Source organism: Cyrtonyx montezumae, unplaced genomic scaffold (genome assembly GCF_038088225.1).
Source record: "Cyrtonyx montezumae isolate F1298 unplaced genomic scaffold, pur_monq_1.0 scaffold_2, whole genome shotgun sequence".
Lineage (NCBI taxonomy): Eukaryota > Metazoa > Chordata > Aves > Galliformes > Odontophoridae > Cyrtonyx > Cyrtonyx montezumae.
This window is the reverse complement of record NW_027071936.1, coordinates 14,032,870-14,150,324: the sequence shown is the minus strand read 5'-3', so window position 1 is coordinate 14,150,324 and position 117,455 is coordinate 14,032,870. Positions and strand designations below refer to the sequence as shown.

General features: G+C 46.4%; 6 protein-coding genes across 9 annotated transcripts; 4 read left to right on the top strand and 2 right to left on the bottom strand.

Moving 5' to 3' along the window:
• The first annotated feature begins 5,662 nt into the window (after positions 1-5,662).
• DCTN6 (dynactin subunit 6) lies at positions 5,663-7,222 on the top strand. Its single transcript, XM_065736065.1, has 7 exons — positions 5,663-5,736; positions 5,986-6,050; positions 6,135-6,240; positions 6,324-6,412; positions 6,557-6,604; positions 6,702-6,844; positions 6,912-7,222. Exons 1-7 carry the CDS (start codon positions 5,714-5,716, stop codon positions 7,008-7,010), a joined length of 573 nt encoding a protein of 190 aa, XP_065592137.1. The 5' UTR covers positions 5,663-5,713; the 3' UTR covers positions 7,011-7,222.
• An 833-nt stretch (positions 7,223-8,055) lies between these two features.
• Positions 8,056-11,971, top strand: RBPMS (RNA binding protein, mRNA processing factor). Its single transcript, XM_065736419.1, has 9 exons — positions 8,056-8,183; positions 9,746-9,823; positions 9,900-9,938; positions 10,045-10,107; positions 10,511-10,661; positions 10,944-11,074; positions 11,325-11,394; positions 11,509-11,612; positions 11,889-11,971. The coding sequence occupies exons 1-7, from the start codon at positions 8,124-8,126 to the stop codon at positions 11,385-11,387; spliced, it is 585 nt and encodes a 194-aa protein (XP_065592491.1). The 5' UTR covers positions 8,056-8,123; the 3' UTR covers positions 11,388-11,394; positions 11,509-11,612; positions 11,889-11,971.
• Positions 11,972-18,556: 6,585 nt separating this feature from the next.
• GTF2E2 (general transcription factor IIE subunit 2) lies at positions 18,557-41,863 on the bottom strand. 3 transcript variants are annotated; one of them, XM_065736466.1, is made up of 8 exons: positions 41,790-41,863; positions 40,834-41,000; positions 30,541-30,632; positions 29,922-30,029; positions 28,163-28,345; positions 27,614-27,707; positions 19,933-20,048; positions 18,557-18,904 (listed from the first exon to the last, which is right to left on the bottom strand). In XM_065736466.1, exons 2-8 carry the CDS (start codon positions 40,994-40,996, stop codon positions 18,788-18,790), a joined length of 873 nt encoding a protein of 290 aa, XP_065592538.1. In that variant the 5' UTR covers positions 40,997-41,000; positions 41,790-41,863; the 3' UTR covers positions 18,557-18,787. The 3 variants fall into 3 exon arrangements, with proteins under 3 accessions (XP_065592538.1, XP_065592539.1, XP_065592540.1); XM_065736467.1 differs by lacking the exon at positions 41,790-41,863 and adding an exon at positions 41,490-41,529; XM_065736468.1 differs by lacking the exon at positions 41,790-41,863 and adding an exon at positions 41,270-41,293.
• SMIM18 (small integral membrane protein 18) lies at positions 31,935-36,736 on the top strand. 2 transcript variants are annotated; one of them, XM_065736417.1, is made up of 2 exons: positions 31,935-32,750; positions 35,956-36,736. In XM_065736417.1, the coding sequence occupies exons 1-2, from the start codon at positions 32,613-32,615 to the stop codon at positions 36,292-36,294; spliced, it is 477 nt and encodes a 158-aa protein (XP_065592489.1). In that variant the 5' UTR covers positions 31,935-32,612; the 3' UTR covers positions 36,295-36,736. The 2 variants fall into 2 exon arrangements, with proteins under 2 accessions (XP_065592489.1, XP_065592490.1); XM_065736418.1 differs by lacking the exon at positions 31,935-32,750 and adding an exon at positions 33,226-33,300.
• WRN (WRN RecQ like helicase) lies at positions 41,772-92,745 on the bottom strand. Its single transcript, XM_065736479.1, is given in 36 exon segments — positions 41,772-41,875; positions 41,878-41,923; positions 43,645-43,779; positions 44,363-44,434; positions 45,658-45,869; positions 46,899-47,061; positions 58,570-58,695; positions 59,757-59,871; positions 60,725-60,837; positions 61,110-61,188; positions 62,654-62,727; positions 62,874-62,949; positions 64,158-64,252; positions 64,325-64,495; positions 67,582-67,723; positions 69,027-69,119; positions 69,446-69,547; positions 70,548-70,729; positions 71,332-71,509; positions 72,657-72,844; positions 73,571-73,677; positions 74,758-74,840; positions 75,344-75,412; positions 76,209-76,317; positions 76,678-76,745; positions 77,742-77,817; positions 78,607-78,751; positions 79,498-79,578; positions 80,225-80,642; positions 81,206-81,317; positions 83,062-83,134; positions 84,989-85,138; positions 86,917-87,065; positions 89,695-89,840; positions 90,760-90,875; positions 92,646-92,745. Coding segments are annotated over 36 exon segments (4,449 nt in total). The 5' UTR covers positions 92,727-92,745.
• A 494-nt stretch (positions 92,746-93,239) lies between these two features.
• Positions 93,240-97,325, top strand: PURG (purine rich element binding protein G). The gene is made up of 2 exons (XM_065736416.1): positions 93,240-93,405; positions 94,137-97,325. The coding sequence occupies exon 2, from the start codon at positions 94,150-94,152 to the stop codon at positions 95,182-95,184; it is 1,035 nt and encodes a 344-aa protein (XP_065592488.1). The 5' UTR covers positions 93,240-93,405; positions 94,137-94,149; the 3' UTR covers positions 95,185-97,325.
• Positions 97,326-117,455: the final 20,130 nt, after the last annotated feature.

The following is a 117,455-nucleotide window of genomic DNA, read 5'->3' as shown; positions in this document are numbered from 1 at the left end:
TCTCTGTTTAGATACCTTGACTAAGGTGGCAATAGAAAGTATTATGTCAATTAGAAGCGTGTCACATTCCAAAGAGAAATTAATTGCGCTTCTATGTATCCAGAGACAAAATGTCTCTTCCTCTTTTTGTTTTTTTCTTTACAGTTATGACTTTAAATAGGAATATTTGATAGAAACAAACCAGCGTCACGTGGATAATTTTTCTCTTTGAGGTCAAACAAGAGAAACTGATATCTCTGACGTGACGTCAAATTCCTCTACTGCCGTGGAATCGCAACAGAAGAACGTTACTAAAGTGATCTGTGCTATTTAAAGAAGCTCATTAGCACCCTTATAAATTGCAGTATTGCCACTGTCAGTAACACGATATGTGGGAGTTAACGTAGCTAAAAATAAAGGATGTCCCTTAGGCGAAGAAGAATCAAAATGTTCTCTGAATAGTTTTGACTAAATCCTACATTGTAAGACACACCTGCAGTGTAAAATATGCACGTAGGAGTGGCAGGACTTAACAGCTGCATTGCAGATCATAGAGACCGCATTAAGTAATGGCTGTGGGATTATTTTCCTTTAAAGGGAAGAAATACAAGTTTGTGCTTTGCTTTGCTTACGCTCAGTTACCCGCCTCCCGTCTTCGCTACCGCTGAGACCAATCACGGTAGGAACAGTGGCTTTTCGTTTCGAAAGGATCGTATTTTTTTCCCGGGTATTTGACGCTTCTACCTTCCCCCAGTAACTGGAAACTTAAAAATGGTACAAACATTTGAAAAACATCACACTAGCAAAATCTTGAGAATTTGGCTCCTAATCGTCGACGCTGACAGTTTCATCGGCGTGATTATTTTGGCCGAAACCAGTTTGGAATTGAATTTTGTCTTGCTGCTTAAGAGTTCTTCATCAATAAGCGCTTGTCGAGGCCGTCACTGCACAAATAGATAACTCTATGGCACCTTACCGTACAAATTAAATCACAGAGACCATTGACCAGTTGAAAAAGCTGACAGTTGAAATTCTAAATCTCTTTATTACAGCTGCCAAGAATATCTGAAGAAGACATGAGGGAAGCTTTTCATTTTTATCTTTTATTTTTTCCCTCAGGTTCTCTTATCCTATAGACGGTGCCCCAATAAATGTTCAGATTTTTAGACTGGACGTTGTTTTTTTCTGCCAACTCAACTATAGATATTCTACTTACATAGTGCCTACTGTTTAATACAAAGATGAGGAGCATCCTCAGGAATGAAAATCTGACATGTAAAATGAACAGAATCGTAGAAGAGGCAGCTAAAAATGTCGTCTTCGTTGCCCTGACTTATTTCCAAAAGGGAAATTATTTCTCGGACCTCGATGCTTTCGTGGTTAAAAAATGTTAAACATCGATATTACGGGTGATGCAATGGATCAGTCAAGTACTTTCAGATTTGGTTCTCTCGATAAAATACTTCCACTGATATATTACAAGTGACTATAATGGCGTCGCAGTTTATTCAATCACAACGGGTAACCCGGAAAACGAAGGGGAAGAGGGCGTTACACTTTTCTGGAAATCGAGTTTGAAACAGTTTGAAACAGTATCTGCAAATGGAGACAGCGTAACCATTTAGGAACGGGAATGAGTGTTACTTGTTATCTACTTCACATTTTTTCTGTCAGGTTTGTAACAAATTCGTAAATACTTTGAGTTTTTGAACACGCCCAGATTTAGCCCCTGCTATTTCGGTTAAGAAGCGCTGCAGACTCGGCAATCCGCATCGGCTAACGGATCTACTTATCAGAAAATAGCTAAGTCATTGGTCTCATCTCCTACGCCTACAGCGCGCTCTCTCTGATTGTCATCCATCACATAACGCAGTTTTAATAGAATACTTCGTTTACATCACTTCACAAAAAATGTTAGTAGAACAGCATCAACATCTTCCTGTGATGTCGTACTCTGACGCAGATGCCATTTTACAATAGTACATCGCTGTCAGGTCACTTATACCATCACAGTCACAGAGCGGGAGCTTTTCATTTTGGCTGAAAAATTTTCATGTTCCGCTACATGAACTCAGACTTGTCCTTACTGATGGGAAATTCTGATCTTACATTACAGGACTACGTTAACGTTCCGATAAACAGACCGCCTCCACGTAAGTCTCCGATTTCATTTCTTTAGTGAGCAAGCATAGGGATCTCTTAATGCTTTCTGTAACGCTACTTTTCCTAGCGTCTCTCTTACGTATAGAGCGTTGGCTGATTGCAGCCATCAGGTGGTGACCGACAAACTGTGATCGTTTTGGCTGTATAAAGCGTTTGCAGCAGACGCGAAAACAGAACGCGAATTACCTTGGAGCGGTCTACAGTTACAAAACCATGACGGATAAAGGTTTGGGCAAGCGTTGCTGGGTGGCGGGAGCTCGTTTCGTTCAATCTACAGAAGGACTCTGAAATGCAGCCTTATCATTAGCACTATGGTTGGGATTATTCAGAAAAAGTAAGCTACTCGCTGGGGGATTTTCTGAAATATCGCAAGCAAACGTCAGAAGGAACGCTCCCCTTTTCTCGTGTAAGTCACAGAGGTACATTTTCTATCATCTCTCACGATATACATTGAAAGACTAACAACTCATGATGTAATTACAAAGATTCCTGCGGCTTCTACATTGGCCTAAACACAAACTCTACATGCCCAGGGATTAAAAGTATATTCAAAATTCATGAGGGATTAAAAGAATATTCAAAAGCAACTATTTTCATTAATAGAGCTGATATCATAACCTAGTAACTAAAAGGGGCTTATATCTGACAAATAAACAAGAAAACAAACAAAAAACAAAGGCAGCAAACAAAAAAAACACATTAAGGTGAAGCAGGTTTGTTGTGCTTTAACAAAGGCGAGAGTTAACAAGAATGAGCGAACTGCTTGAATTAAAACCAGCGCAAATTGTAATAGCTCTTACAAATTACAGGGATTATTTGAATGCTTGTACATTTCACAACCCGTTTCTTCAAAAAGTAATTGTGTATCAATACACTTTGAAGTCCTTTCCACTGAGCCATAACGACACCTAGGTATAAACAACACTGTTTTGAAAGCAGTAATGAATATTTACTCTACTGGAGCGAAATCGGAACCTGACAGTCACAAAAAGTAAAGAGGTCAGCTTGCATAAGACTCTACCCAGTGAAGTGATACTTAACAGCTCAGAAATAACCCAACGCAATTCTACAGCTCGGCATTCTGAATACTGAATTTGGAAACATCGCCACGTCCTCTTATAACTCCTTCTAACAACTGGCTTTGAAGCAGGAGAATGAAGTGGACACTAATGACCTAAGTTAACTTAGGCTACTGCCATGCGTTTGTTGAAACATCACATATAAAAAACATCCCACAAATAAATAACCTGGACAAAACGTACCGACAATTCTTCATTTTTTATAAGAAAATCACCGTTAAAAAGTTCTTAGAAATACACCTAATAACAAAAACACTAGATTCACCGTGACTTCGATCGTATTCCTTTTAGAAATGTTTCCCAAAGGAAAGACGCATTGAATGTGTTAACAAACGCACCTAGCGACGTTCCTTAAAAGCAAATGGTGCAAACGTGCCAAGAATTCCTTAGCATCGGCAACAAATATCTGATGAGGAAACCGAAAGAGATCATCGTTCACTAAAATGACTGCTCTATTAATCCAAGAGTGGCTTCTAGAAGCTTACCATACTTACAAACTCAGAAAACCTACAGATCGGTTCTACTAGCGTAGAACTTCTGTACGCATAACTCCCACAAAAAGAAACCTGCTCAGAAAGGAGTTAGTACATCTGCGCCATCGCCGGGACTTCTAAAGCAAGGAACTGTTAAAAAAATATATACAAAGCCCAACACCATTCGTAGGGTGCGGAGCAACACAAGACCAGCTGTGTAGCCACACCGCAACATCTGCAGCTTACTGTGACAAAGAATGAAAACAGTAATTCTGTCCTCTACGACACCAGTATCCGCCCTAGGTGAGATCACAGAATCACAGAACCGCCAGGGTTGGAAAAGACCGCCGAGATGATCCAGTCCAACCGTCCACCTACCTCCGATAGCTCTCGCTAAACCAAGTCCCTCATCACAACCTCCTTGAACCCCTCCAGGGTCGGTGACCCCGCCACCCCCCTGGGCAGCCCGGTGCAGCGCCTGACCGCTCATTTGGGGAAGCGGTACATCCCAACGTCCAGCCTGAATGCAACTTGAGGTCATTCCCTCGCATCCGATCTCTAGCTGCACGAGAGAAGAAGGAGACTTCCAGTTGACTACGAACTCCCTTCGGGTAGCTGTGGAGAGCAGTAAAGTCCCCCCTGAGCCTCCTCTTCTCGAGACTGAACAATCCCAGCTCCCTCAGCCATTCCACATATGGCCTGTGCTCCAGACCCCTCACCAGCTCAGCTGCCCTTCTCTGGACACAGAGAAACCTGTCCAGAAAATCTGGACCCCTTCACCCTACCATTCTCCTGAACGATTCAAAGTCAGCCGTCCGGAAGTCCAAAGTAGCAGTATTGCTGTCCGCTCTCCTGCCTCCACCGAGAACCAAGAACTCCACGATTTCACCGTCACTCTGACCAAGACAGCTCCCCGACCTCCACCTCTCCATTTGTGAACCGCAGGTCTAGTGGGGCGTCTCTCCCACCCGCTGCAGAAGGAAGTTATCTTCTATACACTCTAGAAGCCACCCGGACCGCTGCTTGTGTGCTGGATTCCCAGCATACGCCAGGGAAGCTGAAGACCCCCCAAGAGGACGAGGGCTGGCGATCGCGCGACTTCTGCGCGCTGCTCATAGAAGATCTCGTCTGTCTCTTCAACCTGGTTCGGTGGTCCGTAACAGACCCCACCAGGATATCTGCCTCGTTTGCCCTTCCCCTGATCCTCAGCCATAGAAATGCAACTTGATCATCCCCAGCCACGAGCTCAACAACACCGAAACGCACCCTAACAGAGAGCCACGCCACCAGCCTTCCTTCCTCGCCTCCCTTCCCGAGGAGCTCGCGGCCATCCGCTGCGGCATTCCAGCCACGGGAGTGAGCCGTCAGGGCAACTAAGTCACCGTTTGCGTGCCGCACAATGGCTCCCACCCCTCTTGCTGCCCACGCCGCCTGGACTGGCGAAGATGCGCACTTCAGCGGAGTCACGCATCAATCAGAGTCGTAACTTTAACACCGATAGTCCACATCGGTAGAAAAGCAACAGAGCATTTCAAGCACAGACTCTCGAGCACGGCTTCAGCCCGGGGCACTCCGACGTGCTGCACTCGGGGGACCGAGCAGAGCAGCTCTGCGCCCCCAGCCCTTCTCCCTGCTGCTCCTCGCACGCACTCAGCCCCGTCTCCGTGTCCGGACTTAAACACACGGAGATGAGCGTCCCTTTTCAAGCACCCACACAGCGAGAAACGGAAAGCAGAAGCGAGCGGCCAGCAGATACAACTATCCTCTCCTACCTTCCTCGTGGCATCCGCATCCTCGGGCCCCTCGGGGTTCTCCCAGCTCCTGCGCGGGGCTCAGGGCTGCTGGCAGCAAGGCGGAGCGGCACGCCGGGCCCCGCGGCCACCGCTCCGGGGACGCAGCGCCCGAGGGCGCCGAGCACAGAGCCCACCCCGCAGCCACAGGGCCGCCCTGCCGCTGGGAGGAGCCGAGCGCAGCAGACCCCTCCCAGCACGGCTCGGCGTCTGCGTAGACGGAGGCATCATGGCGGAGAAGGTGCAGAAGAGGTGAGGCCGGGCCGGGGCTGCTCCTCCCGCGGTCCACCCGCCCCTGCGGTCCCCTGAGTCCCTCGTGCGCCCCAGCGGTGCCACCCGCCCCCCCGTGCCCCCCGTCGGTCTCTAGGTGCGCCGCCGCGGTGCCCCCCACCCCGTCGGTGGTTCCCGCCCGGCAACCCCTGTGCCACCTTGCGGACCCCGATCCGTGCCCCGTGTTGTCCCCCTATCCCCACCCCACGTGGCCGCGCGTTCCCTCCGCAGCGTGAAGATCGCGCCGGGAGCAGTGGTGTGTGTGGAGAGCGAGATCCGCGGCGATGTGACCATCGGTAAGGACTGCGCCCTGTCACCCGCCCGCCCGCCCGCCGGGCTACGTGCGGGTGGCTGTGCTGACGGCGGGGCGGCTTCCGCAGGGCCGAGGACGGTGATCCACCCGAAGGCCAGGATCATCGCGGAGGCAGGGCCCATCGTGATCGGGGAAGGCAACCTGATAGAGGAGCAGGCGCTCATCATCAACGGGTGCGTGCGGGGCTGCCCTCTTCCTGCCCTGCTGCGAGGGCGGCTGCTGCTAACACCGTAGTACGTTCGGCTGTCTCTCGCAGGTACCCTGAAAACATCACGCCAGAGACTGAGGAGGTGGAGCCCAAGCCCATGGTCATTGGCACCAACAACGTCTTTGAAGTCGGGTGCTGTATCCTTGTGCCGCGGGGCAACGCGTGGATGTCGCCCGGGCATGGGCAGCCTGGGGGCGCTCGAGGGGGCAGAAACCGGTTCGAAAGTGACGCTGGGGCGTACCTTTGGAACCCCAAGGTTTTCCTTTGACAATAACCTGTAGATTCACAGGCAATGAAAGTGGGAGACAACAACGTAATTGAATCCAAAGGTGAGCTCGGGCATTCTGCGTTCTGCTCAGTTTGCGCTGTGGCAGCGGCGGTGCGTGGCTGCGAGCGGGGCGGCCCTCACGGGGACTCTCCTTACAGCATTTGTCGGTAGGAACGTGATCCTGACGAGCGGCTGCATCATCGGGGCCTGCTGCAACGTCAACACCTACGAGGTGATCCCCGAGAACACCGTCATCTACGGGGCCGACTGCCTCCGCCGCGTGCAGACCGAGCGGCCGCAGGTAGGGGTCCCCCCATCGCCACGCTCCCCTCGTGGCTGCCCGTTGCTGACAGCGCCGCTCTTTCCAGCCCCAGACGCTGCAGCTGGACTTCCTGATGAAAATCCTGCCCAACTACCATCACCTGAAGAAGACGATGAAGGCTGCGTCCACCCCTGTTAAGAGCTGAAAGCCCTCGGCCATCGCTTGCGTGCCGGGGGTCCCTTGTCCTCTGGGCATCGTACAGCTCAGAAAGCAGCTGGGTGCTGCACCCTTCCTTCCGGCTCGTGTCTTTTATTTATAGCCCCCCAAGCTCGGCAGGCTGTGGACCTGCTCTCTCCCTCGTGCCACCTCTTAACATTCCACATACTTTATGGGAATAAAGCGGTTCTGCTCGTGCTGCAGCGTGCGCTTGCCGTTCTTTCCTCCGTGCTCTGGGCTGGGCAATGGAGGGCCGCAAAGTACTGCCACGAGCACTGAGCACCGCCTTTAAGCCCGCGGTGCTGTCGTGTCGCAGCCGCGGGCCAGAAGGCACCCTGAGTCCCGAGGTGTGGCGACGGATCCCGCAGCGGCCGGTAGAGGGAAGCCGGGCCTGGCCCGGCGCTGAGCGGCAGCGAGAGGCCGAGCGGAGATAGCAGGACTGCAGCGGGGAGCAGGCGGTGGGCCGTGGGGCTCTGCGCAGCCCACCCCGTCTGTGTGCGCGGGGAAACGGAGCGTTGCAGCTCCTGGCGGGGACCGGAGCCTTGCCGTCCCGACGTGGGTGCAGCGCCGCTCAGGACGCGCAGAAATCCCTCAGGCTGAGCCTAAATACGGGCCGCGAGCGCCGTCCCAAGGGCTTCCGCCACCCCAAAGCAGGGCCGGCCACGCTGTACGGAGACGGCCGCCCCAGTGTCCCACTCGTTCCCGACACCCAGCCGATATCACGCGTTCCTGTGGCCGCGTCCCCAGCCTTGTCAGACCTCCCGTCCCACAGCCTGCGTGCCACGCGCTCGACGGCGCGTCCGCAGCCCCACGTGCTACGTACCCCACCTCGCTTCCCACGTCCTGACCCCAACGCCCGCGTCCCCGGCCACGCACGCCGTGCATCGACAATCGCGTCCCAGCCCACAATCCTTTGTCCTCCATCCCGGCCCCGCGTCCAACCCCCACCTCCCGTCCCCGGCCCCGTCCCGCCCCGCGTCCCACCCCCAGCGCCGTGCGCCCGCCCGGCCCGGCCCCGCCCCGCCCGGCCCCGCTCCCTCCCGCCCGCCGCAGGGCCGCGCCGGAGGCAGCCGCGGGCGGGTGGCGGTGCGGTGGCGGCACCATGAGCAGCGGCGCCGCCGAGCGGGAGGGCCCCGCCGAGCCGGCTCTGCCCGAGGAGGAGGTAGCCGGCCGGGGGGGGGGGGGAGTGGGCGACTCGCGGGGCGGCCCCCACGCGTGTCCGCGGGGTCCCGCGAGCCTGGGCGTGGGGCTCGGGGCGCGGCGAGAGACGATGGAAGTTGAGGCGGGCGGGCTGAGGGGCGGCCCGGAGCCGGGGTGCGCCGCGGATAGAGGGGTTCGGGACGTTCGGACACGCGCGGGGGGCGGGCACACCGCCGCGTGCCCAGGGAGCGGAGGAGCCCCGCTGGGCGGCGGGACGGACGGCCGCGGGGAGCAGGGACGGCGGCCCCGTTGGGCCGCTGGCGGGACCGCTCCCGGCGCACCCACGAGGTCGGCGCCCGCCGCTGCGCCCTGTCCGCGGCATGCCGGGCGGGGGTCGGGGCGGGGGCATCCGAGCGGCTCACCGCTAGTGGAACATTAAAGCGAGCCGGGGCCGGGGAAGGTGATCGGATGCCTGCGGAGTGAGTCACCGCGCTCCTCCCGCCGGTCCCCTTCCTGCCCCGGTGGAGCTGGGCGCAGGGCCGGCGGAGCGTGACCGCGTCCTTGGGGCGGCCGAGGGGCCGCGGCGCTCCCCCCGCTGCCCGTCGCACCGCCCGCGGCCGCCGCTTCCGTGGCGAACTCCGCCCGGGCCGCTCTCGGCCGGAGCCGGGCCGCCCAGAGCCCCACCCGACCGCCCCGTGTGCCACCTGCCGGGCGTCCCCCGCTGTCCCCTTCCCAGGGCGAGGAGAAAACGTGCGGAGACGGCACGGAGGGGACAAAACGGACGCGAGGCGGTGCCTCGGGTCGCCCGGGGGCAGCGGCGGCAGCAGAGGGTGCGGGGTGGGGCGGGCAGGGGCACGGGGCGGCTCCCGGAGAGCTCCCGCATCCGCCGTCCTCGCCGGGTGACAGCCCCGGGCGAGCCGGGGAGAAAGGCTGAATGCCGAACAGCGGAGGGGCTGCCACGGAGCGTGTCAGCCCACTGCCGTGGAGGGGTGCCCGTGGGAGCCGTCCCCGTCCCCTGCAATGGGGCTCTGTCACTGCCCGCCCCGGCCTGCACGCGTAGCTCCAGCGCCACGGCTCCGTCAGAGAGCAGCCCCGCTCCGTGGGGCAGCTTTTCCCCACAGCTCCGTGCTGGGGCGGCCGTGTCCCGACTCCTGCCCCGGCCCCCCGCCCGTCCTCTGCTTTTGGGCAGGGGGGAAAGCCGAGATGGGGCTCCCCCCCCTCACGGTCCTGCTGTAATCCGGCGCTTCTCTCCCTCCTCACCGAGCACCGCAGCGCTGGCCCGACTTGGCCGACCCGCGTTTGAACTTTCAAAGAAAACAAGTCATTACCGAGGAGAAGCCGCATCTCCGTGAGGCCTAATTTCTGAAGGTTTTTTTCAGGGCCTTTATCTCTCCTATCTGCTGTGCAGCCATGGGGCTAAATTACCCGGAAAGTCAGGCTCGGGCGGGTTTGGCTTTCAGGAACGCAGCTCGCAGCGGGCACTTCCTTGAGGCTGTGAACACAGTGCTGTGCGCAGGAGCGGGGCCTGGAGACCCCGGGCAAGCTCCGGGGGGCCCGCTAACAGCTGTCGTTCTGCCCCTGCAGGTGAGGACCCTGTTTGTCAGCGGCCTGCCCCTGGACATCAAGCCCCGCGAGCTCTACCTGCTCTTCAGGCCCTTCAAGGTACTGCACCCACTGCGGGGCTCCGGGGGCCTTTATGGCGACGCGAGACCAACGGTGCTTCTCTCTTCTCCCGCAGGGCTACGAGGGGTCGCTGATCAAGCTCACCTCCAAGCAGGTAGGGGCTGTGCTGTGCCCCGTCCCCCCCGCCTGCGGCTGCCCTCGCCGACTGGGTGTGTGGTGGGGACCTGGCCCTGACTGCCCCTCGCCTCCTCTCTCCGCAGCCCGTGGGGTTCGTGAGCTTCGACAGCCGCTCGGAGGCTGAGGCCGCCAAGAATGCACTGAACGTGAGTGCTGTGACCCCCCGGGGGACGCCAAAAGAGACGGATCCCAGTATCTGTTACCCCGTGGAGACCTCCCGGGAAAGCCCGGACCCTCCCCATCCTCACGTTGAGGCAAAACGCCGCTAATCCCTGGCTGGGAGCGTGGCCGCACGGGATGCCGACTACCAAATATGGTGCTGAGCTCGAGGATGTCGGAGGAATGCGAGCCGCGGGGCCACGCTCGCTGCCAAGCGCATGAGGTCACGGCCACCCCAGCAGCCCACGGGGATACTGGGACAAAATCCGGGGCTGTTTTAGCCCAAGTGGCTTTCCTGAATGGGGTAGGGGGGGGGCAGCCCTGACGCCAGCAGCATCCCACCACGAGATTCGGGCAAACTGACCTCTGCTGCCCGTTTCCTTCCCGCAGGGCATCCGCTTCGACCCTGAGATCCCTCAGACGCTGCGGCTGGAGTTCGCCAAGGCCAACACCAAGATGGCCAAGAGCAAGCTGGTGGGCACCCCCAACCCCAGCGCGCCCCTCCCAAACGCCGTACCTCAGTTCATCGCCAGGGAGCCCTGTGAGTGCTTGCATCCTGACCCTGGTCCTGCCAGTATTTGGCCCCGGCGGACGCCCCCTTCTCACTCCAGCAGCTGGGGCAGTGATACCTAGGAGCTGGGTGCAGGGGAGCTTTTGAGGAGGCACAGCAACAGCGGGTGGGTTTGGAATCCAGCTGCTTGGGCTTGGGGTGACGCGCGGGCAGGCGATGGTGGCCCGGGCAGAAGTGCCCTTCGGGCAGAGCTTATACCTGCTATCCACCTCCCCCTTGCTTTAAGGATTAATTCTTCTCCTTTTCCTGCAGATGAGCTCACAGTGCCTGCACTTTACCCCGGCAGCCCTGAAGTGTGGGGGCCGTACCCTCTGTACCCAGCGGAGCTGGCGCCTGCTCTACCTCCTCCTGCGTTCACATACCCCGCTTCGCTGCATGCCCAGGTAACGCCGCCGGCCCACAGCGCTGCAGCCTTTGGCACAGGCAGAGCTAGCGGGAGGGAGAGGAGGGGAGCTCTGGGGCCGGCTGCCCAGAGGAAGAGCAGCGGTAAATATTATTGCAGCCTCATACTTCCCCTGTCGCGGCGGCGCTGACAGGCAGCACCTGTGCTCCTCCTGGAGGAATCGGCGCCGCAGCCCCGGGGTACGGCCGCAGCCTCTCTCCCTGCTCACCCCCTGCCCCCGTGTCTTGCAGATGCGCTGGCTCCCTCCCTCCGAGGCTGGGTCTCAGGGCTGGAAGTCCCGTCAGTTCTGCTGAATGCTGTGTAAGTGTCCCCAGGCCCTCCTCTCTGGAGCGCACCTGTGCGGTGCCGGCCAAAACCGGGGCGGGAAGGGGGACGCGTCAGCCCCGTCCCTGAGCCCTGCCGTGCCACCCGCAGGTCTCGGGTGTGTGATGGCGGCCGACGGTCAGTCTTGTGGGTATGAGCAGAGCTCCCCGGCGGCTGCTGGGCACGCGCGCTCTCCGCAGAACCACCGTGTGCTGGTAAGGAGCGCGGCGCTCGGGCACGCGGCTGTTTCCCCTGCTTATCAGCCCACAGCGGGACTGCCCTGTCACGCCACCCCCCCTCTGCCATACAGCTTCCTGCCGTACAGCCACGCTCCTTCTAAACACAAAACACAACTTCACTCTGCCCCCCACCCCGAGCGGCCACGTCCCGGTGCCACGCCTGCCTCGTGCCCCTGAGATGCGGCTGCTCCCCCAGGCAGTGTCATCTCCCCAGCCCGGCTGCGTCTGAAACCTGTGCCCCTCTCATTACAGGCTAGGAAGAAACCTCACACAAGTCTGGATTCCTCCAAGACTTTCCCACAGCCTCTATCACACATCTGTTCTCCTAGAAGAAAGCGAGAAGCATACCCAGTAATAATATTTCCCTCTTTTACACTGTATATTTGTAAGAAAGAGCGTCTTACTGCTGAAAGCGTGATTTGACAGGCATTGCCGTAGCGTTTGAAAGGTATTTTCAAACACCCCTAGGAAAGCAGACTGCCAAAAGAAAAAAAAAAAAGAGCAAAGCGAAAGCAAGTATTTTTGTACCAAACTTCCGAACAGGACAATCTCACACGGGGCCGGATGATGGTTTTTGCGCTCAACTTCCAACAGCACGCCCTTAGCGGCCTGCTCCCATCTGCAGGCCACACACCAAAGGGCAGGATACACGCTGCCTCAGCACGGCCTGTGGTGTCCGCGGTGCTCGGGCAACAGCAGCGTCGCCTCGGGACCCCGGTGCGCTGCCAGCAGTGGGGTTCCCTTCCCGGCTGCGGCGCGCGGTGCCAGCTGTGACAGGCAGCTTCCTTACCTTGGTGTGATGTTAACGGCTTGTTGCACAGCTCTGGCAAGAAGTGATGCTCACATCAGAGACGGTCAGAGACAGCCCACACCTGTAGCAAGGTGAGAATTTGCCTTCTCCTGCCACGGCTGCTCCGAGACGTTAAGGGCGATGCAGACTGCTGTGCAAGGAGTTGGACCCTCCGATCCCGATTCCGGGCTGTGGGACTGGGATACGCACCCGCTCCTGCAGGGTTCTGCTGTGGCTTCTGCACCCGGTGACGCTGGTCTGGCTGCAGAGCGCGTCCGCGGAGCGAAGCCCGAGGGAGGCTGCTGGTAGCACGGGGCGGGATGGATCCGGCACAGGGGCTGCATGCTGACGTCCTCCACGCACCGGGACAAACTGGCATGAGGAAGAGCAAAGCAAAACAGCAACAAACAAAACCAACCGCCCATTTGTTTCCTCGAAAAAGAGGTGCCAACCCAGTCTCCCATTAATCGCCTGAGCAGAACTCCCAGCCTCTCACCCTCCTCCATCTTCTGCCTGGGCCTCGTGCAGCTGGGAACAGGGCTGCCCGGGGCAGGGAAGGTGGGGGGGGGGGGGGGGACGCAGCAGAAAAGGGGTGCCACCGGGCCACTGGCACGCAGCGGGGTGGGCAGAGGTGCCTCGAGCGAGGTAGCTCTGCAGGGATGGTACAGCGCTCCCAGCAGTGGACTACTGTAGCAAACGACTTCCTGTGTTTTGTTCTGTTTTCGCGGAGGAGAGGAAAGGAGCTTCCGTGCCGTCTTCTCCGCTTTTGGACATATGTTTAAAGGTACTTTTCTATTGTAATTTTTTTTTAAATAAAGCCAGTGATTATTGTAAGTTACGCGTGGAGTGTGGCGTACTGTGATTCGGATTGGGGACACGGCCAAGGGCCCCGGCAAACGCTGGAGGGACAGGCAGCCCCCCCAAACTGCCAAGCTCTGCAGCAGGGCCTGGAGGGCAGATGGCGGCCGGCCGGCTCGCTTCGTCCTCTAGGAGGACTCCGGCAGGCAGGAAGAGGGAGCAGCAAACTGCAAGGAACGCTCCAAGTTTATAAAGACGTTATCGGTTTGTTTCTAAACTCCCCATCTTGGCACTGAGCGCGGGAGCTAAGCTGCGATTTTCCATGAGCTCAGCTGCAGATGAGGCAAATGTAACCTAGAGACGATGGGCCAGATTATCATTATTTAACACGCTGAGAATTTTCAGAAACCATCCCATCGGCCCAAGCTCCGAATTCCTCCCGCATCAATCCAGCCCTGATAACTGCGGGCTGCCCCCCAAAGGAGCCCCACCGTCAGCCAGGCTCCTGCAGCACGGTACCAGCAGCAAGCTCAGCCTCACAAGCGCGTCTGAAGGACGCCAGCGCCGGTGGCTCGCTGCTTGGGGCGGGCGAGAGGCACGGTGTCACTCAGCACCACGCTTAGCTGGCAGAGATGAGCTACGGGTTAAGGCCTCAGCGCAGGCTGCTAATCCACCCACGGCCGCCACAGGTCACAGCCTCGGGCCGAGGGAGCTCGTGGCTTTTGCCTGGGTACACGCGGCAGCAAGAGCTGCCCTGTAAGAAGGAGGTGAAAACATTTAACCTCCTGAGCCCCTTCTTTCACGTCCTCTACGCTAAAGCATTTTCGTCGCCGTGCTGGCTGGCCTTGCCCTCGCTGATGAGGGCTGAGAGCAGCGGCTGCCCGCCCAGACCCGACGTCCCCTCTGCCTGCGCTGACCTTTCCCCACGCAGGCCGGGGCCGCGCTCCCCGCGGGACAGTTGGACGCCTACGGGAGGGCCCCGCCGACAGCATTGCAAAACGGCACCGGGGAGCCCCAGGCCAATGCTGGCACCCGGTGCCACGGACAGTCCCATGGGTACGCACAGGCGGAGCTAGAAAAAACAAGATGAGAAAAGGCACTCTTCATGCTCCCGTTTTCCCAAGGCCTTCCCTCCCCAGTCCCCACCGGTCAAGGCTGGGCCAGGTGCAGGCGATGAGAGCAGCCCCCTCCCATGCTCTCGCTCTCCAGGGCAGAGGGAAAGCCCCGCTGCCAGCTCCCCAAACCGGACAGACACCGCTGAGCACCGGGGAGGGAGGGCAAAGGGCAGACAGGGCTGCCCCGAGGCCAGTCGGCGGCGCTTTCACTGGGCTCCGCTGGAGTCAGGAGAAGGAAAAACAGGGCCAGGAGAAGAGAGAAGGGACGACACCGGGGTTTAGACAGGCAGCACGGGCCAAGGGATGGCTGCAAGGTCGCTGGAGAGGCAGGCCGGGACGGAAGCTAGAAGGGAGGCACGGCAGGCCGCAAAGACCCGAGCCCGGCCTGCAGCACTCGAGCTCACCGCCACTCACAGGCCAGAGAGCAAGGTGGTGGAAGAGCTTCAAGCTGAGAGGGACCATTAGCAGCTTGCTGAAATGCTGCCTCTACAATATGGATAAGTCAACTATTAGCAGAGTCTGGACTTCATCTCCTCAGCCTCCATAATTAATAACTAGCTCAGGAGGGAATGGAGAATGCAACATAACCAAGGGAGACGGGAGGAAGTCGCACGAGTACTTCAAGGCCTTGGATGTAAGCCCAGAAGGGCAGGTACAGTCAAAAAATTAACCCAACAAAACCTCCTGCCCTCACCATCCTTTCCCCTTGCTCTGCACAACGCTCAGTCCACGAGGCTGACACAGCCAAGCACGTGGGTCCCAAATGAAGTTCTCAAGGTCAAAGCCGCCTGACTGCGGCCTGCTTGCACGTGCCGGCACCCCACAGCAGCAGATGGGGCCGGGAAGCAGCAACAAGACCGGCTCCTACCGTAGCTGAGCGGTACCGAGGCAATGAGCAATCAGAAGCAGGCCCCGGGCTCTGGGCTACCAAGGGCTGAGTTCTCCTCCCCCCAGCAGCCATCGGACTCTCGCTTGGCGCTGGGTAAGCCCTCAGCCCTAGCAGACACACACTTTCCCAGAAAAGTAGCTGCCAGCGGTCCCCGAGGCGGTAACACACTAAGGAATTTCGGCCCGGTAACATAAGCAGCGACCGGAAAGCAAGCAACGAAGCTGGAAATAATGGGACATCAGCAGCGAGGCTGCTGCTAGTTCTCAACAGCTTGCAGCCCCTCCTCACCCACAGGCAGCGGGGCCCGGCCATCCCTGGTGGCCCGGCACCGCCTGCCCGTGCTCATCGAAGTGACAGCGCGGGCCAGCCGCGTCCACGCGTGCGGGCTTTACGCCGCGCGGCAGGGCTCCCTGCCTCTCCCTGCCCTGCTCTCTAAAAGCCTGGAACGATCAAGATGAATTATAGATCAGCTCTTGTACAAACTGTCTTATGTCAGTTTTCTCATCCAACCGTGCACAATCCCGCTGTTTTCCATCCCCTTCCAGAACCATCACTGTACGGGAGGAGGCACAGCTCCTCGGAGACGAGCCAAGAGACCTCCACGCTCAGAGCTGCGACTCCCTGTGGCTATTTCACCCGCACAGGTTTCAAGACACAGGGCTTTACGTTCTGGGGGTGGGGAGGAGCAGGACGTACCCAGCAGTGCCCGGCCTGGATGCTCACTTGCACGCAGCGATGACGGGCTCGGCTCGCGCCTTTCCTGATCCACCTGAGCTCTCACCTACGCGCATAGAGGGCAAAATGCCTCCTCCCCACGGCTTCTTTGCAGCCACGGGCTAAAGGTTCGATGAGGCAAGCAAAAGGACGACGCGGGCAGCAGCGACGTACCTGAGAGCTCCCGACACTGAGAGAAAGCTTGTCTCTTCCCCAAGGCCCCGTCCGTATGTCCATCAGCATCACAGAGGGGGAGCTGAACACCTCTCTGCGCCTGGCTAATCCGGACAAGGTGATGCAGCAGCAAGGAGAACACAGATGGGAACGCTCTGGAGGAAGATAGAACAGGCGTAAGGTTTTAATAGCTGTGACTTCTTACATTAAACTTCACCAAACAAACCGATTTGGACATTACGCTGCCAGGAGGGCGAGTGGACGGGGTTCTGCCTTCAGCAGACAGGCTCGCGCTGGCAAACAAGAACAAACAAAAAAACCCAGAGACATACGACTGACTGCTGGGAGCATCTCTCATGCAGAACTAGAACTCAGCTCCTCAAATCCACACGGAAGAGAAGAGCTCTTTCTTATCTTCCGGCCTTGTGTTTTCTTCATGACCGTTTATCTGTGCCGCTTCTCAGGGGCTAGTGTAAGCATCGTGACAGCTACTTCCAAGCTAAATGCACCCTAGCAGGTTTCAAAGCCTATTTTGCCCTCGCTGTTAGCGCAGTACAGACTTCCAGCAATCAGAGGAAGCAACTGGTCCAGTCTTCCTAACAGGACCTCAACTGGAACATTCTACTTGTTTGAACACTGTAGCCTGACAACGCCACCACAGCACACCGAGCTAATCTTCTCTTCCTGCTCTCTTATGACTTGACTTAATGTAATTTTCATCTTTGAAAGTAGCCAGAGACATCTTGAGGCTCGCCCTTAACCACTTCAGCAGAGAAACTGCGCAGGTAATGCATCACGGCGTGCCGTGCAAGCTTCAGCCCACAGCAGCGGGTCACCCTGCGCAAGATGACCGGGAAGGTACCCCGTTAACACCCCAAAAGGCAAGAAGGCAACTCGGAGCTCACCGAGAGCTCCGCTTTTGTCCAAGCAGCAGCACCAGAAAAATCACGGCTCAAAAACGCAGCAGACAGAAGGAACCTTTGTCTCTGAATGAAGATGACAGAAGAGAACGGTTTTGCACGTGTGCTAGGGGTGCTTTAATGCAGAGCTAAAATGGAACAGTAAAAAGCTCCGAGACGAATCACATGTGTTCACCGGGAAGAAAATGGAAAGATGAACAGGTTTCAAAGCCAATGTGCTGCTCGCTTTATATATATACACATATAGATATAGATATATATATATGCACACAAATATAAAAGGAACCTCCGACTGGCGTTGAGCATCTCTTTACACGGGATTGACGAGCACCACGTTCACAAAGTGCCCGCTGGACAAAAGAGCGCTCTCTAAAAAGCCAGCGTGCTATACAGAAGGATGAATGCTACACTTACACAAGTTTATTTCTCCTCCTGCGCTTTCCCAAGCAGACGTAATCTGTTCAGCGCGCCAGCGACAAAGCCTTATTCTTCATCTGCTGGTGTGCCCAGATCCGGCGGCCTCTGCTCCAATCCTGATACGTCAGGCAAGACAGCAGCTCACGCGCAGGCAGCAGCAAACCGTTGGCAGCTATCACACTCACCTGTTTTATCTTTGATCCTAACCCCAGAAGAGGCGAGGAACAGCCCTTCTCTGCTGCAGCACTGTGAAAACAATACCAGCATTGACTGACTTTGGTTCAGTACGTAAAAATAAGTTATCAAGAGGACATAATTTGGCTACATTCCACGTTAGGCAGTCTGTACCGCAACCGACATCAGGCGTTCACGGCGAGCTTTCATTTAAGGTGGTTTCCTCCCTCCCGCAAACAAGAATGATAAAAGATGACAGCGCTAGCCCAGAACAATAAGTCATTGAGAAGATTAAAACACACCGAAGACTCCTTTACTTCTTTGGAAAGAAAAACACAAGCACGAGCACTCACGTTCTTTAGGAAAGAAACACCCAAAACCAGCACTGTAAGTTTATTACTTAACAAAAACAACCAACCAAAAAAAAACAGGTTGCAGTATTACACTGTCCATTTATTTCCCCCGTCCACCAGCAGAATCGCGCAACACAGGTGCATCCACTACAGCAAGGAGAAATTGCCTGTGTAACAGAGGTGCCTCCGCTACAGTGAGGAGCAATAGCTGAGGGTAATTTCTGATGAGCATCGAGAAGCAGAAGCTGCGGTGCCCCCTGCAGCCCGCTCCGAGATCAGGGGGGGGTTTGCTCCGAGTCCGAGCCTCAGGTACCGCCAGTTCAGTAAAGCTCAACTCCGCAGAGAGGCAGGAACATACAAACCGTGGGTACACTGGACTGCAAAAGAACCCCGCCTGCTGCGATTTCTGGAAAAGGTTTCCTTGAAATAGGTACAACAACGCTGCATTCAACTCTACAAAAAAGCCCCTCATAAGTAATTCCAGGTATTAAGCAATGTAAAGACGGAGTTAAGCACAGAACAGGAACTCCCGTACTTCACGCTGAGCACCAGTTATCACTCCGCGCCAAGAGGCAATTAGAGAGAACCTTTTATTTGAAGACACGTTTCCAATTAGCTAATTCAATTAAGCTCTAAATTTAGTAGTCCGAACTTGCTCTTAAACCAATCTGCTCCATCTCGGCAGTCACTGGGATGAGGGAAACACATCACGTTACTACACACAGTCAGTCATCCTGCAAGCAGTCGCTGAGCCTGAGTGGCAAAAAGCCTGTAGAAAAACGTCTGTTCGCTTCACAATTCAGCCAGTCACTGCTGTCCAGAAGTGACATCGGAGTAATCTTTCAAGACTCCAGCCAAATGGTCATTGTGAGTCTTAAATCGTCTCTTCTTCTGAGAAGTGGGCTTCTTCCTCTGAACAGGAGTCTACAGGAAGAAATAAATGGTAGTCAAGAGAACTGCCTTCCACCCGTGACATCTGACCTGACGCGGGACACCGTGCTGCCTTCCACTGCTGCCTCACGGCCAGCGAGAGCCGTGCTGGAAGAGGGGATAAGCAGGAGGCAAGCTGTCTATTTACGCAGGAAGCCACTGCGCTCAGTTCAAATCTTGGCGGGGCACTGGCACTGGGGATGCAGCAGAGCCTCCCGGTATCTCGTGCACTGCGGGGGGGCTGGCATTTGTTTGGAAGCGGGATTTCTGAATACTCCCAGGCAGCTACAGAGGTAGGTAGATAGCCCAACGCCGCAACGATGGGCTCTACATCTAGAGTAAGCAGAACACAGGAGAAGCGCCTGCATCACAGCAGGTGTCATAACATGCACCGCAGCGATGGCAGAAACCAGGAACAGATCCCGTGCGGAAGGGCTCAGCGAAAAGCCAGTTTGAAGCCAGCCGCAGAAGAGAAAAGAGATGGTATGCCACCTCCCAGTGCCTTTTAAAAGGAAGAAAAAAACAACAAACTTGCTATAAGCCAGGAAGAAAGCGTCTTTGGAGACCTTGCTGCCATTTTGGCCCACCAGTAAGGCATGAACGTACTGCACTCGGTCTGGAGAACAGCGCAAGAGCGGCAGGAGGCGGGTTACACAACTCCTATCAGCATTGCAAGGCTGTGCAGCAGAAAAGAAAAAGGGGAGAGAAAACCTCCTCCCAGAAAAGCTGCTATTGTTTTGCTCCTAACCTATTGCACAGCTTTAAGCAGAAGCTTCCACTCTGGAGCTCACAGGGATTTTTGGCATTTGTTTGGATTACGCCGGCTGAAACAAGTCATAAAAACACTGGCTGCTGGCTTCAGCATTGTTTTTTTTTGCAGCTTCCTAAAATTGGTTGCACTTACGGAAGTGAGGCACGTAAGGCAGCTGCGCATAGGCTCAGCAACATATTTTGGAATTAACATCACAGGGTCACAGCAGGGGGGGAATTTCTGAGAAAGATCTGCAATTCGTATCTCTTACTATTTTCCTCGGTCCAGCTTCTCGCATGGAAGAAATACCCTGTCGTTTCAGGTACTCTTCGACTTTGTCCTCATCTATAGAATCCATAGGAATGCTCCTCCACAGCTTCCGAAACTCTGAAACACCAAACAGACCCCCGTTTCACAACTCAGCGAACAAACCCCAGGCAAAGTCTTTGCACGAAAGGAAAGAAGAAACAGATCAGAGTTCAGACACGGACGCACTCCGACACGCCAGCCTGCAGTGCAGGTATCGCTGCCAGCGGGCACTCAGTTAGCGTGGCAGCCTCTAGCCTCTCTCAAAGTCGGATGCGCTTCAGCCGACAACAACAAATGCCTCCAACGCCCACGGGAAAAGACTGAGGCCGTTCGCATCTGCGCTAAGTGCACCCCAACGTCCCAGCTTCAGGGGCATCCACAGGCAAAAGGCGTGCTTTTAATGGTAATTCTCTACGGCGTCCCTCCTTCTGCCTAGCATCTCAGTAGCGGAGCGGGCCGTTAGCGTGTTTTATAAGCCTCCATTCAAACGATCCCGGGGAAAGGTAATAAGGAACCATAAATGGCAACTTCATTTGCACGTCTTCCGCTGCCACTGTCACGGGAGACTTGCCACCTCACAGTCCAATTTACTGAAGATCGAAGACATTTAGCTTCAGCGGTTGTAAGCTCCTTTATCACTGAAATCTAATACATACCACGCTGCACGGATAATAAATTACTAGAATTCCTCCCACGTTAAAAAGAAGAGAGAGAGCTTAAAAACCACAGCAGCAGGAAAAAAGGCAGAGACAGTAAGTCTTAATTAGAGCAGCTGCCATCTGCCTGAGCACTTTCCGCCTCACGTAAAGTTTCACAGAGCCTCTGGAATGCCTTCTCCCGGCGGCGGCTGGTACAGTTCTACCTCCCTTCATTCCCCAGGCAGTCAGTTAGATATATCCTGTCAGCAGGTTTGGCTAACAATCTATAAATAAAACACGAGGCGCACATAGCAACACAAGACTAAATTTTTCCCTTTATTTCCAGATAAATTCAGTATACAGTTGTCAAAACAACCGCAACTTCTGCAAGCGTTAAGAAGCTGTCCTTTGCAGCAGGGGATGAAACACTCCAGTGACTATCTGCCCTAAACACACCGGCTCGAGGCACGCTGCAACTACGTGGTCCCGTACAGAGCCGTAACGAACAGAATCCCATCCCGCACTTGGACCGTTCCCTTCCCAATGTATCTTGTTTCTCCAAGAGTGGGTACGCCTCAAATCTCAGCTCCCTCTTTTTCTTCCCGTTAACAACAGTGAGGGGCTGCTTGAGCTTCTCCAGGAAACAAAAGGAAGGAATTTTGCCAGGGAAGAGCAGCAAATGTTCATTTTTGGTAACGTAAACCCCTTCAGAGCGCCGCTTTTGGTTACGCGGACACGGCGCTCAGCCCCGGCTGCGCAGCACAGCAGAATCACTGAGACAGAAGGTTTCAGATAACTTAATGCAAGGAGTGACACTGTAGCCAAAGCATTCGCCGTCCACACAACCATTTTTGGTGTGATTCCTGGCTTTTAGGGTATCTAGCAGTACGTGCTCTCATAGATCACCTCTCACCCTGCTGCAGCAGACGGACAGGGCCGCGTTAAGATCAAAGTCGAACACACGCAGGACATTTCTCAGCCACGAGCGCTCAGATTTAAGCCTTACTAAAGGCTGCGGCCTGAGCACGGGTCCCAGTGCATCCCTCGGGCTGAGCAGGGCACGCTCCTTCACGCTCTTCCCTTTCTCCCTGTCCTGAGCACCCAAGTGGGACTCAGCCGCACACTCAGACCCGCCGGTGGCTGGAAACAAGGATCACACCAGGGCCGTGCAAATGCAGTATGGCGCTTTTGCAAGAAACCATATTCCAAGCCACGCGTTTCTGCAATTCATGCATGAAGTGAGAACACTGCACGTAAACACATAAATATTAAACAGATCCCAGGCACAGATGCTTTCAAGCCGTGCTGTGCTCTGCAGCCTTTAGCTCCGCACAGATGAGCCCTGTGAGAGATGCAGGCAGTTCTCTTAAGATGTGTGCTCTGGGTGACGGCATCAAAAGAACCGGTCACTCCAAACTGTTACAGAACAGCGGTCTGTTTCTTAGCATGTTCTGCTGCAAACACAAGTGATCCGTCTCCTTATTGGAGTTCAGGATACCTGGAAACATATGCTGTGGTGCAAAAAAAAAAACCCCCATGAACAACAAGCTTAGGATAGGTACTTAAGGTTAACTAGCTTACATTCTTCCGGAGAACAAAAGTGAAAGATTAAACTCTAGAAAACAAATGGTCAGCTCTCGAAGGATTAACAACAACAGAAGCGCACGCTACAGTTAATATCTAACCACAGCATTCTGCATTTCTTGCCATGCAATGGTTATACCACCACTGCAGCTTCACGTCCACCTTTTAAACTTGACCGAGAAACACGACCTCGACAGGCACCACGAACCAATACCGCAACGCTAAGAAGGGCTCTAAGCACACACAGTTCAGTTCGCTAATCGCCCCCATCAGAATCACCGCACGGTATTCAGCCATCCTTTTTAAACACTCCTCCACCAAAGCGCTGCAGCTTTGACTGCGCTAATGGCGGAAGAGCTTCCGTGCCAAAACGCCACGGATGGCATTAAAACACCTTAGTGCCCAGGCAAGTGGGAAATCACAATGAAACTGTCCCCTGGCAGTACTCTGCGTCCAAGGGTTGGCTCAGAACAGAAAGAACAGGATCAAGGTGAGGACGCGTTCACGTGGTTGCGCATACTTGTGGTTTGTATTCAGGGTTCCATCTAAAGAGAGAAGAAATACATCTATCATCTCATCACAAAACCGATTCCGTGTCGCACCCGACACTGAACTAAATGCAGGCAATGAAAGGGAGCAGCTGGCTGGCTGGCACTCAACCATTTCCACATTACCTGTCAGATTTATTCAGTCTCCAAGGACTGCGCCCCTATCAGCTACTGAAAGTTTATACCTTGGGAATACGCTACGCGAACTACTGTGACATCCTCTCTGAAACACGAGAGCCTATGTGAGAAGCTGGCAGTAACCGCCACTCTCAAAAAACGACCATCCGCTTTTCTGCCCCTCCAGGCCAAAAATCCATATCCTTAACCCAAGACGGGATATGATTTCTCCAGCTGCTTTGAGAAGAAACCGAAACACCACCACCTCGTTCTTCGCTGTGGCTCCTGGCAGAAAAGGAGGGTCGCTACTTGCAGAAGTTCACGAGTGGCCCCCGTGACAAGGAAATGGACTGCAGAGACCTGGCGAGGAGAGCAGAAGGGGACTGCCGAAGCAGAAAGATCGCTGCACAGGCACGGAGAACAGGTTTAGATGCATGCACTCCTGCAGCACGCAAAACCGCGGCGATCCCAAAGTACATTCTGTTTTCCCTCCCTATGTCCGATCAACTGCTGGGTGATCTTTATGCCACCAGGACGCGGTGAAGGTGGGAAACTCTTCGATCGGAGTCACTAAACTACTTAACAGCTAAGCCAGAACAAGTATCAGCTATGGAAAGAAAAGGCTGTTCAGCAGTCAAGTAGGAAAGCTGCACCTGACCACAGCAGGTTGCACTCAGACAAGCTGCCAACTCCCGTCGCTGAGGCTGCTACGTCAAGACAGAGCCGAGAAAAAACCCCTGGAGAGAAACTGACGAAGAGTCGCTGACCAAAGCAACACAGGGGCTACGAAGCCTAAGGGAGACGGGTGCGTTTTCAGCACAGAACTCCTCAGTCCTGACAGCGATGCAGACCTTGGCCAAAACAGGCGGCGAGCTGCGACGGCAGCACCCCGAGTGAACAAATCCTGCTCTGTGCGCTATCTTGCAATTTGATCGCTAACGTATTTCAACTCGGAGGCTTGGCAGAACTAGCACAACTCACAGGCTGCTCCCCTGCTTCTCCAGATCGCGAAGGAGGGAACGAGGCTGACCTAAAGGCCACTTGAGACATTTGCTAGCATCTCTGTTCGCGTGCACAGACTTAAAACAATGAACTTGGACCGGCAGGAAAAAAAACAACCACCAACAACACGAAGGAGGACAGAGGGCAGCAAAACAAAAGCTCTGTAAATGGCTTTCCTCTGTGAAATACCTGAGGGGTAAGGATGTTTCTGCAGCTTTACTGCCCAGGGTGCCTCACATACAAAAGCAATTTTCGCCATCATTCCCTGAGCCGTTATAACCCAACAGTCTCTCCTTCTATAAATGCTTACATTTGGAAAACAGTGTCATGGGTAAGTGGCTGCACGGTGGCTTCCTGCAGCTTACCCTGCAGCTCTGATTGTCTTGCCCGCTCTTGCAAAAAGGTTGAGATGGCTTCTGGAGATAAACTTCTGGTAATAAAATCCGTCAGAGATTAAAAACAGCTTACAAGTCTTCACCGAGCTGAGCTAAAACCCGAGTACAGGACAAGAACGGACAACAACATTTCAGCAGGGAGGGCAGAAGAGAAGAAATGAAGAGCAGCAGGGCAGGTGAAGTCCTGCTCCGTAACAGTTCTACATTCATACCAGAACGAAAAGGTGCCCGATTTTCACTCGGTGCTGTGCCCGGACCACCTTGGAATTCAAGGCCAGAACCCTAAGTCGTCGCTGATCCCGAGCAAGTTTTATGGTCTGAAATCGAACAGGCTTCGGCCACTCCTTAAAATCTCTTTGAAGGCGCTTAAGAAGAATATTAACCGAATGTATAATTAAATATCCACATTTCTAGGCATTACAGTATTCCCTATGTTGCCGTCTGTGGTGAAAGACACCACCTCTAGCAGCGAAGCAATCGGAGTGGCCTTTCAGCATTCAGGCCCCCAGTGAAAGCTTGCTTCACACGCAAAGTGCTTAGCCCCAGCACAAAAAGGCACTGCTCGCCTTGGCTGAAGCACCTGAAATCTAGCCCGGCTTTCATAAACCCTTTCAGCTACACATTACTGACAGAAGATTTAATTAGTCAGGAAGTGAAGAAGGAACACATGCAATCCGAACCTTCCTTGGCTAATCACATAAGAGGAAGAACAAAAGCCATTCCTCACTACACATACCTTCCCCAGTACCCTGGAGATCACGATATACTGAGGTACTGCACCGCTGCCGAGGTACGCTGGGGTTTGTTTTCAAAAAGGGGAGAAAGGAAAGCTTGTTCAGCCACCAAAACAACTGCCATCGGGGCAGAGGCAGGAGCTGCCAGACTCGGTTCGCCCCACCGCTTCAGGCAGCAACCCCCAAATCGCCCCACGCTCCTCCTTCCGCCCTGACTGCTGACGGAGCTCAGACAGCAACGGGAGAGGACCCACGGAGGACAATCATCCCAGCCAACACGTGCTCAAAACCGGAGAGCGTCACGCAGCAAAACCACACGCTGAGGAGCGCGGAGCCCTTACTTCTAAGGATAAGCATGAAACTCACAACATATTTTGAACTATCATCAGCTGCTAGATCAAAGAGTCTGACAACACTTCAAGGCTTATTTGCAGCCTTCTGAAAAACTTAGTTTTAATGTTGCCGGAGATAACGAGCTGAAATAGCACTGCTCACGCAGGAACGTGTCATAGCTTATCCTGTACGCAGACAAATCTGCCAAGGACTCCCTAAGAGACGTGCTTCCAGGGCTCTGGAAACAATCTCAAAGCGAGATCGCTCGGGAAGGATGGGTTTTTCTCATCTCAGGATAACACAGCTGGAAAAAGGACCCGATCCAGTTGCAGCAACAAAGCGAATTCCACTCAGGAACGCTGTAAGAGTTGTGGCGTACGCAGGCAGATCACAAAATTCACAGAACAGAGAATATTCTGCCTCCTCTCTCAGAACAAAGCACGACAAAGGAGAGCGAAAAACAGCACAAAAGAACAACAACAAAATCACTTTCGGTTCAGATGGGAACATGCTGCCACCTGCGGATGAAAGCAAGCAAGGCCACCTTGAACTACAAACACTCTGCACGCCAGTGGTGCGCTCAACACAGACGCCAGGGGCTTTTGTGACTTCCTCATTGGGAGACTGAGCCAACTGGCTTAAACACTGCACGTTTCTTGTGAATGTTTTTGCTGGTTTTGTTCTGTTTATCCGTTTTTTAACAAAACATTTTCCCTTATCTTGTAGCAAAGGTCTGCACTGCTTGTTCCTAACCACCGATCGGTGCTGCGTGTGCCAGAATACACGAACAGCTTTGGATTTGCAGTGGCTCCCCGACACAGCTGGTAGATTTCTTGTGAGCTTCTTAACAAAATGAACTCTTGGATTCCATTTCCCAGTCAATACAGGAGTTACCATAAACTGAAAGCAACAGAACTGAGATACCGCTAACTCCTTTAGAACGGCTGGGTGCCAAAGATCTGGAAAAGAAACGATCAGCAATCGGGTCTGTAATACAACCAGTAGCTGGTAAAAAACTTAAAAGCCTGGTCTACAGCAATAGAGCCGATTGCTAAAGGTTTTGGCAAAGACAGGCATCCTAAAAGCCGTGGGCCGATGGACAGATTGAAACACAATCTGAACAGGCTGACAATATTAACGGTCAGCTCCAAAAAATGCCAGCCGAGGCTTTGGATTCTTCATTTCACATACTGTTCAGACTCCCACTATAAAGAAACAAAGAAATTATAGTTCAAAATAATATTTCAAAACTATTTTTACACTTTCGAACCCCGTAGGGGGCATCTACTAAGTTATCTTTGTAGAACTAAGACATTAACAGAGAGTACGGGTGTGGTATGTAACAAATAAGTTGCTCAATTCTGTTTGAAATAAAAAGTTTCTCTGAATTATTCAAAGGAATAAGAGCTTTACATTTTGTTCCACGGTCCTGCACGTAGAGCAGTTGAAGGCCCCGTTAAAACTTTTTCCTTCTTTTACCATAACGTGACGCTCTAGAAGGCGGCCTCACGTTACAGAACAAGTGACCAACGTTAAGCATTCAGTGTCCTTGAGTCACTTAAAATGAAATCATTTACCAGGGATTGCCTTCTCCCTTCTGTACTTAGAGATATCTGATGTTGGCTCTGGCGTCATCGCTGCAACACACCCTGAGAGGCGGAATTAATTTCTGCAGCTATATACACGATCGTATAACCCGGACTCTTGCTGCGTTCGGCCAACAGGCACAACGGTGTCAGAGGACTTTACCACCATTTGTTAGATAAGGAATACACGCTGAAGCTCTGGAGTTCCGCTCCCAACCCCACGCCACACTCGGGCTGCCCTCCCACTTGTAAATCACCTCTCCTCAGTACTTTTGCTCACATCTCTTCCCTGTCTGCTTGTTCCTCCTCTTCAGTTTCGGGTTCCTCGCCGCACTCACCAACGAAATGTAAGCGGCTAATAAGTTGGGAAAAAAAGCGGCAAACAAACCCAGAAGAGATTCCTCTGTTCTTCATCTGCCCTTTACGCAGCACAACGTTGGGTGTCATTTAAGCCTCAGACAGACAATTCTTAGCCTTTGCTGTTCCGCTACACTTGAACTTTTGGGTTCCCGAGGCCACGTACCGACACATCCGATAAAAAACAGAGGTTATTATCCCCGAACTTGCTTGCTAGTCTTCTCATCCTCGCATTAATACAAACCACTCTGCTGACAGAATCTGCATACACCAATACTTCCTTACCTCATTAAAAGATGCACACCCATCTGAATTTAAACCGTGGATAGAGATGTAAACAAACACTTACCTTCGTCCACAGAGAAATGACAGCTCTTGTCATTGTAGTAGAGAAGTTGCCTCTTATCAGGGCGCGTAACAAAGAGAATCTGGTCCCCTAAAGCCTAGAAACCAAATGCAAAAGAAGAACCCCAAATCACTTCTATTTTAAAAATATCAGACCCAGATCCTGTCCTACAAAGAGATCAACGAATCGGAGAAGCAGCAAAGTAACAGGCAACAAAAAGCTTCCAAAGCGGACTGTCAATAAATGCATTAATAAGGCAAAGATGAGATACGGAGGGCCGAGACCAAGGTTCAAAAGCACAATGAAATGCTTTCAGATGCAAGACAGGAGAAAAAGCATCTTTTGTGAGAAAGCTCTGACAGCTGTGCCAGGTCAATTCTAAACGCAAAGGACGACACGGAGAAAGAGGCACTATATTAAACCTTCTGAAGCAGCCTTGGAGTCACCAAGAGAACGTAAAAAAATTGTGAGAAAATTCTCTCTTAGCTTTTACCTCCCCTTTGACAACCTAGCCAGAAGAGGTTTGCAGAAGCCCACGCAAGCGTGACTCACCTTGATAGCCTTATGTGCGTTGGGCAGCCCTTCCTCAATTTCTTCTAGAAAGATTCCTCCCAGCCCTTGCTGGTCATGCTTGTCCAAGAGTCTGAGCAGAGCCTTTTTATCTTTCAAGTTGTACTTGGGTTTGAAAGCAAACTTCCCATCTATAACTTCTATTTTTGGATTGTTGACTAGAGCCTGTAATAGGAATATAAATGTTAGACCTTGAAAAAGAGAAGTAGTGCATCAACCACACGTTATAGCTGACAGTTTGGGGGGTTTGAACTGGAAACAAACTTTAAATCCTTGGATCTGAGATCCAGCCGAGGCATAATTCACCGCAACATAAGGCACAAAAGCACCAAAGGAGACTTCGCGTCGTTCACTTGGGAAGTTACAAATGCCCCAATAAACGCCGACTGAGGCTTACGGTGCCTCATTTCACATACAGTTCGGACTCTCACTGCAAAGTAACAAAGAACCAGCGGGCTTGAAGGTCCATCGGGCCTCCCATGGCAGCAAGGTGCACGTGTCCCTTTTTGAGAAAAGCACGTAAATAAACACAAGAAAAAGCGTGCTTTGATTGAACAGGAAGTGTAAACAGACAACCCGGCATATCGCGCTCAGGTTGTACGGACGCTACGAATGTGAAAGGCACGAAAGGTTATCCCGGCATGAACAAAACACGAGTCAGTCTTCCCCAGATGCTGTCAACTGGCACCAGCAGATGGAGAAGAAACTGAGTAGACGTGCTGCACAGAAGGATTTTACTTATGAAGCCAGATTCAGAGTGAAACTGACCAAAAACTCACACACAACTGATATGATTTAAGATCTGCTCCCATTCAGTTCCGCTGTGCATCCAGTACCATCACGGATTACCAACTCAGTGATTATTTTACATAAGCTTCTTGGTTCAGATTCGATGTTCTGATTCATTATGGAAACAACCTGGAGCTATTCTTCAAAGCTGTCAGCACAGCCAAGTTTTCATGATAGCAGCGTCGCCAGTTTTCTGCTCTCCAGAATATTCGTATCAACTAAAAACTTAATTAAAAACACCCTAGTTTTACTACGGAGATTTCCCCCCAGCACGTATCAACAGCCTTCACTACTTCGTTGCAAGGACTCTAAGCGTGATCCCAGCAAAACCGGATCTCAATCGATACCAAATATAGGATTGTGTTGATTTACTAGTCTTGAAATGCCATGAAGACATTTGGATCAGTTAAATGTGAAGATGAACACGGAAGCAAGTTACGGTGACTCTGTAAAAACAAAACCTAGCCCAAGTCACGAGACGGATGAACTCCAGCGGGGAATTTTGAGATCCATTACCCTACAATTCCAGACAGAGATTTCACAACAGAATTCTTCAATTCAGTAAACAACAAAGAAACCTAAGTACAAATTTTAAGCTTTTCATTCAACTAATTTGAAATCTTTGATACTGGTAGCGCGCCCTGCTGGAACTCAGTTTAAAAGGAATTTCTTAAGAAAAACAGCTTCAGTGTACAAAATAGGCATTGAAGAAACTCACGTGACATACAACTTTCTCTTAATTCTAATAGCAGTAAATCCAACCGGTCCTTAAAAAGGTCAGAATAGCTTTCATTTCACTTATTTCAATAGCAGGAGGCACAAGACAGAAATACGAACCAACGCAGCTTCTCAAAAGCACAAATTCAATATTTGTAGAGTCTGTAGTTAAAAAAGCATATACAGTTCAGGTTTACCACCATCCTTCCATCTCCCATCAAAATCTTTTCTTTACCTCGTTCATTAACCATTGCTTCTGTTTGAGTCCAATATCTAAATGCTGCGTTTCATCCAAAATCTCTTCCAGAGTTAACGGATGCGTATCACCACGCTGGTGCCGAGTCTGGAAAAATACAGAGATCCATCAGTGTTCTGCAGTTCTTTGTTCAGCAGCTCAATCATCACAGAGTAACAAAAACCGGCAGAAGGTGACAACACAACGATTTCTATAAGACCAAGACAGGCACAACACACGTAGCACGTGAGTATCAACCTCGGGTCTTGGATGAGGAGAAAAATCGGTCTGTACCAGCTGAGATCAATGACAAAATTATCAGTCAAGCACCAAATTGCAAGATCATTACATCATAGATAAACAGTTTGCGAATCCCAAAAGCTGACAGCATCTTCAAATTCCTGCTTTTAAGCAGACCTGGAATAACTGGTACTCTGCTAATAAAGCAATGGGCCATTAGTTTAGCAACAGTATTTTAAATTCAACAGCTCAGTTTCTTGAAACTCTTGCACGGTACAGAAATCTCAGAGTCTGAAATATTCAGCATCTTTTCACGATAAAGGAAGAAAAGTAACTAGAGCATTCCCACACCGGATACTTTCATATGAAACCACCGTACCTTCATGTAATTCACTATTTTTGCAAGGACTCCAAACTTGTAGCCAGAGCTTCCTGAAAGGGCTTTCAAATTAAACGAGCCATTGCTGTGATCTACAAAAGGAAGAAAACAGACAAATAAACAATGCTTTCAACAACCCTTGTCAGACTCTGCTTCTACAGCCAACAACAGAAACACACTGTGGGAGCAGTCACCCTCAGCGGGCTCTGCGTTACGAGCATGAGAATCCACACAGCTACCTGCTGGCTCTGGAATGCTTCCGAGCAGAAGCCCGTATCCATAAGGATACTGGGATGTGAGCTCTAAGAAAACAGCAAGCAGCTGCAGCACTAACCGGCAGTGTTAAACCGTAAAACCGGCACGCACAAAGCGATTATCTCCACTAACAGCTCCATACTGCTGGGACAGAAGCAGAAAGTTTCACTTATTTCAGTTAACGCACAACGCGCATCCAGTAAAGTAAGGCTGCAGTTACTGTGCTGTGCTTGGGTGGGTGTTTTGGGGTTGGCTTTTTTTTGATTGTGTGGAAAGTAACCCTAGCAGAAGATTGATGACAAAGAAATCACCAATTCAAGATGATTGGTTAACGTGCCGCACCGCTCACACCTTTTCTCAGTATCCCCTTCCGCCGTTAAGCGTGCTTCTGCCTTCAAGTACCACACTGCAGCTCAAATTTGTCCCAACGTTCTTGAAAGGTTGAGCTACCGATGCTGTATTAACTGTGTAACACAGTACATTAAATAGAAATATCCAGAAGCCATTACCAGCACAACGCTGCTCAAACCTGACAGTCACAGCTTTCCAGAACTTAAACTACTGCAGAAAAGCAAAATTCCCCTCTTTGTCATCATAGCCGTGTGGGTGGCGGTTGCTTTTTGTTTTAAATCCACTGTAGATTTTGAACTCCGTATCTGCATCTGTTTTTTTTGTTTCTGTGAAAAATGAGTGGAGGGACAGGAAAGAGCAATGGAAGTGCCTCAGCTACAGGAGAGGTCGCAGTGGGTGCCAGGCAGAGCCGCTGAGAGAAAGCCTTGCCACGCTGGGCAGCTGGAGGGCACGTACGGGAACAGCAGCAAGGAAGAGAGAAAGAGCTCAGGAGCTCGTGCTGGCAGAAGGCAAAAAAAACTGCCAAAGGTACCAGACACAAACATCAACATTCACTGGGTTTAAGATTAGATGCTCTCGCTAAGATCCTCACGGGAAATGGCAAATTACGTTGCCAAGGTCACCGTGGTTCAGCTGAATTTTGTTAACGCCGCTCCCGCCGCATCTCAGCCTGCTTCTGAGTTGGTCTGTAAGTCCCTCACAAAAAGCAACCCGAGAAGCAATAGGAGACGCAGTCAAACACATCCACGTTCAGTAATTGTTGTGAAAAGTCACGCGGCCGCTGGCATTGTGTGGAGAGAAGGTAATTCTGAAGGAACGTGCACCAAATCCGAAACTCAGGAACTGCAAATACTGGAGCCATTCCATGGCGTTTTATTAGAGACTTTACACGGCCACGAACCAATTCCAAAATTAACGCGGGATAACCAGCAGAACTCCAGCTATGCAAGAACATTTCATTCCCGTTACTAAACTGAGAGAGAAAAAGCAAAAGCCAGCTCCCCTTACAAACGTGGCCTGTAAGGATTTTTCCCCCACAGGATCTCTGTTCCTGAACAAATAATTAACTGTTTTGAAGGAAGCCTTATAAAATTATACACACAATGGGAGATGGGAAGTGCCTAAAACAAAGATCAGGGCTAGGCTACGGCTGAGATGACTGATCACATATTCCTTGTGTCAAATGAATCTCAAAGACTACGTCGCTTCATCTGCCTGGCTGCAGTCCCTGGTAAGCCCTCCCCCACCCCAGCCAGGCTGGCCCTGAAGGGAAGAACACCCTGAACGTCACGGGCTGAGTCCCAGCACAAAACAGATGGCTCAGCGTCGCTGCCGCGCACCCCTTGGCTAACGAGACCATTGTGCACAGACAGCACCCCAAAAAGGAAGTGTGGAGAGGACTGGCTTCTCAATCCGGGCAGTAAGAGTGATATTTGTGGACGATTTATTCCTGGGGGTGAAGGGCGATGCAAATGAGCATAAAGGAAGTTGTCAGCAGCACCGCACGGCGGCCAATCGCAGCAGAGCTCCATCTTAGCTGTGCCACAGGCTGCATTAAAACAGGGAACTGCACGGCGCTCTCTCAGCATCCTTTCAGACAAGAGGTAGGTGCGCATCATTTTATAACTGTCTCACATTCATCGCGCTCGCTGCAAGGAAAATATGCCTGCAACACACAAGCCTGTAAGAAGCTTCTTATAACAAGGATGATTTTTCTCTAGATTTAGCTGCATGTTATTCTGCTGAACACAGGGGAAGCTCGCCTTGCACTGCCAGACACTTCCACTGTCTGCGTGCTAATGGCAAACTGATGACCGCTCCATCTTTAGAGAAAAGCTAACACAACAAGCCGAGATCCGGGAAACAAAACGGGTTTGATGCTGACTGGCGAGACCGCTGCTCTCGACAGCCTTGCTTCCCTCGTTACTGATGGTGTGTCTTTGCTTACGAAACAATCATTGGAGTTGAAATGCAGCAAATGCATCTCACAAAGGGGCATCCTGTAAACCTCCCCCATTGCAGCAACTAGAAGAAATGTGTGTTTGTGGGTATGTAGAAACACCTTCTGGAAATCAGTACATTAGAGGAGGAAGACGAGGCCTGTGGTTATTATCATCACCATCAATACCGGAGCACTGGGTACAACGCAGAGAGGTAAGGATGCGTTGAAATTTGTAAATGCTGTTATCCCAAGACAACTATCGTGGCTTCTTAAACAGGACTTCTCAGCAATGCACCGAACTCATTTTTTGCCAGTCATTTCCCTCTTTATAGGGCTAAGTGCATTAAATATTTAGCTCACTAACTGTCGCAGGAGCTGTGCTGCATACAAATCGAACTGGCTTACAATAGGAATTTAAATCGTGCCCTGATGAGGGAAGTAAACCTGTGTGAAAGCTGCCCCTTTTCTGGCAGCTTTCAGAGACGCTAACCTCATTAGTGCTGCACTAATTCCAAAGGCTCAGCAGCAGCCTTGCACGCTGCTAATTACAGCAAAGAGCAGCTGATATTTACCTGCCCTGCAGCCTCAACTACAAAGTTAAGGGGGGAAACAGCAGGTCAGATACCGCGAGTACTCCAACAAATATCTGTATCCAATGCTAGAGCCAGGGCCCCTCCTCAGCAGCTTCTATTAAATCCAGTGAAGATGGAAAGATAAAGAACAAAGTGTGTAAATGTCAAATGATTCAAGTAAGATGTACTCCCCAAGCTCACTAGGCTGCAGCAGCCCGGTTTTCTTTAATATGCCTTTTTTTATCCGTTAATTTCTTTTTTTTTTTTTTTTTTTTTTTTTTTGCAAATGCTGGCACAAAATAATGACAAACTGTTTAACTGCTTTAAGGAACCCCTTTCAACAGACACCGTTGCACTTCTCCTTTGCCACTTGTTTATTTGGACACTCTCCCACTACGCTGACTACAGAAGTATGTCTGGGATATTTAAGGTTCGTTAAGCGTTATCTAAGGGCACAGAGATGAACAAAACATCAGTGTTACCCCTTTATTCTGCTGTTTTTATTACTGAATTAACTACGTGTAGATAGCCAGGGTTATTTTTCTATTTATATAGTGAAGTTCACACATCTTGCTTCATATATTTAAAAAAAACGCTTTTTTCATTATTTTCATTATTCATGGAGACACAGAAATGAGATTCTAGGTTACTACGAAGTTAGTACTTGCTTACTTAAGATTTTCCTCTTCCACGATCCCATGTTTTCTAGAGCACTTGAATAGACAAAAGGGTATTTTGGGAGCTGCCCGCTGACGGGCACACGCTGACTGTTCTGACTGTTCAGCCTACATATCAAGCAGGGTCTGGCCCCCCTCAAATACCGCTCAGCATCCCACTACACCTGTAAACTTGCTGCTTAATCAACAGAATAGATTCAGATGACTCGATATCTTTCTTGCATGCTCAGTTTGAAACCGTGGGCCAAAAAGACTCGAAGGTTATTACCTCAACTTCCAGCAGGCTGAGCCACATAAATGAGAGTTACTGTAGCTCTTTTGATACATTTTTATTACTTTAAGGCTATATACCAGAAGTATTCCAAACTCCCTCTGTTTTGAGAGACAAAGCCAGAGAAACCAAGAAACCAGAGAAAGACACCCAACTGTAAAGATGCTATTGCCAAACATCTCGTCTGCCTAACTCAAAAATTCAGAGACAGACAAAACTGCTTTTTGTTCTAGATAAACTGCCGCAGTTGCTGAGACGCTGCTTACTTGCACATTTCCAAGCAGTGGCCTTCCTGAACCAAACCATCTCGACAGCAATATGACTCACGCCAAAGGCGTATCTGCTGAAGCCAGCTTCTCACTTACTCCCTCCCACTCCGCAGACTTGTCTCCTGATGGTACAAACAGGCAGCACTGGATAAGAGATGACAGTTCAGTGGAGAAGGTGGCTGAAAACAAGCAGGCAGATCTCAGAAAGGGTCAGGCTGGGTGTTCCTTCCATCTGTCCTAACGATTACATCACAGATTTTTTGGGTGCTCCTCCGCAGAGCCAAGAGTTGGACTCTGATCTTCACAGGTGGTCCCCAACTCGGGATATACCGTGATTCTGTGACACAAGCTCAGTGTTAGCAAAGCGGCTGAACGAGGCAGCTGCATTTCTCATCAACAGCAGGAACAGACAGGGAATGAACACCTCAGGAAATCCGGGGGAGCAGTTTCTTCAGTTGGATAGGTTCTGTAGCATTAACAAGTCACTAATAATAGGCAAATCCAACGTACGGTGTTTTCAGAAACCAGGATTATACTGTGAATGTGAAGAAGAAAAGCTCCACCCCATTCTTCATAAAAATCCTCCAAGACAGTTGCAACTCGCACTTATTTTTAAAAAAGATTTATTTTGTGTCAATAGGGAAAAAGAGGACACAAGAAAGCACGCAAACTCAAACGACAACGAGTAAGTTCTTCTGAGCACTGCTTTCAAATGATGAGAGAACTGAGAGTCAACAGTAAGGATAGACAATAGGTCGGCAAAACCACTGAACGTCTGGAAAACTGTAACCTTCTCTTTGCACGTACTTGTAAAATGAACCATTAAAGTCTGAAATAACTGACGCTACTTCACACATCAGGGAATAGTTATCAGCATTCCAGACAAATTGCCAAGCTGTGCCTTTTGGACTGATACCTTTGAGAGCAAGCATGTGTATTCAGCAACTTATTTTCGTGGGAGGTGTGAGAACAGAGTCCGAGATAAAGTTTTTCTAATTTATTTTTCTAATTTAGGATAAAAAATAAACATAGCATGTTCTTGATCAGAACCCTTAACACCTTTGTTTTTCTGTTTCAGCCCCCAAATCTGAGACAGGGAACATACAAAGACAACTCTTCGAGAATGGCAACCCTCAACGGCACTCACTGGAACGAGACCACATCCATTTACCAGTACCTGGGCTTTCAAGTGCAAAAAATTTACCCTTTCCACGATAACTGGAACACCGCCTGCTTTGTTATTCTCATCATATTCATCTTTACTGTAGTTTCCCTGGTGGTGCTGGCTTTCCTCTATGAACTGCTAGACTGCTGCTGCTGCGTGAAAAATAAAACGGTGAAAGACTTGGAGAACGAACCCAACCCTGTTAGAGCAATGCTGAACAGCTTCAGGAAGCGTGAAACCGAGGTGGTGTAGGAAGGGCTGGTCATCTAACACCTCAAACAAAACCTTGTGTACCTTACAGATGAACAAGTTACATGCACTTCTGGTTTTTTTTCTGGACTTAAATAGAATGACAAGTGCAACTATTACATCTCCAGATGTGATCTTCAACTGTTAGCAGAGGCTTTTTGACCGCTTCGATGAAGGATGATCTGTTGCATTGTTACGGGGGAAGAAAAGTTATTTGTTTTTAAATGAATTGTTGTTGTCCACGCTGAATTACCGGAGCAGATTTTTGACTACCTGAACAAACAGTGATGCTTACCATGCATAGAACTATGTCTCTTGACCAGAGAAAACACGAAGAAAAACACTCAACAACTCAATCATACGCAGCACAATGATAGAGCACTGTTCTCCCACTGGGGTGAAACATACAGGGACGAGACAGATGCATAAGGGGTTAGGAAAATAACAGGATGCAAGACGAAGGTTTTAAAGGCAAGAGATGCCACGAGACAGGAGAGCCTCGTGTGGATTTGTGCCTTCAGTAGTTTTTCTTGCTGCGGGATCCTTGCTTTAAGAAAGTATAGTGGTGGGAGAAAAGCAAGCCAGGAAGAAACTGATGCTTAAAATAGCCTTTTCTAACCTCTTGCAGTATAATTTGACCCCTTCTCCCTCCTTCCTCCAGTTCAAGAGGATCTCTCATCCCTTACTTCATTTTCAACTTGTTTAATGACTTCTGAGCATTGAGACGTGACTACTGCACTACCTTAAAACTACCTTACTACTTCCACGAAAGCACACTGAAGTGGGACCACAATCTAGAATAAGCAGGGTCATCCTTCTGCCCAAAGGCTGCTGCCTCTATGCCAACAGCAACACTACAGGGCATCTGGCACACGGATTACATTATTCCTATCTCAACTTCTCAATAAACTACATCTTTATTGAGAACTACAGCTGACACACTGCCCATCTTCCCAGACCAGTGATAGTATTTTCTCCCAGCCTGCACGCACTTCCCAGGTGTTGATATGCATCACATCAGAGGCCACATCATGATAAGCCTAGCACAAGAGACGGTAGGGTGGACGCACAGCAGGGAACGACGTAGTTTCACACAACTAAACTTCAGCTCACTTCATCAGCCTGCAAATACATTCCAGGGAGTTCACCCTCTCCACCCTTGCAAGCCGACCACATAGAACTTGAACCACCAGCTTTTACCTTCTAGTTACAACAACATTCCTCTGTATTGCATTGCATCTATAGGTTTTAAAACAGTCAAACCGTGTTTTTACAAATTCAGAGCTGTAATAACAGTCAACAGTGTGGCCTTCAGCATAGCCTGTTAAGTCTCTCTCTCTCTCGCTGCTGGACACCGGGAGAAATAGACCAGCAGGAACCATCCCAACCACACTTAAAGCTCCATGTGGGACAAGGTATTTAGTTACGTAAACAAACAATACTTCCTACATAGCAGAAACAAAGCCCACTGAACAAACGACTGAGCTACTGACTCTGCTGCCTGTCTCTATTGGAAATAGCTCAATGCCATGGCCAGTACCTTCTACTTCTTCATTTATGTAGAAATACATAAACTCCCACTGTCAGAATTAGTACAGCTAAGCTCCTAAAGATTCGGACACACACACAGACCAAAGGGCTTAGCAATTCAAATCGTGCTTTTCCTGGTCAGTAACAGAATAAAACTCAGGCCACTACTGTCCAAAAATTTCCAACTGTTCATTCAGAAAAGCAATCCTTCCTTCAATCACAAACTGACATCTACCACTGCAAACACAGATCTTATACACAGCTACTGCTGTTAAGCCTTGACAGTACCAGTCCCATGCACACACATGGCTCTTAAAATTGAACTGTAAGCACAGCCAACTGAAGCTCACGTCCCAAATGCAAGACGAGCGATGATTCACAGCAGAACACATGAAGATAACAATGTTAGTGCTGCCTTTTGGACTGGGGAGACACCTCATTACCTCGTGCAGTAATTCACAGCCAGACCTGAAAGACTGGTGTACTGCACAGAAGACAACAGCACGTAACGAGTTAACATCAGCTTCTGTGATGTTGGATTTGTGTTCTCACAGCTTCTTGAAAAGCACACGCGACAACAAGTCTTTGGACTCACTCCAGCTACTGATTTCACGGCTCTATATAGGAGGCAACGAAAAAGCAATCAAGAAGACCTACCTCCCCTTTCACAGCTCCAGAGCCTCACAAGATAAAACGAAGCTGTAAAAAAGCTCCCAGAGATCTCAGCTCTTGCTGACCAAGACCACTGAGACAAAGGCTTACTATCAATAAAAAAAAGATTGATTTCCTTATTTTTTTCTCATTACTGTTCTGAAGTAAGTAAACATGGTAGTTTTCAGTTTTGTCAGCTAGCCTGTTCAAATAATAGTTTTTAGGCAACCGTGACAACTACTCTCGTGGAATCTCACAACGAATCTTCAGACACAGGCAACGTTTAGCCGTGCGGATCTCTGAAGATTAGCAGGGCCTCCACGCCCCACCTAGCTAAAGGCAAGTTTTCCAAGTCAGAACCAAAGAATGGGGAATTGGGAGGCTCTGCAGCTCACACATAGGACTGCTCACATATATTCACCGGAAACTAATTATTATTACCATGGCCCCTACACAACAGAACTAGGGATAATTCTCAGTTTTCACTCAGGGAAATAGGTGGGGGAATTCTTCTACAAGGTTTTTCACTCTATGTCCCCAAGATCTCTCTCTGCCATACACATACCCTGACAGGCATCTACCAACCTAAGGATTCAACTAAAAACTGGGTTTTGAGGCAGAGGACTTGGCAGCATCACAGGGCAACTGGTGTGCTGGCCCCGGCGGCTTGACCCTTCCTGTTTCTCGGCTCTCCAGACAGCTGTTCTTAAGAACTGGTTCAGAACAAGAGACAGAAGAGCTGGTTCACTCTCCATTACTCTCCCACTCTTCATCATCCTGCAGTAGTTAGTAAATACTACACATGGAAAAATGAAAGAAGATAGGATTCACTGTGCATAAAAGGTATTACACATATTCTGAAATCTTTCTGATATTGTCTGGAAAAAACTCAGCACCGTTAAGGATAAAACACGTCCCCTGATAGTCGTGCATTCTCCTCCACAAAACCACTGAAAAAGTTAGCTCAGAAAACATAAACCACTCTCTCCACTCGGCTGCTTGCCCACACAGCTATCCAAATACTCCACAACAGTCACAAGCAAACTTTGTGTCCAATGCTCCTCCCCTGGAAACCCGTCATAGTCAGAAGGAGCACGCATGGTTGTTATGGAGGTTTTTTATTTGAAAAAGAGAGAACGGCATAGCAAAAAGGGCAAACAAACCAGGCCTCCTCTGATTTATTTTAAAGCGTCTGGCTGATAACATTCGGTTCCCTTAAAGCTCTGAGAAGCTGGAAATACCTAAGCTCCTCACTCCTCCCCTCACACAGCAAACACTGCACTTCTCCCATCATCCTTGCGATGGGACTAGCGATAGGAGAAAAAGAAACGGCCTCTAATTGTGCCACAGGAGACTGGATACTGGGAAAAACTTCTTAGCCAAACGAGCAGTTGGGCCGCCCAGGGAGATGGTGGAGTCACCAACCCTGCAGATGTTCAAGAAACACATGGATGTAGTACTAAGGAACATGGTTTAGTGGGCAACACCAGTGGTAGGTGGATGGCTCACCTAGATGGTCTTAGAGGATTTCTACAAACTCCTGTGACTCATCCCAGCTATTATTAGCTCGAGTGGCTATTTTTGGAATTTATAAGAGTTGCACAGTGTATTCAAAATACAAACATGCAGTGAGTTTACAAAACAGCATCACTTAGTATTGTAGTAATTCCTGATGTCTGACCTTCAGAGCACATCAGAGAACTCTGTCAAGTTTTGCAGAGCTACTCAGTGCCCTCATGTTACCCTTCCTACAGAGGGAAACACCAAGTAAAACACTGTGTGCACGCAAATCCTTTCTGTACGGCACTTCTCATTTGCTCACGCTAATTCCAGCAGTGTTCTTAAGAGCTACTTATTTCATTTTTAAAAGTATGCTGTCAGTTGGGCCCCTGCTGCAGGGAAACAATAGAATTTCTGACTGAGGCAAAAAACAAACCTACATGAGCTCTACAGGTCGTGAACAACAATTAACTCCCAAGTAAGAGGAGAACAACTGCTAACCACTGTGTATCAGCCAGACACAACACGGATTACAAGATCCCTCTGTCAGCAGGCTATGACTTACAGTTGATAAAACAAAGTTATCGGTACCCTCTCGCCAGCATTGACTGACATCCACCAAACAAAATAAAGCTTCCTACAAATTAACATTTCGGCAGTAACATATCAAACAAATAGCAGCAAGCAAGCCACAGGATGATGCCTGGACATTAAAAGTTATCTTTCACGTTGTGCACTGTATAACTTAGTGAAAAGGGACAACTCAAGATCACAGCTAGCAGAAGTCCTGAGCAAACCGTCTCACGCTATTAAATGCACAGAGAGACAGTGGAAAACACCCAACAGGGAACTGTTACCAACCTGAGCTCTGCTTTGAGCTCGACGGGCCACCTTGCTCTACCTTTACTTTCTTCTTCTTTGAGCTCGAGGGTTCTGCAGATGGCGCCGGGCGTTTCTCCACCGCCGGCGTGGAGAGGGCATGCTTTCTGAACAGCTCTCGCTCTCTCAGTAAGCTTGGATCCATAACTCTGTCCAGAAAACCAGCAGAAGGGGAATATGAGAGCCAGGCAACTATTTTAAGGCCGACAAAGATCTTTATTCGTTGCCCGTACCCTTCTCTTTCTACACCGACTCGAGAGGACCGACACCAAGACGCGACTCTCCAGGAGCTCCAAACCGACACTCTGTCTCGCGTAAAAGACACAGACGCAACGAGAGGCTGCGCTGCGCGCCAGGACCCAAACACTCGCCCTCAGCGGCCCGACGCGACCGAGAGGCGACGGAGCCCTCCGCGTACCGGCCCCGGGGCAGGGCCCCGACAGGAGGCCGCTCCCCGTACCCACACGGAAACGGTCCCCTTCCCGAAGCGCAAACCCCTCGGAAGCACGGGCCCGCCCCCACCGCCCCCACCGCCCCCACCGCCTGACTAGCCCGGATTCAGCCCTGCCCCAGCGCGGGGCCGCCGCCGCCGCCGCCCGCTTCCCCTCCCCGCCCCGGACCCGGCCCTGCCGCCTCACCCGCCCGCCAGCACCAGGCGCAGGCCGAGCCGCGCCGCTCCGCTCCGCTCCTATTGGGCAACGCCGCGCTCCCAACGGCCCCCGCGCCGCCACGTGACGCGCGCCCACTAAACATGGCGGCGCGCCTTATTGTTGCGTTTCGCGCCGTCAATGAAAGCGTGCAAGTGGCTTCCCGCCGATCAGACGCCTCCCTCCCGCAAGGGAAGGACACTAAAATAATCAGGCATCACTGCTGGATGTAAGAGAAATGCTGATGTAATACGTCCAACGTTCGTACGTGTCTTAGAAAACGTTTCATACAAAACTAATCTTCAGTTGAAGATTCCTCTTCTTGTGTCTGCTTTGGGTTTCTTGGTCTGGGGTGCAGGGAGAACAGGGGCTGCTGAGGCTCCAAACCATGGGGGCACCTTCCTCTTACCCGGGGGCTGGGAGCTCTGAAAAAAGAAAAAAGGCATAAAACAGACATAAAAAAGCACATTTCTATATCCAATGACAACTTATGGCTCAGCAACCCAAACAGCAGTTGTCAGGAGATGCCCATCATCCTCATGCGGGCAGTGGAAAGCTGGTGTCTCCCTGAAGTGCAGGGCCTTTTTGAGCAGCTGACTGTGTAAATTCGCTGGTGGCAGGGAAACATCAGGCCTGACATAATGCACTGACACGCCTCTACCAGGTGTTATTGTCAGAAATCGTTTTGAAACAAAACAATCTGTCAAAAGGGCAAATAAAATAACTTTTGCTCCTCTGTGTGACACCCAGGGAGAAGACCAACTGCCTAACCCTTACCATGCTGAGGCACCCATGTTTCAGCTACCTTCCCTGATGACTACCAGTGCTCACCAGCTCCCCTCCCAGCAGGAACGCCATCAGCTCTGCAGACCACGCTGTGCTCTCTGCAACTCCACAGGGCATCTTTCACTGGATGCCATAGCAACACAAAGCATAAATTCCACGACAGCACGCTCTTCCTGAGATAAATGGGTTTCCGCTCTTTATTCAGCCACCAGTTCTTAAATAATGGAGGGCCTGATTTCCATTGGGAAGGATTTGCATCAGGACTGATCTACAGCCAGGAGAGAGGCTGCTGTAGAGCCTATACAACGTGCAACACCAGGGCTCCCAGTGAAAGCTCAGGTGGAGCAGGAAGGGTGCAGAGACCATCACGCTGGCCCCCTTTGTTCCTGGTACAGAAAAATGCACTTAAAAAGCTATGTTCTGAAAGCTCTCCAAGGGCATGAACAGTAAATAATGTTCTAATAAGTTCCATTGTCCATGTAAGATAGCTGCTGGGCAGTTTAAGAATAATGCCTACCTAAAAACTTAATTGAGGATGGAGATAAACTAACCAGAATAATAGATTTATGAACACAAAACACAACGAAAACACCAGCTTCCCGGCCTCAAACTGGAAATCGAGATAAGCTGTACAATCAGTGATGCTGGTCACAGCCACACGAGCAGCCTTTAGAGAAATGTATTGTCTGGGCTCATACAGCTTCCTCACACGAACACCACTGCAGAAATCTTTGGTGTGGTGAGTGAAGCCTTTCCCGTGCTCCGGCTTCATTCAGGTGTTCGTTAAAGTTAGGGACTCATCGGTCCGTCCATCTACCTCGGTGCACACCAATGTGGTGGGTGGTAAAATGGCGTTTATTTGTCCGTGACAGCAACTTATATAGTCTACCATGGCTCCGTCTACGCCCCTCAAGCGCTTGCGTAACTACTTCCTTATCTAGCTGCTACAGGCATTATTACCTTATTTGGTTACAATTGGCACTGCTTCCTTACCTGGTTACTATTGGCAACCCCTTGTGGGCGGAATCTTTCCGTGATCACGGCCTACAGGTGAGCAGTAACCGCACACAGCCTTAGAGAAGGAGCCAAACATTCCCTTCAGGGGTTCGGAAGCACCTGCCACTAGAGGGCTGGCAAGATCTACTGGGGAAACATTTCCTACGACAAACTGCTGTCGTAGAAGTGTATTCCAGCTCATCACAGGCAAGACAAGAGATGTTTTGTTCTGCATCAAGCACGTAACCATGAGAAACGGGCTGACAAATCAGGGTGAGGATTTATGCTCGAAGAGCTCAAACAGAAGCTGGATTTGGGCTTAACACTGAAATCACCATCTCTGTGCTCTGCTCTGGCACCTCACCTTTGGCTGAGTGTCAGCAAACAGTTCTTCAGCAGAACTGAGGGCTAGGTGCTTCCTGGAGGCCAGCTGGACAGGCTCTGTGTAGTCTGCTGCGCCTCTGTTACCTGGCTGGGCATCATCTGTGCTCCATGTGGCCTTTGCATTGGACAGTAAAGGAGGCAGCTGTTAGATAGATCACAGCATTAAAGCACAAACTAGCTTGTTGGGAAGTAAATTAGACTATAACAAGGAGTTCCAGCACCTCTCCTTAATGAGATCCCTAGCTATTTCTTATCCATTTCACCATAACAAAATTTGAACAAGTGAAATGCATTCATTGTAAAGAAGGGAACTGAAATTTTCACCTGGGCTTGCCTTTTTCTTGGGTTTTTTTTTGTTTTTTCTTTTCTTTTTTTTTTTTTTTGGTAGAGAAGAAGAAAATACCCTCAGTCCCAGGGGCTCGAAGAACTCAAAATAATTGCCTGAAAATACAATGCTGCTGGCATGGAAGCATGTCTTTCAAGCAAAGGTGTTAGCTGAAAACAGCACAGTGGGCACAAACGTATGAACTTGGTATTGCTGCATCATGCCTCTGCATTACTGACGGAAACAGCTTAAGCTAAGATTTTTGCATGAACTATGTATCTCTGATGCATTATTTCAGTCTCACTTAGAGAATCACTAACTGCTGATGGCTACTGCATGCATACTTGGTTTTATTAAGAACACACCTACTTACCAAAGCTGAGGGCACCACACGCGGGTGGCTTTTTTCACCTCCTTCCTTCAGTGTAGGACTGGTCAAATTACCCTACAAGGGAAACAATGTAATGTTAAAGAGAAAAATAACATCCATTAGCAATTTTCAAAAGCTGTCTGCTACAGGGAGTTATTAAAATTAGGATTTCTCATGAGGAGTGAATGTAGTCTGTCATGACTAGTTTTACATTTTACATCTGCACAGTCTGCTTCTTAGTAGAAGATGAACTTGATCTCTAGGAGTACATCATCCCTGTTATTCGCTTCAGCAGCTAACAGTAGCAGGAAAAACATTATCAAAGCTCATACAATTGAACTGCCAGATGAACTTTGGGGAAAAAAAACAAACATGCTCAGACACTGTAGGAACAAGGCAGTGGTAAGGGAAGCAAGACAATCAATTTGGACAATTTGGCAAGGCATAAAAAATTATCTTTGCCCAAGCTAAAGAAACCATCCCAGACCTCTGTAAAGAACAAACACGAAGTCCTTATCCATGCAAGCAGCAAAAGGATTTAGAGTTCGCCGTTTCTTTTTACCATTCCCACTTGGAATAATTAATTAGAGGGTAGCCTTTTGTACGAAGTGTTCAACTGTGACTTGTGAAGACACAGAGGCAAGCATGGGGCTGGGAAGGCTGGCCTAGCCTTTCTCAAACTGCAGTAGCAAGCTCTGTATTTCTTTATAGAGCAAATTTCTCCCAGTGACTCAAACTTAAAGCATGACACTTCTCTTGTTATTACAGCTACATCCAGCGGCCTGAGCAGCAGCGTCTTAAGAGCTTTCGAGAAAGAAAGGGATTGATTTTACACATTAGGTGGGTCATCAGGTACCAAGGAGGGCAGAACACAGACTGTCTATAAACGATCAAGATTACATAGAGCTTTCATTTCAGGCAGAAATTTCCATTTCGAGACCTCAGCTACTCAAAATCCCCAGATTTTACAAAGAAACTTTTACATTCACTGCCTGAACGGCTGGACAATAGCCAAAGACGATCGCCCCTATTCTGAACCCATTATTAAGTTGCAGTTATAATGGTAAACAGCTACAGGACCAATCAGGGAGCTGATCTCTTTCCTAGGTCAACATTTGGGAAGAGGAACCTCCTGGTCAAATCTCAGAGGAGAGAAATTCTTATTCAGAGGAAAAGGTAGACTGGGAAGACGGACGTGCTAAGCAGTACTGCAAACAGCAACAACAAACAGCATTTAGCCTGCTTCTAAAAAAGAAGAAACGTTTTTCACAAAACCAGTTATAGAGATTTTTACTAACCTTTCTTCCACTGCACAAAGCTTCGCTATTTCTTTGGTCTGTTTCCGTCTTCTGCTGCCCGTCTGACAACACCAGCATCCTTTTGGCACCTGTACCATGCTGCGGCTTACTGCCATCCTTTTTTTTCTCCAGCAACACAATAGCCATCTGGATAAGATACTGTTCGATATTTGCAGGAACAAGTTCTCTAATTGCTTGAATTTTGGTGGTGTCTTGGAAAAAAATAAATATAATTTTAAATTGCTCTGACTCCCATTGACTATTTTCTTACACTTTAAGATACATCAATTGTTTCTCAGGAATGGATAGAATTAGGCATGGAAAACCCAGACGTTTTGTGAGAAACTCTATCACAAAATAGTGGAATTAATTCCCAGCTCATCCACAGAAACTTACCATCTCACATTTAGTCTAAAACATCATCATCACCCTAACTCTAACCTGCCTCTCCTGTAAACCATTTTCTCGTGAAATGAAGGCTATATACACAGACTGAATAGCATTCCCACGTTCTGCTAAACTGGAACAGAACATGCATAGCAGTATGTTTAAGAAATACAGCTGACAGTCTGATGGGGTCTGTAACTGCTGCTGAAAGGACACCATCTGCAAAAGTACACAAGTATTGCAAGTAGCAAGTCAGAACACTCTGCTAACTTAAGCAATAAAACTCCTAGGACAAAACTCATTTTTCAGTGCCTCATGTGCAGAGCCACTGAACAGTAAACGTTTGCTTTCAGCTTCTGAACTAGCCCAAGGTCACGGTGCCAAGAAGAAGAGCTGTACTTCCTGCACTATCCTACTTCCTCCTCATAAACAAGTCATTTGCAGACATGTTTCCCTGCAGGAACTTAACAGCTTTGCTTCAGCATATTGTCCAGAAGCCAGTATATACAGAAAGATTCTGCCAGGTGGATTTCTTTGAGCTTGCCTTTCACTCAAGAAAATAAATACACTTTTAAGAATAGTGCCTAGATCTTTTCCAGCACAATGCGGTCAATTGGAAGGACCTACAGAGTGCTACCTTCTTTGGGTCTTTAATGAAGCCTGATTGCCCTATTCTGAAACAACCTTGAAAAGCAAGCAAAACTGTCATCGCAGCGCTCTGTCCTGCTACAGCCACAAGTCTTTTAGAAATTATAGGTGCATCCTAAAGCAGTAGCAGAGTTGTGATTATTTACATTCCTTTCATTACTATACCACTATTGTGAGAAGCTTCAGACAAGGGCTGTGATGCTCACCTGAGTCAATAGGAGGATTACGGATAACATCAGAAACGATCTGTTGAATTTCAGGAGTCAAACCCGCTCGCTCCAGGTCGACAGGATAGCCAGCTTTGATCGCCCGGAACAAGTGAGTGCCAACCTCAGTAAGAGGAAGGGATCTGGTCTCACTGATAGTCCTCTAGAGAAGCAAAGGAAGAAGGAATTGAGGTGGCACAAGTGTCTGAAATACAATTGAAAACCTGGCAAATACCTGTCGCCCAATAACAACCAGGGATACCAGCACTCATCGTCAAGTTATCCACCCAATAATTATAGAATTGCTTCTTGTTAGTTAGCCTCTGTTTGCACTTCCAGCTAACAACTACCTGACAGGTATCACCCATACTCTTGGGAAGGACAAAATAAAGTTCAAACCAACTTCAACTCTCTACTGCAGAACTAAAAACCAATAAATAACACTATATAAAGCGGCTCACAGTACCCATCTTCACAGGGCATATGGTGTGATATCGCCTTACCCACAGGCCCCATAGCACTTGAGCAATTAAAAGTAACAATTAACTCGACCTCAGCTTTTCTTCATAACAGGAAACACGCCTTTAGAAAGTCTGAATGAGAAAGGCGCACTGACACATAGACTAATAGCTTAGCACTGAATCTCTGCGTGACCTTCACTTACACAAGGAATTGGCTCAGGCAAAGGAACACGGATTAACTATCTGAAGATATAGTAGTAAGTGAAATTCTTTCAAGTAGTTATGAGCCATAAAGATGTGCCCATATACCATGCTCGTGATTAATACACTTTGCCACAGGCTTCCTGATCAAGAATTTTTTTCTATGTCTGCAGGAGATGGAGAGGAGGGTCTGACCTTCTCAAATGTTGACTTGCTGATACTGTGGGGCTAGGAAAGAAATGGATAGACTAAACAGGGATATTTGGTAGCCAGGCATAAGATAAGCTCTCTGGTGTTTACCACGACTTGTTAGGGAACTTTGCCAGTACTCAGTTGAGTTAGAGAGTCTCACAGTTTCAGGTAGCATCAGAATAGATCTCAGAACATAATTGAGAACATATTTGAAAAATATGGAAACACAGCAATAAAGAAACCTTCCTAAAACGAGAGTCCTGTGTCATGTTGCTAACTAGCGACAACTAGCACCCAGACAGGGACTTGAACAGGGACTAGGCCTGACTTGAAGACTGACAGGTCCAGAGCACGTTGAGACAAATGTGGGGCGTGTTGAGATAAATGCAGAGCGTGCAGTGCACAGAGACAAATGCAGAGAACCTGTACAGGGGAGCATCGAGATAAACGCGGCAGCCCAAGGATCAATCATCCCTAACTGCGATGATTACCTTTTGCTGGACGAAGCTAAGTACACACACTATGAGGAACAAAACAAACTCTGAACAGAAAAACATCCTAGTTACTTTTCAATCTATAATTAAACAATGGGGATGCATTGGTATCCTCCCCCAACCTACAGCAAACGCTTGCATGGACCACCAGGAAGGATTCCTCCATCACCAATCGTTCAGTTTATGACCCAGAGACTTCAGAAGGGACCGGGGGGAAACTGTGGGATGCATCCACTAAAGGTGATAAGACAACATCTGGGTTGCGTAAAACCTGGAGTGAAATTTTTCAAGCTTTAAAAAGTCATGCAGGCCAATCATCGGTCACCCCCAGTCCGCCCAAGAATGAAAAGAGCTGCAGGCTTCCCCTCAGTTTGACTCACTGAGCCAACAGCCCCCTTGTTACCATTGCCGTGGTGGGGGCTTGCCGCCTCACCTCGTGAGGACCCCAATGATCCCTTCGATCCTGGCCTGACAGGCTGACAAAGAGCAGGATCTGTCTCCCCCTGACTCTCACAATGTACAAGCACTCATTCCAAGGAAGGTTAGGAAAACTGGAGACGCATATGTCAAGGGCATTCCCTGTAATCGTAGTCTCCTGCCACTGCTCTGGTTCTGGGGCTATATCATATGATAGCTCCATTTTTACACCACATGACTTTAAAAGTGATATGTTGTCTCATCATAACCTCTATGGAGAATATTATGTGGGATCAAAATTGAGAGGACTGGCACAGGTGCAGGCAAATAAAAATCAAGTGCAACCACAAAGAAGTCCACTTAGGGCTATAGACGTCAATGCTTTGATCGGGGAGGGGGATTTCTCCACCCCAGCTCAGCAGATATAACCCTCCTGCAGGGATTCACAGCAAATTATGCATCTGACTACGCGTGTCCTCCGGGCTGCGCCAGAGGTGGGGGAACAGAGACAGTCTTTTAGAAACATTAAAAGGCAGCCCCAAGGACCATATATAATGTTTCTGGATAGGGTTAAAAATTTGCTGGAGAAGTGGGTCAATAACACACAGGCAAGAGCAGTCATATTTCAACAGCTAGCAATTAAAAATGCCAATGCTCATTACCAGAAAATGTTACATGCTTTAAAAAAAAATCCCACTACCGAGCAAGCGATTAACACACGTATGAATGTCAGCACACATCTATACCAAGCTGAGCTAGCAGCCTGGCCATTTGCTCTCATACCCCTTAACCTGCACACGTTTCAGCTACATGCAATTTGGACACGCTCGCACAAAGTGCCCACAAAAGGGTAGTAAATCACTACAATTAAGCCCAATACGCAAACAAAGGCAACCACAGAGCACAGTGTTGTCTGTCAAAATAACAAAGACCAACTGCTCCCTCTGGTGGGAAACTCCTGGAGGAGTGCAATGGATGGGTACGCAATGATAGCCAATTCCCCTCAGGCGACTGCTGCAGGATCTCCCCCTCCCCATGCTCGGTAAAGCCTTGCCCCGTTACAGCATGAATGCTACCTGTACCTTTCTACAATCTCTCACACAACCTGTGATACTCCATCCGTTGCTCAAAAGTCTTTTCCATCATTGGTTACAGGCAGTAATGCAAACATCCCATAAATCATCGAAGGCAAATCAGAGAACATACAAAGATAGCAAGCCCTATTACTAAAACCTTGAGCAATTGCCTATTCCCCCAAACAGTCCATCTAGCCAGCTCCCAAAGGGATCACTCTTATCTTGTGTCTATGTTCCTGAATCCATTGTAGTCATTTGTGAACCAACATGCTGAGATCACAGAGGTTAAAGCAGCACATTCCTTCAGCATCCTAACATCCACGTTCTTGAACCAACAGCAAGAAATCAATAGCTGCTCTATCCTGTAGCAGTGCATAACAGACACTATTAAGATCTTCAAGCATAGTATTTATCACAAGCGTTGTCAAACTGGCTTGTTTTGCAGACCAGCATGCCAGCCTTTCTATTTGCGTCAAAGCTACTGCTGCTGAAACCCCCGGCGCGAAGATTGAGGTGAAGACGCGCGCTGTGATGCTCCACAGCTTAACTTCATCATACCACCCAGAACCCAGACTCCTGTCGTAACGATGCCTATTAGAATGTAAGCTATGAGACATACTAAGCCAGCCAGTGTGATTTGGAGCAAGCATTGTTAGCTTCCCTAAGTAACACGGACCCCCGTGGGGGTTCTTTGGGATACCCTGCCAAGTCCTATCTCCACAGATTAGGAATAATTAGGAATAATCCCCGTGTCAGCGCCTTAGCAGTCCAATTGTTCCACAATTTCTCTTTGCTACCTACCGCATAGGTAAACCCATATGCATAGTGGTTCCATGGCGCTATACAGTTACCCCCGCACACTGCGCAGTCGGTCCCATTAGGGTATCCCCTTGACCATACCCCCTCTTTCTGTCCCTAACACCAATCAGACCAATCTCCATAAAAAGAACAGGTCACGTTTTGTGTGAACCCACAATACGGACCAATTATCTAAAAACTCCTCGTATTCATTGGGCTGAACACTGTCCTTGACTTGTTGACACAGGGGTTGTAACAGGCCTTATTTACTCTGCGGTATTTGGAGCCGAAAAGGACACACGTATGCGTATCACCTTCTGACCTGTTTTTGATCACCTGGGACCCTAATATGTCCAGTTCCTGAGGGTTCCATGGAAGGGTATGATTCAATGATTGAATTAGACACACTGTTTGGTTGGCCACGTCCATGCCGTTTTCACGCTCAGCGTAATTCACCGTATAATCTTTAAACTCCTCCAACTGTAACTCAGCAAACCCACTAAGCAGGAACGAAAGGGGGAGGTAGCAGAATGAAGGCTAAGAAGTCTGTTTGTCCCGTAACGTTTGCCCACGTGACCCAGACATTACGTGGCTGTTGTAGGAGGTACATTCCCTCCTCCCCTTTTACCATAAAAATCAGCAACATCGGAAGCGTCAACGATGCGGATGTGATGCTGCTCTCGATGAGTGGATCCCTATTTGATGGTACATCCTTCGGTCATCGGTTTCGGATTCCTCAGGAGCATTCTCCGTAGATGAGAAACTCACATCCCAGTGAAGTCCTTGCATTCTTTGCTAATATCTGGTTTTACTTTCTGTGATAGAACCCACATTTATACTCGTTGTTTCATGCTGTTTTATTGCTGCATATCCTCTACCCCACATACACCAAGATCATCGAGCCTGCCTCCCATACCCCACTGTCTGCCTTCACCTTCACTGGAGGTCCCTCACTAACAGTCTTGGGCTGCCAATGCTTCAGCACAGGGGTTCGGCTGCAGTCTCCGCATTCAAAGTGATTCAATGCGTAGAGGGCCTTTGCTAAGATTTCTGCCTATCTACCGACAGCTATTCTGTCCCTATACCCTTCCCCTCCCCGAGGACGCTTATCTTATTCTTAAGAAGGCGGTTAGCACGCTCCACAATCGCCTGCCCTTGGGTAGTATGACAGATTTCCCACAACACTAACCACTCCTGGGTCGAGCGTGAGGTAAAGCAGGACCCATTATCCGTCTTGATCTGACTAGGTAAACCCATGATGGCAATAGCGGCACGTGCACATAAAGCCCTAAGTAAGAGGAAGCAGCAAACAACAGATAGTCCATATAATGTGCAATCGTACACGGAGCCAAGTCTCTTCGGACTGCCTTCAGAACATTTCCCACTAGCAGTTGGCAAATCGTGGGGGAGCACATCATTCCCTTTGGGAGGACACACCACTGAAACCTTCCTGCAGGTCCTTCATTGTTTGTCAAAGTCGGAATTGTGAAAGCAAATGCTTCCCTGTCCTCTTCTGCGAGAGAGACAGAGAAAAAACAGTCTTCGAGGTCAACGACCACCATCAGCCAACCCTTTGGAATGGCCAACAAAACAGGTCCTCCTTGTTGGACCGAACCAAAAGGCAGTAGCTGAGCATTAACCGCACGCAAATCATGAAGCAAGCGAAAGGCACCTGAGTGTTTCTTAATGACAAAAATCAAGGTAGTCCATTGGCTAAGTGAGGGCTCAATATGTCCTAATTAGAACTCTTGAGTAACTAGTTGTCTGAACTTTTTAAGTTTTTCATCTGAAAGGGGCCACTGATCTACCCAAACAGGGCGAGCGTGCTGTTTCCAGCGCAGCAGGATAACATACACAACAGATAACTGGCAGACAGTGGCCCTAAGTATAAATTTGTAATGTGCGCTCCTAGTCCCTACCTGGAAGGGTCCCTGGTACCTCAGCAATCAGAGGGACAAGCAAAATGGGTGTTTCCAGTGTGCCATCTCAATTTATCATTAAGATTTCAACCTCTACCATCAATTTCTGAGGGGGAAGGGTATCTCCAACCCCTCTAATTACTTGTATCAAACCTGCTGGCCATCCTTTGGGCCAGCTCTTATCTGAGATCACCGTAGCATCTGCCCCTGAATCAATAAGGGCTGTAGCCTGAATGGCTCGCAGGCCCGTGTAATCAGAGACCAAGTCACCAGCGTAAGAAATGAAGATTTCTATGAGAGGGTGATCCTTACAGTCTAGCATTAGTGCCACAGTGGGTAGGTGATGTATTTGAGGGGCGGGAGTGACCCAACCCATGGGTTGGGCAAGTGCAGTGAGGTGGGCCCTGCCTGTGGGTTGTGGGAGGGATCCTGGGCCTGAGGGACCCTCCCAACCCCACTTCCCTACTTAAATCTGTTTTTCAGGCACTGACAAAGAGTAGGGCCACGCCCCCCATAACTCCAACAGAGCAGTCCCACCACAGGGCCCCATCGGTCCTGTGGTCCACGTATGGTCAGACAACCTACTTTAATGTGACCCATCTGACTACACCCATACAGTCCCTGGGATTGCTGGGCTCCAACTGCAGCGACAACGACTGCTGCCAACACTTCATTAGTCAAGGGTGCTGCCTTTTGTGTATCTAGAACATTCTTAATTTCTCCCAGGCTGCCTTGTGTTACATCTTCACGCACTGCCCTCAACAATGCCTTAATCTCAGCATGCCATCTTTGCTGTAGACTATCCACAATAACTGGTCCCTGGGCTGCTTTGGGGAGATCTGACCCCTCTATGGCTTGCTGAAGTCTGTGTGCAAATTCTTGGAAAGATTCGCTTGGACCTTGACTGATGTCAATCCATGGGACCAGTGGCTCAGTACTGTTGGCGAGTTTCATTGCGTCTGTGGCTGCTACAAGCTCCCCTGACCTTAACATTGCCACCTGAATCTGTGCAGAGGTCATGCCTGTCTCGTCCCCTGAAAGCCGCTCTAAATTCGTCCCGTGCAAGGGGTGATTCCGATTGACTTGCACAGCCATAGAAACAGCCAGTAACTTTTCCATCCAATCCGATTTCCTTATAATATATTGTACTGGTTTCAATATCACGCGCATCAGGTTTGTGATGTCTTAAGGGAGAAGAGGCCCTAGCACGGCCAGAGCTTCCAATGCATTTTAAGTAAAGGGTGACTTCAACCCTCGTTTCAACACACCGTCCATCAGGCATGCAACGCCTTTAGGATCAAAGGGTACCCACTCTGGACCAAGGTTGCCCACTATCGCTGGGAAAGGCTTTCGGGACCCTGCCTTTCTCCAACAACCTAGATATAATCCGACCCCAGTCTGTCAGTGCCTCCTTTTCAGAGCCCACTAAGTCTAAACCCTGCTCCTCCAAACAACTATCGCTCCTGGGTGTGACCAGAGATGGCAGGCCCTGCCCCCTGTCCTCATCAGACAGACCTTTGGTCTGGCCCCTCCCCATGCAGGCAGTAAGCTGATCCTGCCCATGCGGATCACATGCTCCTTCACTCCCTTGAGCTAAGGAACACTGATGCAATTCAGATAAAGAACACAAGGCTCCACCTGATGAGTCAGGATATGGCAGCAGGGGATGAGTCAACAGACATCCAACATCTTGTTCGTCTTCTCTCTGACTGGGCACAGTCGGTTCAGATGGTGCCAGCCCCTGGGCATGTTGGGCACCACGTTGACTCCTTCCACCAGAATCCAGTTGGACGTCTTCACGCAAACACCTACAAAGTATATCGCCTCCCACCTCCTCTTCATTCTCACCTCCCCCAGCGACGATACTTGCATCCCCTGCTACTCCCACGTGCAGGCCTAGGCCAAGAAGCTGCCGAGCAGCTCCCATCACCTCCCCTTCCTCCTCCACAGCTTTCAATGTTCTCAACAACAAGCCCCACGTCTTAAGTTCTGCACTCGATTTGGTGCTCATCGTGTGCTGCACAAGCAGCAAAGTCATCTCATCCCATTTCTGGGAGTCCAAAATATCCCTGGAGTCCTCACACACACCCTCCCGCTCCAAGCGGGACACCATGGCGGCCAATTCCTTTTTAGAAGGCATATCCTTGCCACCGTAATCCTTGCCCAACTGCATCAATACCTTAATAACTGACTCCATCCTGCGCAGGATCAGGTCACACACCAGACCTCGGGGGACATCGGGGGGGCAATGGGCTGATGTCCTCACACAGGGCACCAATTGTGGATCCTGCTCTTGAGGTCCGGTCTGCCAGAGGCTAGCAATCTCCCCTCGCTAGGGTGATTGTAACACAGATACCAATATGAGGATACAGCAAATAGCATTTATTGCAATTGAACAGCAACTTGAATATCCTACGGGCTTTTTTGTCCACGCCTCTTAAGCATGCATCACGATTTACTTAACAGGACAGGGGAGGTCCTAATACGTTACATCCCAACTTGCTTGTTAACACTTACTACAAGAGGTAACGGTGACTGAATTTGTGTCAGTGACCATAACAGCAGCAACTCAGGCAGAACTGTAGATCGCACAGGATGAAACGCAAAAGATACCACCTTGGCTATACCTCGGCTGGATGATTTCACAGACCCGAATCCAGCCTCAGACTCTAACTCCAGGTACAAAAGTCATAACTTTTGCAGATCATTTAAGGTTCTACGGTGCCCCTAGCGGGGTCACATCTTAACGCACTCTTCAGATTACCGGAAGGGGATCCGGACTTATCACTGCAACATTTGACACCAACAGCAACAGCAGCACTGAACACTGTCATCTCTTCGACAACCCAACAAACAGCACATGGAAGAATACCTGATCAGTCTTCATTATTAATTCTCCTCTTCAACCCTACGGATTGGGTTTGTTAGTGCAGTGGGTCAAGGGGGACCCTGACCTCTTTGTAATTTTAGAATGGGCATTTTCACCACACAAATTTGCTAAGACTGGAACCACCAGTGTTGATATGGTAGCTACAGTTATTTTCAGAAGAAGAGAGCGTTTACTAGCATCAGATGGCAAAAAAACAAGCCATTAACATCCCATTTGATCTCAAGCAATGGGAGTTTGAGTTTTACATGTCACAACAGCTGCAGCGTATGCTGGTAGGATTTTCAGGATAATTGAGTATTCATCTGCCAATACACAAGCTTTTGCAATCTCTTCACTCTATTCGTTGCCAGTTTCTAAATGATAATTAACCCCTCCTCTAGGCACTCTGTTTTTACAGATGGATCCAGCAGGACTGAAGTATGGAAAGGTACTGCCAGGACCTGGGTTAGTTACATCCATATCACCCCTGGCTCTCCACAAACTGTGCCACTTACAGCAGTGGTTTGTACATTCGAGCGATGGTCTGAACCCTTCATTATAGTAACATATTACGCTTATGTCCTCTCACATAATGAGGAGACTGGAGCATTCTCAACTAAGGGAATCAAATAATGCACAGTTCACGCTTCTTTTGCGCTTAAAATGGATTCTAGATCATCACCTGGAATCTTAATTCATTCAGCATGATCTTTCTCACTTCACTCTGACAGGCCCTATTTCTGAGGGCCACGCGCAGGCAGACAAACTGGCAGGACCGACCGCTGTCCCTGATCAGCTTGTCCACAGTTGATCACAATTTTTACCATCAAAATGCAAATGCATTACAGAGTGCCTTCCAACTGACCATCGATAATCCATCAGACCTCACAGATGATACAGTCCTTTCCACACCGTCAAAATACTGCACCAACACCCTCTAAAGAAGTTAGTTCTTAAGGATCGAGCTACTTGGAAATATGACAAAGTTGTTAAAACGGAACTTAGGAAGCTCCATTATATTACTGTTACTATTGATATAGTCCCTACCTGTGTTTTTGCATCTGGCCATACAAGAGAAAAGGCAAAAGACATCTGCAAACACTTGAAGGCTTCAACTCCTTGGGGTCCCAAAAGCAATAAACAGACAGTGGGTCAGGATATGTAGCCCATGCTACCCACTCCTTCTTTCAGCAGTGGGCTTTTCAACACCTGAAAGGCAGACCCCACTCTCCCATGGGTCAAGGCATTACTGAACGAGACCACGGTACCTTAAAGACTACGCTTAAAAAGCAAAAAAGGAGTATGGGTATGATCCCTCAGGAATGACTAGCTGAAGCGTGCTACGTTCTCAATTTTCAAAATTGCTGAACAGAAGGCCCTCTAATTTATATGCATTTCGGCTGTATTAACTCCTGTCAAAGCAAAAGCACAGGTTACAGTAAAAAAAAACAACACTGCTCTAACCAACTGGAAGGGCCTTATTTGTTGACAACTTGGGGTTGATTTTAAGCTTGTGTTTCAACAGGAAAAGGTCCAAGACGTGTTTTCGGATTCCAGCTCAACCAAAACAGAATACATGGCCCTCGCCAGCAAGATAGGACAAGACACACTTAGTTTGCCAACAGCATCACCAGGAAACCCATTCTTGATGGGACGGTCCTTAAGCAAATGGCTCATACCGAGCTCTGTTCTTGGGATAGCATTTAACATGAACACAGTAACACAGTAGTCAACAGATGGGATGGATGGGTACCCCCTCTGCAACACAGAAATCCCAAGTCACAAAAACCGCAACTGTTGGGTTTGTTTAAAATGGATTATTGTTTCAACTATAGTGGAAAGAATCAATCATTAGTTCAGTGTGTTAATTCTAGATTAGCTGCATATAGAAATCACTCTGCTTGCTGTAATTATACTTGATCTCATTTTTCAAGATCTAAGAACCATCACTTAACTTGCCAGCAGAAGTTCTTCCTCATCTGTGGGGACAGGGCATGGCCCGCTATCCCCTCTTGCATCAAAGGAGGTCCATGCAGTTAGGCTTTCCAAACTTTACTAACACCCAATACGTCTATGATTAATTACCACTGAAAGCACCTTAAGTGATCTGTAAATACTAATCAGAGTGTAAGGATCATGTAGAGTTTTGGAACTCTGGGAGAAAAATAGCAGCATCCTTTTTAGCCCTAGCTGTTGCATAAGCTAAGACACTGAGCGCACTTAATAAATTTAGATGGTACCTGGCCAAGCAAACAAACATATTTCCTTGGCTCCAAGCAGGCTGCTACTAGATGCAGGCTCAGTACAACACGCTACACTACAGAGACATGCTGCTATATACTTCTTGATGTTAACTCAAGGTCATGGGTGTCAAGATTTTGATAGCACGTGTTGTATTATTTTTAATGATCTGACATTCATACATAAAAGCATCCAAAATCAGCAGAAGCAAGTTAAGAAATTATAGGCTGAAAATGGGTTGGACACATTTGGAGGCCTCTTTGGAAGTCGGGGAGTATAGATAAAGAATGTGGTAAAAACAGGGTTAGTTTGTCTTAGTGCTTTTCCGCACTTCAGTTGATGCTCCTTGCTTATTGCAGTGCATCCACAAAATGATTTAATATGCTTTAAATCACGTTTTTCTCATTAGTAAAGAAGGGGAGGGATACGGGAAATGGAGAGGTCAGCTTGACCTCGTCGAATGTTGACTTGCTGATAGTACAGGGCTGGGAATGACGAAAGGATAGAAAAAACAGGGACACTTTGTAATTAGGCAGAAGATAAGCTTTGTTGTTTATGAACGCTTGTTATGGAACTTGCTTTCCACTAACAATCCATTGGTTGGAAATGTACTGAATACCTGCGTTAGAAATATAAAGGGTTTGCTTAGAAGAACAAGGGGACAGCAATAGAGTTAACTTCTTTGCACGAGAACCCTGTGTCACATTGCTCACTTATGACATACACCCTTCCTGTGAGAACACTACAAAGACAGAGCTAGATGGAACAAAAACCCATAGCAGCAAAGCACATAGCTCACAACTACTAAACCATGCCAATAGAGTAACTGTAACAATTACACCCAATGTCCTGCCTAAAGTTAACACGTTCGTGTTTTACAGCCACCCCTTCCAACACTGGGGGAGGAAGTAAGGGAACAAATGCGCAAGGCCCCTACGCATTGGGGTAAAATATTATCACTTAGTTCTCCGTGAGGAGGAGACCGCCACAGGGAGGAACTTACCAGGGAGAGATTTTTCTCTTGGAACAGGACATAGGTGACATGCTCTGAGGGAGACAGAACTTCAGTATTCTTCCAGGGAGACAACTCCTTCTGATCAGTAGATACAGGTTTGGGGAATACGTCCGTCTGAACGAGATGAAGAGGAATGGAAGTATTATAACACAGTAACAAATCATAGATCACCCTCCCATTATCCAAAGAATTAACAGAAAGAGTCACTCATTACCGTGCAGACTAATTATGACCACAAACAAAGCAAAGATGGAAGAACGCTCAAGTATTATCATCTTATTAAAAGAAGCATGAGCCGGTCCCAAGGAACTCATGAGTGAAAAGCCAAAGACTGTGTGTCAGCATAACACAGCTGTTGCATAATACCTAAGTAAAATTAGGCCATCAGAACAAACTATGATATTCCATCTGTTGATTCTGTATGAGAAATTCCTCCATTTACTTTCAACTTCAGCTTAACAAAGATTTCTTAAACAGGAACAGTTTTGATCCGCATACCAAGGTCAATCACCTTTCTCTTGAGAATAACGACGATGTTTAACACAATAAGTAATTATCTCAATCATGACAGAGGTAATAATACTGCCCTACATGCCTTCTAGACCTACTAATCCACAGATTCACATAGGAATACAACACCTTAAACTGATGCATATCACCTCAAATCCTGTGCTTCAGGGTTTCACTCCGGTGGTGTTTCTTGCCATTATGAACAAGAGTGACAAGGAGCTACTATACAGAAACTCACAGAAGCAAATCCACAGTGTTAATAAAAGCCAGACGTCTGAGTACAACTAGCCTGCTGAAATTAACGTAACATAGTCGAGCTCTGTCAAGAAAAACCTTCTGAATCAATAACCTTGTGGAAGCCCATTTCCTATACCCTTGGTCCCCAACCCAAGTCACAATCAGTAGCTTCAAGCTCTTAGTACAGCACCATTAACCTGGTTGGATAGGTGGTCTTAATAACCAGGCCCAACAACTCTAACCCATAATACCTGCCAGGTCCTCATGTCATTACCATGTAGCACATTTGGATTTGGAAGGCCTGTATCTAAGCAAGGCTGTCCTGCCTTGATGTGTTAAGGACAAACCATGAAGGAGGAATCAAACAGCTAAAGACCCAATTATTATCTTCAGGGCTCCTGCGTGCTAGAAGACCAAGTAAATCATACCTGCAAACTATTTGCTTGGCAGAAGGACTTAATCTCAGCCAGGAGAAAGACCAACAGAGTAGATTTGGCTTCAGATACACCATCAATTCTCTTCACGTTCTCAACAGTTGTAGGCCTGGTTCAGGACAAATAACAAAAGGCACAGATTTATCCTGTTCTGACACTTTGAATCACGTCTGAATGATATGCACTCGGAGTACAGATCTATCAGTCACTACTTGACTTTTATTACTGGACTGTCATCTTTGAAACTAAGCTCTGCCTGTACTTGCCTGTACCCTGAAGCTTGTATTCTGCAAAAATTACAAATTTGCTGCTTCATACGTCAAGGTAGGCTAGCTGCAAGTTTTTCTCTCCTGAAGGAACATAAGCCTGGAGGTATTCCATGGAAGAGCATACACACAAATATTATCTTATGCTGTGTAGCAGCTCAGGAAAGCTCTTCAGATGCACTAAATCCTCATCTGCCCTTTGATACCTCCTCTTAAAAATAAAAATTCTTCTTAGTAGTTGACAGCAACACTAAATACTTAATTTTTTTCTGTGCTACAGAGCTACTCATGTAAGTTAAGGGAATGCTCCTGACCCATTCCTCTAGCAACCCTTAGCAGAACTTGAGCATAGTAATATGGTTAGAAGACACTGAAAACAAGGTGGAAAGGTAACAATCAGCTAATATGCCCTTCTCCTTTTCTTTACTGACAAACTTACAGAGACATACATCAAGTTGGCATTTCATTTAAAGGCAAAAAAACACTAAAAGGAAAAGACAAGTCTGATGTACACACCTTCATAATTTATATCAGTAAGTAGGCTACAAGGACACTAAGACATTAAACTGATCACAAAAGACACTGCTCTTTTACAAATGAGGCACACTACCCAACAAAAGCGGGAGAAAACGTGACTTGGCTTGGTGATTTTTTTTCCCCAGAGTTTTTTTTATTATGTACATATGCCAGCTTTACCTCACACGGGCCATCTCCACCAGGATCTTATTGGTTGCCAAGATAGCAGGAGGAATTACCTTCTCATTAGCTACCTTCTGTCTAGCAGTCAGCAACTTGCCGTAGAGAGCAATCTGTGAAGAACAGAGCCAAATTCTCAATAAGCTGCTTTAGATCAAGCATGTAGAATTAAAGAACAGAAAAATTATAGCTTCTCTAAACTTTCCACTAATTCACAAAACACATGCAACCCTTTAAGAGCTTGACACAGAAATTCTCATCCAGAACTCGTACTCAGAACATCTTAGAAATGGAAAAAACTGCCCAAGACATAGCTACAATACTGCAGAACTGAGCCCTACAGGTTGACTGCAGTTCACAGATATTGTCTTTTCCCACAACTTACCTCTAGTTCATTTTCTCTGGATGAAACAACAGGTACTCGGGGCTTCAAAGGAGATGTCACTGGTGATCGCTCTGGGGGACTGATGAAAGTTACATACTAAGTCAGCCCTTGTGTCTGATCAGTTTATTCATAAGCTTTGCATAATGCTGCAAGAGAGCAGCACCCCGATTTGTTTTGATTTTTTGATGGTTGTCTTCTTGGCCTTTTTGACAGTACAGTCTGACCGCAGCCCAGCACGTCATGCCGGCAGCAGCACTGATACTGGACTTGAGCTGATTGAGGCATAATTAGTAATATCCCAAAGCCAAATGAAAGAAAGCCTCTCTGTGACTGCTCCTATAATTTAAGGATAACGTTTTGCAGCAAAAAAAACTCAGATAAATACTGTAGTTATGCAAAGAAACCACCTGTGTCTGGATAGATATGTTGTTTTTAGTAAGTGTATCCTTAGAAGCACACATCCATTCACAATACTATTCTGACAGCATCCTTAAGAAATGCCTTCAGTTTCTAGCCATGGCAAGTAACACTGATCTCCACCAACACGAGATAACTTTTAAAGCATCAGTGACAAAGACACAGCTGCTGTGCTGTACGCAGGGTTAGCTGAGGGTAAATGAGCATGTCTGCATAGAGAGAGAATCACAGTGACCAGCCTAGAGGCTCACATGCTTAGGCAAAACTAGCTCTAATTAGGCTGCCATCATTATACTGCGATATCCACAAGCAGATAAACCAGACTAAATATCATCTTGATTTGCTAAGCAAAATAACTTGTTTTGGACTGTAGCTGCTCCTAAATTTTACTTTTTCCACGCAGCTCAAGTGGCAATTCTTCAGCTGAAGTGACATCTGGCTTTCCTGTCTCCTGCAAGCATCGGGGTGCTTGCTGGAAAGAAGAATGGAACTGCTCAGAAATGCAAGGTGAGTTAAAATCTGAAGCACCACACAGTCACGGAGAACAAATTAGTTTCTTCTGCCCTCCCCAAAAGCTTCTCTTCCTTTTAACCTCAAGAAGCTTCAGCTTGTCTCAGACTTCCCAGATTAGTGCAAAAAAGGCAGAAACATAAGCCTACACACATTTACAATCACTGCACAGGACATAAGCACAAGTTCTGCCATCTTCAAGATCAAGTCACAGCTTGCTAACTACTCAGCTTAATTAAATTTAACCAGAATCAATTATTCTTAATGTCTAATTTAAATCACAATTTAAAACCCGTTAAAGTTTCAGCCATCACGTAGGAGACATCGACCAGAAAAAAAAAAGAACGGTCCAAGTAAAAGTATCCAATATATAGCTGCAGTAGCTCCATTTTTATTAACTTATACTTCAAATCCAATAGGAATCAAGAAGAAATAAGATAGTTAAAGAGTTTGCACTTCTGCAGTTAGAAAAACTCACTCTACAACTTAAAAATGGTCTCAATTAAATACTGGTTACTTGCAATCAAACATTTTCGTAGTCACTTTAAAGAGGAATACTGGTTTCAAGGACTACATTACTAACAGTACCTGTACTAACAATGTTTAGAATAGCGTACCTGTTAACCATGGTATTGCTTCTTGGAAGAGTTCCAGCTTTTTTCTCATACGCAAACATTTCATACAAAGACATCTATAAAGAAACAGAACACAGCAAATAAATGCTAACTTAAATTTCCCAGTGATGCTGCCGCAAGCAGGAAAATACACATTTGTGACACCATGACATAGTTCAAACAAGGAAGGGTCAAAGAACACAGGAGATGTAGGCATACAGACCTGCTTAACCGGTGACTGCTTTACTCCTTTCGTGTCTGGTGAGCGCTGCATTGACAGAGCAGGAGAAGGTCTGCTGCTGTAATAAAACAAATCCACCTTTTATCGACTGTATCATTGGTACAGTGACACAGCCATTAAAAAAATAACATGTGACTCACCAAACTGAGTAAAACTTGTTATAAGGCTATTTTGGGCAAATATTTTTTTTTTTAAACTTACTAAACACATCATATTTACATATAACAGTTAGGACCCCCAAAGTTTGATAAAATGTAATAACTTAGAAGAAAAAAATCATCTTGACACAAAAAAGAGGGATTTTGATGGTAAAACAAAGCTCTGTAACAACACACTCTATAAAAAGAACCAATTAATAAGATTCTTCATCAGGAAAAAACAAATAAGTATCAACTTCCCAGTCTACATTGACTGCACCATTAGACACTTCTTCCTGTTTCATAACTAACAGGGTACTTTAGGACAGAAGACCTGAAGACAGCAGCTAAGAAATGGTCACAACAGGGAAAAAAACAAAGCAAAAGAAAAACAGCACTTTGATTTAGCATCGCTGAAAAATAAAGTAATCACAATTGAGACATCTGAGTACGTACCCAGCACTGAAGAACACTGTTTCAACACTATTTCTTGCTACAGCCAAGCCCCTGCAACTTCCAGTTATTTATGTTACTGGAAAAAGAGCTGGCCTGAGCCCATGCTTGCAAAGACCAACAAAACACTGTTTATGAATTACAACTATATGATAACAACCGAAATTTCACATGCCTTTTTTTTTTTTGAAGTAAATTATTCTGACGGCAAATCAGCTGACTACCACTGAAAAAATATCACTCCATTTTTGAAGACACTGTCATCAAAATTTAACAGAAGTAACTACACAAAGACAGAAAAACTTTTTTATGTGCATGTTAAACCTATTCTTTTTGCAAACACAGGCATGTAACACATACTCTGAGAAAGCAAAGCAGTGAAGTCTTATGAAAGCGTAGGTCAAGTGCAAAACTGGGAAAACTAACTGTTAGCCGCTCTAGTTAAAGAACAATTCAATTGTTTAACTTGCCCACAAGAAAAAGGTTTACCCTCTATTATTTCCTGCCTTCAGCAGTTAACTTTTATAAATATTATGCCTGTAACTAACGGAAAGCCTTGTCTTCCAAGTCCAAGGCAGCAATCTCATCCCACCTGCCACTTCCAGAATTAGGCCTCAGAGACCGATGACCTAGATAGTAAAAATAGAGTGCTTGAGAAGAAACACACTACAATTACCTTCTAGGAGTTCTCTGTAGGTTTAAGTCTTCATTGGACTGTAACAGAAGACTTGGATTTGAGACGGATTCAGCTTTCAAAAGCCAATTTCTACCCTGTAAGAAACAAATAAAATGGCTGGCTATAGTTTACTCAGAAGCTTTTGGTGTGCTACTACCCATAAGTACCTTCTGGGTAAGCCCACATGTTGTCGCAAACTTGCTACGCCCAGAGACTTCTCTGAGGAATCCTTCCAATATCAGCTGCTGGCTGAGTGATTTCCACCAGTTCTCTGTCCAGCCTTTTCCACTACCATACAAGGCATGTTTTCTGTATCTTTCCGGCAGACGCTGAGAGTTCTGAAATTGAGAGAATTGGACAGGTTACTCCAGTCCATTTGGAACTACGTTTCCAATACACCCTGCGAGATACATCATGAGATAAGAGCAATGCCCTCAAGAACATATCCTCCAAGATGAATTTCTCAGCAAAGTCACAAGGCAAAAAAAGAACAACTTTAAAGTACAGGCAATATCCATTGCAACAGCCACACTTAGAGCAACTCCACGTAGAGCACAACCACACTTATCACCTTGTTTAGCATCACTTGAAAAGGTGTTTCGCCTCTGCTAATTTAATCCATATCATGCCACGAAAACACAATGACTTTCAGAAGACCAACTACACTGATATAACAAACAAAAAAATTGTCTCTGTCTCAGCACACAGAGGAAGTTAAAGGACAGGGGTCCAGAGACGTACAAACCGACCTCAGATGCGTGCTTTGTTGCTCCTCCACTACTTAAGCTGCCTGATACAACGTTTGGGCATTCACTTAAATACCTCCTCTTGTTTGGAATGGTTCCTTGATTTCATTATCTCTTATCAATGGCGAAGACTGGGAGAAAAACCCTACAAGTAGGTCCTCTCTAATGGGTTCTCGCTCTCTGATCTCAAGACACTAAGGGACTGCAGAGAGCTTAAGGCCCTTACCAAAGAAGGAGAAACTCCTCAGAGCCTGGAAAGTTGAGAACGTTTCTGAAACAGGGAAGTACGTGCTCAAGTGATAATAGGTGAAAGCATCTCACAGGGAAAAAAAATTCAGTTTAATGATGGTGTAAGAAAAGTCACCTATTTATTTCCATAGAAACTACAACAAAGCACTGTAAGTCTTCGATAAAGCAAATCTTCAGCTATAAAAAGCTATATGATCACCACCATTATCTATACATTTTTGCCAGCGGTGAAGAAAAGCCTGCACGTTGCAGTGGTCAGTATGGGGAGACCTGCTGAGCTCCATCACATCCCCAGAGTACACAGGAAAGAGCTCTGGGCAGACAAGGAACTCCCGCTCAGTTCACACATCAAGAGGACCAGCAGGAAGGTGGCTCTGGTTCAGCCTTCAGCAGACAGGGAACAGCACCACGTGAAAGGGGGACACAGCTTGCTGCACGATGGGACAGCAACACTAAGTCCTGACTCTGAATGAAATCAAGTAACATCGTCAGCAGGCAGTCAAAGTCAGGCTCGACAACCTCACGTCTAGACAGCCCTCATTCAATTCTTAACATGGATTATTTGAAAGTATAGCACCATTCCCTTCAGTTCTGCAGTGACATTATTTACTCCAGTGGCTATAAGTTTTCAGAGTATGGTTTTAACTCTGACAGCAAGATGAACAATGGATGTCTCTATAAAGGGAATAAGAGAGAAGACAGTAAGCTTTTTGTCCATATTTGGGCTAAGCACTGTCATGTTATTTAGGCTTTTGACAGTCAGTCTTAGGCCAAACCTACAATTTTAACTCTTTAGAACTTAATAAACATTCGAGTTACTACTAAAAGCTATTTGCAACCAATTACTAAGTCTATTGCTAACAATAAAGTATTGCTGACGTAGCGGGGTAAGCTCACATGCTGGCTGATAAAAGGAGCTCAATTTTAAATGTCACATCCTCCTCGGCTTAGTGGGGTTATTGTAATGTTTCCAGAAATGCAGCTCTAACACTAGGCTTCCCAGCAGACCTTGTTCGTTTTTATGGCCTGACTCAGCTTTCAAATTTTAAGTGCTACCTGCTTCCTCTGTGGTCTACCTGAAGTCTGCTGGAGGCTGCCTGGACTTACTTGTTGTAATAAGGTAACATTAACTTTTAATGTAGCTTATTGAAAAATGATGCCTTATAATTTTTTGAAGCTATATACCAGTCATCCTTAGATACAGCTTGTATAACTTGTTCTGTTAAGAGTAGACTACTAAACACATTTGCTTTAGAGAAGGACAAACTCAAGCAACAGAAAAATCGAAAATATGTTAAAGGTTATATTGGCCCATGGAAAAAGCTTTCTTGTAAGCAGTACAAAGTTATTCCACATTAGCAGCACAAGCTTGCCATAATTAACAATTCTCCCAATAATGCCTAGCAAATAAATAATCCCAACTACTTTAAAAATGACAAAACTATAATGACATTTTCACTCTAGGCACAACTGTGTGTCAATTAGCAGTTTCCTTACTAAAAGTAAACAAAGAGTGACATCATTCACCAAGTGTTATCAAGTACTAAAAACAGTTTTTTTCTGGCTGTATTCATTTAAAGTGATTTCATTCTTACCCCTGTGCTTTCAGCCTGCTGCATTTCTCCTTGCTATTTGAAAAGCACAGATTACGAGGCTATGCTTAAATCATTTACACTCATCTTAATATGCTACTTCCTGTCTCACCACCACCAAGTCACTCAGCAATACAAAGCTGGAACACAAGTCATCACCTGCTGTATTCAAGTCAATGGACTACCAAGCAGAGACCTGTCTGCCGAGTTCTGGAAACGCCATTCCTTTCAGGACAATGGAAATGATGAATCGCACGGAGAAGCCACTTAATTGCCTCAGCAAAGACAGCAGACTTGCCATAAAGAATCTAAGAGCTCACGCTTTACAGAAAGAGCTTCAGAACAGTAGTACTTGGGTTCATAGGCAACTGTTCACAACGGTCAACAACCAACTCGAATTCACCCACAAAACATGAGACAGCTCCACACAGCACAGGTAACACGTGACATTTCCCTAAGCTGAGATCCTGGGCCATAACATGGGGAACATTGCACCTTTTAGAAAAGCAGAGCGAAGATAAGAGCTCGGTGGCAGGGGCTGCTCCTTTGTTTTAACTACACAAACTTAAGTACAAAGTGCTTCACAGGTTCACTCTATATGCTGATTTTGTTGCATTTAAAGGCAGCTACTTAGTTTACACTCTATGAGAAGCGCTGCTACAGAGCTTCAGGAAAACTAACTTGCCACAGTGACATAGCTCGCTAAGTACCTTTGTCTTAGTCTCCTCTAAAATACATTTATGCTCATCAATGCGTTATCAGTCAATAAGGAGGGCAGGACATCACAGCGATCCCTCTTCCCTCAGAGCACACAGATCAGTTATTAATATCACTTACAGACCCTCGGAGAAACAAAATGGGAACTCTAGTTCCAAACTTCTCTTCCAGGGCGCTTACTGCAGACAGCAGCTGATAAGCTTGCTTTCCGAAGTCCTGTAAACAACCTTCTGAATCACTGGAGGTTGCCCAACAAGAGGTTCTGAAAGGCACAGAGAAAACTCCACTTAACATATACCAACCAAGTCTCCTCTCCTTCCAAATTAAGTGGTAAAGAAATAAAAAGCACATCTCCAGTTACATTTGAAGGCATCATTCACACCTGCTCATACAGGTGCAAGGAACTAGAATTGAAAGCATGCGACGAAGCGCAATCAAAGTCACATGCAATTAAGACAGCTGTACAACCAAACACTACAAAGTTCTTCACACTATAACAGAACCAAGCCATCTCATCAATCTCCTGGGTTTAGCGTTTGAATATTTGGACAGGCTTGGGCATAACATATGTTTATTTCTTTTACCTGTGCCTAATAGCCAAGAGATCATTTCTTTCTTCACAAAATAACACAGGAAATGTAAAAACACAAGGCCAGAGTAACCCCAATACCCTATGCCTTGTTATTGTACGTGCTACTGAGTGGAAAAACCACTTAATTATTGACAGAAAACACTTGAAGTGAAGGACAACGTTGTGCCTTACAAACCATTTGAGTTCTGCAATACAAATTCACTGTGTGGCCCTTCACTGGGGCAAGAGAACTCTAACAGCAAACAAATTCTAGATACTATCTCTCTAACAAGCTCTCTTCTCAGTTAGTTAGGGAAGGGTTCCGACAGTTTCCTTGAACATACAGGAAGTGTAACGATTCCAGTACATTTTTGGCTGAAAGCAACACACTACTAACTGATCTCTGATCCGAAGGTGTCATGCTAGCAGCAAAATCAACAGATCATTTACCATTTTCAGGAAAGCATGTACGTACACACACAGGAGATGGAGTAAAATGCTTCTACTTAAGTCTGCATGCCTACTGATCCCCCAGCCTCCCTTCAGCACATGTGAAATTATTACACACGCTGGAAGAACGTATGTCAGCACACACTAACAAGAAAGCAGCTCCTGTCACACTAAGGTAGTACTACCTGAGACACGTGGTTCAGCATCCCACTTACAAGACGTCTCCTTTGGGATTAATTACCTAAGAGGACTTTTAAAGTATTTCCTCAGTCCGATAAAGTTGTTCTAAATCATTTTGGGAACTGTGGCCATGCTTTGTTTACAGGCTTTCCCACAGCAGAACTTACTGCTTATAACCTGCCTCACTGCTTCTTCAATTATTGAGCAGCAAGTTAGGGACAGCTGTTCAAACAAAGATAAGCTTCAGGCTCAACATCTGCAAAACCGTAAGCACAAGAAGACAATTATTTCCAATAATTTGCCTTGTAAGACAGCCTGAGAGAACACATCCTCCTGAATTAGCCTTTAAGGGGAGAACACTTACCTGCACCTGCAATTATCGCAGCACTCCTCTGTGCCCATGATGCCAGAGGAGATCTTGCGAAGTTGTTTATCTTCAAAATGAGACAGAATGATCCTACCCAAGAGAAGGCAGGGAATTAAGTGAAATAGAAAGAAATCATTAAATAAATTGCAGAAATAAGAACTGAAATCAGCTTAATTAAGACACTGTAAAAGCAATTCTGGCTCCAATTCCACTAAAGGAGGAATTTTCTTGAGAAGTGTATTTCTTGAGAAGTATATAAGGAACACCTGAAACGTACATATAAAAACGCGCAAGACTGTATTTGTTGATATTCAATAAGCCTTCAGTTTACAAGCCACATTTGTAACAGAGTCACAACAAGCCTTATTAAGGCTAACTTAAATTACAAGCAATAATGTGCAGCATGCAGTACTCACTTTCTTCTGCAGCTGTTTGAAGAAAGGTACTTCTCCATTTTCTCTAACATCTTCAGTTTGTACAACCTGAACTTCTCATTGTGTATCTCACTTAGAAGACGTCTGCCAGTCAGAAAAAAACCTTAAGTATTGACCACTACCCTCCCACACCGCAGCAGAGAAATACAACTGCCTCAGTCAAGTTCTCTAGAAACAGCAGGAAGAAATCTCCTAAAACCAGACCTAACCAACCAGCTTATTTTTCTACCGTCTTGATCCTTACAGCATAGGGCTCAGTCAGAACACCACCATATGCATGTTTTTCCACATTCGATAACTATTTGAAGTAGAGCAAAGAAAAGAGACTGCGAGCTTCTTTCATCTCCATAAGATGCAAAGCTTCAGAAATCCACGTGAAAAGCCATTGAGCAGGGAAGGGAAGGGCAGAGGGTACTCAGAGGGCAATTTTACTCAGCCTCAAGTTTCCCAGACAACTTTTGATAAGCTGTAGTCTAAGCTACTGTCAGATTACACAGCATGCTGGTACATTAACAACTGAAGTAATTCAAGGACAGGACCTTACAGCTTATCCACCTAATGTCTAATGTAACACTCTACATAATAGTCACAGGAAACTTACAAATAGCATGGGAATACTTACACAGGTTTAAGGAAAACTCATTTTGCCCATGCTCTGAGCTGCGGCATGAGCCAAACCTGAGCTACCAACTGCACAACACCCAAACCTAGGTAAGAAAGAGCACACACCAGAGAGAGGGGGAGAAAAGCAGGCAATTCTACAGCACCAGCACTCCTTAAGGGTGCTGACAGATATTATAAAGAAGTCTAATGATTTATAGGACAAGTAACCAGGTCTCATCATTGTCTGCCCTGCAAAACATTTGCAGGAAGTGTAAGTAGAACGAAGACACACTCATTACTGTCACTGCACTTGTTCACTATCTTTTGGATTCCAAGTATACTCTACTTATTCTAACACTGAGTACACGTACAAGTTCTTGGAACCATGCTGACAAAGTCACTACGACTTCCAGCCCAACCACCCCTGCTCCTTTCTTTAGATGTGTTAGCTGTGTCAAGGCATCCATCTTCAGCCATTTACCTGTTTAAAACCAGGTCTGCCGCAGTCCACAAGACATGACAAGAAGCAGGAAGCCCATCACGACCAGCTCTTCCTATTTCTTGATAATAGGATTCCATTTCCTTAGGGGCACCATAATGAATAACCATCCGGATATCTGCTTTATTGATGCCCATTCCAAATGCCACTGTAGCTACAACACACTACAAAACAAAAGCCTTACGCTGTAAGCTTAGAAATGATCATCAAGAAAAAGCATTTGGGTTTCTATTCATGTACACGTTATCGGTGACAATTTTTCACAACAGACTCAAAATTCATCCTAAAGTACAACATAATCAAACTGACTCTTAGATAACTGTTAATAAGCAGCCCGATTGTGGCCACAGCATGAGCACAGGATAGTTGTCATGAGAGCAACACTATGGCCTGGCAGATGTCAAGAGCATTCTCGGGTAGCTGTACTCAAACAGTAAGGCTGATAAATCTGCCCTGAGAACAAATAAAAAACCTCAGGATTAATCTGCAATTGCTCAGGAAGAACGTAGCTCACAAAAGTTGAGATGGCATTGCTTTAGCTACCATCAACTTCCTCACATGTTATGCATTTTGAGATATTTACTAACACAATTGTAAGTGTAAACCATGAGCTGCGTTACTGCCAGCACAGGCCAGCAATTTCTTACCCAGAACAGGAGATACACAGAGTAAATTAATGAACACATGCTGATATTTCCAAATACTTTCCTCCACTGGAATCTCTACAGTTATAACTAGGAAACCGAGTTTCTGTATACTTAAGTACCTGAATTTCATCCCGCATGAACTGGTGATGGGTCTCTCTCCTTTTTTGAATTCCCATGCCAGCATGGTACGCGCCACAGGTCACACCAAGTTTATTCAGTTCAAGCACAACTTGTTCAGTGGCCTTTCTTGAAGGGCAGTAGATAATAGTAGGGCCTTCAAACTCATACATCGAACTGCTAATGGTAATAGCAACACAAACATGCAGAACAGAACATGCCACCGTTCAGCAAAAGCTCTGCTTCATCCTAATTGAAAAGGCAACATGCTTTTTGCAGCAGTGAACCGTGCTGCAGATTGTCAGATATTAACACATATAAATTCTGTAGCACCCTTACGTATTGTTTTGCAGAGGTAATATCACAGCACAAAATGCCACTGCCTCACATACACTCGTGGCACCATAGATTAAAACAGCTTAGCACCATCCCATGAATCTGCCACATCAAATGAAAACAAATCTGTGCTCCCAGATTATGCACAGCTCATAGCTTTCAGAGCTTGAAGCTGATCTTCAGATTTCACAGTCAGAAGTGAAGAGTCTGCTAACGAGTTTTCTGCTAAGCAAGAAAGGTGTTTTTCTCCTTCTACAAAAATTGGGTACTTGCGTACAAATTGTTTTCCCTTAAGAATAATTAGACTTGAAAGTTACTTGGTGATTGTTAATGCCTTTTACAAGAAAAAGATGATCTGGGTCCGTGCTGGATTAGCAGCATAAGGCCTCCCCGTATCTGAAGGTCATCAGGAAACGTGCCTTCACAGTTGCCACTTTTAAAAGGTCAACATTTATTTAACAACATACAAAAGAGTGAACTTCCTTAATACTGCTGCAGAGGCACACACTGTAGCTGGAAAAGGAAACTCACTCTCGCGGGTACATTCGTGGTATGCTATCAAAAGCACTGCAATTGCTCTCCTCAGTTAGCCTTCAAAAAAACCGATCAAAAATTTGTAACCAAATCACTTATCACATATCATACTCTTTCATAAGGAATCTACCAGACAATCCATCACTGTCAAACTACTGCAGTGCTGTCAGCTTCTCTGACGAGAACCTGAAGATCCTTCAGTTAACAGCAAACAGAGTGGAGACAGCTCATTTTGTATTTCACTCTTTTTAAACTGGGAGAGGAAGAAGATGGAGGTCAGGCAGTGCAGATATGAAGCATGACTTGCACGATATCAGCTGTAAGCTAGGGAAAGGGCCCAGGCTCTACCTCACCAGCCCAGTTTAAAACTGGTGCCAGTTTTTGGCACACACTACTGATAACCTGTTGAATATTAAATTTATCTGCAGGAACAAGAGAAATAAGCCTAAAACCTTACCTTCCTTTTCTAGTAAGGAACTGCTTCAAATCCCTAAGGATACTTCCACTCTGTCGTCCAACTTCTAAGTACAGATTAGGTCTGTCAAAGCTAGTACACGTGATCTGAGGATTCCTCAGGTTCAGACAACTCACTATGTCTTCTCTAATCGAGGGACTTGCAGTTGCTGTTAAAGCAACAATGGGAACCTGAAATTAAAAATCAGCAGAAAAAGTCAGATACCTCAATGATTTATGATGAAACAAAACTGATCAGCATCTCTACAGGCACTTCAATCTGCTTATAGTCACCAGATCAGCTCAGCTATTTGAAAAACAGTTCATATTTGTCCTTATGGAGCTTCAGCCTACAATGCTAAGGAGCACAAGGCAAGGACAGAACACCTGAAAAGCATGGTTTTCTTAATTCATGCCCTCTTTAGTTTTATCTTCAGAGAAGCTGCAGCACCTATCTTAAGTTAAGAAACATAGTTCAAAACTTTCAAGAATAAGACTGAAGATCATGTTTAAGTTTAGGAGCGTATGCAGTAAATGCTTCAGGAGTGTTTGGAAGTAATAACTGGTTTCCCTTGCAAGCTGCTTGGCCAGTTTGATAAAGAAAAGCCTTTCAGTATTACACCAGGAGCTTAGGAACAGTTTACAGCACATTGAGATCCAACAGAATTCATCTACTACAGAAGTTCCTGATAGCCCATAATCTGAATGCCCTCCATTTAAACCTTCAGGAGAATAAATAAACAAAACAAAACCCACAAAGCTCATTCATCAACATGAACTGCACAAGTTCACAAAACAGCACTATAAGGTAAGTACACCCAAAAGGCATAAAAGAAGAAACTTCAAGCTACCACGTGAAACGAAATAGCGTCCTTCACTTCTCTTAAACTGGAAATCAAGCACATCTTAAAACCTCACCGATGGTAGAGCCTTCTTTAAGGAGCTTAACTTTCTAAAGGAATTTCTGAAGTCATGGCCCCACTCAGAAATGCAGTGAGCTTCATCAACAGCTATGAGAACAATACCTGGCGGAGATAAAAACACAGCATTGACACAGCACTTAAAAAGCAAATCATCACGGGAAGTTACAAAATACAACTACCACATTCTATTCCATTTTAGCTTGCCTTCAAACATTGCAGCAGTCTGCTTTAAGTTTTGCTTCTAGGAGGTCTTCCACTGTAAGGACTCACGAAACGCATTTACACATCGGCATTTTCACAAATGAAGCCAAAGAGCTCTAACAGATCTCAGCTACTACCACCTCCAACACCTTCTCCCAGCACATCTCTACAAAGAACCAAAGTCCCAGCTATTACTAATGGCTTGGATCTTTTTCTTCTCTGTCCAGACTTCATTGCTAAATTTAAAGAAGACTGTTTACAGATACCACTAGTTTCCTGGGTAATAAAATAAACTGCAGCATTTCAGGACTGCACTTAAGAAAAAAAAGCTCAGAAATATACACGCTGATAGGTGTCAGAGGTACACCTGGAAAATAACCTTGATATTACTAAATCAGAAAACATCCTCGAGTACAGACACGGCAATTAGAGTGTCACGCTAAAATGGAATTGCTTGCCTGCTGCACTCAACTCTTTAAACTCCGTGCCACTTAATTCCTTAGGAACTCAATTCCTTAAACACAGCTATTTGTCTTCACTCCTCTCTTTGGCCATTACCTTCTTCAGATATACCCTACTACTCAAGAAGGGTGAGCCACATAACTCTGCCAAGAAAATTATCTACAGCGTTTTAAAAAAAGATTGTCACGTACTGAGAAAACACGATGGATTAAAAAACTTGAAAAACTGAAACACTTAGCCATACGCTTATTACTTCCTGTCATTTAAACTGTGTTTTAACCACTGTATTCTCAGGAACTCAGTAACCTTTCCCAGACCAAGACCATGCTGAAGACACCACTTAAACAACCATCTTTCTTGGATCAAAAACAGGGTCTTCTAACATTCTACACTGGAGCTAGGGTAGTGGCTGCAAATCTAGTGGTGAGAAACAGGTTTAACACTGTCAGAGCATTAAAACGAGTTAATGATGAAATGAAGCTGTCTGCCACCTAATCATCACCCTTATTCACAACTTACCAGTAGTTCGGTCAATATCCTGAAGTAGCTCTAAATTCCCTGAGCAGAACTCCGGTGTCATGTATATGACTCTGTATACACCCCTACAACATCAAGAGAACACAGTGTCAAAGAATGAGAAATCCAACAAAACAGAACCACGGCTGTTGAGAGACGTAAATGAGAACAAGGACCGACTTCTCAATGAGCAGTGAAAGTGAGGAAATGAAGGCAGAGTAAAGCATACCAGATCAGCAGGAAAGCAAGGCACTAGACAGCATCACTTGAGAATAAACACAGATTTACTAGTCTTAAGAACTCAAAGGAGCACTTGTAATGACTCAACAAACACGAGTTGGAGACCTGCGGTTTCCACAGGAAGCATAAAGCTGAGTCAACAAGCTCCATCTCACCAGATGCAGAAGGCACAAGAGAGAGCCCGGAGGCCTCCCACAAGCTCATCATGAGTAAAAGCAAACTCTCCTGCTGACCACCAGATTCTAGGTCTAGGCCAGGACCAAGACTCTGTTGTGATAGAACAGATGACACATCTCATCCCTCAAATACATCAAGAACTGCAACCCCTAGAGGGTCAGACAGGACTTACGTTTTAACGCTGTCTTGAACGCCTCTCGACTGAGCCGAACCAAGCAAGCAAGATGAAATCCCTGACATTCTGCAGCACAAAGAAACACAGTTACATACTGATATACTCACAAATGCTTTCTACCTCAGCTTTTTCTTCCAGCCTACTGCCAGCATTCGGTAAACTCAGTTCAAGCTGTGGAGTCAGACTACTTCCATGCATGGATCATCACAGAAAAAGCCTTCTTAAAAGCTGTACAACTCCATCACTATTCCTGACAGCCACATGCTCATCCACTCCCCCCTCATGGTCTCCCACAAACACATTTCACTAGCGCAAAAAGGAATCAAATGAATAACATGTCCCTTTCACCAGAGTCAAGTTCCCTACTGCTACGCTGCATCAGACCTTTTAAGAAGTAAGCATACCAGGTGTTGGCAGAACTATTTCAATGTCCATCTTCAACTTCGGTGCTATAGCCTTCATGTTCCATCTGCTCAGACATTACTGGTTAGACTTAAAAGCCCTACGAAGCTCTAACACAACTCTCACAGGCTCAAACAATAACCCAAGTTCGGCAAGACATTTATAATACTTAAAAAGAAGCTCTGAATACAAAAAAATGGAACACGATGCACCTTCAGGAACCATCCACCAGCACAGATCCTTTGCAAGTTCCGCCTACAATTTCCATAGCTGGGAAATCCAGTGATCTCAGGCAATTTTTAGTTTGCACATGTTTCTGGAGAAACCTATACTTCATAGCTGACACACAAACAGCTTGCTGTACAAAGCAGCAGCCTTAAACACTAAGAAATGGCAGAAGTACAATCTGTGGGTTTCCACAAGACACGTAACAGCAGCCTGTTACTACTGCTTTACTTACGTCAGCTGCAGAACTTGGTCCTCCATCAAGGAAATAAGAGGACAGATGACTATTCCTGTACCTCCAGTATAAACAGGAGGAAACTGGTAGCACAAACTTTTCCCATATCCTTTAAAATAAAGTAAAATAACATAGTAGTTATACACTTCTGTACTGCCAAAGAATAAGACACATCTAACAACTTATCGAGCCCTATAAAGAAAGCTGATGCACATCCCATCAGCAGACTAAGACACGACAAATATTTTGACATCCATTCAACATTACTCCCTCCAAGGTCAGTGGAAAAAACACAACAAAAACACAAGCAGCAAGCATAGCTGGCCAAGGCTTGCAACCTCCAACAGGAAAGTTGACTCCTGAGCATTCTGCTGCTAAAGGCCACACGGACACTCGTTAAGTTTTAAAACCCTAACGTCCTTTCTAAGAGATAGATTTCTTGCCACCTTTTAAGACAAAAATAACTTACCAGTTGCCATAACAACAAGATTGTCTCTTTTGTCTTCTAAAACAGAATTTATCACTTTCCACTGAACCCTTCAAATTAAATGAAGAAAAATATATTTTATTTTAGCATGTCATACATGTGGTGGCAAATTGCACTGAATAAACCCTTCTGGCTGCCTGACAGTTCTCTTGGCATGCTGCAACCACTCACACCACATTTACTCTACAGCAGTTAGTCTTACCAGTGTTACAGTGAGGACTGCTAACAAGACTAAAGGAAGCAATGCTTGATATAGCCATTCAGTGAAGACTGCAAAATAACATCTCCCATATGTCAGTAAGCAATCCACAAATACTCATTAAACTATTGTCATCTTTCATAAAAGGATTCTAAATGGGACTTGAACATTGCCAACCAATTTTTTTATGGTCTCACAGGTACATATGATGCGCGCTGAACTGAAAAAAACTACAAAGGGGAGAAGTTTAAAGAGTTGACCAAATACTATGAGTAAAACAAGGTTTTTTTTGTTTAGTGCTCCTTCACCTTTCAAGCCCCAAGCATTTCTCTTTGACATCACGCTGTGCAACACATAGTTTAACACAAGTCATTCAGGATGATTTCATTCCATTCCCAGTGATATCAGGAGTTCTAACAGCAATGCCATAATCTATGAGCACATGCCACATTAAAATTACGCCCCACAGGATAGTCTACAGACAAACAAGAGCCTGTTTTCAATTTGAGCCACACAACAAATGGATAATCAGACTAAGGAAGTTTATCATCATAACAAGAACACATTTGTTTAAGTTTAAAGCATCTTCTCTTTGAAATATCTGAGCTAGACCAGGTACAGACACATTCAGTCATGAAGGCTTGCTATCAGAAAAAGCAGAAAATTCATATTCTACTAAGAAAATACAGTATTGCAGTGAATGGGCTTCATTTAGCTATTGCACAGTAGCCAAGGCTGCCCTCCCTACTGAAATCGCACAGGTCCAACTTAGTTATTTTTGAAGTAGTAAATGGAAAACCAAAGCAATCCAAGCTGAAAAAGGGGAAAGAATAAAAAATGTACTTACGGTTTAAAAGAAGAATGTCCAAAATACATCTTCAGACACGCAATCTGCATTTCACTAGGTACTGACAGCAACGGATCTTCAGTGGGAGACAGAAGAGGCCTTATATATAACTAAACTTTCAACAGATGAAGCTTTGTATTGACATCCTTCTAGTGGTTAGTGATGTTTAAGCCTATGCTTTGGACAGCCCCGGTAGAAAGAAACGGATCAACTTCTGCACATACTAACAGGCTAATATAAAGGATTAACAAAGGAACAAACACTGCTCAGAGACACTTCATGAAGAGGAAAGAACACAGCTTCGTTAATGAGATGATAAAGCAATAGATACTGCCCAACTACATGATGTTGAACATCTCAGAAGTAGCAATAGATGTGTTCTACCTTGCATCTCTTATAAGACCTCATGGAAGTCAGGTTATTTAACACCCAACACGGCAATTGGTTAACAAAGCCAGGGTATGAAGGCATCACAGGGGAGGATTCTGATCTTGCTGCAAACAATGACGTAAATCACTCAAGAAAACCATCTACATATACAGCTATTGTTCAGAAGTGGACGGCAATAGACTTGCACCTAATTTCAGTCTGCTAAGCAAACACATGTTCCCTATGATAGTCTGCCGAGCAACTGTATAAGAGATCAAGAGAGCATACTAATTATGTCAAGAGTTAACTGTGTTTCACCGAGGACACCTTTAAGTTCTCATCTTGACGTACACTCAAGCACTCCTTTCAAAATCCAGACCAGCTTTTACTCTCTGCTTTAAGAAACAAAGCACAAACTGTCACTGTGTTTACATAACCAAGTCTATAGAGAACACTTTGTCCCCCTCTCCATTCTGAAGTATTATCTGAAACATACCCCAAGATTCTTCCTCCTCCTCTTCAACGACTTCATCTTCATCACAATCTGCTACAGCGTTGAATTCTTTGTCAGGAGTTTTCCTGTCTTTACTGGACTCTCTTTCAGAGAAAACTTTTTTAGAACTGTCCACATCTTCTAAAGACTGCAAATTCAGAAGGAGCAGTTGATTCAGAATATGAAAAGGAGAACACAACACATAGCTGAAGTAACAAGACATAGAGGCACATGACTACAGCGTAGAAGATGGACATGAAAGCACTGCATCCATCTAGAAGGCCTGGTCCTTCCCCAGAAGAACATTTAACCTTTTCCTCAGCACAGTTGCCTACCTCGCCTCTTATTTAGGGGTAATCAGCAAACTTGATCTTCACACATGCACAAATAAAAAACCTGTGAATGTCCTAATGAAACCATTTACTCAACTCACTTGAAATAGATCAACTCTGTGAATTCAAGACAAAAAGTGGGGTAAAGTAAACAGAAAAAAAGGTAAATAATCCTCAGTGCTTAAGGGAATAATACTTATTTCCCAAAGCACACGCAAAGCATACAACAATGAAGCAACCTATTTACCTACTGTTCCAATTGACAGCATCTGCAGTGGTTCAAGTGCGAGACACGTAGCAAACGAGCTGACAAACAATTATCAACAACGGTGCAGGAAATAAGGATATCTCAAGTCTGAGCTACTACAGCAAAGATGCAGAGAAATGTGGGATACTGAGGCCCTAGAACAGTAAAGGTATTTTACCTATCCACATATTCTTCGGTCCATCTGGTGAGAAACAAATTCCTTCCACTCGATGCTAAGCTCTACTCTGACCTGAAAGCATCATCACTGAGAGGAAAAAAAAAAGATGAAAAACACCAAAACCCTAAGGCACTTACTTTAAGCATCTCCATTTCCAGTTCTTCATCACTCTCAATGATACAGGAAGTATTCCGCTCACTATCTGTTGGGCATTCTTCCTTTCGCTCATTATCTGTTGGGCATACCTCCTAAGAAAACACACATGTACAGAAAAGACATCTATTTTTACCCACAAACAACTTTCCAGTACCAGTTCACCTTCCAGTGAAAAGAAAAATAAACTAAGCACAACGTTCAGCTCTGAAGCCTGACCAAAATGAAGCCAATCTGATAAGTGGTAAAACACAACAGGGCCCATTAGTAAGAGGCAAAAGCAACAGTATTAACAGATGTGGGAAAGACTAGGAACATAATGAAATCACAACTACATTTCAGAGGCATCAAAGCACATAAAGCAGGGTAACTAGGAGGACTACCACTTAGAGATCCATTAATATCTACTTTTCATTTGTGACCGAGGTAGAGATGTTTGAAAGCAGAAACAGTCCTCAAACTGAGGGAGCTTAACATCATAAATTTATTATTAACTCAGATAAGCTAATCAGAATATCTAGAGCCCCTGTACTTAATAGTCCTCCCGACCACACAGGTGAAGAGACACAGTGCTTGATCACCTGCACAGACATTTCCCAGACTGAGCCCTCCCTGAAGTGCTCTCACCAACACAACTTCTTAAAATCTTGTGTGAAAGTAAGGATAAGATCAGCTCCTCTGGTGAGGAGTAATGATGAACCGACTCATTACCTCAGGCACAGCTTTGTTGAGAATTGCTCCTGCAGCCTGACGTTCCAATCACTGGAGTTCTTGTCCACTGAACAATAAAGACGTGAAGTCATCTCTGTCTGCAGCGTCCTTAGAGCAAGCTGCAGTAGCCCCATCTTCAACAACAGCGTTACGTCCCTCTGCTTCACCTTCATCAACTTCTCCCTCCCAAAGGCCAGCTAGCGTTGCATCGGAGCAGATGTTGAAGTCACCATGGAAATCCTTAGCCAATCCAGGCATTTCAAGTTCTCGTGCTTGAACATTCACTGACTTTGCTTCAAGTTTTGTTGGTGTAGCACCACAGCTCTTCTCTGGTACAGAAGGAGCACTTGAACCACCGAACAGTGTACTTTGTAAGGCTTTTACATTCTCTGATAAGTCAGCTAATACTTCTGCAGCCCTGTAAAGTAAAACAAGTTATACCATAACAGTAAAGATGATTACATACATCCTAGCAACAACCAGAAATGAAGATTTTGAAACAGCCAGTTTCTCTAACTAGTTTTGGTCTAAAACATCCCATATAAAAGCTTACCACGTAACTGCAGTTAGCAATCTTCTGGCATCAGAAGAAAGATAAAATTCCTTCACACTGAAGAAAACTGCAAAGAATCACCATATGTGTGTGGTATTGTCCCCACACCTCTAGCCCAGTCTCCAGATTTCTCATTAGTCACACAAGTCAGAAGTTCCTATTTAAAAAAGGTCTCACAAGCATTTCAGCAAGAAAAAAATAGATTCAGCAATGCTCAGTGTTAATCCCATTCATCGGGAATAAGATCAGGAAAAAAGCTAAGTTCCACCATATTAACATATAAGGCTAAAAGGCTCCCATCAAATGAACTGTGCTTCCTTTTCTTGAATAAAGATGCACAGCCATTCACACATGTCGATATGCCAGACCTCAATCAAAATCAAGCATAAAAGATAGAGTACAACCAGGTTGACAAAAGCATAAACAACCTCTGCAAATTTATAAGTGGTCCAGAAGAGTCTGATATCTTGGAAGCCAGGTATACCATGTCTTCAGCTAACGAAGTCAACTGCTCCTTAATGTCATCTGACAACACGTCACCTAGAAAAGGTGCCACTACAGTTACTTTACAGAAAATCAGGTTTAACATCTACACACAAACAAGTTCACACAAGTCACTGAATTTACTCAAGATCTATAGCTAATAAGACAGCCTCTTCTAGCAGCCTGCTATAAACATCTAGGGAAAGAGAATACAAAACAAGATAAACAGATTATTCCCCAGAGTACCCTCCAACTTGAACAAAGCAGCAGCTGAGCAGGACAGAGGAGTCCGTACAGTGATCAGCCATCCTGAACTTAGTCTAGCTACTATCTAAGTCTGCTTGTACTCTTCACTTCATCAGCTCGCACACCTACATGCAAACATATCACTGTGTGATAGATACGCTCCTAGGACTTCAACTGCACTTAAACCTGCAACACAAACGGAAGCTACCACCCCATTGACAGAAATTAAGTAATCTGGATGAGCAAACAACCTTCCTGACTGTCAATACAAGGTAACAGACTTCTAATTCACTATATGATGAAACCCTGCTTGTATCACACAGCTATTAACACAGTAGCTTCCCTGCAGTCCTGCATTGCTACTCTTCATACAGGACATTTGGTTGGGAAAAAAGCAGGCAGTCTGATCACGAGTGCCAGGGAGCAGCTCTCACACAGCACAGAGACACCAGGATCCCTACTCATACACATCAGTAGAGATTTAGAAATAAGTCTGTTGGGTGTTTTCATTGCTCAACTACAGGCTTTAGTTTTAAAGAATGCAACACAGCTGTATGAAACAGACAACTATTGCGTTTGCATGTACACATTTCAGGACTGCTGCAATAACAGTAACAGAAGTAATCTGTTGAGAGTAACATCACTACTGAGCCCTGTTCTCGTGGAAAGAAGTAATCCCCATAGGTTTCAGATATTAGTGCTACCAAAGCTGCAAACATACATGTGCTGATTAAACCAGAGCCAGAAAGTTGTACCCCACAGTTAAAGACATAGCCCTCCTAATTCCTACTCCCAGCTGTTTCCAAGAAAAGAAAACCAGCCATTACAAAAATGAAACAAACTTATCCCCATCTTTCAAGCCATAAGCTCCATCTGCTTTTCAGCTTCACTTACATAAAAAGAAAACCAAAAACTTAGAAACCTTTTCATGATGAAAAAGAGCTGAGCTGTTCCAAAAAAAGCTGGGAACTACTTAAATGCAACACAACAAATGCTACATTTAATAGTATGTACTTATTTTTTGGTCTTTTTTCATCTTCAACTAACATTCGCCTCACTGGATCAGAAAAATCAGCATTAACCCACTGACGTGCATGGGATCTTGTCACAGTTAGGTTGACGGAGTACTGGCACAGGCTGCATAGAGAGGTGGTGCAATCTCCTTCTCTGGAGATATTCAAAACCCACCTGGACACCTACCTGTGCAACTTGGGCTAGGGGTCCTACCTTGGCAGTGGGTTTGGGCTAGATGACATCTATAGGTACCTTCAAACTCCTACAATTATGTGATTCTGTGATGTGCTTCCAGAATTTAACAGGAATGACAGCAGGAATTCTTACAGATTATTGATACTGCAGAGGCAAACCACGTACCAAGACCATACACTCACGTCACTGCTTAACTGTAGAGTAACACAGGTCAAAGAGCTTTGACAGCCTAATCTCTCTGAAAGCTCCCTCTAATCTCCCAAAAAGCCAGAAGATTCTGACACATACCATGAAGAACACTACTTAGATAACAAATATATTCTTAAAGCCGGAATACTTAATTTACCTCTTCTTTCCCCAAATAATATCTCATCAGTGCTATTCATATTTTTCAGTTTTTGATAAATGATGAAGCCAGCCTGTAAGAAGTAAAAAAAAATTAACACTCTGCAGAAAAATCACATTTCAAAAAATAAAAGAGTCAATAAATGTTTCAGCAAGCCATGGCATTAATTAATCACAAATCCCATGAACACTGAGGTCTTGGGCCACGTCATACAATAGCCAGCAGTCTGCCAAAACGCTTCGGTAATCACAGCCATTTTACCTTCTACAAAAGGCAGTGTCCAGACTTGAGTCTGCATCATAGTGGACACACGTGACTAGAGACTAAAGTGGCTATCTTATAAAGTGAGCTGCAAATAGAGAGCTCTGAGCACTCCATTCCCAGTCAAACCATCTGCTCCACCTCACTCAGATTTTATGTATTGCTCCAAGAGAATAGTTGTAAATCCCCTGCCACAGAACTTACTATGAACACTGAGGGAAATATTAAGCACACAATGTAAGTGGAGAATGCAGCCTAAAGCTAACAATGAGCTCACTAGGGTACAGATGTTAATCGAGCCATCTTAAAGACAAAAGAGAAAAGAGTTACTCCCATGTGTTTCTCCGTGAGGCTCCAAAAGGAAAGACGGGCGAGGACAGCAGAACAAGAAAGAGGCTTTACCCAGACAAAGCTGGTGCAAGCTGCTGCATCAAAACACAGCTGCAGATCGAAAATAGAAGTTCTCTTAATAATGGTTTGAGTTCCATGCATTTATAAGAGCTAAACCTTCCTCAGTTCAACATTTAACTAGGAACTATTGTTTGTTTTCTAAGTCAGAAAAGAGAACAAGGAACACTGACCCATTTCCCCTCCTCTAACTAAGCTGACCAGAGAAATAAAATCCTGAGAAAAGATTAAACAAAGACAAATCTCCTGGGATACAGGCAGCACCCAGATGTACAGGGATAAGACTCTCTGAAGACCTTAGAACAGAGGGAACATCCCTTTTCTTGTAAACTGGTGAAAAAGCAGAGACTTGTACAGAGCTACAATAATTCACTTGCAAGCAGGCCCTGCTGCATTACCCACTGCAGAAGATTTCATTTCTTCAAAGCTGCTCATTAATTTTATCTCACATAGATTTTGAAGGAGCTGAGAAAAAGCGCATTTTGGTCCACAAGCAGCTCAGGAAATATAATTAAAAAGCCCCCAGTAGAAAACATCTGAAAACTCTAACAAGCCACAGCTAGCATCAGCAAACAACAGAACTCAAGAAAAATCACCCAAAGCACACTACACAGTAAGCATACTTGAGAAATTTGCATCAACTGAGTCATGAGATAACTGCACTGAAAGACCTTAGGCTCACTCCATACACGTACAGATAAAACTAACATGATCCCTCAAAATTTACTTGCCAAAGGTGGCAAATAGACTTCAGTCCACAGACAGATTGCTCTGACACACTTTTTGATGCTTGTATTACTTGTCACATCTACTTAACAGCAGAGCTTCCGAGAGATCACATTCGTGAATGGAGAAAAGGCAAACCCTGCAACATCAGCAAACAGGGTGAGGTAAGGATCTGACAAGAGGCTCAGTGATTCTGTGGAACTGGGTCTCTCCTTTCTGTATGTATTCAATTTCATACATCAAACATAGAACATAATACACACTTCGAGTTAATTCAGTACCTAGTCTCAGTGCTGAGTCAAATACTAGAAACACCATCTTACACAGAGAAGGTATCACAACAGTTGTAAGCAAATGCTACAGATTAAAAAGCAACAAAACGGACAAGGAATTCGTCTGTAAACTACACTGTAAGATTGGCACCTTGAAACACCCAATATCCACTTCAGACCATGCAAAGTTCCAAAGTCCATAAAAACAGCAGCAAACAGCATGCTAGAAGTGGTAATAAAAAGCTATTTTTTGTACGTACATAAGCATCTGTGGCCGCGTACAACTTTTGTTCCTCATCAAGTGGAAACTTTTCCCAGTTCCCACAGCGGATAGACTTATCTTTCAGAAGCTGCTTCCCAAAGAGGTGTTTCACCAGACCATTCAGACTCCATACTTCCTTACACTTCAGCTGGGAAAGGAAAAATAGAGTTGTTTAAAGTGGAAAGTAACTACATGTGTCAAAACAGTCAAAACATGGTCACAGAAACAGCAAATCATACGTAACACTTGGGTAGAAGCAGAGAGCGCTGGATTAGAGCAAATGAGCTGTTCTAAACAACAATTGCTGATTAGGCCTTGCTCTGTTCCCATCACACTGCAAGGTAAATTAGCCATCAGGTAACTCTATTTTCCCAACGTAAAACTCCACTGTTGTAGGTCGTGTCTGCATCATCAAGCCAGAAAGATTACCCCATGTTCAGTTGAGTTAGTGTGCTGTGAGGTGGCTCAATAGCACACACAGATAAGAAACATCTGTACAACAGAGTTACAAAGCTCAAACAAAAGCCCAAGAACTAAACACCAGCCCATACATCCTCCAGGATTTTTATATCAATATTTACATATAATAGCAGCAAGATTTTAACAGAAACACACGAACATCAAAATCAGCCTTTAACTGTTTTGTCATTTATCACATCTGAGGAACCAAGCACATAGCAAGGACAGCAGTTACACACCACACTAACCATTATTCAATGTACCGCAAAGTACTGCAAAGGAGTTCTTGGAAGACTCCAGAAATCACCCTGCTACACCGCTGTTTTCAATTGCTTTCATAATCACAGTCATCAATCACAGCTGCTATGTGCTATTGTCTGGACTGGCTCTCAGTTTGGGAAGCTTTCCCACCAGCTCCAGGGCTCACAAACACAGACTTCCTCTATTATAATCTGAGAGCACTCACAGAACATGAACTGCGAAGTTCAGCAGCAGTAACAGCAGCATGGCATTATTAGTTCATCCCCTTGATCAGGGAATCAAAAGCCTATCAATGGCTGATTTTACATCCCCTCCCCACCTCCTTCCAATGTACCAGTACATAAGGCGTTTTTCTTGGTTTTCTGACAAGGTCATTTTTTGTCTGTTATTTCCTTAGCAAAAGGCTTCAAAGCTGTGGCCAGAAATCACAATTGTTAATGATTAAACGATAACCTGGAGTTGTATGTTCAAAGAAAAAAATAGCATGGGGGTGAAAGGTGGAAACTCCAAGCCTAACAAGAAGCCACCCTGTTTATTGCTTGAGCAAGCAATTCACGCTGCCTAATTCCCAGCCCACGAGGAACTGAAGCTCCAAAACATCAAAGCCCTCTATCTTCAACACAGGTTTACCAAACAGTATCAGAATAGCATCAAGCTACACAGCTATTTGTGATGTGCTGGACATGGTGCTGCTCCTGATCACATGGAAAGCTGCCCCACATGAGCAGTTAGCACCAACTTGAGAGCCACAGAGGGAATTATCTGTTGTTCTCCAGGTCAGGTAACAGCCCGCTCTGGACTGGAAACCACCAGAAGAGCTGGCCTCCTTCCTGCAAGATGAGCACAGCCTCCCTCCACGCAGGGGCAGCCCTGCACCAGATCAGCAGCAGTTCCCACATCAGTCTCAGCAGGTTTGGCCACTGCTGGGACACAGACGCCACCGCTGACAGAACCACAGCGTGACACAACCTGGCAATCTCCATCATTAGTAAATGAAAGAAACGCATCTGCAGACAGATGGAAAAAGATGAACCTTAAAAAAGCAAAAAATGTGAACAGATTTGAGAAGAGGGACGCATTCTTTAAGAGCTGGCACACAAATATAAAAAGATCCAGCAGACCTAGAGTTGTCTGGAAACAGGAGCACATGCATTTAGCACATTAACAAGATTTCCCCCCCCAAAAAAAAGGTTTTAAAAGCTTTACTTTCTCATTAGCAACGTCACTCAGCTCCACAAAGCTCTTCAGTTTGACTTCAAAGTCACTCATCAGCTTCCAGTGATCTCCCTCAATTCCCACGCCAACCTTTTTAATTGTTTCATCTTCCAGCAGCCTTCTGAGTCCCTTGGGAAAGCCTAAAATAGATTAAGCCCAAACATGAGAAACTAGATACTGAAAGATGTCACACAGTCGAATAGAAATGACAAACTGTAGCACAAAGACCAGTTGCCAAAACCAGTTCTTAAGGAGGAAAACCTCGAGACGTTGCTACGCTTCTGTCCCTGCTCGTGCTCAGGGATGACAAACACCAATTTGCTGTAATTTATCACCTAAAGCAAGCAGCAGTGAGATAGCTCAAACATGCTAATTCTGTATCTGCAAATAAGTAAAAACAATGAAGCGACCTTATTTTATCTGTCTAACTGATCAGTAGAAAGAACGACAACGAAAAAGCAGCTCCTCCATGGAGAAAAATACTTCAAACCTCAGCATCAGATGCTCATAACACCAAATGCATCTTCATTTTATATTTTTTCCACTTTTTCCACAGTATTCTTTCCTAGTTACTGCTGTTCCATGTTCACAGGAATGACTGACTCAGAAACACTGGAAATGACCACCAAGACTGATTCTGCATATGTATTTTCACCACTACCGTGAGCTGGTCCAAAAACACCATTCAGAAAACAAAATGAACCAACCACAACCTCCACAAAAGCTCAGGTAATTCAGTCTTAATAGTATGAAGTTGTGCAAGCAAGCACACAGATGGAACATGTCTTCTGATTCAGCCCAAACTGATCACACAGCAATCCTGGATCAAGCAGTATTGTCAGGTTTAAAGTCCATAGAATCAAGGGAAAGCACACAGCTTTCACATCTATAGGAGCACCTTATTGAAATACATACCTTCAGGAATAAAAAGCTGGATATCTTGAATTAGTCTCAAGTATAATTCCTCTCTACAAATACGTACTACTTATTATCTACCATACATACACTAGTTACCAGGATATGGCTTGATTTTGATTGAATATTGCATATATTCGCTACTGTAATAAGCAACTTCGTATTTCAACAATCACTTTGCATCACTGACCATTTTAATCTCAGCACTTGCACGGCTTCAGCAGACACACATGCAGCTATAACAACGAGCAGGGCGCTATAGACAGCGAAATTGCAGCTCTGGTATGAGTCACCAGAGAAGTTACTCTTCCTTAGAGCTGTGGTGACAGGAGCACCTCCACCACAACGACACTCAGGGGTTCCTCTGAAGAGAGGAATCCAGGTAAGCTGGACATGGGCATACAACAGCTGCAGCTGACTTACTGAACAAGGGATTTCCTCTGTCTAAAAATACCATGGAAATCTTCAAGGGTGTTAACTCCTGCTCCACTTCTTCCATCTCATTTCTAGGAAATAAGTACTAAATGATCTAAAAAGGTCTAGGAAGCAGACCATTCAGAAGCTACAAAGCGATAACATGACATGTTTCCACTGAACAAATAAGGGTGAGAAACAAAGCATTATCAAGAAACTTTTTCATAAACATACAGTTAGATTTAGTCTTTTATGAAATGTGTTCATGCTCAGTTCTCCCTCCTGCAAGAGAAAGTGCAGTTATTTTTCCCAATGAGAAGTGTTAAGTGTTATCTAACAACTAAATATGAGTAAACCAATCATTCCAACTAAGCAAAAACTGGCAGTGGTGTGTGGCAAAAAGCTGGAGTCACACCCAGTTCAAAGAGCTTCTCTCTTCGACATAAATAAAAGCTGTAGAAGATTCTTCAGCCAAAAACACCAACTTCAGCTGTCACACGCTTAACAGTAGCACATAAGCTACCATGCTTGGCATCAACAAGCAAACAAACATCTTCACTTTCGAATCAAAAGCATTTCAGCTCCAAACACTTTCCCCCTCCCCCTTTGGCTTCCTTTCATCAAATCTCTTTTGTGCACTTGAACATTACTGCCTCCTGGATTGAGCAGCCTCCGGCAATTAAATTTTCCACCTCATTTGCTATAAATGACAAAGGACTGAACACCAACATTTAAATTGTCACCATTATACCTCAGCACGCCCGCCCCGGGGAAATCAGAGACATCTCACAGGCACAGCTTCAATCTAACATTCAACCCAAAGGTTATAAACCACAGCCTCCTTCCCCACATCCCTATTTTTTCAATTTGAATGCTTTTATTCACAGCCGTAACGGACTCAGAACGTTGGGCACACGTCCCCTTCTCCCCACAGCTGCCTCACACCAGGTATTCAGTATTCTTCCTGGGAAAGAAAGGCACAAAAAAAGGAAGAAGCAGCACGACAGCCATCATTTTTGAGGAGTTTTGTTACTCCAGCCAAACTAAGAGGAAAGATCCTGCTAAATTTAGGTGTGCTGTTTATTTTGCCACAGAAGAGAGCTCATTACACGAACAGGGCATTTAGTTTTTGCAAACTAAATGAAAATATTACTTCCACAAATAATCCTTAAGTAAAATTCCTCTGTCCTGCTCAGAACCTAGAACACCACATGCTAGAACAGCGCTCAAGCTTTGGAGTGAGGTCGTTGTAACAGACAGTTAATGCTCAGTGAATCATCCCCTGTTTTATACCCAGGAGGGGGAAGATGGATGCATTTTTATTTCAACTTTTTTTTCAACTATCAAACAAAATGAAATATACTGCTGCTCAATGCTAAGGTTCATACTAAATCACAAGAAAGAGAGCCCTGACTAATAGAAACAGAACAAGTACAGTACCTGACATTGAAGAGATGTGAAACAAATAACATTTTTCTTCAGTTACACATATTTGGATTACAGCTACTTTTGCCATTCTTCCTTTAGTGTATAATGGCGGCCATTCAATATCAAATCCAACTGCAGACCCCTCTGATAAAGTCTGCCTGAAAAGAAATGGACATACATCACATTTAACTACATAACTACCAGCACATCCAATAGCAAGCTTGAGTCATCTCACAAAGTAATGATTAAGGGAATTACAGCTAGTACGTCTTAACCTTGACTTGTGTAAGATGCAGAAACCACTTTAGTATTAAGACCATTAGCAGGTTAAACTCCGGCTGGTACAGAAATCCACACAGTAACTACCAGACCAGACTTGTAGCAGATCTCACTGAACACAGAGGGCAGCATAGGAAGCCTCAGGAAACAGCCAGATAAAAATAGGGATATTAACAGCTCCCAGTTCCTTGAAAGCTTACTTTTTATTTATCATGCTACGCAACTTCTTTCCCAAGTAACATCAGCTGTGCTATGCAAGAACCGTGCAAAAATATATTTGCAACATGAATAAGTAACTGTCAAACCTACACTCCCATGATAAATTTATGTACACACCTGATTTATTGCAGCACTTCCCAAAACAATCAGAAAAGCCCAAGAAAATAAAACAAAAGCAGAGATACTGCTGTAGAGCTTTTCACTGTATGCTTCCTCTTAAAGGGAGCACCAGGTGCAGCCAGGATACGTGCCAAAAGAAGTCTAAGAGGAGAAGCTACAACTGTGCAGCACGCTGGAAAGACCTGTTCTGAAAACACTACTTGCTGAGGATGAGCCAGGGTCATCCTCAGAGGGATCATTCACTGCCACGAGGATTAGGTTCATTTTGTACTTGGAGCAAACACACAAGACATTTGGCACACAGCAAGACAGCCTGTGCCACCAGATGTTTCCTCTGGTCAAACTGTTCACCTCTAAGCACCTTGAAAACACAATCAGCAAGAATAAATAAAGGAAGAAAAGCAAACCCCTTTCCAGAAAGGGAAAAGGACTCCAAAGGAACAGAGATATAACTATTACCTGATATCCTCAGAGAGGAGAGAGCAGTCACTGGCTTCATAGCTGTAAATAATGGCGCCACAGAACTCTAGGAATGGCAGCCCATCTTCCAAAATGCTTCTCTGAATGTTATGAGTCTGCTGGACAACATTTGGAGAAGGCTCTGTTACTGGTCAGAATTAACCTTAGCACAGAGATGCACCAGCACCACAGCTATCAAATAGCACCTCAACGCTGTACCCCAGCCAACCCAGCACCAGTAAGGATGACTCACTTGCCTTCACACCCCAATCTGTTTGCCCAACTTGAAACACTCAGATTGAAAGCCTTCAGGCTGAATTCTCACCTCAGCTTTATTTCTCTGAATTTTTGCTGCCAATGAGATTCAACAGCTTTCAACAAGGTTATGGAAAAAAATTATTTTTGACAGAGTCAAAAGCTCCTCAGTGTTATTTTAAAAGCTGCTGCACTTCCACATTTTAGAAATCTGACAAAAGTAGAAAGTGATTTAGAATAACTCGTTAATTTATGTAACCGTCTGAACGATTCAATCCCATTCAGACTATAATCCTCACAAATATCCCTATTTCAGTACCAATTCAACCTAAACCAGAAACTCACAGGCACAGCAGAGAACCTCTAAAATGTGCCACAATGCGCAGAAGCAAACCAAGACAACGTGGAAAAAAAGGACACTGAAGGAACAACATGAGAGACAAAAACAGTGACTAGGTGCAGTCACGTACCAGTGAAGCATGGGGTTACAAGCAAAGAGTTAGGTTGTACCTCACAGCTCTGTTCCCTCATTTCCTCGGTCCCACATCTCAGCTAGCACTGCAGCTAGGTCAAAACAATCCCAACCACAGACACAGTTTAAAGGGAAACAGCTTGAAAGCAGCCCTGAGTGGAAGGATCTGGGAGTGCTGGTTGATGAAAGACTCGCCATCAGCAAGTACTATAGACCTGCAGCCCAGAAGGTCAACAGTAGTGCGGGCTGTAACAAGAGAAGCATGAGTAGCAGGTTGAAGGAGGTGATCCTGCCCCCTACTCTGCTCTCAAGACCCCACTTAGAGTATTGAGTGCAACCAACACAAGAAGGACATCATGCTGCTGGAGCAGGCCCGGAGGAGGGACACAAAGATGAACAGAGGACTGGAGTATTTCCCTATGAGGACAGGGAGGAAGAGCTGGGGCTCCTCAAACTGTAGAAGGCTCTGAGGAGATCTTATAGCAGCCTTCCAGTACCTGAAGGGGGCCTACAGAAAAACTAGGGAGGAATTTTTTATAAGGACTTGCAGTAACAGCATAAGGGAAAACGGCATTAAACTGGAAGAGAATAGATTTAGACTAGATAATAGTAAGGAATTCTTTAATGTGAAGGTGGTGAGACCCTGGAACAGGCTGTCCAGCGAGGTTTTGAATGCCTCCTCCCCAGAAACACTCAAGGCCAGGCTGAATGGGGCCATGAGCAACCTGGTATATGGGAAGCGCTCCTGCCAATAGCAGGTGGGTTGGTACTAAATGACCTTAAAGGTCCCTTCCAACCCAAACCAACCTATGATGATATTAAAGCCCATGCTACTAGATCCTTATTAAAAAAATCAAAAACAAAAAAAAACAGCTGAATTGAGTACTCTGCTTCCCTCTCATGAATTAGCTTGCTCATTACCAAAGCAGTACGAGACATCACAGGGCCAGGATCCTTCTAGTGTGAAATTCCACACCTACAAAAACTTAAATACATAGAGATAAATGCATCCAAAGACACGTTAGCATTCTTGGAAGATCAGAAATTTCAACACAATCTTTAAGATCGGTTCTTTCCTCTGATCAGGAAAAGAGGCACAGGCCCAACTACAGGGACACAGCCTGACACCAAACACATTCCCCAAACGGCAATACAATACCTTTTTATCACTCAAAACGCTCTCCTGGTTACACACACGCATCCACTGGGGATATTTATTCTGCAAACCCGCTTCATTCATTTTACCCCCATTCGCGTTACCTTTCCGTTAAAAAAAAAAAAAAACAACAGTTTAGTCAAGAGCTCGCACACAGAGAAGCTACAAGCACGAAGAGACCAGAACGGGGTTACCTGGGCGGCCCACTTCCAACTTCAACCCTCCGGACACAAAGATGGGAGGGCCGCAGGGGCAGCTCCACGCCTATCCCTACGGCCCGGCCCAGAAGGCCCGGCCTAGAGCGCCCCGCAGCTCCGCGCCCATCCGGGCCACGCGTCGCGCAAATACTACGTCACCAAAACAACAACCCCCCCCCCTCCCCCGCCCATAGCGCGCGTCGCCCCGCGTCCCCTCTTCTAGCGGCGGCGGGAGGTTACCCGAGGTGACGCGCATGCGCGTTGGGACAAGAGGCCGTGGAGTATTGTGGGAGCTGTAGTCCCGTGGCCGGGAGGGCCGCGCACCCTCCGGCGAGCCGGCGGCGCCCACCGCGTTGCCGCCGCCGCCGCCGCCGCCGCCGCCGTCGTCCTCCTCCTCCGCCGGGCGGGGCCGGGCCGGGCCGGTGGGGCGGGGCGGAGCGAAGCGGCGGGGGTGCGCCAGCCCGGGGCTCTGCGCGGCGGGGGGCGGCGGGGCTGCCGGCTGCGGGCGGTAGCGGCGGCGGCGGCGGCGGCGGGTGAAGGGCAACAGCGGCGATGGGTGCTATGGGGTGAGTTGGAGGAAGCAGGAGGAGCCCCGGCGAGCGGTGCCGGGGACACGAGGGGAGAAATGCGATGCTGGGCGGCAGGGGGAGACTCAGCCCGGGACAGTGGGGGGCACGCGGGGGCTCTTCTGGGGGCACTAGGGAGCAGTGCTGAAGGGGGATGCGATGCTGGAGGCACCGCGGGGCAGGGACGGCCCCATTGGGGGAGCCAGGAAGCGGCACTGGGGGCACCGAGGGGGAGATGCGGTGCTGGGGGGCATCGGCGGGCAGGAGGTGCGGTGCTCGGGGCAGCGCCCGCGGCAGCTCCCCACAGGGGGGCAAGGGGCGGTGGGACCGGAGAGCACCCGGGGTGGGGGTGTTGCACGGTGCCCTGTGGGGTGGGTGTAGGCTTCAGGGTGTATGGGGTTGGGAGGGGTCAGAGCGCGGAGGCCGCCGCGGGTGAGCCGGGGACACCGGGAGGTCTGCGGCACTGGGGGCCCCGGTGGACGAACGTCAGCATTGAGGCAAAAAGGTCAGAGGAGGCGCGGGGAGACAGAACCGAGGGAGCCGGTGGCATGGGCTGCTGAGAACGGGGTTCGGGGGGCACGTGGCCACCGGGGTGGGGAACACAGCATCCTAGGTGCATCTGGCGGCGGCTGGGTAGGGGGAGCAGCAGCGAGCAGAGCTGCCGCCGGAAAGCAGAACAGGCCCCTGGTGCTGATGTTGTCATCTGTGTCTCTGTTATGTGTTATTTCCAGCTGACTGGTAAAGATGGAAAGAGGGAGAGGAGGAGGAGGAAGCGGAGGAGGAGGAGGAGGAGGAGGAGGAGGAAGGAACCTGGGGGGCTCCGGCCTGCACAGGAGCATCTATTCCCAGTCCCAGCAGCAGTACCATTACGCGGCCCCCTCCCAGGGGAGCTGCATGGAGATTCAGGAGCTGGCCTCCAAGAGAGTGGACATCCAGAAAAAGCGATTTTATCTGGATGTGAAGCAGAGCTCCCGGGGCCGCTTCCTGAAGATTGCAGAGGTCTGGATCGGGAGAGGCAGGCAGGACAACATCAGGAAGAGCAAGCTGACGCTCTCCCTGTCGGTGGCTGCCGAGCTGAAGGACTGCCTGGGCGATTTCATTGAGCACTACGCCCACCTGGGCCTGAAGGGCGGCCACAGGCACGAGCACAGCAATGGCAAGGAGCAGCACTCGAGGCAGCGCCAGCAGCACCCGCCGCCCTCGCCCCCAGGCTCTGTGGGCTCCGAAGAGCACCCTCATAGCGTCCTCAAAACAGAGTACATCGAGAGGGACAACAGAAAATATTACCTTGACCTGAAGGAGAATCAGCGGGGCCGCTTCTTGCGGATCAGGCAGACAATGAGCCGGGGACCTGGCATGATCGGTTATTTTGGCCACAGCTTGGGACAGGAGCAGACTATTGTCCTTCCGGCGCAGGGGATGATCGAGTTCAGGGATGCTTTGGTCCAACTGATTGAAGAATACGGTGAGGGGGACATGGAGGATCGCAGGGGTGGGGGTGATGAGCCCCCGGAGCTCCCTGAGGGCACCTCCTTCCGGGTGGACAACAAGAGGTTCTACTTTGATGTGGGATCCAACAGGTATGGCATTTTTCTGAAGGTAAGTGAGGTGAGGCCACCCTACCGTAACACCATCACAGTTCCGTACAAAGCGTGGACAAGGTTTGGGGAAAATTTTATCAAGTATGAAGAAGAGATGAGGAGAATTTGCAACAGCCATAAAGAAAAAAGGATGGATGTCAGAGGGGACAGTGGTGAAGAGCAAGAGGGTCTCGAATAGAGTGCAATGAACTGGCCGTCTGGCAAAATAAAACAAAAAGCAGATATTGGTGAGAGGGACTGATCTAAAGTAATCTGAAGTTGCCCCACTTTTTATTTTTTGTAAAGTCCTTTTCCGGTAGTCTGTACTAACTCCAGTACATAATATTATGGGAGTCTGGTTATCATGCTATATTACACCCAAAACATCTCTGTATTTCTTATGAAAGTACCAACCTCCCAAGTCTGTATGAGTCAGCTTCTTTTGAGTGTGAAAGACTACGAAAGTACACGTATCAGCACAAAAAAGACAGCATTCTGACCTTTAAATAGTCTAGATAAGGCTTGTGTTGCACTTCAGCGTGGTGCAAAAAAAGCCCTCGCGCTGAAATGTATCGGTTTCTGCTTATGGCAGTTTTTCTGGAACTGAACTCAGCTTGTACTCGGTCAAAAGACTGAAGAGCTGAGCCATAGGGCACTTAGTGCAAAAACTGTCTTCGTGTTAATTGCTCAGACATGTACGAGGAGAGGGAGATGTTTATAAATCGGTATCTGCTGGTTACTGAGTTTGAAATGATGTCCTTTGTGGGTGAAATCTCAATAACCAGTCAAGCCTTTAATAACGTGCTAGCGGAGAGGAGAAGATTTGTTATTTATCTCGTAGGTTCGTGCTAACCAAACAACCTGAGTATCCCAGGATAGTGAAACTGTGCTCGAGTGCTAAGCCTTCCAAATTAATGGCAACAAGTCACAATCTATTCTTCATCTCTGTGTTCTGCCCACGCAAGGCTGATGATTTTTTTTTAAATGCATTCCTCAAAATTTCAAAAGCTATTTTTGTAGCCGGGGTGTTGTGGGTTCTGGCAGGCGGCTGTGGAACGGGTTTGCTGAGCCATATGGCTGCTGTGATTGAGGTTCCAGGGTTCCCTCCCAGTCATGAGATGAACGCGGCCGTGATGTTACGCACACGAGGACAACACCTGGTTGTTTCTCTCCTCCTGCTGGGAGGAAGACCTTTGGGGGGTTTGGTGCACCATTTAATTCGTATCCAAATGCATCTCTGTCCTATTGATCTGTAACGCATTTTCAAAGCCGTGGTTAAGGCTGCTTCAGATTTTCTGTCACGTTGATTTTACAGATGTTATTAGTACAACATAAGACCAGTGACCTGCCATCACCTCCTTCCCTCCTCGTTGAAGCTGGAGCTGAAATCCAGCAATTCGATGCCTGGTAACTGATCGCTAGCTCTGTGCAAAGTCCGCTGGCAGCTCTGCAGCCCGAACCTTACAGTCCTTGCTAGAAGAATTCTCCGCTGGGGGGGGGAAACAAGTAGAATTAGCAGGCCTGAAGATTTTGAAAATTCTCTGGTCATTACTTACAAAATGGATACATATCGTCCAAGGGGCTTTTTCAGCCGCTGGGTGCTGGCTCCTCTCCTGAAATCACTGGGAGTTGAGTTGAGCTCCTTTTAAAGAATGTGTTGCCCACCTTTAAGGTTTTTTCGAAGGACGCGTTACTCTGTCTAATCAGAAATTTATAATCACGTGCATTGTGTTTTTTTGCAGAGTGGCCTGGTGTGCACGTGGACCAGATGTTCTCCAACCCAAACATTCCACCTTTTTGTAAAATCTGTTCAGAAAGGTATTTGTCTTCGCTCTTAGTCTGGACCCACCTGCACGCCACATGGCCACGCTAAATCCAAAATCTTGCCTGTTACGACGTGAACCGTAGTGATAGATATTGGGGAGGCAGGGGTGGGAACTAAGAGGATGATCTGGACTTTACTTTGGGTACTAATAACAGTCAATCTATTTTAACTTTAAGAAAAAAAAGAAAAAAAGAAAAAAAAGATGGAAAAAAAAAAAAAAAGCTTGCACCAAAGTCACCAAAGAACCTTTAGAAAATGTTACGGTTGTGACAGAAAGTAAGAAAGTTAATTTCACTGTTTTAGGTGATTTGCTCTTTATGTAAAACTACACACAGCAGTTACAGCAAGCAAACATTGGGCTTAGTGTCACAACAACCATCCGTTTCTGCACAGATTGCTCTTTCAGGTACTTGTTCAAGTCCGTAAGAGATTTTCTTATTCCTCCGCTTGAACTGCTAGCAGACCACGATGAATCAGCTAGAGGCATTACGGGGTACTGGTTCATCTTTGCTTCTGGGCTTAACAGGTTCGGTTAGCAAACCATTACAGTAACTTCCCGTCCCAGTTGGCGTGAAACCAGAGTTTAGCAAGCGAGTCCTGGACGCACAAGTCAGCGCGTCGCTGGCTGCTGCTGCCCATCACAGTGCCTGCCTATAACGTTGACTTATCACAGATTCCAACCAACTGGAGCTATGAATGTACAACTCTTTTATGCTCGCCTTCCCGCTCCCGTGTGGCACTCCTCCCCTGCGCACTCGACATCTTCCAGTCCGAGCCCCACGTCTGTGTCAATGCGTCGTAAAAGCTGCTGTGTTGGAATGTGCTTAGGTTAGGTGTGTGTTGTAAGTGGTCATGCAATCCTGTTCCTTTGGTGTTAGTAAGGAAAATACTTGCAATGGGCAAAGTGATTGAAAAGGCCTATTTATTCATGTCTTTTGTTTAAAAAAAGAAAAAAAAAAAGGATGAGATGGAACATGGCTTTTCTTATTGCTACTCACTTGCCATTTTGACAAGTGAGTGACTAAATGCAGCTGGCTGTATCTTAGTTAGACTGGTATCTCTGTGCATTTAACCCATTTATTTATTTATTTATCAATCTTTTTCCTGAGTTAATTGATTGGCCTTCTGATTGCATTAGTGTATTGTAAATAGCAGCCAGGAATCCAGTGTTTGCTGGCTGTGAGGCAGGGCCGGGTTCCGTGGGATTCACTAATGCATGTACTCTCCCCATGTGGGATGCACCTTAGTATCCAGAACTGGATGGGATCTTCAAGTCCACAGCCGACTACCGGTGGGTAAACCACTAGCGACGGGTTTCCACGGAAATGTAAAGCATTGATGCTTGCAAATATTGGAGGATAAAACAGACTAACTCAAAATGTAGCAATGCAAGATTGTACCGGTTCGATTTGGAAACGGGTTCATCATTTTTTTTTGGCAGTGCATTTTCAACCTCTGAAAGCAGCAATAATGTAGGCTGCTTGTGTGCAGAAGGGCCCGTTGCAATGCTTGGGAATGCTGTGTTCCTCATGCATTTCAAATGTTCATTCTCTGTGCCCTAAAACTGCCACGTCCCTTAAACTTGAGAAAACACAAGCTTATTTGCACTAGAAAGAACGGCCAAAAACAATTCTAGGAGGACAGGGTGACGAGTACCAGTCTGAACCTCTTTTCTCATAAGAGATTTCCTATTAAAGCCCTCACCTCTGTTTCAAAATTGTATGGTCCAGACAGAAGTCTGTCAGTTCAATAACAAAATCCTAATGCACTTTATATTGTGTAAATAATAGGAGCACATTTCTGCCACTGGTTTGGCAGGGGGTGCTTCAGCTTTGTAACCTGAATCTGGAAGAGGTTGTATACTGCGTGCACGTGTCTGGCACGGGCCTGTTGTAACTTCTTGACCCGGCTCCAGGCCAGGCACGGTGGTACAGATCTTCTGAGCTCATCAAAGCGGGACACCGAGACGTAGTGTGCAGAGCCGCTGAGCAGCCTGAGCGGGTGGCAGTGCCTGCTGCAGCTCTCCAGCAGCTGAGGTCTGCTCTCAACATCAACGCTGAGCCTGACAAACAAGCTTTTCAAGGATGCAGCGTGGGCCACGCTGATTTCTTGTGCTTAGCTTTCCCTTTTGTCGGTGCAGACACTCGTGCTGTCCCTCAAGAGCTTGTTTTGAGAATAAGGTGTCGTGGAGGCTTTGCCAGCTGACCCCCACCTGCTGCGCAGAAGCTGCCTTTCTCAGCAAAGGACTAGCAGAGCAGCACGCTGATGAGGGGCTGGAAGGCTTCCTGTGGCCAGGTTCCCCACGTGGCACTGCAAGGAGGTGACAGAAATCACGTCTTGGGGACACGCATGGTGGGCTCCACCCCGAAAGATGCAGCCGTGGCAGTAATCTGCTCTTTGTCGTGTTTCTTGTATGTACTCAATATATAAAAATTCATATTCACGTATAGGCATTGATATATTTATGTGAGAATATTATAGCCTGGTAGTAGCTCGTAACAAAATAATCTATTTACCTGAAGTACACAGTCTGAAGATGGGGCTTAAAAGGCAGTTCCTCATACTATCAGTTTGGATAAACGCGTTATTTCACTGAGAGCACTTTGCTGCTTATCATGGCCCTTTTAAGACTTTGGCTTTTAAGCACTTTCATCCCTTAGGTTTTCAGCGAGGCTGCGAGGAAAACGTAGGCAAAGGTAGGGGAAACCTGGAGGCACAGCGTGGGTGAAGCAAGAGCTGCAGGTAACAGCCAGTTGCTGCTCCATGGGTCACGCTGCATTCCCATACCATTTTAAAATCCCTCTACACTGCAAACCTTTGCGTTCACAAAGTATGCCATTAAAAAGATAAAAAAACCTGTCCTTAATTAAAAAAAAAATCCCAAGCAACTACCAAAATCAGCGCTGGCATCCATTTCTTTTCTGCTGAAGTTGTAGTCTGCACGATTTGTTTCCCAAGGCCTGTTCAGGTGACCTAAACTTGTGGGGAAGGAAGCTGGTAGTGGCCAGGAAGCCTGTTGCTCGTTTGACTTGCAGCTCTTATCCATGTGTAGTCATTTTTCTAGCAGAAAGGAGTTTATTAGCGTGTATTTTTGATTGTGCAGACTTTTGCACCCTATGTAAAACGAATGAATAAGCAGGTTTTAGTTCTATTGCATACTTTTTGCTGTACATATGATATATATATATATATGTACATTTTCATGTAAGTCTTAAAGAGAAGTATACCTTCTATTTAATTTTCTATGCTGTTTCCTCCAAAATTAAAATGTCCTTTATTTTTAACGATTTAACATATTGTGACGCCTAAAATCTGCCTTCCCCCTCCTGCTCCTCCCTTCCTTTTAGACAAAGGTCGCATGTGAAATACCTAGTTTATCCAAGTAAAACTGGAAGTAAAGGCTACACTGAACACATCACAAGCTAGTTGCATGTTAATCCTCCTCATGGGTGCTTTGAGCAGAAATCCTGGAAAAGGTCACGGTTCCAGAGGTGGTGCTTGCTGGGCGCGAGCTTGATGCGCTTGTGTAGCTGTCCTGTTGGGCTCGAGCCTCAGACCTCATGCTGGATGGGGATGTTGGCAGAGGCCTGAAGTGGCTGCGGGCTGAAGCCATTCTTCTCATCTTCAGGAATGATGCTCTGCATGTATGGTGGTTGATGGTGTTTTTTCCGTCCATGGGGCTGTAAGGCATTGTCTTTGTTCAGCAGTGGCTGTGTCACCTGTGTATGTTTTTCACACTACCCATGGTGACGTTTTTTGTTGACCCCACTGTCGTGTTATTTTCATCTGGAGTTGTGAAAATTTAATTGTGTGGTTGCAAAACCAAGCAGATTTGAGTAGGTGGAGAAGCAAGACCCACCTGCAATGTTTTGCTGTCTTTCGTGGGCATGCAGCCCATCTGGGGCTGTGGTTCTTGTGAAGCTTTGCAGTTTCTCCCCCCTTGTCCAAGGTACTTGTAGCTTCTTATCTCTTGGCCTGTTGGGGCTGTGCATGTACAGCAGTGGACATCTGTGGTAATTTAGCCTTGTCTGAAAATGGTTGAAATCCATAGGATCACAGGAAAACACCCTGAGCTTGAGGCCACGAGGTACTTCAGGGCTCAGGCATTGGGAAGAGACTGAAGCCACATCCTTTGCCGCAGTGTTTTTCCCAAGCCCACAGAAGCTTTCAGGCTGATGCCAGTTTTTACACGATAATCCTGGTGCTACCAGTTGTCATCATGCTGGAGTTGTTCTTTCTATTATATTGTCATTCCTGTGCTTGGTTCCTCAGCTGTATCTCCATTGAGCTGATGATCTTTTAAAGCACTGACATAGAATAGGATGCCAGGAGTTACGAGTGCTTGGACAATTCCTGACATCTGCAGCAGCGTGGCCACAGCAGTGCATTTCCACTGGCGTTCCCATAATGAAATATGGCAGCGGAATTACTTCTGGGACTCATCAGGTAGCTTTTCTTGCTGGCACGTACGGAGAAGCTGGAGGCCTGGCTTCTCCAACAGAGCATGCTTACATCTTAATTTCTTCAGTAACGTTAACGAAAGCGGTAGGTGATGTTGAATAAAAACAGTTTTTCTAGAAATGTCAAAGCATACGCTGAGGTTTCAGATCGTGGATGGCGCTTTGGCATTTCTGTGATTAATGTGATTAGATCATTCCTTCCACGTGCCAAGGCGCCGTGCAAAGCGTAGGCCAGCAGCCTCAGGGGCCTTGTCTTTACATTAACTTCTGGAAATCTATTCACGGGTGTTACACGCTTTGTGCGTGTTGTACGTGTTTTGTATTCGGATCATCTCCAGAGGTTCAAACATCGGTTCAACATCAAGGTACCCAAATAACACCTCTTGCTAATGACTTTGTAATCATCTCCCTAGTTGACAGGCTACCTCAAAATGCTTCGTGAAGCATGTGGGAATCACTAGCTCTCCAGAAAGTGGGTGCTGTACCTTCTTTGCAGAAACGTGTACTGCCTTTTAAGTGTTTAAACCTGTCCTACGCACTTCTATTGTACAGGGGCAACAGCTTTTCTGTCCAAGCTGTCGGTTAAAGATATGGCCACTGTAGGGCAAGTCCCTTCCACAGGCAGAAGGGCTTTGTGTCCGACCACTTCTTAAGCTTGATAATTTGCCCTGAATGGATTAATTTGAGGAAAAGATACCTTCCCATGTCAGCTGCTGGTTAACTTTGAATTCCTGCACGTGTTCCCATCTGGTGGTTTTTCTCAGTGTGTTCTGTTGTCAAGAAGGAGTGGGAGAAGGAGTCTGTGAATGGAGACAAATGCTTCCCACAAGGGTAGAGGAATGGAAAGGCAGGACGGGGTGGTGGGAAGCAAGGATGGGATTTATGTCCCAGGGGATTGCAGAGCAGCACTTCTGCCTGTGGTATGGAGAAGAGGTGGCACTGCCAGCACTTGAGCCCTCTTTGCTCAGGTCCAGCTGAGCAGGAGGTAGCCTAGGCTTGTCCAGGGACGCATGAAGAAGCTTAGGGGAGCATACATACAGGTGTTGGCTGCCTGTAAAGTTTGCTCCTGCTATCTCACTGTGTGCAGCGAGGTGCGTACTTGTTATGCTACAGGAACCAGTGGGAGTGGCTTCCCTGTTGGACAGCTGTTCCTGCGTGTTGGGGAAGAAAGGTGCGACGAGGGCTGAAAAGCTTAGAAGGAAAGAAAGGTTGGCCCCGCTGTGAAAAGAGCTTTCCAAAAACATGTTCTGTGTCATCTTTGCAAAGGATCTGTGCATTTTTTGAAGAGGCTCTTTGCAGGTGATCATCACTGGCATAGCCTTTCTGCCCCTGGAGCCCAGTGCTGGTACTCTGAGGCCTGCTTTGCAGAAGCAGTCAGTGTTAGCAGCTGTTGAAAGCCATGCTTTGAACAAGTGCTGTAATAACTGCAAGTACTGCACATAATCTGTCAGCATCTCAAACTGGGCCTCCAGGTAGCTTTGGCTTTATTCTGCCTATGCCTATGTTCCCCAGTGCTATAATGAGCTGTAGCCAATGATGCCTCCCTACCTCAATGGAGTGTGAGAAAGTTGGGTTCATTTGGCATTGCGGTTTTTGAGATCAACACTGATGTTTCGACAATAAAAGCAAGATATTTTGGATGCAACATACTGGGTAGGCACATCTGCAGAGTTTGGAAGGTACACATAGGTAAGGCTTGAAGAACTATGGATCAAAAATAAATCTATACACGACAGAAGAAGAGGCCGTTGTAAAAGAATTGCATATCCAAGGTCAGAATTTAAGGTTACTCAGACAGCCCTTAAATCTGGCACTTTCTGACTTCTACAGTTTTCCAGCTTCTTTTTTTCACTGCCATTTTGTATGAAACAGTACTGGTATACTGTCTTCTTGCAAAAGGAACAGGTTGCCCAGGAGAGGCTGTGGATGCCCCATTCCTGGAGGCATTCGAGGCAAAGCTGGATGTGGCTCTGGGCAGCCTGGTCTAGACCCTGCCAACAGCAGGGGGGTTGAAACCAGATGATCTTTGAGGTCCTTTTTCAACCCAAGCCATTCTATGATTTTATGATGACTAAGGAAGGACCAAAAAAATCTAAGGGTGGAGAGAACAAGGGGATGTTCAATAGGATTTACTGTGATGGAGTTGGAAAGGACCTTGAGAGAACATCAGCAGTGGCCCGCCAGGCAAAGATTAGCTAAACCAGACCCTTTTTTCACAGTGGTCTTCAACCTGGCTGGAACTCAGGTTGAAGAATGGCTTAAAGGAAGTATCTGACAGTAAACTTAAATCTGCTATTATGGAGGTGTCTACAATTATATGTTTCAGAGTCCACACAGAACAAAAGCATCTGTATTTCTTCCATTTAAACAATGTGAAAAAAAATTATTACAAGCTCCAGCAATGGACCTTCACAGCCTCCCTGCTTACTGTTGGATACCTTTCCTCCTGTCCAACCTGCATTTCTCATGCTACCATCTTATTCTGTCTCTTTTAGTCTTACAGGCCACTTTCTTGAGAGGAGTTATGGAAACGGTTTGTTCCCTTCCTTGCTTGCAGCTCTTTACATAATTAAAGACTGTTTTCAGGTCTCTTCTGCATCCTCTTCTAGGCATTTATAAAGCCTTCCAGTAGTAGTGGTTTGCAGCCCTTGCCATGCTCTCGTTGCTGCTTTCTCCAGGCTCTTTCTGATCAGTCTGTCTATTTTTTGAACCCAGAATTAGAAAATCCAAGATCAGGAGACATACATGTGTTGCCATCTCACTGGCTACAAGCAAAAGCATCGCAAACAAATTAAGATTTTATACGCTCAGTGTGCTGGGTGTATAAAATTGCTACAGCATGCTTGCTGACTCCAGCACCGTTTGAAACTGCGTCCTTTCAGCTCCTCTGTGGCTGAGCTAGGACAAAGGCAATCATTTATCAGTCTTTGCAGAGAGGCTTTTTTTTCTGCTTTGACACAGAAGCTTGCATTTATTCTGACCAAATTGCATCTCATTTCTTTTCAGATTATTTCTTGACCTTGTCAAGATCAGTCTCAGTTCTCGCTGCTTACGGTCCTTCCCAGGGATGTGCCATCTGCGGGTTAAATAATTATTAACCACCCTCAAATCATCAGTTTACATGTCAAAAAGAGCAGTACCCAGGTCAGGCAGACCTCAAGAGGACCTCTCTTGATATCTCCCAGCAGACTGACTGTGATGCTAATTAAACAGGCTAATTGAAGAAATCATAACCTGTTCTTCCTTGAGGCTGGTTTTTTTTTTCCAACTGTTGATTTTTTTTTCTCCCTGTTTTATTGTTGCTGTAGTTGTTTTCTTTTTTTCTCCATAGGCTATATAGATTCCAAACAGTAGTTCTCGCCCTTCTTTAATCGTTTTAGAGAATCGGGGCTATGTTTTAGAAAAGCTGGTTATGATTTAACTGACAGAAGAAATTATATTAGCTAAACTGAGATGCTGAAGGTCTAAGAGTTTCTGCTAGCACCAACAAGACACCTGTTTAAGCACAAGAACGAATCAAGTGGCTGCCTGTGCTTATTGTGTTTGGAATACAGTTTTTTTCCGTGTGTTCCCAGATCTCCAAGGATTGTTGTATACAGGTGTAAAACATTATTTACATCATGCAATAATTTGAATAGTCACCAACATTTACTTGAACTTTGCCAGTTTTAATTAAGTTTTATTTTAAAGTGGCATTCACCCGTGCTCCTTTTTGCCTCTCCTGCCATCATGGTTTGTGCTCATGTTCTCTTCATTCTCTCCTTTCCTTATATCAATGGGCTTTCTAGCCTTCTGCATTGATGCTGTTTGTTTCATACTAATTGGGGTCACAAAGCAAAACTGGCTAACACTTAATTTTTTTTTTTTTTTGTGATCCTTCCAGCAGTAAAACACTCAATACACAACAAACTCATTCTTCTTTTAATAGTTTGAACAGCAGTACATTATTGAGACCTGAAAGAAAAAAGTTGCATCAATATGTCTGGTCGAAGAGGTGTGACTGAAGGGTTACGCCTTTCAAGGTGTTTCAAAATCTGTTTGCAAATCATGTTTGTCACCGAGAATGACAAACAACTGCAGCTGCTTTGAGTTCAGGAAGCGTTTAGATGAGGTGCTAAGGGATTTGATTTAGTAGCTTAGTGGGTAGGGACGGTGATAGGAGGATGTTTGGACTAGATGATCTTGTAGGTCCTTTCCAACCTAATGTACCTATGAATCTATGAATCTGTGAGTAGGAAATGGAAATATCTTGTACTCAGAGGAGGACATTCCCTGGTTGTTTGGAAGTTAGCAAGACATTAAATGTTGATGTTCACACTCAGACATTTCTGTTTTCTACCCATGCTGTTCCACCTTTTTCCAAAAAGGTTTTAAGCACCTCCTCCAGTATCCTGGGCAGGGGCTACATGTCAGGCTGCTCAAAAAAGCCGTTCAACTACTTTGTCATAATGTAGCTGTGTCATTTCCTTCCAAGCTGTGCTTCAAGCAGCGCCCATCTAGCAATGCAAAATAACTGCTTGAAGAGCTCTGTTAGCTTTTTTTTTTTCTCCAGCTCCCAGAAGCTTAATCTGTGTTGAAAGTTAATTGGATTTTCCTTCGTAACATTTTTATTGCAAGGTGATCCAACGGTTTTGTATAGGTTTAGCTATAAAGAAGTTCCTCCTATTCTATGCAGCATCTTGCATTACTCTAATCATTTGACACATATATCTGACACATACTTCTGCCTTCCAGAAGTGCATTTAAGCATAATGACTAACATCTGTCACACAGCAGTTGTTTCTCCTTTCATTCTCTTCCTCAGAGAAGGTGGGATGTGCCAATGCAGCCCTGGTATTTTTAACATAAATTAATTATCCATGCTGTTCTGCATTAATGTCCTAAAGGGTGAGCTGAAGCACATCTCGTGCTAACAGCAGCAGCATACCCTGACAGCTTCACAGCCAGGAGCAAAACCGAGGACTTTTGGGCTCCCAGGAAGCAAAGTCTGGCATTTGTACAGAAGGCTGACACTGCAAAATAACGTGATGCAAAAAGCATCTCCCCTCCAGAGAGCAAATGCAAAGCCAGAGGCAACTCTAAATTCAGGTAGAGGAGCTTGAGCAAGTGAGGTGGGTGCTCTCTTGTCGTGTTCTTGGCTCTTTGGTCTTATGTTTACAACAAATTCCTTTCCAGTCACTTCTGATCTCCATGGCTCCATCTTATTGGATGGCTCCTCGACACAACATCATACTGTCTCGTGCATCTCATGAAGTTTGAAGTTTTCAAATAAAATGCTTGTGTTGTTGAAAACGATAAGCAGGAAAGTTTTGATAAGTGTATGTTGTAATTTGTAGTTGGTTCTGCCCTTGTCATTTAAGTATACTGTACATATACAATCATGTATATGGGGCAAGTCCAGAGAGCAGACATCAAATGCTGATATATACAACAGTTATGTTGTTATGTTGTTACATTGTGCTGCAGTGCACAATGTGCAGATAATCTATAATGAGGGCTTAAAATCATTTCCAGATTTCCCCTTGTCCTTGGATCTGCCAGCCTGGAAAGACATACCGAGGTCTGAGGACAGCGTGCCGCTGGGAATGCCAATCCCTGAGCCCTCCCCCATTGAGGGCACAGTCTTTCATAGCCCAGCACTAGCCCATCTCTTTGGCTGCTCTTCATCGTCCAGCTGTGGAGGTAACTGACGGTTCGTGTTGGAACAGCAGAAGCACAGAGGACAGCCTGTTCGTTGAGATGGTGATAAAGTCCAAGAAGAGTCTGAAAACTGTAGGATTATGCTGCTGCCTTTCTTTCCAAGAGGTTTTCCCAGCTAGAGGTTGCTGTAGGGATGGGTTGTCACGATGCGGACAACAATTTGGATTGAAAGTTATGAGGTTACAGAGACTCATCTAAAAAAATGCTGTGAAGTGCTCTTTGAAGGGACACATCTCACATAGCTGTGCTCTGTCCTCTGCCCTGGTATTAAATGGGTGCACATATTAAGAATGTCCACAGTCTTTGTGAATTTTTGCTGTCGAGCATCTTGAAATCCAACCACGTTCATTAATTGCTCTGCACAATTGCCACAAAATTACCTGCCTCTGAATGTCAACGAATGCTTGTAGTCGCTGCACTGACGGGCACCAACATGATGGTCACTGCTGTTCTCAGCATTCTGGCACAGCTTGGTTTTCTGTGTTTTGTGGCCCCCTTTTTTGACAGGGTGAACCAAGCCTCATTCCTGTTATCTCAGAACGTATCTTTTCAATTGGTATTTTATTCTTTTTCCGTCTGGTTACGAAGCAGCAAGATCACTAGAGTAGGGCAGGTAGCAGCCTGTGTCTGCTATACTTTGGCCTTAACCATTCCAAGGACTGAAGGCATCCTGTTCTGCAGCCTTCATGCAGCTATTGCATGGACAGTGGGAATTTGGGAGCACACGTGTTAATTGTAGGTTGAGGCGAGTTCCTGTGAGGTCTGGGGTCATGCTGCAGCAAAGCAGTAGTTCTTTAGCTTATCAGTTATTTAGTGACTCTCACTTATTCCCTCTGTGATCATTCTCGTGTCAAGTAGGGTTGCACAAAGCAGCTACCTAGGGCAGATTTGATCTAGCAGACTAACTGCTCACTAACACGCTGACTGCTAGTGTGCAGAATCTTGCTTGTAGTCGACATACAACAGCTTCCCCAGGGATGAGCATTTCTGCACCTACTACAAGTACTGCTCAGAGCTTACGCTATCGCTTCTTACCACAACTTGATGTTGTGCCTTGATCCTTTGTTATAGGTAACTGTAATTCTGTTTCTCTGAAAGCAGAAATAGATTCAGTCTGGAGGTACACATTTTGAGCCAAACACTGCCATTCAAATCGGCTGCAGAATGATTGGTGTTGCTTCTAACAGCAAGTCCCTGTCACGTCAGCTTGGGAATCAAGCCGAGGAGCTGGCCAAGTTAATAACTTCAGGTACGTAGAACGAACAGAGCCCCAGCAAAGTAGATCTGAAGAGGCTGAGATAAGAGCTGTACATCTGCCAATCTTCTGCCCACTCTCTTGTAGTCCTTCTCTGGCTCCAACTTCTGCAGTGGATGACGATGCAGGGAGCCGCCAGGATCAAAGTGGCTCAGTGGGTCATAGTGGCAGCGAGGGAAAGATGCTCGAGCCAGGCTTGAGAATGTAAAAAGTGAGAGTGAGGTGGAAGAGGAACTGTACAGTACATGGACATTTACAGGAAGCTGCCCCTTCATCACTGCATCTCCTGTGCTCCCCTGCTGCTGTTGAGCAGGACAAAAAGCAGGAGGCAAGAGATCATGAAAGTCAGGATTACGTTAGAGCAAAGAACAGGGAAAGTGAAAACAGCTCTGTTCTGGGTACTGCTGGAGCACAAGTGTTTTAACCTTCCTTCGCTCTCCTGTGGGAGTCTGGAGGAAGGCGATCGCTCAGGAGGGGTATGTGGACATTTCTGACCTCGGGATCTGAGAGTGGTGGCATGCAATTGGTTTGTATGCTTGCTGCATCCCAGCCCCTGATCTCAGTAACAGCATTATTCCACTTACACCATGTATGGCAACTACTGGGTCACAGCCTGAAACACTGATGGAGCACCTGGAGAAAAGTCCTGGGAGCACAGGTGAAGGCAATTACCTGTGAGATCTGAAAGGGTGGAGCCAGGCTCCACTCCTCTTAGACCTCATTTAAGGGCTGACTGACACTGAGGAAGGATCTTTTGGTGGAGTTTCCTCCTTTGTGATGTTTTTCTTGTAAGCCTTGGTTCTCAGAAAGGGTTGAGTATTCTGTTTCCTTCTTTTTTTGTAACACTTTTCCATTGGTTTAGTCCTGTTGCCATTAGCCACCGGCACCTCTCAGTGCTCTTGAGGGTGATTCTTTGAGTTAACTAGTGATAGGTTTCTTTTAGCTTTCTTACTGGAGAAAATAAGTCAAAGAAGTGGTGGCACTCCAAGTCTAGAAATCTAGTGAAGTAACAGATACTTTTGCTGGCTAAGGTATAAAGAGGTAGACTTAAGGTCAAGAATATTCCTCTATTTCTCCCAAAAGTGAAATGGGAAGGTCAGAGGAGGAGGCTATTGAAACGTTGGTGAGAGGTAGAAGCGAAGACTAGGCCATGGCTTGGATGTTATTGGCTCTGCAACAGCTCTCTCAGGTAGAACTGAGCTACTGCTTGTGTAGTTTTTTTCTGAATGTCTTTTTGAGTTAGGCCTTTCTAAGTCCTCAAGCAGAGAAAAGCAGCCTTTTTTGCTTCACTATCCTGAGGAAGAGAAATCATGGCCTGGGGGTTTCTCTTATCCTTCTCAGTCTCTTAAGCCCTTGACAATGTGAAGCTCACATCTTCTTCCGTTCTGCAGCATTACGCTCATCATACCCACTTGGATGACACAGAAAGTGCAAATTTGTCTGTATTGCCCTGTTTGTTAGGCTGTAATGAGTTTTAACTTTCCACAGCAATGGACTTGATTGTTTAAGTTGTTTACAAGTGTCTCATTGCCCCTATTAAAGTAGAGGGGAAACAGAAAAAACAAATCAGATAAACGCCTATGCTTACTTTCAGAGGGGCAGAAGGAGCAAAGGATGAACAGCTGAGGGTGGGTTTGGTGCTGCAGCATTTGGTCATTGATGTAATCACAGCAAATGCAGAAACAGCCTTGCTTGTTGTTCACACTGGAGCCTTGCAGTGGCCTTTGAGCTGTTGTGATACATTTTGGGGCTGCCCCCTGCAGTAGCTCAAACTCTGCCAACCTTTTTCTCTCCATAGTGGTGAGGCTGTGTTTAGGAAAACAAGCAGGAGGCAACGTGCCTCAGCCTAAACACCAGCCTCCTTACAGCAACAGGTCTTCTAGGAGCCTTTTCTGCTGTACTTCTTGCTAGTACTCTAGCAGGAATCTTTTATCCTGTCAGACTCACAAGCCTTGGTTACTGAAACAGTTCCAGCCAGCTGTGTGTTGGAGCTCCACAGTGCTGAATGTTACCAGTTTAAGAAAATGTGAATTTAAGGGAAGACTTGGACTGTGAGTTAGCAACAGCGTACTTTTTTTTCTCTTAATATGCATTTGTAGAAGGGGTAGCTGTGTAAGCAAAACCTAGAACTCGTTTACCAGTGAACGAGGTTTTTCACTCCCCCTTGATTTTTGTGTGAATGTCAAAACTGATGCAAAATAAGAGTTGCAGAATTGGAGGAGATCAGAACAAATTGTTCCTCTGGATGGAGTTTGATGCAATTTTAAGCTGCTTGTAGAAGATTGGCTGTGAAGGTAAACTGATTTGGGCTGAAAAAGCTATTGCTGTTAAACTATATTGGGTGTGCTTCAGTAGATGGTTCAAAATAGCTTTTTTTTTTAACCACCTCTGATATCTAGGAAAGATAAACATGTTTTTGGTCTTAAATGGTAGGTGTGATTCTTGCTGGAAGGAACTTCCTTTTTTTTTCTTAAAACCATCTCAGAAAGACATTTAAAGCAGAATATATTGTATGGAAGCCTGAAGAGTACAAAACACAAATTACAGATCTGAGTCAACATCAGGCCACCGGTTGTGTAGATAGGTTTCAGTTAGTTGTGAGTTGCAACCCACCTGCCTGCATTCCTGGCCACTCCCAGGCTCAGCCAGGTGCCAGTAAAGATCTTGCTTTTTGCCGAGCTAACCCTTCCACTGTTTCAGCTGTACCTTATCCTCTTCTTTCTACTCATAGTTACTGTCACCCACTGCTCAAGAGCTGCTGCCTTTAATAACAGAAGTTGTAGTTGGTGGCAAGCGAAGTGATCTGTGTACAGCCTCTACCTTATTCATAAGCGTGCATTACCAAGCTTAGCCAGCAGTAATAAAATGTTTGGCTTTCAACATGCAGTCCCTGTGGTCCAATGTTCCCCTTGTCAGGCTCCATAGTTACAGAAGTACATTGTGTCGGTGTTCTCTGTCTGGTTTTGGTTTCGTAATGCTGGATGCAGACCACAGTGCCAAGCTATGTGGCTGAGTGTCCAGCTAGGACTAGAAAGCAGATAGGTAGTTGTTTAGTGCTTCTAGGCTCAGAAAACGTACGCGGGCTCGGAAGTTCGACTTCAGATGTCCCTATGTGCCTGCTGACCTCTTGTGGTCTGCTGCTTCAATGCTTGCTGCAGTAGTTTGTGGTGGCAGCATCTGTCGGTAGGAGCAGCAGCTGTGGTTCGAAGGTCCTGTGAATGATTTTAACGTGTTTGTATTGTTCCCCTGGATGTGCTTCCAGCTTGACTTGGACTGGTGTCCAAGTGGCCACGCAAGGGGCAGTTCTTGCTGTCTTCCTTGGCTATGCATTGAGGGGGCAGGCTCCTTTCCCCACGTGGTTGTCTCACCGTGTGGCTTTCGGTATGGTTTGTTTCTCACTGGACTGTGAACTACTGCTTGGTCTTCTTCACCCCTTTCTGATCCACTCTGAGAGTTCATGATTTTATTTATATTTTTTATTATATGCAAAAAAGAGCATCTCTTTGTCACCCTACACAATGGTTATTTTTATGCAGGGACAGGATGCTTCTCGTCCACGTTTAAATAATCTTGCAAAGCGCAGGAAGTCTGAAGCCTGCTGCAGTTTTTGGTTATCTTTTTGTTTTGCACACCATTGATGCTTTCATTGAAAAGATGTTTTCACTTATATATAATTTAAAGGCTTTCAGATTTTCCCGCTCTATGCTGTGAGCATGCATTTCAAAGCACAAATTTGAGTGCTATTTCTGTGGGTTGCATTGGATTCATAGCTGGTACTTGTCCAGAATGTAGTTTCCCATATTCAAGGCTCATTGATGTAGTTTTCACGTGCCAGTGCGCATGCTCCCTTGCTGGAACTGAGATTAGGCTCCTTCCATACAGATTGGTGCAGGCTCAGTTTGGCACATCTCAGTCCTCAGGTACCATCCCCAGGCCTCTGGGAATTTTCCAGGCAGAGGATCTATGGAGCTGTAGTAGTATGCATCTGCATTTATGGAGATTGCCAGTTTGTAAATAAGCTCCTTCTCAAGCACGGTCACCAGGGCTACAAAAGATGGATGATTATTTCTTCCCAGAATTGGTTTTCTGCTGCAGGATCTGGGTTTTGTTAATTTGCATATCATTAAAAATGGCCCCGTGTCTTCAGTTTGCGTTACGCCTGTAGTACTGAGCAACCCTGGATCACACTGTACTCTGCAGTGCGCTGTGTCTGGGATTCACTTGATTCATCACTGAAAATCAGCTTTTAATTGTGGCATACGGATATCTGCAGGCTTTGATGCAGCGCAAGTCTCTGCCTCCAAAAATAAAATGGTGCTTCTCATAAACTTTCAAATGAGTTGTTTTTTTTAGAGACTGGCCAAGTTGCCAAGAATATCTGCTGAAAACCTAGCATGCTGACAGAGGCAGGAATTTACTGATGCCTTGAAAAACCAGGGCTGAGCATCACTGAGGCTGCAGGTAAGGTTGTAAGCTGTATGATTTCCTGCAGCGCTTTGGTGCAACACCAGCATGGTGTGAGAAGCTTGACAGTCTGGTTGCTTTCCTGTGTGTTTGCAGTGATCCCAAAGGACAGTGGGTGCAGCTATGCCAGGGTAGTGGTGAGATGGTCCCAACGTGGCATGAGAGGCAGCCTGTGTACTGCTCTTCTTGGAGAAATTCTGGAACAGCTGTGGTATTTAAGAATGGCTGCAGTCCGGGTGGAGATGGGAATTGCGTGAAGTCACAGGCATAGGTAAGGGCCTCTCTCCCTGGCAGCAGAAATGTTGCACACTGACAACTTCCTTGGGAGAGCAGTGTGGATAACTACCCTGCAATGTGATGCAGTTCTCTAGCTTTAGATTTATTATTCACTGGTTATCATTTGCTCAAGATCTTTACCATCAGAAAGGAGCATATGAAAAAAATGACTGGGAATATGAACTTTTTTTGTACTGTACTTTCCATGCAGGCGCGTTTTCAGTACGTAATGTTTGGTTTTGGTCTCAACGTTGAGATGAGTGTTATTGAAACCAAATATTTCCCATTTATCTACATACAGAGGATCATAATACATGACAGTGGTGCAAGATCTACACAGTGCATGCTATAAAGAGTGTGAAAACTTATTTGCCTAGCATAATGCCCAACAGCCGAGTGTAATCTTGCATTTCTCCATCACTGCTGTAGAAGCAGGGATGTGCATGTTTGCATTCTCGTTCCCTGGTATAGATGAGGTGCTAAGGGATTTGATTTAGTAGCTTAGGGGTAGGGACGGTGATAGGAGGATGGTTGGACTAGATGATCTTGTAGGTCCTTTCCAACCTAATGTATCTATGAATCTATAAGCTTCGGGTGGGATAATCTGTCTGCAGCAGCCCAGCTCAGATCTTCAGTTGCTGCTCCCTGCAGCTGCTCGGAGGGTAGAAACACAAAAACCAGGGTCAAAGGATAGATTCTTTCAGCAGTTTTCATGTCTGGATCAATACTGCAGGTGCTGTGAAGCTGGTGCTTCCCGTCCCCACCTCCAAGACGTTATCCAGACTTGTCTCTTCCCAGCTCTGCGTCTGCCGAGTAGGATCTGTGTTCTCAGCTCCAGAATGCCTCACTTTGCTTTCTGCTTGTGTAAATACATGTCGTTGGAGCAGTGGTGGAGATCAGGGCACCGTTTCTGAAATTCCTTTTCTCCTTGGGTATCAGCATTATCTGATTCTGAAATAACATCTTTCTGGTGTTTGCTCACTGCTTCGGTACAGGGTAAGGTTTTACAACTGTACCTGAAACATCTCACTACACGTGCAAGGTGTGGTTCTCCCTGTTATGAAAACCCAGGAGTGATTTACAGAACACGGAAATTACCACCAAATACAGACAGTAGCTTCTGCCTGCAAATTCCAGCAAGCCAATACTTTCATTTTAAACGTACAGCTTTGCATTTGGCTGGCATGCATCCGGTATTGGACAGCCAGGGATTGCCTGGTTAAACAGGTAAATCTGCAAAACAACTATGCAATCAGAGCCTGGGAAGTGAGTTATGGTGTTTGGTGATCTTTCTGTTGAGTACCCGCTGAAAACTTTTGGGACTCGTAAGGCTGGCAGTTTATTTATGTTCCTGAGGTCCTGCTACTCCAGCTTTTTACTTGTTACTTCATACCTTCCTCAGTTTAGCTGCTTGGTCTTCCTAGGTCTGCCCGAGGTTGTCCGGGCTTTCAGCTCAATATGGTTATTCACAGGGAACAAAATAGTCAACAGCTGGAAAAGGCCAAGTGGAAGTCAGCATCAAGTGTCATTTGTGTGTTTAAGGAGAAAAAAAGGATGGCATGTGGCTTCTGTCAGGACAAGTGCTCCTTGCCCAGCTTCCTTCAAGGAGCATGTGGAGCTGAGTGGAGGCAGACATGCTGACTGCTTGGTCCTGTCTTCCTGCAGCTTTCTTCTTGTGTGTCTCCTGTCTTGTAGTCACCCAGCTGTGTGATACAGCAAGCTAGACATGTTCAGGCGATGCTTGCTTATCCGAAGTCCTTCTTGGGGATGTTTTCCTTCATGAAGACTAAGATCATTTATTAGGAACATCGACACTTACTAGGTGGCTTTCATTGTCCTGTTGTTGCACTAACTGTCCTTTCACCGGTAGGGTGGTGAAGAGGAAAAAAGCTGACTTAATGAGTAGTCAGAAAGCAAAAGTATAGAAGTATAAAAACAAACCCACCCGGTAAGTACATAAATAGGCTAACTGTAAGATAGAGTGTAAAAGGAGGCAGTCTGCAGCGTGACTCCTCTGAACTGCATGATAGCATTGGTGAAGCCTGCTGCGGACACTCGGCAGGCTTCCCAGGGTTGCTTTTGCTAGACTTTGAGTATCACAGTTGCAAAGACTTGTAACTGTTCTGAGAGACTTGTTCTTTTTGTAAGCTGTGACCCTTTGCTTTCTGAATGGGTTCGTAGTGATGGAGTTAATGGAGCTGTTCTTTATTGTAACCTAAAAGGTGTCAGTTGTTTGCTTGTATGTGTTCACAAGCTGACCCGTAGCGTTATACATTCCTGAAATGGTGTGATTTGAAGCACTTTTGATGTGGCATGTACAGTTGCAGTGCCATCTGGTTTTGATTTCATCCCTAGCTATCATATACGTTTTCCCCATGTTTTGGACACTGAACCAAACGAACTTTAAAACTAGCACTTTAAGTACTAGTGGTCACTTTGCTTCTGACTATATTGAGCACTGCACTTTTGTAAGTACTATTAGCACTGAGTTTTGAACCACTTTTTTTCCCCTGTCTATTTAGTCCCTTATGCACGGCATTAATTAGTTTGGGGCCATCAGAAGATAATTTTGAGGTGTGTGTGACCACTGTCTGGTGCCTAATTTCCGTTGTGTATCTTTAGTGATTTTATACTTGAGGGGAAATGAAACCGTCAGTTAGTTCTTACCTAATAGACTGTACATCTAAATTGCTGACAGCTGGGCAGATGTGGCTGTTGTAAATTTTGAGGTCATTCAAAGAACCATGGTTGTTTTTAACACCAAAGATATAGGAGAAATCTCAAGAGGGATCGGGATAGTGCAAGATGGTCTTGTTTGCACTTAGATTTGCATGGACCGAAGGATGTGAATCACAACCAGAGCTAAGAGTATGTGAAAGATAGTCTTGGTTTTGGTAGGAGAACCCGATCTGCATTAGTGGGTTGGGTCAGTGGGAAAGCAAACTTAAAACTGCTCCTAGATGCAGGTCTCAAAAATAACTGTGCTCAAGCTATCGCAATACAAACCATCATTGTGCCTGTAGTGAAAGTGCCGTTGGGATTGTTGTGGCTGAAACTACCAATATTTTTAAGTAAAGGATTTGCATATGATTTAGAAGCATAATAACTATGGGGCTTGCTGTTGAAATTGGAGAGAAGCATTAGGAGCTTAGCGAGTAGCATGGTAAGAAGCCGTGCAGATGTGCTTTCCTATCCTTGTTAGGTTACTGAAATAATAGCATGGCTGGTGTGGTGCCTGAGCTGCCTCTCCTGCAAAAAAAACCCATCAGTGGGGTAGAGTTTGTTCCAGACGGTAAGTCATAATTATCTAGGACTTGAACCTGGATGATGATCCTCAGGACATGGAATGTTCCAGGTTTCAAGATTCCAAACCGTACCCTCTCAACCCACTTTGGTCTTTCTGCAGGAACAAGCAAGCCATGATGCTTGCAGGGGTTCTTTGCATCCTTCCCAATGAGGTATCCATGCGTGAGGCCCTTGAGGGCTCCAATGGATTATGACTTTTCGTGATGCTTGTAGATGGGATTTACTTCTTGATGACACGAGGGGAGGAAAAACACCATCAGCGCAGTCAGTTGTGTGATCGTGGGAAGGAGAAGAGATGAGTTAGGTCTTCTCCTTCACTTCTAGCAAGCAGCTGTGGTGGAAATCTCCTCAAGTGCAGAAGTGTTAATTTTTCTTGTTTCAGCAGATGAAGTAGTGTCCCAACCAGCTGGTTTTTCTTCAGTTGAACCTAAACTGTCTTCTCCAGTAGAGCATTATGGGCTTGGGTGTATGTTCAGAATTGAAGGTGGTTAAAAAGCAGCAAGCTTTGAGCAACCCAGAGTGTTATGCTCTTATATTCACTGTTGTGTGATTGTTTTTTTCGTAATGGAAACATACATAGATTCCAGACTGTTCTTCCTCTCCTGGCCAAATTAACCTTGTAAATCTAGCTTTAAAGAACTAGCATCTGGTGGCTCAGTGCACACTTTCAGTGCCCAGGTGCTAGCGGATGAGGGGACAGCCTCTCAGAAACATCTGCAAAGGGACGAGGTCCATCTGGCCAGTGCTGGGACACACTGGGATGCTTTTACATAGTTTGGCCCACATTCTGTCATATTTTGGGGAGCTGAGTGCTTGCTTTCCTTCTTGGGAGAGTAAGCTGGCAAGGAAGAGGGATGCAGGACAGGTCTTCATGTTCTTTTTTTCTCCACGGGTGTAGTTTTTTTGCCCAAGTTGGCATCTTGTCCTTTGGGAAGGTAAAGCTAAGCGTTTTTTGGTGCGTGGTACATGTTAAGGCCTGAATGTAGTGCGTAGCACAGCACCTCTTTCTTGGGAAGGACCTTTTAAGCAGAAGACGGTTCTTTTAGGTATTTTAAGTTGTTGAGGTTTCAGGTGGCTAATGGGAAATGCATTGAAATGGCACACAGACCATGTTTTACTGATCTTTTCTTTCTCTCCAGTAGAGATGTTTTTAATTTCTTTCCATAGTTTAGAGCTCTTTCCCA

Bases quoted from the DNA above. Each gene is read 5' to 3' on its own strand.
- DCTN6 (XM_065736065.1), top strand. From the start codon at position 5,714: ATGGCGGAGAAGGTGCAGAAGAG. The intron at 6,241-6,323 runs GTGCGTGCGGGG...TGTCTCTCGCAG, and splicing joins CAGGCGCTCATCATCAACGG to GTACCCTGAAAACATCACGC. The intron at 6,605-6,701 runs GTGAGCTCGGGC...CTCTCCTTACAG, and splicing joins CAACGTAATTGAATCCAAAG to CATTTGTCGGTAGGAACGTG.
- RBPMS (XM_065736419.1), top strand. From the start codon at position 8,124: ATGAGCAGCGGCGCCGCCGAGCGGGAGGGCCCCGCCGAGCCGGCTCTG. The intron at 9,939-10,044 runs GTAGGGGCTGTG...CTCTCTCCGCAG, and splicing joins TCAAGCTCACCTCCAAGCAG to CCCGTGGGGTTCGTGAGCTT. The intron at 10,108-10,510 runs GTGAGTGCTGTG...TCCTTCCCGCAG, and splicing joins CCGCCAAGAATGCACTGAAC to GGCATCCGCTTCGACCCTGA.
- SMIM18 (XM_065736417.1), top strand. From the start codon at position 32,613: ATGCAAATGAGCATAAAGGAAGTTGTCAGCAGCACCGCACGGCGGCCA. The intron at 32,751-35,955 runs GTAGGTGCGCAT...TTTCTGTTTCAG, and splicing joins AGCATCCTTTCAGACAAGAG to CCCCCAAATCTGAGACAGGG.
- GTF2E2 (XM_065736466.1), bottom strand. From the start codon at position 40,996: ATGGATCCAAGCTTACTGAGAGAGCGAGAGCTGTTCAGAAAGCATGCC. The intron at 28,346-29,921 runs GTAAAGAAAAGA...TTCCTATTACAG, and splicing joins AGCAATGGTTAATGAACGAG to GCTCTAGTCAACAATCCAAA. The intron at 27,708-28,162 runs GTGAGTCACGCT...TTTGGTTTCTAG, and splicing joins ACGCACATAAGGCTATCAAG to GCTTTAGGGGACCAGATTCT.
- PURG (XM_065736416.1), top strand. From the start codon at position 94,150: ATGGAAAGAGGGAGAGGAGGAGGAGGAAGCGGAGGAGGAGGAGGAGGA.